The 144179-nt window shown below is 43.0% G+C and overlaps 2 protein-coding genes and 1 non-coding gene across 3 annotated transcripts; all 3 read right to left on the reverse strand.

Moving 5' to 3' along the window:
* Positions 1 to 2444: 2444 nt before the first annotated feature.
* On the reverse strand, positions 2445 to 11503 carry LOC136322282 (spermatogenesis-associated protein 31E1-like). The gene is made up of 5 exons (XM_066254374.1): positions 11299 to 11503; positions 9299 to 9355; positions 8690 to 8750; positions 4890 to 8416; positions 2445 to 2728 (listed from the first exon to the last, which is right to left on the reverse strand). The coding sequence occupies exons 1-5, from the start codon at positions 11501 to 11503 to the stop codon at positions 2445 to 2447; spliced, it is 4134 nt and encodes a 1377-aa protein (XP_066110471.1).
* A 161-nt stretch (positions 11504 to 11664) lies between these two features.
* Positions 11665 to 86289, reverse strand: LOC136322283 (contactin-associated protein-like 3). Its single transcript, XM_066254375.1, is given in 18 exon segments — positions 11665 to 11770; positions 17161 to 17343; positions 22326 to 22395; positions 22567 to 22800; positions 27536 to 27623; positions 28309 to 28442; positions 29594 to 29824; positions 30382 to 30501; positions 30504 to 30620; positions 33044 to 33262; positions 34282 to 34452; positions 42969 to 43096; positions 46698 to 46884; positions 47489 to 47692; positions 52078 to 52225; positions 54583 to 54776; positions 67684 to 67794; positions 86132 to 86289. Coding segments are annotated over 18 exon segments (2730 nt in total). The 5' UTR covers positions 86217 to 86289.
* A 1058-nt stretch (positions 86290 to 87347) lies between these two features.
* On the reverse strand, positions 87348 to 87423 carry TRNAD-GUC (transfer RNA aspartic acid (anticodon GUC)). Its single transcript has one exon. It is a non-coding gene; the product is annotated as a tRNA-Asp (tRNA).
* Positions 87424 to 144179: the final 56756 nt, after the last annotated feature.

Raw genomic sequence — 144179 nt, forward strand, 5'->3', positions numbered from 1 at the left:
GGGTGTGCCGGGTGGATCCCGGTCGGGCGCATGCGGGAGTCTGTCTGACTGTCTCTCCCCCTTTCCAGCTTCAGAAAAATACAAAAAAAAAAAAAATCTCATTAAAAAAAAAATGTACAGAAGAGACTGACCTGAGGTAGCACAGAGGATAAAGGATCGACCCGGAATGCTGAGGTCACCAGTTTGAAACCCTGGGCTTGCCAAGTCAAGGCACTTATGGGACTTGATGCTCCCCAATTCTATTCCCCTTTTCTCTATCTTTTCTTTCTAAAATATCATAAAATTACAAAAATAAAATCTTAGATATATATGAAAAAATGTTCAACCTCCCTTATAAGGGAAGTGCAAACAAAACCACAACTCCACCATCTCATATCTGTTAGAATGGCTGTTATCAATGAGACAAGAAATAAGTGCTAGAGAGGTTGTGGAGAGAAAGGAACCCATATACACAGCTGGTGGGAATGTAAATTTGTACAGCCACTATGGAAATCAGTACAGAGTTTCTTATAAAAGTTAAGAATAGATTTACCTTATAACCCAGTAATCCTTCTTCTGGGTATATAACCAAAATTGTTTGAAAATGTTTATTCATAAAGATATATGTGCTCTCACATTCACTGCAGCATTATTTACGGTAGCTGAGATACAGAAAGAATGGAAGTGTCCTATGATAGATGGTTGGATAAAGAAGAGGTGGTATACATATACTGTGGAATACTACTCAGCCATAAGAAAAGATGACGTACTGCCATTTGTGTCAACATAGCGGGACCTATCATGCTAAACAAAATAAGTCAGACAGAAAATGACAAGAACCATATGATTTCACTTATGTGAGATGTAAAACAGAAAGCAACAATGAACAAACATAACAAACAGATTCATATACACAGACAAAAAGTATGGTGGTCACCAGAGGGGACAGGGGTTGGGGAGGATGAAGAAGGTAGAGGGGTCAGATGGTGATGGAGGGAGACTGACTAGACTTTGGGTAGGGAGCATACAATGCAATATACAGATGTGGTATTATAGAATTATAATACACTTGAAACTAATATCATCCCAATAAATTTAATTAAAACCAAAACAAAACAAGAATTACTCTGAAACTTCAGGCAGGTTCTTCAGTAAAAAGTCATCGCAGAATTAATCACTGCTTTCCACACCACATTGGCGAACCCGTATTTATTGAAATGAGTGTGAGACATTCTAAATAGAAATCAATTTTGAAACCAAATTGTAACATATCCTGAATCTCATGTAGAGAGTCTTTTATCTGCTGATTAAAAATGACTTCATTTTCAGCAATATGTTTTCATGCGAAAAATATTGAAAACAAAGCAGATTTGTTTTTGTCATTTTGTCCATTATCTTAGTTTTAATCATCATCTCTGTTTGTATGTAGAAATGGTAAAGTGTTTATAAGATTCACAGTAGGTGAATCTTGCTAAAATAAAATACAAGCAACCCAGAGGCGGGAGTGGGGGGTGGGGGGCTTGGCAGAGCGCTGAAAGCACTGCCTGAGCGGACCCCAGCGGCAGGCGTGGGGTTCAGGTTGTGGCCGGTCAGTCCGCGTCCGTGTTCGTGATGGCGCTGGGTGTGCGCACTGGGCGGCGATGGATGCACGTGCTCGGCCATATCTAGGAGAACTCTTCCCAGGACAGTTAGGCCCTGATGTCGTTAGCCTTGGGGGAGAAGACTTAGAGTTTCAGAGGAACAGGAGTATTTCGCAGTAACATGGGGCGGGTGCCCAGAGTCATAAAGCACCTGGAGTCAGGGCAGAATCTCAGGTATGTGCGCCTTAGCAAGCAGCGCCACAAGGACATATGGAGAGCTGCTTCCGCGACACCCCTGCTCAAACACCCCACCCCACCCCCGGGCACCTGCACCCAGGCTGGGCCAGCTACCTGGCACACAAGGCCGTGCAGCGGCGATCACCACAGTTCTGGGTGCAGGAGCTCAATGCCGAGCGCCACCCACCTGGGACACACACGGTGGAGAACGAGGTGGATCTGGACTGCCCCGCAGGCATGACCCTCAAGCAGGGGACCTTGGGCTGCCAGTGCCAGGCCTATCTGCCTTGGACACCACTGGAGGCTGCTGGCCTGGCCTGGCTGCACATGTTTGTCATAATGACAAGGGCCAGGCACAGCTGCGAGCTGGGCTGCCACCTGCCAGTGCAACTTGCTCTGACTTCCAGAAACCCTCTCTCCCTGTCCCAGCTTCATTGGTGGGTTGCACTTACACCCCCCTGCCCATCTTGAGAAGTAATTTGTCAACACTAACAGTTTCTGCAGTTGGGGTTCATGGCCTATCCAGGAGGTCAGAAAGGGTGAGCCCAGCACCAGCATAGAAAGATGTTTATGCACCTGCTTCTGCCTGGAGCTTGAGGGGCCTATTAAAAACCCTCTCCCTACTGACCCAAGTATGCAGAGGCCACCTCAGGGCGCGGTGACATCAGAGCTCAGACTTCCCAAACCACTTGGGGAAGAAAGGGAGCTGCCGGGCTGGGGACTGGTTATGCTCACATGGAGGCCGTGCCTCCAAGAAGAAGATGCGCACATGCCACTGGAAGGAGAGCAGATGGCCTTGGCCCACTGGTCAATGAAAGGACGGCAGTCCAGACTCTCCAAGCCCTTTAGTTGGACTGGCATGGAGCTCTGCCTTTGAGGTGCATATAAGGAGAAGGTGCTATGGAGCCCTGTTGGCGTGTGATGACTGGGCCCTACACAGCACAGGAACCGAGGCCTAGGTAGGCTATAGACAGCACTTAGGACAGAAATGTGCATTGACGGGGTGGTGATGAAATGCCAGGCACCAAGCGGAGCACCTTGTCCATGTGGGTTGTCTGAGGGAAGCCTTGAAACCCGGGGAGGTGGATCCTAGACAGGGGCCCATGTGCTGTCTCAGAAGTTTACTGCCCACAGATCTACAGGAGATGAAGGCTCTGGTGGAGCCTCATGCCTTGCTTCTTCTGTGAGGTCTTCTCCAAGATGCCTGCTCTGACTGCTTGTGCTCAGAGTTCCCCCTGTGAGACCGTGAGCCCTGCCAGCTGATCTGTGTGGCTGTCTGTGTGCCAGTGACTCCTGTGCTGAGATCAGCTCATGGTGTGATTCAGTGACCATGAAGTCTGCAAATACTGACAGTGTTCTTCAAATAGAGAGAACCCTGTTGATTGCTCTCAGGTGTAAGTGCACGTTTACGATGTGGAATTGGACACACAGATCATCTGAGGACACGTACGAGATGCGAGTGCGCTGACTGATGGGAACGCTGCTTCCGTACACAACACTCATTGTAGTTTTGCTCAGCTTATTGAACCTTGAATTGCTAGTGAGGGAGAACACATTCCCACGTCACAGCAAAGAGCTATTCTTTTTTTTTTAAATTTTTTTACTTTATTCATTTTTTAGAGAGGAGAGAGACAGAGGAGAGAGAGACAGAGAGAGAGAAGGGGGGGAGCTGCATCAACTCACACTCCCATATGTGCCTTGACCAGGCAAGCCCAGGGTTTCGAACCGGCGACCTCAGCATTTCCAGGTCGACGCTTTATCCACTGCGCCACCACAGGTCAGGCCAAAGAGCTATTCTTGATGTACGTTTGTCTTATCCTGTCAACATTAATTCAAAAAACTAAATTGTATTCGTTCAGTTCAATCCTTTTAAAATCGTCACTATAAACAGGAGATTTCACTCTTTGTAAAGGATTTGCAGTATAAATTTTTCCTATTTTTATCCCATTTTGTTCTGATCATTAAACTTCTCTGCATAAGCTACACTGCAAAACAAGTACAATTCAATAGAGTTCCAGTCAACAGTCATATATATTCCACCGTTTTGCAATTCAGTCACATTGAAAGGGAATAAGGTAAACAGATATTTAAAAATCTGTAAATCATGCAGAAGAGGAGGATGTTTCTCATTGAAATAAATAGGCCAAAGATCCTATCATCAGCTTGGCTCTCTAAGAGAAAGTGCAGTGACAAGTTTGTCCTGACAGATAATCCGCGAGATGTAACCAAGGACAAGCTTGGCAGCTCTCTGAGATGGATATTAGCAAGGCAAGGACAAGGAGTTGCTTTTCAGCAGCAAGAAATACGTATGTCCTGTCACCAGAGTGCAGCCTTTGGAAAGTGCTTATGGCCCCTGTGCTCCCACCAGCACAGGCTCAGAGGCAGGAGTGCTGTGCTAGTCCCCGCTGCTTCTCCAGAGCATGAGAAAGGCAGAGGGAGGGGACACCAGAAAACAGGACTTGGCCAGCCTGTCTCCATCCCAGCTCCATGAGGGTGCAGGAGGGTCATGGGGCAGGTGTCACCTGTTCCCAGCAAGAGAGCCAGGACAAGTGCCTTCCCACCTCTGGACTCAAGGCCAGCACCACCCGCAAAGCCCCCTCCCCACCCTGTGTCCCTTCCTGGAGACTGAGAGTATTTCATCATCTGGAAATCTCTCCCCTACAGCCCACAAGTTCAAGGCAGAGAGAAGGTAGAAAGGAGAGGTCGGGCTGAGCCAGATCCTGGTGGGATCTTGTAGTTTTGTTCATCTCCATGACTCCCAAATGCTCTTGTTTGCAATGATGATCAATTATGGAAACAAGGTGTGGGAGGAAAGCGGGTGAGGGTGGGCACTCCTTACTGCGGTCACTCTCCCCATGGCCCCGTTCCTTCTGGAAGACAAAGCAGGCGCTCGTGAAGAGTGGACCCTGATCACTTCTCTTTCCCCTGCAGGCACAGACAGAGGCCACCAGCTCTCATGAGCAAGAACTTTTATTCATAGAAACAATTACATTTCTGCTAGGAGAAGACATTAGAAATTAGAAGGTGTGCTACCAGGAGAAGCACGTTCCTGCCTGTTAAGCTCCTGTGTTGTTTTGGAGAAAATACTCTTACCGGAGGAGGCGTCAAAGGCACACCCTGGTTGACCAGAGGACGGACAGCATGTAGGGTAACGATGTAGGTGGTCTGAGACCTCTGCTACCTTCAGCCCATGTTGGGAGGGTCTACCTGGGCACCCTGGCTTTGTGGGTGAGAAGGCCCACTTGCTGATCCTGTCTCTGGTCAACCCACTCTTGTTAGGAATATTTTTGTGGCCATTGGGCATGATTTGGTGAGTATAGGCCATATCTTCCATCACTCTTCTCTGCTGTGGAGAAGAGAGAGCCTTGTGGTAAGAGGAAAACCCACCTACTGGGGCCTGGAACTGTGTTTTGTGCTGATGTGACTCTTTGGCATGAAGTTCTTGGTGAAGTCCTAATTTCTCCACCAGGATCTGTCTGACAGCTGTCACCACGGCCTGGCCTTCTTTGTGTTCTCCTGGGCTGGGTCTCTTATCATCCTCCCTCTTATCAGGGGGAAGAGACATCTTGCTTTGGCTCTCACATGGGCATTTAACTTTTGATACCCTGGGCACCTGCTGCCCCTGACTGCTGTGTGCATTCCATATGAGGTCATGTGGCACTTGGGCAGCTGGCGCGTCCACACTGGAACTCTCCCTCGGGGACCTGGTCAGTGAACTGTGAGCAGCCAAGATGTCTGCAGCAAGAAGCACATCAGGTTGAGGGTCTTGGAGGAGCATGCTGGTGCCAGAGTTTGTGAAGAGCAAGCCGGTGGCATAATCTTGCAGGAGGACTTCAGTGTGATTGTCTGGAAGGACCACGCCCGTGGCCCAGCCTTGAAGCTGGTTCTCTGAATCTGCCTTCCCTTGGGGCTCCATCTTAGTGGAAATCATTGTTTTCCGGAATAGCTCTTCTGAGTCTCGGGCCACTGACTTTGTAGGTGGTGAGCAAATTTTATGGGGCCCTGGACACCCTGACCCCCTCATACTCATATTTAAGGTTCTGTGAGAAGCCAGCTCACCGGGAGCCACAGTGACTTCCCAAGGAGGGGCCTCCTCAGCCTGCACTTCCTCCCTGGCTTCGTTAGTCCCTGACAATTGGGACCCTAAGTTCCCTTCCAGTACTGATGCCCTATGGCGGGGGTCTCCTGAATTCTGTGCCTTTCTTCCTTCCTGCGGCTCATTTTTAGCTACTGCTGAGCTTGGCTTTGATCCCCGACTCCTTTCCTCAACCTCCACGACAGCCCCAGTCTGCTGGGTTTTTCCCATGAGGCCGAGTGTGAGGGACTGAGAAGGTGGCCTGTTCTGCTGTCCAGTCAGAGGGGCCTCTGAGGGCCCGTGGCCATAACCAGAAGGTGTCCCTCCCATGGCTTTCTGGATTTCCTCAACCTCAGGTGAGGTGGTGGGGAGGGGCCCTGCGCCTGTGAGAAATGACTCAGTGGTTATCACATTCTCTTTTGATAAGGGCTGAGGAGGTTTTTCCAAGACCTTGGTGAAGTTGGATTTTGAGTGGACCCCAGACACACAGACATCTGGAGGGGAGGAATGAGATGGTGGAAGGGGCAGATATTGAGCCTCACGTTGCTTGAGCTTTAGGGGACCAATGGCCTGGAAAGGAAGACCCCAGTTACGTCCCACCCGAAACCTTATAATATGTGATTCCAGAACCTGTCTAACAGGTGGATCGAGGAAGGAAAGCTCACAGGAGGTGTTCACGTAGTGTCTCCGACTCTTCAAAGATGCTTGAGTTTCCCTGTGAGTGTGGAGAATGGGAAAAGTATGACTGGCAGTAAGCCAGGATCGGCGCACCCTCACAGGGATCAAACCCTGTGTCATCTGTTCTAACTTCCTGCCCAAATGGGCCTGTAAGAGTGCTTCTAGAGGTTTCTTATTTGGGTCTCTGTGTAAGCAAGTTCCTGGGTCACTCTTTGGAGGCTTCCCGTGACGCTCTGACTTGTTGTAGTTCATTTCCAGAAACTCCACTGCAAAGTTGGCTGGGCCTCTGGTGGGACCTTTCAGGGTCATCCCCACACATAGCCGTAGACCCCTGCTGAGGTCTTGCCCTGGTTGGTTCTTCATGTGAGACCTTCTCTGGATACTGGGCTCCATCTTCTGTGAGTCCTGTGCCCGACTCACCCCTGGGCATTGGCCCTGAGCCTGCATCAGTTTTAGAGACACCTGGACCCTGAAGTCCGGGCCATCCTGCTGTTTGTCCTTGAAGATCCTCTTCTGAAGATGTTGCTTCTGATGATGAGGGCTGTTCCACTCTCTGTGAGGAATGGACACTGACCTATGGCCATGGGAAGCCCCGCTACCCTGGGGAAGGTTGGGAGTGGGGTGTCTAAAGCCTCCCTGAGTTGTTCCGGTGACAGAGCGTGATGCCTTCACCCTTTGCAGTTGTTTCTTCAGTGAGGGTGGTTCCAGATGCTGAATTTCTATCGGGACAAATACCTGTGCTTTATTCTGGGGTGTAGGGCAAGATACCCCAGAGGTCCTCATCTGGGACACAGAAGAAGGTGGTCGGATTGTGGGGGAGGATACGAGGTGGGTCTGGGTCTGGATCTGAGCTGGAGGTGGGGGTTGGGACTGCGTCAAGTGTCCATTGAATGGTTGTGTTTGGGCCTCAGGGGGTGGCAAGGCAGGGGCCTGGGAAAGACCTGAAGATGTTCCAGGCTGATGTGGAACTGGAACTGGGATGCTGTTACAGAGTCCATTGAATGCCATTGAAATAGGCTCTAGGGAAAAAGAGCCTTTGGACGCCCAGAATGTAGCCACCAGGGACTCGCTGTGCAGAGAGGGGAGGCCCCAGAAAAGCTGGCTCCATCTCTGCTGTAGATGGTCGCCCAGGAACTTGAGATGTGAGGACTGCTGAGCACCGGGCACCGGCTCTTGTTTGCCCTTTGTGCTCCAGAAGGGCAGGGAGGTCATGGTGTCCTGCTCAGCACCCAGCGATTTCCACATGTTCCCCAAAGAGTTCAGGTGGCTGTCCATGCTCTTACGATTTGAAAATGGCCCCTTCTTTTCTTTCTCCTCCCACACCTTCAGTTGTGCTTTCTTGGTGAGCAGCATCTCCAGCAGCTTCTGGACTTCATGGTGGACAAAGGAGAGGCTACCAGTCTCTACCTGCTTGTCTGTGGGGTCTTCCCAGAATGAGGCCAGGGGTGGGTGGCTGGATGGGTGCTCTTGCTGGGACTCAGGCTGTGACAAGGAGGGGAAGAACAAGGCCTGGCTAGTCACCCTCTGCCAGGACAGGGACTTAGTGGGACAGGCTGAGCAGCTGGCTGAGGTGGCCGGGATGGGAGACAGCAGAAAGGTGTTCTCTGGACATTGGCTGGTCACCTCAGTGCCCAGGGGCATTCCCTCTAAGTCGTGTTGGTCTGTTGAGCAGGTGGAGGCCAGAGGTAGAGGACACAGGGTAGGAGGAGCTGGGGAAGCCACCGGGGATACGAGGGGCACGGCCTCTTTCACAGGCACCGGGCAGATACCGCGGGCTACCTCGAGCCCTTTTGTGCATGCCTCACTGGGAAGGTCTTGATCTGAGCGCTGACAAGAGCTGTCCGTGTCAGGAGGCCTCCCCAGGTGGCTGCAGGAGACAGAGGCACAGGCTACAGCCAAAGGCAGAGGGTCTGGAAGTGCCTGGAGGCTCTGCAGGGGTGGGCATCTGGGGCCCAGGATCACCCATGGACCCCTATCGGACCTCCCAGTGCTCACCCCAGGGCTCTAGCCACACCCCCTCCCATTTGCCTCTCACCTCCACCACTTCCCCCCAGGTCAGTCTAAGGCTGCCTGCAGCCCTGGGGTCACATGGTAGGTTTGGAAGGGAGGAGGACCAAGCATAGAAGGGGAAGATCCTTACCTTCCAAGAATGGACATCAGGTTCCGAACCTCTTCCAGTTCTAGCAGGCAATCTCTGCAGGCTGGAAATCAGGAGACAGGTCACATGGTGAAGCAGGTCTGGGGTCTTACCGGTGCCTGAGTGCAATGGCCCTTCAGGGCAGATGCGTGGGAGAGTGGACCCTGGAGCCCAAGCCTCATGGTTCAGGTCACATGATCCCTGACAGTGATGGCAAGACTCATGACAGGGCAGTTGTGTCATTTACAAAGTGCTCTCAATCCACTCCCGCGTGTGGCCTCACTTCTTCCCCACTGGGGGTTAGGATGGGGGCAGGGTTTACCTCACAGTGGAATCTGAGAGAGGGTAAACAGTGTTGATGCAGGACAGCCCAGAGGCCCCTGCTGGGACACCCCTGTAGGGAAACACCCATTTCCAGGCCCCTAGGCTTCATTCCAAGCCAGGGTCAGGGGAATTTTGGGTTCTTTCTGCCCAGGAGAATCCAGTACTGAGGGCTCTTGTCCTGAGGGACGGGCTTTGCCCCTGAAGTCCTTGGGGACCTGGCCCTGGGCCTCAGGGACAGGAGAGGTGGAGGCAAACTCTCAGGTGTAGGGCTGAGGGACAGAAGCTCACCTTTCAAAGCTTCATTTTTTTCCTGCTGCTTCTCCTGCACCTGGTCTCCCCTGGATGCTGAGAGACAAGAGAGAACGAGGAGTGGCACCCCATCCTCCCTCTCCTCTTTCTTCTCTCCAGACAAGCTGCAGACACTCCGTGCTCATGAACAATATGATTTTCTACCTTTAACTAATGGGACTCCCTGTTTCTCCTTTTACCTCTTTTTTTTTTTTCCAAGTGAGCAGAGCGGAATTAGAAAGACAGATTTCCACATGCATCCCAATTTAGTTCACCTGGCAACCCCTGTCAGGGGCCAATGGTCTGCCCATTTGGGGCTGTGTTCACAACTGAGCTAGGTTTAGCACCTGAGGGGGAGGCTCCATGGAACCATCCTGAGAGCACAGGGCTGATGCGCTCCAACCAATGGAGCCATGGCTGAGGGAGGCGAAAGGAGAGAAAGAGACAGAGACAGAATGGGAAGGCGGTGTGGTGGAGAAGCAGATGGTTGCTTCTCCTGTGTTCCCTGACAGGGAATAGAACCCAGGACATCCACACACGGGGTTGACTTTATACCACTGAACCCAGTGGCCAAGGCTTGGTGTTTGTTCTTTTAGTTTTGAAGTAGATTAATAATATTTCTGTTTTTTCTTCTGTGAAAAGGTAAAGAAAGATTTTTCTATATGAGGCTGACCATACATTTCTCCTGTCTCTGTTCCTCTACTCAAGTCTGACCTCCAGGCCCATCTGCGCTCCCTCAGGTAGGACTCTGCTTCCTGAGGCCACCACCCCACCCATCCTCCACTCAGAAGCTCCTGGGGTCTCTGCACTGCCCCGGGATCAGCCCCAGCAGAGGAGAGGGTGGCCAGAGACACCTGCTGTGGGAAGGCAGCCAGTGAACCAGGGCTTTGGGTCTGTCCCACGGAGATCCAGTTCTTATCATTGAGTTTTTGTGATAGGGACGCTTCAAAGTTAAATATTTGACTTCAATAATAGTAACTTATCAGTTGTAATGGATAGGGGATTGTAAGGCTTAGGAAATAGTTAATCTGCTTGCTATTTTCTCTTCATGGCTCCCTGGCCTTTACTTTGAAATGTAGTGAAAAGTTTACCTTTGCAGGACTGTCAGGAAAGCTTACATTGGGGAGGGACCTACCAATTAGGGGAATTTAGATCACAATAGTTATTTGTAAAAGCCTAGCCACAGGATTTACTTGAAAAGTCAAGGCCTATAAATTAATTTGAAATTTAGTTCACCAATCTTAAATCTTGACTGTGTATCCCAAGAAAACAGGGAGTTTTTTCACAGTTAATTCCCAGAGGCAAATGGTCTCAGAGGCGTCAGGTATCACTCACTGTTCCTGGGAGACACCTGCCCCGGCTGCCTTGAAGAGTTCGAGGGCACTAAATAGGACCATGCTGACTGGACTTGCGTTATATCAGGAGAACTTGAAGAGGAGACATTTTTGCAGCTGAACCCCCATCTCCCACACCTTGTTATGTGACTAACTACACGGGCTTTAACTTTGTTTCCTTTTTCCCCTGAACCTTATTAACTGGCAATAGCAAGAGAATGTTAAGGCAGCTTTGTTTGACAGGACTCCCCAACGTCTGAGGTTACTGGTATTTCTGAATTCAAGATACTCTTATAAACTCAGTCTGGTGCATCTCTTTGATTGTGATGAACTGCCCTGAACCAGGTTTGTTCAAGTAACATTCGGACACTGGTTCCTACAGCCCTCCCCACACCTGGACTCCTGGATGGACATTTCTGAATTTTCTCTGATATTCAAAAGACCTACTCTATCTAACCCCTGCCCGACCAGGCTTGTTCCTAGAGGATGATGTTCTAGTCTTTCCAGAGAACAGTCGTTCTATCTCCCATCTCAGGAGTCTCTCTAGGTCATGCAGAGAGGTGGAAATAAGAGTAGAAAAAAGATAACCTGTGTTGGGTCTGGGCCAAGGGTCTCTTACCTCCCTGATGTTTCTATGTCTCCTAGCTGGTGGTGAGGATGGATTACCGTTGACCCAGGAGAGCAAATAGAGTAGCAGCAGGGCACACAGGATGGCAACACTGATGTGAATTAACCAAAAATGGAAGCTCTTACAGGTAGCAATAACGCTCTTCAGAGAAAAGAGAGGGTTCTCCATCATCTGAATCGCAATGCTGCCTTCAGGCAACTGAGCACTGGGTGGGGCTCGTGGCCTAAAGGCCCAGGCCAGCATCACTGAGCTGTGGTCTGGTCACAAAGGGTTGCTGAGGCAGAGAGGAGGCATTAAGAGGAGGGGAAGAAACTTTGCCCCTCCCCTATCCAGCCCCAAAGCTATCTCTCCCCTTCTCTGAGCCTTCCACAACCACATCCTCTCTCTTCTGTTAGAGATATACCTTACTCCACTTTTTGTTCAGTCCACTGGATCTCAGATAATCTCTGGTTCCTGTAATAGTTGTATTTGAGTTTTTTCAGCTCATCACTAAGAAATGTGGGGTTGTCCCTGGAAGTTTGGGTAATTCTCAGGTATTTTTACTTTCTGAATGCCTTCCGTATGCAACACCATCTTGTCTCCATATGTTTTTGCTTTGCATGAAGCAAGACGTAGAACTTAAATTTCTTTTATGCTAATTTAGCTGTGTGTATTTCGAAAACATTAAAAATTTTTATTTCATTACTCTTTACTATATTCAGCAACAAAGTCTCAAAATTTAATAATTACTCAAAAGTTTCAAAGCTAAATAAATATAAAGCAAATTGAAATAGTTAAACTTTTAATGTTTTTAATGATTTCTAACATTTTTATCTCTGAAATTAATAAATGTTACGTACACAGAAACATAGGAAACATGCTATACACACACATTCTTTAAAAGAAAATCAATCCAGCACTTAAATCTAAGAATCAAGCTTTTCTTCAGGTCTGAAAGCTCTGTTCAGTAATTTTTGTAAGTGAGACTGTACGCAGCCAATTATCTCTGTCTTTGTTTCTCTGGAATATCTTGATTTTGCCCTAAGTTTTGAAGAATGGATTTGCTAGACATGGAATCCTTGGTTGACATTTTCTTTTATTTTACTTCTTTAAAAATGTCATCCATAGCCTTTCCTTTATTGTTTTTGACAGGATTTTAGTAACTCACCTTATTCTGGATGCTTGCCTTCAAAGAGCGAGTTTTCTCCTGCTACTGCCATGAGTTTCCATTTGTTTTTCCAGTTTCACTGTGATGTGTTTAATAGTCGATCTGCTTCATTTTTTAAATTTATTAGATGGAAACAGATTTTTAGATTAATTTTTATATATAGATTTGATGTTTACAGTCATATTTCTGGATTTTTCTTCCTCTTTTCTTTTTCCTTTTTGTTTTTAACTCTCCATGTATCAACAAGTGTGTGTTTAATGGTGGCACACAGGTCATTTCTCTTCAAAGTTTTCACTTTGTTTCTCAGCTTTTATAATTTCTATTAGTCCATCTTAAGTGTATATTGGTGAGCCTAATTAATTTTTTACTTAACTCATGGTGGATTTCAATTCCATATTAAAATGGACCTTGGCTTTCAGTGTAGCCATGAATTCACATATGCACAAAATCCATTTCCCCCATCACTTTGCATGCAACCCACTCCACGCCTCTCACTCTCTCATTTTTAATTCCATGTTGCAGCTCATTGTCATGAGCCTGACTTGGGAAAAGGGAGGGGCAGCCAGGATCCATTGGAGGCACCAGGGGGTGCTTTAAACATTGTAGAACATGGTTTGCTAAGCAGTGTAGTAAGCAACACAGCATGTTTTCATGTACCCCGTGTCCATATCTTCTCCCTTGTTTGAAGAAGGTTGTGAAAATCTGGTCACATAGTCGGAGCTACTGCATAGGAGACAGAAAGTGCATCTATCGTATTTGTCTCCTTTCAAGTCAAGGACCATGAACTTCACATTGTATTTTTAATTTTTTTTTAATTTATTCATTTTTAGAAAGAGAGGAGAGAGAGAAGGGGGAAGGAGTAGGAAGCATCAACTCCCATATGTGCCTTGACCAGGCAAGCCCGGGGTTTTGAACAGGCAACCTCAGCATTCCAGGTCGACGCTTTATCCACTGCGCCACCACAGGTCAGGCTCACATTGTATTTTTAAAAAATCCATTGAAACCACATACCTAGCGAATGTTCTATATAAAAAAAATTCTAAAGTAGTGTTTACTCTAGACAAACAGGATATTAATACCACACTATGTTTTTCTATGTTGCTAAATAGTAATTAATGGGACAGTGGTGAGGGGGCTTCACTTCATAATGGAGAAAGCAGAATTTCCTAATATCTAGTCCCAATGGTGAGTGTTAATTGTATGTTATTTTTCTTTTTCTATTTGGAAGTTAAACTTGGGGAATTACTATCTTTTAACCTTTGGAATATGCATATTTAATTAGCACTCTGGAAATCCAACTCTCTGGGGGAAAACCATTTTAACCAGTTTTGAGTATATAGTAAATAATCAACAAATAATTTACTGATTGTTAAATTATGTTCTCTGGCAAAGGTTTAAATATCTACATTTATAGGATTTTAATTTGTTTAGTAGATATTAACTACTTTGTGTTTCACTTTGTGTTTAATCATTTCAATTCCATCATAAATGATATTAAAAGATCATAGTATTCCTTATGTATAGAGTAGAGATAAAGTAATAAACACCACTGTAGAATGTATACATTTGCATATTTAAAAAATATTGTAGGGGAAAAACAATACAATTTCATAATGAAAATTTCATTCAACTTCCTAAAAATATTTTCCCAAGTTGATCAAACAGTTATTGTATCAATGAATAAGCAGCCAGAGTAAAATGATGCATCACTGCAGTGTGGTACAAGTGTGTTATCTCAAAAAGAACAAAGGGCAGTGGACTTCACTGTCTATATAGTTACACAATTTCAGCTACCAAAGTGCTGCATTCTTTGAGAACAAAAGATAATCACTTGTTAAAGATGCAGTGATTTCTTCCATTCATTCTTTCTTTTTTTATTCAGTGAGAGGAGAGGAAGCAGAGACAGACTCTCACATGCACTGTGACTGGGATCCACTCAGCAAGCCCTCTACGGTGTGATACTCTACCCATCTGGGTTGTTGCTCTGTTGCTCAGCAACTGAGCTCTTTTTAGCATCTGAGGCAGAGGCCATGGAGCCATACTCAGTGCCTGGGGCCAACTTGCTCCAGTTGAGGCATGGCTGTAAAAGGGGGCAAAGGGAGAGAGAGAGAGAAAGAGAGAAAAAGAGAGAGAGAGAGAAATGAGAGGGGGAGAGGTGGAGAAGCAGATGGGCACTTTTTCTGTGTACCCTAGCTGGGAATCAAACCGAGATATCCACACAATGGTCTGACACTCTACCACTGAGAAAACCAGCCAGGGCCTAAAGATTTTCTCCCTTTAAAAAAATTATTTATTTTAGAGAGAGGGAGAGAGAGAGAGAGAGGAGAGAGAGAGCGAGAGCGAGAGAGAGAGAGAGAGAGAGAGAGAGAGAGAGAGAGAAGGGGGAGGAACAGGAAGCATCAACTTTTATATGTGCCTTGACCAGGCAAGCCCATGGCAACCTCACCATTCCAGGTCAATGTTTTTATCCACTGCACCACCAGAGGTCAGGCACTGCAGTGATTTCATGCACTCAGCCATGCATTAACAGAGCCTATCATTTTTGCATTGAACCCTTCTCTAATCTGGACAAACCTTTGGGCAAAAGCATGTATATCATCCACCAAGGCAAGTCCTTCATATATTACCATGTTGAGATCCTGAATATCCTTCATCATTCATGTAAAGAAACGTCAATATAGATACAGTATTGTGATAGATGGACTATAAGGTGGCCCCTGTGATCTCAGCCTCCTGGTTCAAGTCCTTACGGAAGTCCTTCCCTTGAGTGTGGGCAGGATCTATGACTTGCTTCCAACTGACTGCATATGGCCAAAGTGATGGGTGTCTCCCCCATGGTCACATTACATTATATAAGATTCCCTCTTGCTAGCTGATTTACTCTGGAGTCTCTCTGTCCTTTGCTGGCCTTGATGAAGCCAGCTTCCCTGAATCCTTCAACAGAAAGGAACTGTGTGCTGCCTTTGACCCTGGGAGTGGGATCTAGTCCCTCCCCAGCTGAGTGTCCAGATGAAAACACAGCCAGCCGATACTGGACTGCAGCCTCGAGGAGCCTAGTGGCCCTGTGCCCAGCTAGCTCCTAAACCACAGAACTCATGAGATAAAAAAAATGTGTGTTGGTTAATGCCCTAAATCTGTGGTAGTTTGTTATACCTGATAGTAAACTAATATAAAACCATATGAAAAAAAATTTTTTTAGAAAAGACAATACAGAGATATCTTTTCTTATTTTTTAAAAAGTACATAGAGAGGTGGGTATAACATTCAAAGAAATAGCAATGCTGAAGTTTCCTCCAATAGTTCCAATGGTCCTGTTGGTCCAAAGTAAGTAATCTAATCACTTGCAGGCACATGGAGGCAGATCTGGAGAATGTAGCACTTTTTAAATTATAATTGGCTACAAGAGCAAATGGTAGCTCCACACAATTATCTAGTGACCACTGTCACAAAAGTAGTAACTGGAACAATGCCTGTGGTTAATATGAAGTCTGCTCTCCGAGTACACAAATACACTCTAGTATGAAATGAACTACTCAATTTTGGATGCTCTGTCAGAAACAGACTCCAAGATCTAAAATCTTGACCAGAATGACGGACTCAGATCAGATCATACAACCTGCCTCTCCCTTGGCATATGCATCTTTCCAGTGATATTCCAAACAGTAACTAGATGAGAAGGTAATTCAGGGAATAGTTTGCTTGTTCCGTTCAAAACTTAGGGGGAAGGGAAAGCTTCAGGTCAAACTATGACTTTTCCCCAAGTAAATGGAAAGATAGTATTAAGAAATTGAAAGGTTGTTAGGATAACCTTCAGGAAAAGAGAATCACAGGACCACAAAGAAAAGTGAGCTAATCACCCCCCATTTCAAGGAAATAAATTTAGGGTTATATATAATTTGAAATGTATGAAGTAAATAAACATTTGCAGTTTTAAGTGTAGTTTATATCTGGGCACAAATTTAGTTAGAAAACGTACGTGTTTTTGTGAGATCACTATCATCTACAAAGAATATAATGACAAATTACAAAGAATAATAAGCAAATTATAGCAGATTGAAATGCTTTACACATTTTGTTACCTGCAAATTTTCTGTTCCACAATTGTTCAACTCCGTACTAGAATTTCAGAGCCAACTGTCAATCCTGATCTCATTATTAAAATATATCCAAACTGAGTTAAAAGAGACAAATAATAAAAACAATCAGCCAAAAAGTGAGTTCTTCTTCCCCCAGCTGTCTAATGCATTTTTGGGCACTGGACTCTGGTTCACAGCAGGTAGAAACCCAGTTGGAGGCCATCTGGAGACAACTCCTGCTTAGAAAAGTCAGCAGGCAATTGATAAAGGAAGCGTAGCATAAGTTTCCATACAACTTGGACTTCTATAAACTTCTGGGTCACATTTTTAAGAGAATTGGGCCACAGTTCGAGTCCTTGTTCTCACTTAAAACCCAACGGCATTATGCAAAATATATCTCCATTTTAGAGGACGAGGTCAGACTAGTCAGAAAGTGCCTACCGGTGATTAATGAGTGCACCCAAGTTAGGGCTACGTAAGTAGATCATGGAGAACTGAGAACAGAGAGGGCCTCCGGACCAGGCATGAGCAAGCGGGGGTGGGGCGGGTTGCTGCACACCCACCACCTGTTCCAGGTGGACGAGAGGGGCTGTCATCCACGGGGAGCCCCTGGCTCAGCAAGGAAGTCATGTCATCACCGGATAAGTAAAAGCACAGCTGCAGGTCAGAAAAAATACTCTTTGCGGCTTTCATTGACCGTACTTGGCACACCAAGGTCACTGTTCAGAGTGGCCTCCACATCGTCTCCATGTTTTGGAACATCTGGCTCACTTTTCTGGTACAGCCACCTCTGTTGATACACACGTATTGCTATGGCAGCAGTGCAGAGCAAGATAAATATCACAACCGCTATCACACCTAGTGAGGGGAGAGAAAGGGAACACAGTCAGAATATGAACTGCACATGTCAGCCTGACGAGAGTCGACCCAGCGTCATTTATGTCACACACAGGTGCTCTCCCACTTACAGTGGCTCGTGGGGTTTTGGATTTACGATGGTGAGACGGTGCTACGCATTCAGTAGAGAAAGCTAGGCTCAGTTATGATGTTTGGTAGGGGAGCTGTATTAAATCAGTGGTCCCCAACCTTTTTTGGGCCACGGACTGGTTTAATGTCAGAAAATATTTTCATGGACCGGCCTTTAGGGTGGGACAGATAAATGTATCATGTGACCGAGACAAACGTCAAGAGTGAGTTTTAGATGGATGTAACAGAGGGAATCTGGTCATTTTTTAAAAATAAAACATCGTTCAGACATATATAAATATAACAAAAATAATGTAAGTTATTTATTCTTTCTCTGCGGACCGGTACCAAATGGCCCATGGACCGGTACTGGTCCGCAGCCCAGGGATTGGGTACCACTGTATTAAATGCTTTCTTGACTTAATGATATTTTTAACTGAACGATAGGTTTGTTAGGACATCACCTCATTGTAAGTTGAGGAGCATCTGTACGACATCAGAAAATTTGAAGCCAAGGGCATTATAAAGTATTATAAAACAAAGTTGACTTCAAAATCCGTACAACTCTCAGCTATAGTAGTTTGATGCCTTTATCCTAGAAATATAATAATCGAACTTCAATTAGTGCGGTCACATTTAACTTCAGAAAACAGTGTGGCCTCTTAGGTCATGCCCAAACTTCATGCCAATGAGCAAGCAGGTGTTAATTGTCTTAAGAGTATAGAGTAGGTGGCCAAGTCATAGAGTAATTAAGTGTTTATGTATGAGTATTTTAATGAAAACATGACTAAATTGTGACACTGATGTACTGCTAACTGACAGTGCTGTGGTGTATATGCCGCCTCTTTATGAGGCCAAAGAAGCCTTATGTGGTCCCCGCCTCAGGGGTCCAGGCCTGTGTGCAATCCCCTCTGTTGCTTTTGAACAGGGCCTGTGACTTCCTTCTAACCAATAAAAACAAGACAAAACAAAACAAAGGTGATGGGCTGACCCTGTTAATGTGTATCCAACTTCATGATTGTTACAGGAGATGGTGGCAACTGCCTTGCTGGGGTCTTCCTTCCTGCTGGCTGTGAGGTGGCACTGAGCACCGGATCCCACCAAGGTGTGCCCAAACTCCTGACTCACAGAATCTGTGAGATGATAAATGTGGGTTGAGATAAACTGTTTAGTGGGTGGTAATTTGCCATGCAGCAAACCATAAACTAAGATATTATAGAATGAAAGACAATCAGATAGATTGAAAGTAGATGATTTGGCATCTCCTGTTGCATATGCTTTAAGTATTAAAAATTTAGAAATGCCAGTCGTGCCCAATATTGGCTGCAGAGCAGACAGTAACTCAGTCTCTTGGAGGGGGGGAGGCCAGACATCAGCACTGTTTTAAATGCCCCCCACATTATTCTGAAGCACCACCAGGGCTGAGACTGTCAAGCTAAGCTTAGAAATGTTTACTTAAACTATCATTAGTGAAGAATGAATGTCCAATTTATACCAAAACAGATAGGTAAAAAGAAGTGTTCATTAGTCAACATACTTTTAAGATTATTGGCATAGGCATTAATGAATAGGTCCAATTAGCAATTGTGAGAAAACACATGTTACTCTTTAGTAATGTGAATCAAATGGTATTGTAAACGTAGGGTTCTTCATTATGCTCTGGGACAGACATGGGTAAGCGTAATGAAGCCCAACAAATGCAAAGCTTGCTTGCTTGCCATTGGTCACAGGGACTCCTGACCACGTGTTGTTAGGGACCCAGAGTCCTCCTTAGCTGGGAGGAGGTAGCATATTCATAAGTTTGTGAATATTCTTAAATATCCATAAGTAGAATAATCATTAGTTGCAATATATTTTGCATGTCTTTGGGAACAAACAATAGAGTTGCTTTGATCATTTTTATGTTTAATTATAGGATTTTGCTTTAAAGAGCTGTATCATTTCCAGTTTTAGTGTCTGGGACCTATAACTCTCAATGACAGAGATCAGGCACTTGGTCTCATAATTACTGTCAGCATACACTGACACAGCCAGGATTTCATGTGTGTGAGTGTGTTTCATGAGGTTTGGTAGACCCTAGAATAACTTCTTTCTTCACCTACTATCTGAAAAGATTGAGGTAATTTGAATAATGAATCTGATGCATCCCAGAACCTTCCTATGAGTAACTCCCTTGTAAATGTGTTTGGTAAGCTCATCTCTGCTTGCCTCTCCATCTATCTACACATCTGTCTCTCTCCATCCTGTTTACATACACAATGGATCCCTTGGCAAGAAGCCCTCTGTGATCTCTGGTTCACCTTTTTTGCATAGCATTTAGGTTAATTCTCCTTTCCCATACTTTCCCTTTGTTTGAAAGAGGAGAATCAATAATGTGAAATGGAGAGCGTAGAGAAATCTATCTATTAGGATAACCCTTTAAATAGATCAAACATTTCACAAGTGGGTGCAGTTCTGAGATCAGTTAGACCAGGGGTAGTCAATGTTTTTATACCTACCGCCCACATTTGTATATCTGTTAGTAGTAAAATTTTCTAACTGCCCACCAGTTCCACAGTAATGGTGATTTATAAAGTAGGGAAGTAACTTTACTTTATAAAATTTATAAAGTAGAGTTACAGCAAGTTAAAGCATATAATAATAATTACTTACCAAGTACTTTATGTTGAATTTTCGCTGAGTTTGGCAGAATAAATCTTTATAAAACAACTTGCTATAGTTAAATCTTTTTATTTATACTTTGGTTGCTTTGCCACTGCCCACCATGAAAGCTGAAACGTCCACTAGTGGGCTGTAGGGACCAAGTTGACTACCACTGACTTAGACAAAGGGCTGAGAACTCTCCCCAGAGCAATACACTGGAAGTCAACATACTCAGCAGCTGACAAAATAGGCAGCAACTAGCTACTGCCCAGACTGAAGGCAGGTGCAAGCAAATGCAGGACCCAGCAAACAGCTATGTCCCTGAGACCTTCAGCACTCGGGTTCACCATCCCATCAATCAAAAGTCAGTAGGATTTTTCGGGGGAGTAACACTGGTGCAACTTATTTACTTTGTACATCTTGCCATTGACATATAACCAGAAGCAATAAAGTTCCAAAGACCACATCTTTTATCATCAATTTGACTACTATTATCTTTCTTCTAACAAAAGGGCAACTAATGATATTTACAAATATTTGGACTTGAATTTCTATTTTGGAAATATTACTCATCATTTAAGATGATTTTTTAAATTAGCTTTTGCATTACGACAAAATCTACTCACTAAAAATAAATTAGAGTGATTTTAGATTAAGAGTTAATTTAAATTTTAACACAAAAGTATTCTTTAGATATGCATTATAAATAAGATTTTTGTTTGTTTGTTGATGGGGTTGTAAAATTGGGGTCATATGCTTCTTCATTCATTACAAAAATAAAGTGGTTGAGAAAGGAATTAAAATGTTAATATTATTATTACAGCCCTTTAAATGTCTGAACACTTCCTAATTGTCTGGAGAAAACTAGATGAATGTGGGCGATAAACAGATCCAATATAAGCAGGTGTGCAGCCCCCTGAACAGTGGGCACCCAGTCCATCACCCAGCTCTATGAGTAATTACCTTATTTTGGGTAGAAATGGAATGGAGAGCAGTTTACTTCTTCACCAAGGAGAGTTTGCAACTGACTTATATTTCAATAATGTAATTAACAAATTAAAATGTTATTTGAATGATGAGGGTATACTGAATATCCATTTTTGAACCAGACCCGAATAAATTCAGCTTCAGAGTATATATTTAAGATGCAATTCTCAGCCCTGGCGGGTTGGCTCAGCTGTAGAGTGTCAGCCTGGTGTGTGGATGTCCTGGGTTTGATTCCTGGTCAGGAAACACAGGAGAAGTGACCATCTGCTTCTCCACCCCTTCTTCTCTTGCTTCTCTCTCTCCACTGCCCCCCGCCCCTGCCAGCCATTGCTCAAATGGTTTGAGCAATTTGTTCTCCCCCTCCCCCCATGAATGGGAGTTGGAGCAACAGAGCAGCAGCCCCAAAAGGGCAGAACATTGCCCCCTAGTGGGCTTGCTGGATGGATCCCAGTTGGGGCACATGCGGGAGTCTGTCATTCTTACTCCCTGCCTCCCCTTCTCTCAATAATAATCATAATAAAGATGCAATTCTCTCATTATATATAGTCTTTTTTTGTTTTTTTGTTTTTTTGTTTTTAGGGAGGAGAGGGAGAGAGAGAGAAGAGAGACAGACAGAGAGAAAGGGGGGAAGGTGCTGGAAGCATCAACTCCCATATGTGCCTTGACCAGGCAAGCCCAGGGTTTTGAACCTGAGACCTCAGCATTTCCAGGTCGACGCTTTATCCACTGCACCACCACAGGTCAGGCCATATATAGTCTTCTAAGTTAAGATTAATACCAGAAATAGTTTTGTATCTTTATGTTAAGAAAAATAAGTTTTATATTTTTATGTTTAGAAAAATGCCAATTTGCATAGTTTAGGTGCTTCTCCCAATATATTTTTAATATTATTTTTAAATGTTTTGGGCTAATGGGCCCAGAAGTCCATGTTTATTTTGAATCACAAAGCTAAAAGTAAATGACAAAATCCTAGCTATATCTATCTCTGTATCTAAGATGATGTAGAGATAGTCTCCTGTGAATATTATAATGGCTATTTTCATATGAAAAACCTCATTGTACAGTTTGACAACTATCCTTTTAAAAGTGTTTAAACCATTTCCAGAGGTGCCAAATTACATCAAGAACACCAGCATATGAGGATGGCCTGTCTGACGCCTCCATCAGCGCGGACTCTCAGACACTTTCGGATTATGCTAAAGTGACAGCATCTCCGAAAACCAGGTGATTGGCGACCCTGTTATCTCCGATGACCGCGGAGCCACTTCGGTCCACAATGACGAAGGGCTCTCCCTCCTCTGTTGGTACAGAATGATCTACAGCAGGAAGAGTCAGAGTGCCGGAAGCCAGTGAAAAGCGCACTTTTATGAAATTCACAAACATCCGAAGGAAAAGCAGTCACTTGCAGCGGCAGACACGAACGCGCAGCAAGGAGGGGCACAGAAAGCTCAGCGGGGGAAGTGACCTAGCGGAGGAGTTCTGGAAACCTGGGGGCGGAGACGGTGGAAGACCAAGGGCGGGCGCTCCGAGCGCCGCCCCCGGGGCGCAGCGGGCCGCGGCCACGTGTCCGCTCACGGTGACTCGGGCGGCGCCGCGGGGGCGCAGGGCCATTTTCAGCGGAGTCGCAGGACCGAAGCGCACAGCCGACAGGCAGCCGGAGAAGCCGCGCGCGCCGGCTCGCAGCGTGTACGCATCCGTGTCTTTGTCCGCACCGGGAGGCTCTGTGGGCACAAGAGGGGGGGGATACAGCGCTAGGGCTCGGGGACGACGGGCGGGGACGCGCGAAGGGCATCGGCGCCGCAACCACAAACCGAACCTCCCTCCGAAGCCCTCCGCGTTCCCCCTAAGGGAGGACCGTCCAACAATCGCACCTGTAGCCTTGGTCAACGCCCTGCGGACTGGACTAAGTGCCCACCAGCTCCCGCAGCTCCCTGACTGCACTCGCGGGGACAGACCAGTGAAATCCGCGCCGCTTCATTTTTAAAATGATCATTAAAGTGTGTTAACAGGAATCCTGGCCAGTCATGGAGGTGGTTCCCTGGGTTTGGGCACAGCAGCGCTCTGGGGTTCGTTGCTACTGTAGGTCTGATCTCCTCCACATTCCTCAGAGAAGTAAGATTATACTAAAATTATCTTATTGTAACTGGGAACATAGCTTCATTGGTTATCATTAGTAAGAACATTGAAGAATGGGAAGAATAAGAACAGGCTCATTACAAGACAATGCTGAACCATTTTCCAAAAGCACATTAGAGTAACTTTATAATGATTGATTAGTCATAAACATTTGATTATTCATATTCCTTATTACATTGCAAGTGTTTTGAAGGCAGGTACAGTATATGTTTTCCTGCTAGGCATTTGAAATGTCCAATGAAGGATAAGTGCGTATCAGGGACCACCAAAAAGTTTTTAATAAATGGATAACAAGTGAGTCAAGGTAGCTAACAAGTACTGGTTAACTTGCCATAGTTTGGGACAATTCTCTTTGGAAAACGGATGGCTCCTTTCTGAGGAGCCATCTCCTAAGAGATTTCGTTATATTTCATTATAAGTTCATGAAACAAAGCTCACTACTCTCAAATCTGAATATAAAACTGTAGTCTTGTACAACTGGTCTGAGAGTAGCAGCAGAATTAGAACAGAAGCCATCTTAAAGTTATACAAAACATAAGAAGTTTTATTAGCCTTAGATCAAGATACATGCCTCTAGGTGCAGATGAAATGAATATTTATAATTTTATTAGACTAATTGCTTCAGGCTATAAATTCTTCATTGAAGAATTTTTATTTATTTATTATTATTTTTTAGCAAGAGAGAGAGAGAGACAGACAGACAGACAGGGAGGGAGAGAGATGAGAAGCATCAACTCATAGTTGCGGCACTTGAGTTGTTCATTGATTGCTTCTCATATGTGCCTTGACCAGGGGCTCAAGCCAGCGACCTTTGGGTTCAAGCTAGTGACCATGGGATCATATCAGTAATTCCACTTTCAAGCCAGTGGCCCCACACTCAAGCTGGTGAGCCTGCGCTCAAGCCAGATGAGCCCACACTCAAGCCAGTGGCCTCAGGGCTTCAAATATGGGACCTCAGCATCCTAGGTTGAAGCTTTATGCACTGCGCCATCATCACCAGTCAGGCACTGCTGAATTTCAATGTTGATTTTTATGGCCTAAGAGAGATGCTTTTGAATATATCATTCTTGAATAAAAACAATATCTTCAATTCCATGTTACTGTCCTCTGTATATTAACTTATAGGACAATAAATATTTATCATAAAATGGAACATTCTACCTTTTTATTAATATGATCCCTTTCATATAATGCAGTTTACTTCTTATACCATTTCCATTATCTTTTGCATATTTCTTTACAGACAAAAAAACCCCCACAAAACAAACAACTACTCAACTTTGAAGCTCAGTTGTCTTCAAACATAGTCATTTGTCAATTTCACTTTCCTGATGGTTACTTTCTACCTGTGTCACAGACATTTCTGAACATGCCTCAACTGTCATCAGAGTCAGACATTGGAGTCATTGAGGTCAGGAACCTATGTTTCCATCTGTGTGGTTTCATTGACCATATCTATCTTCATGGCTGGGATAAGAGTGCACACAGATACTTGTTCTGGCAGCAAAGGAGAGATCAGCTCGCTGGGGGCAGAGAAAACCATTACTCCACTCACAGACTACACACACTGCGCAGCTATGAGGGTTGCACAATCGAGACGATCAGCTCCTTGGAGTGGAGGTGGGGATGGAGGTGGAGGTGGAGGAGGATATAGGCAGGATAAATGGTGGTGGACGGAGACTTGAGCTGGGTTGGTGAACACACAATACAGTGTACAGACAATGTGCTGTAGAATTGTGCAACTGCAACCTCTATAATTTTGTTAACCAGTGTCACTCCTATAAATTCAAAATTAAAAAAAGAAACTATCGTTTGACCTGTGGTGGTGCATTGAATAAAGTGACCACCTGGAACGCTGAGGTCACCAGTTCAAAACCCTGCACTGGTCTGGTCAAGGCACTTACGAAAGTTGATGCTTCCTGCTCCTCCCTCCTTTCTCTCTCTCTCTCTCTCTCCTCTCTAAAATGAATTTAAAAAATTAAGAAAAAAAAGAAAGAAACTATCATTTGGGGCAGAGAGTAGAGTTCAATAACAGATAAAAATGGAAGCGAAGTCTTCGCACTTGACTGTTAAGAACAATTATAATACAGTTTGATTGACAGCCAAGGACAGGCCCTGTCCAACGCTCTATAAAACTCAACTTGGTCTGTGAACTTGAAGGAATCTCAGACTCTTTTCTATCTAAATGTACAACTGTTATTCTCATGATGGGTGAACATCAGGGAAGCAGTTTCTTTCATTTGTTTTTCCAGTTCTCTGTGGTTCTGTGTACTATGCCACTGTTTTAACAAGAACTTTAAAATGTGTTAATATCGATGATCATGTGGATGTCCAGGAATGTCTGAGAAACACACCAAAGCCACAGTTTGTAAGAGAGTAGGACACTCACGTCTACCACGGGCTGCGATAACTGTAAACATCTTTCAACACTTCAGGGAAAATGTTCTCATTCTTATTTCTGGGTTAGCTGCTCCCATCTCCTCGTGGTGGGGAGACCAGAACAGTGAGCCCTGGACAGACCTGCAGCACGAGCTGCCTCTCTGTCAGTGTGCCGTGCGGGCCACACTCTTTCTCCGCCTTGAAGGCACGATGACACCGCACAACCACCGCGGCAGCCTGATGCTGTTATTCACTCTGGCACCCTAAAATGATATCCTCACAGCACGGAATCCACTACTCTCCTGAATGCATCTTAAGCCAGTTCAGAGCTCTCAGGCTGTGCCACCCACATGGCTCATTTGTTTTCACCACTCACAGGAACACCCTGGGAGAGTGCTAGGGTTTGTGACATTTTCTTGTTCTAAATATATAAGAAGGCTTCATTCTATTGCTCATCATCTGTTTGAAAGATGAGAGAGTTTTAATAGTTACTATGCTTCTCTTTGAACATCTGTTCTGTACCTCCTCTAACACGCCCCAACTGGTGATGTCCCATGTACAGGGTGGAAGAGATGGCGAAAAAAATCAGTGTATAGATGGCTGGAAAGGTGATAGAGATTTCACTGGCTGCTTAGAACGAACAGAGCTGGATGAGTGTCAAGTCCCCAAGCAGGAGTAATAAACAGGCTGCAAGATGAGTGACACCAAGTAACAGTCAAATATCAATATAATGTGGAGTTCATATATGATCCCAAAGAAAAGAAACACCTTTCAAGTTTCTATATCAGTTTAATTCCTGGTGACAAGGGGAAAAATAAAAGCATAAAGAATATGAGGCTTTTGCCTGACCAGATGGTGGCGCAGTGGATAGAACATTCACCTGAGACGCTGAGGACCCAGGTGTGAAGCCCTGAAGTCGCCAGCTTGATTGCAGGCTCTCCAGCTTGAGTGTGAGATCATGAGATCTTTGACGACTCCATGGTTGCTGGCTTGAGCCCAAAGGTCACGGACTTGAGCCCAAGGTCACTGGTTTGAGCAAGGGGTCCCTAGCTCGGCTGAAGCCCCATAGTCAAGGCACATAAAAGAATGCAATTAATGAACAACTAAAGTGCCGCAACTATGAGTCGATGCTTCTCATCTCTCTCCCTTCCTGTCTGTCTGGCCCTGTCTCATCCTCTCTCTCTCTCTCTTTCTCTCTCAATCTCTTGTTTAAAAAAAAAAAGAGCCTGACATATGGTGGCGCAGTGGATCAAGCATCAACCTGGAATGCTTAGGTCGCCAGTTCAAAACCCTGGGCTTGCCTGGTGAAGGCACATATGGAAGTTGATGCTTCCTGCTTCTTCCTCTCTCTCTCTCTCTCTCTCTCTCTCTCTTCTCTAAAATGAATAAATAAAAATAATTTTTTAAAAAAGAGTCTGAGGCTTTTATGGAGAATAAGTGGTGGCCACAAGGAATGCCTGTGAGATATTTGGGCCTTGACTTCTCAAGAGGAGCTCAGAGCAGTAGCACATCTCCCCTCAACCCACAGGCTAAGCAGGGCCCAGGCCACAGCCCCATTTCCTGTATTGCTTCTTATCTTTAATAATGCAAATCAAGTTTTATCATTACATAATTTCTGTACTTGACCCCTGATGCTGTCTTCTTGAATTTCATCTTTTCTGATTTTTTTAGAAAAACGCAAAGTTTCATTGTACACGGCTGCCAAGTGGGGATCAGGGTAGGAGCATTTTTTAAGGATGGTCCTCCCTCACCTGGCAGACAGCACCTGGCTCATGGCTGTTCGTGCACTCCGACCAGGGAGTGGCCTTGACTTTGACTGTCACTTCTTGGAAGTCATGAGCATGACAAGGAGCCTCTCTCAGCGTGACAAGTGTTTCCTGTGTTTGGAATTGGACACATCCCCTTCACGCCATGGGGGTAACACTCTTTTTTGCCACTTACCTAAAATCGTCCCCAACGTGAGGGATTTGACAGCATTGAATTCTGTCCCTGATGAAAGGATGACTTGTCTCCTTGCGCTCCGGTTAACCTAGTAGATGTTCCATGAGAAGCGAACATCAAAATGGCGAGGAAGGAAAGCAAAGAAAGACCAACAGAAATGATCAAAGTATCACATGTTCCTGCTACCACAAAGGAGAAAACTATTATACAAACAATTTTTAGAATACCCCTATTTCTGCTTCTCCTAGTGCCTATCTCTTCTCGCCTATTTTTCTGCATGGTTTAAGTATCTATTATTGGTACAATCCACAAGCTTTTCCTTGTTTCAAAAGGAAATTTGTAACGAGCAGAAAACTTATTTCCCTGCAGATCGGTATATAAAGGTTACTCCTCAAAACCAGTGGTAATGTGAAGTTTCAATACTCTGATGGTTTTAAAATGCATTCCCACCTTAAGCAAGATCTTGCTTTTAATTTCTTCTTCTTTAATCCCATGGGAATTACCACGATGATACACTAGAAAGCCATTTCCCTACCAAGTAAAATGCCAATGAGCACAGCTTGGTATCTCATTTTGTCAAATATTAATAATAACCTTGACAGTCTCTTGCGAATCAAACATTGCTAAACAGAACAAAACACCTTGACTTAGGAAAGCACAGTGCTGAATGTGTATCTCTTTATTAGGATTTATTATCAACTTTTTGCTTTAGGTCTTACATTCTGAGCCCACAGTTTTGATCCCTGTGGCTCTTGTTAAATGTGCAGCCTTACCTCTACAGAGACCACTGCTGCTTCTCTGTGAATGTTCACCTGGTGAAGCTGCCCATCGGCCAGACTTTTACCACCAAAGTTGAAAACATCAGGCTCTTGGTGTCTGTCTAGCTTGTACCTGATCTGCAAACTTCCTAGAGATGAGAAAATGACATTTTTTCAATAAAATAAAATCTTATACAAACTGTTGAAACTGGTTCCAATATATGTTGTATTTTTATTTAAAGCGATATAAACCTATTGAGCACTTATTCAAGTGTACAAATAGTCTCTTTTCCTGGGATAGTGATTATTTTTGTGCTATTCTGGGACCAAATTCAGGATCTGGCTACACTATTTTAAGTCAAGACCCAATGGTCTTTTCAAAGTCCTTTCATTGCCTTAACAAAAGAAAAAGGTCTAACTAAGGCATATGGAAACTCTGAGCTAAGCTCAAGTTAATTATTCATATTATTAAGTGCTAACATCTCAAGCAATATTGCATGAGCATTCAGTTTCTATCACTTTTGTTAATGTGACATTTCAATGCATTTTAATGTGTACTGACATTTGCATAATTAATTTTTTTTGTACAGATTTCCCCCTAATGTTAGTGCAATAATCAAGACACTGAGAAAAGAGAAAAGATTTTGCTATAGTATCCGAATCTCCCCCTCATTGATGCGCCCTTGACCACAGAACTCCCAGACTACCTGTCCGTCAGGGACTGTGGAAGGCTTTTCTAGAAGTTTCTCCCCTGCTCTCCATAAACTGTGCTTAAAGCCTGGGTTTCCTCCGTGATTGGGAAGGGCTTGGAGAGCCCCCCATGGCCATGGGTTCGGTGAGTCTCATTCTGCTCTTTGTGTGTAGATATGACACAAATGACTGATTTCTTGACCGCTGACAGAAAAGAGCAGGCCTGTTCCTCTAATGCCTATGGATACTGGCTTTTCTATGGTTCAGCGTACTTCTTTACTTTGCTTAGGAGGAGGAAATATTTCCCACGTACAAAATGAGGTATTTCAGAGTGAACTGCAGCACTAACTTATTCACACAGAGAGAAAAGCTCTCCTGACAACAGCAAGGCACAGGTGCACGTTGAATGCATTTGTGGGAGAGAGGCACCTTAATCTAACCATCAAATGGGGTTACAATGAAAAGTAAACCCATTTCAGTAACGTGACAGCTGCAGGGCGTGCACCTGTGTGCCTGTGTTGCCTTGTTTGTAGTTTAGCCTGGAAGGGCCCCTCCTTATGCTCCTAACTTTCAAAACCAGCCTCCTTGTTGGTACAGCGAGGACACTCACCATTGGGGGTGAGGGTCACGGACATGTATTCTCCCTGGGAGGAGCTCACGTAGAGCAGTAAGCTGGGGGTCCCTGTGGTCCGGAAGCTCAGCGTGGCTGTTTCTCTGGTCAGTGTTAGACCCTCGTGCAGTGAAGGGACAGAGGAGCTGGAGTTCTCAGTGAACGTGGCGTTGTAACGTTCTTGGAAACTGTACAGAACTGACGAGCCGCTTCCAAAATACGCAGAGACCTCTGGGATGATACACATTTTCGTTATGTTAGCAATGTATTAGTGCTATACAAGTGCAAGGGTCTTTCTTTGTGCATATTAAAAGAATATCTCTAATCCTTAAATATATCAAAGAGAGAAAATAACAGAATTCTCTGCTGTGTTTTTTATTTATTTACAAATTTTAAGATTTAAGAAAAAGTATGGAAAAAAATAACTAATCCCTCAAATTTCCACAACCCAGGATTGGGTATCAGTATTTTATTACTGGCTTAGATTTACATAAAATTAAACGTCTAGTGTAAGTGTATAGTTAGAGGTGCTGCTCTCCTCGAGGCATTGGACTAGTGGTCCCCTGAGAGATCTAGAGAGAACCGACACCAGATCTAAATGGGGCGGCCACTGGCTTCTCAACAATATACCCATCCCTCCTCCCAAGTGAGACAGAGGGATTTGGGACACAAACAATTCTATTTCAGCTAACCGCCGAGTCTCACCACATCCATTCTTTACAGACACGATCTCCATAGTCTTCAAGTCTCCCGTCCTTTCCCTGTACCCTGCCTTCAGTCCCACTCACCATGCTCGCAGAAGGGCCCATCGTACGCAGAGAAGGCACAGTCGCAAGCAATGCCCCTGTGTTTCTCTCTGCAGCTCCCTCCATTGCGACACAGGTGTCCGTAGCTGCCACAGTGTCCTGACACCCTGGCTCCACTCCTGGTGTCCTTGTGGCTCTTTGTTCCAGGTCCAGGGCCTGCCCGTTCAGTTGCAGGGCCCGAATGCACCCCAGGAAGCCATGCTGTCTGGTGGCCGTCCCACCTACACGGAAACACAGCAAATGCAAACGCCTTCCTGGTCTCTCATTGGGGATTCCATCTCCACACCAAACAGAGGCCACACAGATAGTGCTAAAAAAAGTTATCTGATGAGGCTGGCAGGTGGTGGTGCAGTGTATAGAGCATCAATCTGGATGCTAAGGTTCTAGGTTCAAAACCCTAAGGTGGCCAGCTTGAGTGTGGGATCATTGACATGATCTCATGGTCACTGTGTTGAGCCCAAAGGTCGCTGGATTAAAGGTCAAGGTCTCTGAGTTGAGCCCACGGTTCCTGGCTTGAGCATGGGGTCACTGGCTCAGCTTGAGCCCCCTGGTCAAGGCACATATGAGAAGCAATCAATGAACAACTAAAAAAAAAGTGACACAACTACAAGTTGATGCTTCTCACCACTCTCCCTTCCTATCTGTCTGTCTCTCTCTTTCAAAAAAGAATCATCTGTTGAAAGTTTCATGAACAAAAAGAATATTGAAAACATTGGTTGGGATAAAATATTAAGAGACATCAAGTGGCACTAAATAAACAAAATATTTCTAAAGTTCAACTCGGTAAATATTTGTTTGAAAAATATTTCCAGTTATATTTATGTTTTTATATTCATTCCTTTATAAAGAACAAAATAAAGGCCATTGATCCTTTCTAAAATTTAGATCTAGAAAACATGTTGTGTATAATAGGGGTTACATAATTGAAACTCACTGCCGTATACAGGCACATATCTGTAATACTATATAACGTATAATTCAAATTTGTATGTATGTACAATACGAATCCCTACTTAGAGGAGCCCTCACTAATAAAGCTGTGGAAAGGAACTGAGGACAGAGAAAAGAAACAGAAGGAAGAAGAGGTGAAACCAAAGCCAGGGTGTTCTGACTCCGTATTGTGAGCTCTTAGGTCAGGTGGTGTGACAGGAACTGAATAATATATACCTCTCTCTGTTTCTATCCTGTCTTGTGTGAGCCTGTCCTCAGACACAGAGACACAGGTCTTGTTACCAGAGACAGTCAGGGAATGCCAGGGTGTCTCCCCCATGGGCCAAGATAGCATGGGGGGGGGGGTTTCTTACACTGAGCGTGCCAGAAGTTAGAAAGATAAATGGACAGGGGCCCAGTGGCACCAAAGGCTAAAAAGATGATGAAATAGGAAGTAAGCCCTCCCATCCCAATCCTACAAGAACCCAGGGCTTGCGCAGGAGTGTGGGATGGTCTCTGAGAGTGAAGCCCGTCACCCTCCCAGGTCGCGGTACCTGAACACCCCTCTTTCCTTTTGCACCAGCACTGGTCTCACAAGCCTGGCTTTCCTTGGGGCAGGCAGCCAGACCCGCGCTTCAGTGGCAGGGTCATCTGGAGGACAAGCTAAAAACAGATTTGGGGCTCATCCCCAGGGGGTCTGATTCAGTGGGCCTGGGATTGTTACCCCCAATCTGACTTTTCAACTAGTTTCTCAAGCTTTAGAAACATTATCCTAGTGGGAATGTCAATTTGAGGAAGATTTCCATGCAAAATCTGTGCCTAGAAATGTCAATAATTCATCCTCAGGCTTATATATCAGAAAATAAAATTGTTTAACTTGACCCACTGTTTGATGACTTAAAGCGAATCCTTGGCTCAGTACAAACTACCAAGTTTGAAGTTGAGTTTTATGGACACTATAGATATCCTCAGGCAAAGCAGACTGTGTGTTAAATTGTGATTTATATCAGTTTTTAATTGGACTGTGTCCTTATTCTCTTTCAGATACATGAGAAATGACCAAATGAGAGATACTTTGTTAATCTGGTTAGTTTCCAAATTAGAATAGAGTTAGTTGTCTAAAAAGTCATGTAGCAAAGCTTAATTATCCTTTTGGGAAAAATAATAAGAAAAAAATAAGCAAGTTCATTAAAAGGAAGACTTCCACTACCCAGAGCTTTGATCTTCAAAGCAGGGAGGGCAAGAAGAAAGTCAGTCCTTGCTCTGAACTTGGCACTGGCAAGAAGAGCAGCAGGGGGAGCACCGGACTGGGAGGAGCTGGGCTCCGGCTGAGGGTCCTGCTGAGCACAGACACAGAGGGCTGCCTCTGCTGACGTGGTTTCCCTCCTGTGGTCTGTTTTTGTGGGACACTGGAAAATTGTATCCAAATTACATGGTGGGCTTTCTAACCCTGAGAGTGAAATGGGAAAATGACTAAATATTGCTAATAGTTTTTGAAATGGTATTGATGAGAAGTAACTGAAACAAACACAAATCATCTATGGTATCAAGTGCAAGCTTGGCGATCAGTTCAAATACTAAACGAGCTCTTGGTACATGGTGCCGATAGTTGCAGTTGTTTGAACTTGGTATTATTATTCTTTTTACAGCTATGCTTTTCTCCTGGTCCTTGTCTGTTCGCAGGACAGCTTGGCTGTACACCAGCGGCACTCACCCACAAAGAGCTGGCTGTTGAGCTGCAGGCGGCTGTGCCCATCCACAGGGGCGGGCTGGGTCTTGCTAGGGAGCTGATCTACTTGAAGCCATGCTTCCTTGACGTTTCTCTCCGCCCTCACGTGGTGCCACCGATTGTCATTAAAGGGAGTGGAAGACCTCACCGTGACTTCACAAGGCCCATTCCCCACATCAAAGGAAAAGGTCACTTCTGCAGGAGCTGGAGATACAGGTGTAAGAGGTGCTCAAGTTAACTCAAAGGGGAGAAACTTTAGTCTGGAGCAGACATGAAAAAGGCACCATGACAATATGCTCTTTAGGAAAGCAGACCATGACAATGATGCAGACAGATGTCACTCCGAGTTGTCTAGGAGGGCAGAATAAAGCTGTATCCGGAGAAGAAAACACCAAGCTGTTTTTAACATAATCTTCCTTAGAGTTTACTATTCCTCTGGCTAAGCCCTGAGTATCAGATATACTTACAGAAAGAACACTAACATATTATCTGGCTTCATCTGTATAAGTGACTTTATTTCAAAGCACTATGTGAAATACTGATACTAAGTAACGGAGCTCCGCAAACATGAATAAACAATGTGACCTGCCTGACTGGGAGGTGGCACAGTGGGTAGAGCATTGACCTGGGACACTGAGGACCCAGGTTCGAAATCAGAGGTCACTGGCTTGATCGTAGGATCGTAGACATGATGCCACGGTCACTTGCTTGAGCCCAAAGGTTGCTGGCTTGAAGCCCAAGGTTGCTGGCGTGAGCAAGGAGTCACTCGGTCTGCAGTAGTCCCCGGTCAAGGCACATATTGATATGAGAAAGCAATCAATGAACCACTAAGGTGCCACAACTACGAGCTGATGCTTCTTATCTGTCTCCCTTCCTGTCTGTCTGTCTCTTTCTCTCTCAAAAAACAGACAAATGAACAAACAAAACAATGTGACTAGTCAATTAAGTCAAATAATTTTTTAATTTAGTTAACAGTTATTTGACTAGTTTGGTTTAATGTCTTGATTGCACATAGAGTTAAGGCAGCAGAAAATTGTATAGATAATTATAGTTCCTAATCATTGCTCTATTCCTCTATTAAAAACAGTTACTGAAAATCATAGATTGTTAGTATTTAATAAAGAAATATGCCTGACAAAGGAAGCACGGTAGTACATTGGAAAGTAGGTTACAAAGGGAGACTGCTGAGCGCCCAGTGGCTCTGCCCAGAGTGGGTGACTCACCGCGAAGCTCGAGCCGGATGAAGTCTGTGATCCCCAGGTTCTCTACAAACACCCCAGAGGAAGCCGTCGTCTTGAAAAAGAAAGATATGTCAGCACTAAACTCTCCTCGGAACGTAGGAAAATGAAGGTAAGAGGTCTCTGTATTGAAGGAAGCTGAATTCCAAAATGAATCTATTCAGAAAAAGAAAAAAAAAAAGTGAAAATAATAATGAAACAAAACAAATAATTACATTTTATATGCCTAGCTGTTTTTCTTTTATCATTCAATGAATTAATTATCTATGTAGCCATGACATGAATGTACAAATAGTGATTATTTCAAGGATTAATCTGGACCTCTGCAACTGAGTGGAGGGATAATCACTTGGGAAATGGCTTATGTTTTTTTCAAAACAATATTACTTTTTAAGTTAATATAGGAAAAATGGACTTTTTAGGGACATACAGTTATATAAATTTTAATACAAGCCCAGATTTGTGTAACCATCACCAAAATCCGGATAAAGGGCCGTTCCACCCGCAGCTCACCCTCTGGCTCCTCCCCTACTGTCACACCCTCCCCCCATCTCAGGCTCTGGCTACTGTGATCTAGAGTCTAGTCTCTACTCGCATAGGTTTGCCTCTTCCAAATGTCCCATGAGTGGAGCAGGCTGTAGGTAACCTCTGCCACTGGCATTCTGCACTCCGCATAAAGCCTCTGAGATTCATCCAGGTGGTGCGTGTTGCTGTCCTTTCCATTTTCCTGCTCTGTCGCAGTCCACCTGGTGGACATGCCACCATTCATCTGTCCACATCTAAGAGCACTGGGGTCGTTTACAGATTTGGTCAGTTACAAATAAAGCTGCTACAAATATCTATCTAAAGGTCTTTATGTGAACATAAGTTCATTTTCTTAAGGCAGTGAATTTTAACTGGTGTGCCGCAAGAGTTTTTAACACATGCATTACCTGGTGACTTAGTCAGAGGCACTGACCCCTATTCCCTGAGACTGTCAAATAAAAAACGAAAGCAGCCAACACAACAATAGCCTTCTGGAGTGAATGGGTCAAAATTATACCTATACTTTTTGTCAGATTGGCAAACAACAACAACAACATATTTTTTGGTGTGCCACAGCATTTTAGTAATTAATTTGCGTGCCATGAGATGAAAAGGATTAAAAATGACTGCTGTAAGGTAAATATCCAGGAATATTCCTGGATCATATGATAAGTACGTGTTTAAACTTGTAAGAAACTTCCAAACATGCTGAGGATAGCTCAGCTGGTCCAAGTATTGGCCCTGGAGCTGAGGATAGCTTGGTTGTTCTGAGAATCAGCCCCAGACAGGGGTTGCTGGGTGAATCCCAGTCAGGGCACATGTGGGAGTCTGCCCATGTATCATGAGAGAAGAAAGAAAGAAAGAAAGAAAGAAAGAAAGAAAGAAAGAAAGAAAGAAAGAAAGAAAGAAAGAAAGAAAGAAAGAAAGAAAGAAAGAAAGAAAGAGGAAGGGAGGGGAGGGGTGGGGAGGGAGGGAGGGAGGGAGGGAAGAAGGAAGGAAAGAGAAGAAAGAAACTGCCAAACAGTTTTCCACAGTGGCTGGTCCTTTTTAAACTCCCACCTACAATGTGCAAGAGATCCAATTGTCTCCTGTGGTCACCAGCATGGGTATTGGTAGTATTTTTATATTTTAGTTTAGCAGTTCAAATTGATGTGAAGTGGTATCTCATGGTGTTTTTAATTTTCTTCCCTATCAGCTGATGATGTTTAGCATTTCATGTTCTTATTTGCCATTCTTATACCCTCTTTGGTGAAGTATCTATTCAACTTGGGGGAGAATTGACATCTTTCCTATGTTGTCTTAGACTTTTTGATTCCTTTCTTCAGCATTTGGTACATGTTTTTGTTAGCTGTCTGCCTAAATATCATAACTTTTGGAGTTATTAAAATGATAGTCTTGCATATTTTGGTTTCCAGTTATACATTGCTAGCATATATGATCAATTTCTGTGTTGGCCTTGTTATCCTTTAATCATATAAAGCTCATTTATTGGTTCTGGTAGGTTTTTTTTTGTTTGTTTGTTTTTTGGTATATTCCTTGAGATTTTCTATGTAAACAATCGTGCATGTATCTGTGAATAAAGCTTTCTTGCTTTCCAATCTGTATGCACTATTTCCTTTCTTCTTTGTTTTTGTGTGACAGAGACAGAGAAAGACAGAGAGAGAAACAGATAGGGACAGACAGACAGGAACAGAGAGAGATGAGAAGCATCAATTTTTCGTTGCGGCACCTTAGTTGTTCATTGATTGCTTTCTCATATGTGCCTTGACAGGGGGCTACTGCAGACCGAGTGAACCCTTGCTCTAGCCAGCAACCTTGGGCTCAAGCTGGTGAGCCTTGCTCAAACCAGATTAGCCTGCACTCAAGCTGGTGACCTTGGGGTTTCAAACCAGGGTCCTCCGCATCCCAGTCTGACACTCTATCCACTGCACTGCCTGGCCAGGCGCACTATATTCTTTCTTATATCACTGCACTTGCTAGGACTTCCAGTGTGATAGAAGTTGTTGAATAGAAGTGGTGAGATTGGATATACATATTTTGTTCCCAGTTTTAGGGGGAAAGCATTCAATTTTTCACCCATAAATATGTTGCTAGCTGTTTTTGTATAGATACCATTTATTAGGCTGACGACATCCCCTTTTATTCCTAGTTTGCTATGAATTTTATTGTGAATGCTATTATGATGAATCTATGTTGAATTTATCATAATTGAAATTATGTTGATAGCAATTCACGTAGAAAATGCATGTGGTGTGACTTTTATCTTTAGACTATTAATAAAGTTCATGATGATGATTAATTTTCAAATATGGGATCAGCTTGGCATCCTGGTATAAAATTTGGCTGGTGATTCTTTTAATAGTCCTAGATAATTTGCTAAAATCCTCATTTGTAATTATCTTTTTTGATTCTTTTAATAGTCCTAGATAATTTGCTAAAATCCTCATTTGTAATTATCTTTTTTTCTTTCTTTCTTTTTTGTTTGTTTTTTGCATTTTCTTTGTCTAGTTTGGTTATCAGGGCATTGTTTCCTCATTAGTTGGAAAAAATTTCGTCTTTTATTTTCTGGGAGAGATTGTGTGGATATGGTGCTATTTCTTCTCTTGTAGAATTCATCAGTGAAACCACTGCAATCTGGATTTTTTTTCCCCAGAAGGTTTTTAGTTACAAATTCAATTCCGTTAAAACTTTTAGGTCTATCACTGTTGTTTGTTTCATCACGAGTAAGTTTTTGTACTTAATTTTCAAGGAATTGGTCCATTTCATCTATGTTTTAGAATTTGTGTTTGTAAAGCTGTTTGATGTATATTCTCATTATACTGTTGATGTCTGTGGGGTCTGTAGCGATATCCCAACTTTCATTCTCGTATCAGTAATTTTTATCTACTCTCTTTTTAAAAGCTTTTCCAGAGGTTTATCAATCTCATTGGTTTTTTAAAAGAATCATTGTGTCTTTAACTTCTATTGATTCTGCTTTTAATTGATATTTGTTCTCAATCATTTTCTTCTTCTGCTTGCTTTTGATTACTTTTTCTAGTTTTTTTTGGTGAAAGCGTAAATTATTGAACTGAGATTTTTTTCTTTTGCAATATAAGCATTTAATACTATAAATATCCCTATAAGGGCTGCTATACCTCCATTCGACCAATTTTTGTTTTGTGACAGAGACAGACAGAAGGACAAATAGAGACAGACAAGAAGGGAGAGAGATGAGAAGCATCAATTTTTCATTGTGGTACCATAGTCTCATTAGTTGTTCATTGATTGCTTTCTCATATATATGTGCCTTGAACAGGGTGGGGGGAGGGTTACACCAGAGCAAATGATGCCTTGCTCAAGCCAGAGACACTGGGCTCAAGTCGGTGACCTTGGGCTTCAAGACAGCAACCATGGGGTCATGTCTATGATCCCATGCTCAAGCCAGCAACGTCACACTGAAGCTGGTGAGCCCATGCTCAAGCTGGACGAGCCCATGCTTTAGTCAGTGACCTTGGGGTTTCAAACCTGGTATATCCGATCAATTTTGATATATTGTATTTTCATTTTTATTCAGTTCCATATATTTTATATCTGTTGAGACCTTGACTCATGTATTATTTAACACCTTGGTGTTTAATTTTTAAGTATTTGAAGGCTTTCTCATTACCTTTCCTATTTATTTCTAGTTTAATTCGTGTCAGAGAGTGTGTTTTGTATGATTTAAATTATTTAATATTTGCTAAAGTTTGTTTTATGACACAAGATACAGTGTTTCTAGGTTAAAGACCTATGTGCATTTGAAGGAAGTATCTTGTGCTCTTGGTAGAGAGTTCTATAAATGCCAATTAGATTCATCTGGTTTGTGGTAAAGTCTGGTCTTCTAAATCCTTGCAGATTTTCCTCGTTAGTTCCACAGGTTAATAAAAGAGAAGTAGTGAATTCTCTAATTATATTATAGATTTGTCTGTTTCTTCTTTACCTCCTGTCAGTTTTTGCTTTATGTATTTTGAAGCTCCATTATTAACATACACATTTAAGATTCACATGTCTTCTTGGTCCCATTTTTGTATCTCTTAATTTGCTTTCAAGCAAAGATTTTAATTTAGAAACACCAGCTTTCTTTTAACTAGTGTTTGTGTAGTATGTCTTTTCATCCTTGTAATTATTATGTAATTATATTTGAAGTGAGCTTCTTATATATAGCACATAGTTGAGCCATAACAATCTGTCTTTTAATTGGTCTGTTTAGACCATTTATCTTAAATACAAATGTTGATGTGTATTTAAGCTTTAGATCTATCATTTTATTATTTTTTCCTGTTTTTTCTAGTTTTTGTTCTCCTGTTTCCTCTTTCCTGTCTGCATTTGGCTTAAACATTTTTTTAGTATTCTATTTTTATTTCTCTGTAGTGGTTTCTTTATTGCTTGTTCTAGGAATTACGACATATGTATTCTTACCTTTTCAGTCTTCTTAGGCTCTTTATCCTTAACTATTTCAGGTGATATGTAAACACCTCACCAGCCATTTTGTTCTTTTAGCCGGTCCACTTTACATTGTTGCAGCATATTACATCTACATAAATTAAAAACCCTATAAGATGATGTATTTTTTTTCTTTCAATCCTCAAATCTATTTAAAATAGCTCAATAAGAGAATGGTCTGTTTAATCTACTCAGATACTTACCATTTCTAATGCTGATTTTTTTTATTCTTGATGTCTCAAATTTCCTTCTGATGTCATTTCCCTTCTGTTTGAAAAACTTCCTTTAGAAATTCTTTTAAAGCAGGTCTCTGGCAATGAATGTTTTTAGTTTTCCTTCATCTGAGAATTGCCTCATGTGACCTTCATTCCTGAAAGATATTTTTGCTGAATATGGAATTCTGGACTGACAATATTTTCAGCACTTGAGAAGTGTTTTGCCAGTTCCTCTGGTTTTCACATTTCTGGTGAGAAATTCATTGTCATATGAACTGGTGTTTCTCTATATATAATGCATCCTATGCTCTCTGGCTGATTTTCTCATTGTTTATAGTTTACAACAGTTTGCTTATATTGTGTCTGGACATGAATTTTTTGAGTTTATACTGTTTCAGGTTTATTCAACTACCTGTCTTTTGCAAAACTTAGAAAGTTTCTAACCATTAATTTTTCAAATACTTCTTCAGCTCTGTACTCTTTCCTGTCTTCTTCTGGAAATTCAACTGTATGAATGTTAAATCTTTTATTATTATGTCCCTTAGGCCTTGTTCATTTCATTTCAATTTATTTTCTTTTTTTCTAACTGGATACTTTATCTTCAAGATCATCGGCTATTTCATCTCAACTCTGACATGTAGCCCATCCTGTGTATTTTCTACTTGTTCCTGGACTTCCAGTTCTACACTTCATTTAACTCTTCTCTATGTATCCTATTTCTTTGCTGAAATGTCCTCTTTTTCGATTCGTCTTAGAAGTGCTTATGATTACTTGTTAGAATGTTTGTGTAATAGCCATCTTAAAGTTTTTTTTCAGATCATTCTAACCTCTGTGATATTGAAATTAGTACCTGTTGATTATCTTTTCCTATGCAAGCTCAGGTTTTTCTGGTTCTTTGTATGGTAACTAATTTTGGATTACTTTCTAGATATCTTAAATATTATGTTAACCAATTCTGGGCTTTGTTTAACTTTTATGAAGCATGTTGACATTTTTCTTTTTTCTTTCTTTCCTTTTTTTTTTTTTTTTTGGCAGGCACTTGGTCTGGTTATGATCTAGCACTGCATCTGACCTGCCTGCAGTGGGTCATGACGCTAATGACAAGCCAGTGTTCAAGGAGTTTTCAGGGCTCTTCAGATCTGCCTCACTCGTGCGCTACTCAGTGGCAAGTCTGGGTCCTGGGTGTAGCCTCTTAGTTCAGTTCTCAACTTCTTTGGTCTATATTTACAGTAAAACCCATGCATGTGCATCTCTGAGGGGAGCCCCAGACTTCATAAACAACCAGTGGCCCTGCTTCCCTAAGCAGTTCGCTCCCTGTGCTCTTTCAGCTACTCACTGGGTCCCTGTTGCTGTCTTCTCAACTAGAAAACAGCCCTATTGCCCTCTCTTAGGCACTTCTGCAACTGTACCCATGTTTATTGCCAAGTGACGGTTGAACAGAAAAAGAACACAGAAGTCGCATGAGTCTGACCCCAGTTTTGGAGCCATGGCCGCCATGTTCAAAGGAGAAGCCTTCTTTTCTCACAGGTTTGTACTATGGGCTCCCGAGGCAGCCTCTGTCACTATTGCCAGAGGACCAGCTGGTGTCTGAGGCTTCAGAAAACAGAGGAAAGGGAGTAAATGTGATTTGTGCACTCCCTGTGAGAGAGGAGTTCCCTGTACCATCCTCCAGCCAGGACTCCAGGGCTGCTTCTGCAGCTCTTTCTCTCTGTGACCCAGAGCCCTATCTAGGCCCTCTGAGATGCTGGAGGGATAATACATGGTGACTCCTGGTTTCTCTTCCTGCTACAAGTTGCTGTCCGGAGTCCTGAGATAACTGCCTCATGCATCTGCCCAGGTTGTATGTGAGCTGTGGGACAGATGTTTATCCAGAAACAGGAATGTGCTCTGCATTTTTATGCACAAGTAAGACAAACACGTCTTCATTCCATTGTCTGTCAGGGTATATTAATGTGCTCTACATTCTGACTAGGCACATCTCGATATTTTTATTCTCTGAAATGAGAAACTCTTACTTTTATTCAACAGCAAGGTTCAGAAGTGCCAGGATTTTCTCACATGCCACCTCTCCCCCTAGGCCTCCCCAGGAAGATATAGCTCCACTGACAGCCCTCCTGCATGGCCCCACGGGGCTCAGAGGAGAGCACCAGCCAGCATGGCCTGGGCGTCACTGACACTGGCCCCTCCTCTTATGTGAGCACCCCTGGAAGGGTTGGGGCAGAGGACTGATGTGGCGGCTGGATGTCACTCCTGCTGGCTGCTGTGTACAGTAGCATCTCAGTGGGCCATGGCAGGAGCTGTCTGACCAGCTCTGGGGCCACGGCAACAATCAAGCATGGGTAGCGATGGAGGTGGATAATGGATCATTTAAAAAATTGAAGCAATTAAGATGTGGGTCATGAGGAAGAAAAGAGGAGTCCTTAGTGGCTGTAATGTTTTCAGGCTAAGGAGCAACTGAATAATGGGGCTGTCATGCACTGAGTTATGGAGACATCTCTGTTTTTTCTTTTCATTTTTTTGAAATGTGCAGAATAGCTGGTTAGAGCCAGGGCCTGGAGTTCAGGGAGACAGGGTCTGAGGTATAGACGTGGGGTCACTGCCACTACTGTGGTATCTAAAGCCATGAGACCAATGGGAAAAGATCACCAATGAATTGCAGAGAGGAGACCGGGCTGAAATGGAGCCCGGGGCACCCCAACACTGTCCCACAGCTGAGACAAAGGAAGAACGAGAAGGGGAGGAAAAGAAGAAAGCATTTGTTGGCTTGTGGCCTCCAAGTGAGGAAAGTGAGTCAAGAAGAGTGAATCAGGAGAGAGAGGAGCCCCAAGTAGCTGACCGGCCAATCTGGACAGCAGCTGAGAACCACGTGGGACTTAGGAACACTGTGGTCTCCCTGGGGACCTGGAAAAAGCAGTTTCTGGGAAGCAGTGGAGGAAGTGCCTGAATAGAGTCTATTGAAGACAGATTCAAGGAGAAAAGGTGAAGCTCATGCTCACAAACTTTCTAGTTTAACTATTTGGGGGAGGGAAGGCTGTGAGAGCCACCTGATGCCGGCAGAGAGGTGAGAGGAGTGAAGGGCGGGAGGTTTTCTGTGTGAAAACTCCGATTGCCTGAAGGCATCAAGAAACAGGCGCACTTGGTAGGTACTGTCCTTTCATTTTCTCCATCTCGTCCATTTTAGGCATCTCAGCATTCAGCAAAGTGCCCTGTACTTAGTAGGTATATAGTACATGTTTGCTGACCAAGTGACGTAGTATTTCAGATGATTCCATGAGCCCTCACAGCAGTACTCTGATTGACTTACTACAGAAGAGACACAGAACCCACAGGCAATATAATTTTTCTCAATTACGATTATGATGCACACTTATTTTATAAGCTAATAATACATCCCTCATGAAGCATGGATTATCAGGAGAGACAGTGCCCTTGTGAACCCATACTCAGGACTTCTCCCTCCCCACGACTTACTGTCCCCCCTGCAGAGCAGAGGCCCCAGTGTGTAGGAGGCTTCAGAATGTGGTTGGCCCACATCTGTCCTCACAATTGAATGGACTGGCAGGTGCTCCTTATGGGAAAGGACTACAGTGTCACTGGTCCTGGAAAACAAGTACAAATACCTTCACCTTCCTTGGAGTGACATACAGAGAACTCATAGCCTTTTCCTGCAGTTCAAGAGGTAGTAAGCTAACTCTCTACATACCTAACAGTTGGGAAGTCTAATGGCTCATCTGCACATTTACAGGCATGGTCAAGTGTTTAATGAGGTCGTCTGAGGGCCCCAGGCCACAGTCCACCTACAGGACCACAGTCAGGAAAGCTGGCAGGTTCCAAGTCTTCTCACAGGCACAGGCACGAGACCACATTTCAACACAGTAGAGCAGTTCACCTCTCTTTCCCTGTCGGCCACTGAGCAGCACTTACATGCAGAGCTTATACCTGGGAGAGCAGCCAGCCTGGGAGAAACCGCCTGACAGGAGTGAGGTTTTCAATTCTCAGATTGTTTTTACTAAAGTTTCTGAATTCCTATTGTGGTAACTAGGCATTTCCTTAATTGTTAATACCATAAATTTTAAAACAAAAAATATAGCAAAATACCAATTCAAAACCAGGTGAAGGTATGACACAATGCAATCTTAAAATTAATCAGTGGATACTGCACAAGGAAGTGCTTTGTCAGTGACTGCCACCATCCATTCATTCGACTGATGCTTGCTGCAGTTCTTCTGTCTGCCAGGCTCTGTGTGCTGGGGATGTGGGTATAAAACCCACCATCAATGCCCCAGAAAACCTAGTAGATGTTATAAATAATAACAATAACATATTCGTGCCAGCGAGCATTTGGAAAGGCGTGACTAACTGTAGTTACAATGCAACAGAGGCTGAACTGGGAGCCAGAGGACGGGACCGAGTACTGGGTGGTTCTGATGTCCTCTCTGGACAAATAAAGAGATTTCCCTTCCCTTGTAACTGTTCATAGTTTCTATTGTATACTCCAATTGCATATGTCTTTTGACTTATGGACAAATAAGAGTTTGTCTAAGTGATCATTCTGACACTCTGAACCTGTGTAAAACCTAATCGGTTTCAATTTCTAACAATTACAAAGCCACCACTCAGGCCCGGGTAGACAGGGACAGCATATGAACCTGCCACTCGTGCAGGTCAAAAAATCAGCAACTTCATATGGTTCAACCCTGATGTCTTTGCTGAAAACAACTTGCATAACTTAACAGTGAACTGTTACAATTCTGTTTAGGCATCAAAATCTTCTTTTAATGTTGAAGTTTTAAAATCACTGAGATTTTAATTTTGTTTAAAAATTTTAATAAAGTGACTGGCATTGTATGTGGTAAGATATGAAAAATATAAATTATTTATCATGAAAGTTAATAAACAATTTTTTTGAATCAGGTTGTTTCCAAAAACATGACCAAAAACAGTCTGTTTCCAAAAACAGACTAAAAACACAAGGCCTTATCTCGCTAAGCCCCTGTGATTCCTGCTGGTGGCCTCCAAGTGAGGACAGTGGGGGCTGCTGGTGGAGGTTGACACCCCATAAACAGAACGCCTGTCTTTGGCAGGAACAGTGGCCACAAGCCAGCAGGTACCACTGGATTATGGGGAGCCAGTCCAGGAATTTATTTTGTTTTAAATCTGGGGATAATGCCCCAAATTAATTCCTGGTGGAAATGTTACAAGTAAGTATTTTAATTCTTGTGATTGGTATTTGGTAGAACATCTTGAAGGAAAAATATAAGCGTACTAGTTAACTAAGGGTTCTTGAAATTTCAAGAAAAAAAAAGAACAAATTTAAGAACAAATTGCACTGTTTATGTAGTGTGTACCTACACATTAATTCTGTCTGTAACACAGACGTGCACACAGAGCCCTGCAAACATGTAAGAAAAATCACGATGCATGTTGTGTGTATTACAGACGCCCTTTCCATTTTTGTTTACAAAGCGCCTTCCTGAATCTGAGGAAAATTTAAAGAATTCTTATTTCAAATTTCTTTCTTAGTCCCAACCATCGCCAACGGCCCACACTTCACCTGAGATTTGATAATTGCCACGGTCACCAGGTTTGTTCCAAACAGCCTCATTTCTACTTATACCTCAAATTTTTTGTTGCCTCTCGGTTTTTTCCCCTCAAAGTTTGTAAATACTGCATATCTAGACATGACCATTTCTCACAAATTTCAAACATTCAGTAAGAGAACATACAAATCCAATTCTTTTCTGTTTTAGTTCCTCCTAATGCTCTAGAAATTATTCTTCCTGTTTCCTGTTTTTTCGGTAGACACTTTGGAGGAATAACACAACTGTAAGTACTTTAAGTTGTTGAGAAAGATTATAGGGGGAGAAATATTGGGTCAACTTTCACGTCTTCTGATTGCTGGGTAGAAGAACGGACTGGTGACCCTATAATCACCATCACCCAGGATTACACATTTGAAAGCTCCAGGTCTCTCGGTCGGGCTGACTATTCTTTTTGTCGTCCCTCTTGCAAAGCCAGGCTGGGTTCTTTGTTCATATTAAGACTTTTAAAATGACTTCTCTGTATATTTGTCAGGGAAAACTGTTTCTAGCATTTTACTTTCAATATTTGTAGGTGTATAGACAAAATATACTTGTTTTTAATTCAATATGGCATATTTATATTTAAGTGAATATTTTTGTCAGATTCATTGTATATGAATAACCATACATTTTTAAATCTTATTTCATGCTTGCTGCTTTCTCTTCTTGTTTAGATTTCTTTTCCTATATTTTAGGTTAACTAAATTGTTTAAATCCCATTTTTTCTTTCTTCCCCCTACTGATTTAAACACCACATGCTCTGTTTCTACTCTTTTAGAGCTGCAAATATGCTGAGGCCTTTCAAAGACCCCTAGACCGTTATTTTGTGTTGTGTGTGTTTGGCTCCCTTGTTACTTAAAAAAATTAGGTTCGGATATAAGTTGTTCATCCTGTTTTGGATTGCCCTAAAACACTAATAAATCTCCAAGGTAACTTTCCGTGGCCAGACACCAGGTGTAATGCAGAAGAACTGTCCAAAGAAACGCATTTTAAAATGCTGCTTCTTGTGTTGATAGCTCTGCGTGTATACACTTCCTAAATTTGATGTCTACTTACTCTCATGTGAAGACTAACATCTGTAAGGGAAAAAAACATGCATGTGTCAATAGTACAAGCATCCATCTCCCACTGTGTGGTCACCACCCACAGGAAACATTTCTTCAGATGTCGGAATGCTAAGGTATCTATTTATTAGTATTTTCTCTAGAAGGTTATACTTCCCTTAAATGATAAAACTTTTAATGCTGAAAAAGTAATTTTTGGCCCTGGCCAGTTGGTTCAGTGGTGGAGTGTTGACCTGGCATGTGGAAGTCCCAGGTTCAGTTCCTGATTAGGACACACAGGCGAAGTGACCGTATGCTTCTCTTCCCCTCCTCCTCCCCTTTTTTACTCTCTAACTTCCTCTCTTGCAGCCATGGCTTGATTGATTTGAGCATGTTGGCCTCAGGCACTGAGGGTGGCTCCTTAGAGCTTTTGCCTCAGGTGCTAAAAATAGGCCAATTGTGAGCATCAGCCCCAGATGATGGTTTGCCAGGTGGGTCCCAGTTGGGGTGCATGTGAGAGTCTGTCTCTCTTTCTCACCTCCTCTCACCTAAATAAAAAATTAAGCAATTTTCACACCTTATAATTAAGATCTAAGTAGCTGGATTGTCCCTCTGCCTGGAAATGACGAGTGTGCCTGTCCACAGTGAAGCTGACATACGTGTTGAGGATCTTGATGAGGACAGAATGCCAGTGCTGGTCATCCAGCAAGCTCCCCAGGGTGAGAGTCACGCTGGTGTTAGCAGAGGGCAGGTGAGGATGGCCTTGCGGGAGGAAAAAGGAAATGGACCATCACACTCAATATCATCATTCCCGGTTTGAGGTTTAGCATTTCTCCCAGCAATGACACCTCCCTCACATCTTTCTATCCCAGGAACTGGTCAGTTGGGTTTTATCTTCATCTAAAATGTCGTCTTCTCTCAAACCTGAGAAATTTCTTCTCTCTTACTTGTTTCTATTATTATTAGTCACCAAATTTTCATTTTTCTTGAAAATATTTTCTCCTTCAAACCTCATGAATATTTCAATGATACACCTCTGTCTTTGTGACGTTGTTATTTACTGAGTATCTACTACTGGTCTTAGACAATTACCAGGCTTTGAGATTTTTACATGAAAGCATATCCAGGACACGCGTGTTGCCCTTGCGCACCCCCCCACCCCCCACTGGGTGACCATGGCTCCGTTGGCTTCGTCGGCTCTGGTTTGCACCTACTGCTCCAGAGTAAGTGTTTACAGGGTCTCCTTTCTTACTCAAAACTGTTCTGATTTCTGGATAAATTTACATACAGTGTGAAAAAAATAAGTATCAAAAAAACTTTTACCTAAATAAGCATATTCTCATAAACAACTCCTTATAGTTTTTACCTGAATTCAGAAATAAGATGAGTTTTCCTTTAACTAACGCCAGGGTGATGTGTTTGCCATGTTGTCCTTCTCTGTACAGTAGGACCCCATCATTCTGTTCGGTTTTAAATTTCAAAGAAATAACGTCTCTTGTTGGACTCGTGGAGTTCTGATTAAATGTGTACAGCAAGCAACTTTGTCCATTGAAATGAACCGTCTCAGATCCTACAGTGGAAGACATTACAAAATAATCTAAGTATAATACATCTTTATTAGCATGTTAAACTGTATAAGTCAATACCCACGTAGATGTACACAGTGTAACTGTGCTTTGTTGTAAGGAGGGGAAAAAATGCTACTGCCAATGTTCTCAACACTGGAAGCTGATATCCCTACCTACACTCTACTCTACCTTTTCTGACATTTCCCCCAAAATACATCATCTAGAAATACTTCTGTTGGTTAATTTCAACAGAAATTGGCCTGTTGGTTAATTGGCCTATTCTGATCCTGGAAAAAGGGAAGATCAGGACAGAAGTAGAAGTCAACCTTCCCTGAATGAAATCTCCCTGTGTATTTTATGATCATTCAACATTACCGTATTTCTTTTTAAGTGAAAAGCAGGAGGCAGGGAGTCAGAGACAGACTTCCACATGGGCCCCAATGGGATCCACCCAGCAAGCCCCCTACAGGGTGATGCTCTGCCAATCTGAGGCCACTGCTCTGTTGCTGGGCAACTGAGATATTTCAGTGCCTGAGGCAAGGCCACGGAGCCATCCTCAGTGCTGGGGCCAAACTGCTGGAACCATTCAAGCCATGGCTGCTGGAGGGGAAGAGAAAGGGGGTGGGAGGGGTGGAGAAGCAAGTAGTCACTTCTCCTGTGTGTCCTGACCAGGAATCGAACCCGGGATTTCCACATACCTGGCCGAAGCTCTACTGCTGAACCAACTGGCCAGGGCCTCAACATTACCGTTTGGTTTTTTTGAAAGGCTGTAATAGGTCTCACACAGGTAAAAGGTAAAACATCAGTCTCACTCAATGTAAAAATGGCTTAACTCTTTGTGAACCAGTAGTTTGGGCTCTTAACAATTCTCAGGTAAGCAATCACTTTAATGTAGTTTTGTCCCATCACGAGACACACATAGACACACTAGAATGGCTAAATAGTGCTTTAAATCACATTAAGGGTCTCCAGAAAACTGGCATGCACTTCTCAATATTTTGGCTTAGTGATGACACAAAGGGCAGACCCATTTTGTGGTGTGCCCTAAGAGCATGGTGACAGTCACCCTGCCACAGCCTGTTGTCCCAACCACGCTGCTCTTTCCTCTCAACCTCTGATAGTGTCTGACCTTCCCAATTACCAAGGTCACTGCACTCAGTTTATATGAAAGAGTTTTATGTTGTTATTAATATGAAAAGAACATCAGTCAAACCAAGACAGAACAAGCGATATACAAAGAGTTCATATTACCTAGGAATTCAGTTTTTACAAGTAAAAAGAAAAGACATAACTGTCCCTTAAAAATATATGTGTGTAATAAATGAAGCTGCAAGAAAAAGCCATTAAAATCATAAACTAATGTCTCTCAGGCCGATATAATGTTGTTTTCTTTATCTAATGTCACAAAATGTTGTGGTTAATGTACAACTTTGACCTGAATTTCATTCAGATTAACTGAAATATTTATAGTGAAACCTTTATGTTCACAATGCAGAAAAGTCATCCATTTTATGCATCTGTCTTTTGAACATTTGAAAGTTTGTCTCATATACATAGTGAAAAATACATAAACACTGCCTGTGTCTAAATAGGACTGTACACTAACCATTTATTCTTCACTACATATGTAAATGAACATGCCTGACAGAAACATAACTGTCAAATTCAAATGATGTCTTCCAGCGTGTCAGATTGCAATAAACTGATGAGAACTTGAATGAAGAATTTAAATGTGTTCATAGCTTCACAGTGTATTTTATCTTTATGTCAGTCATTACAAGGCAATGATAATAATTAAGGTTATTTTTTTTGTAGTTACCTAATAGGAATTTTTGTTCCATAACTGATTTTGCCGGAATTATTTTGATCAAGTCATTTCTGCCCTCATCTTCCATATTGCCACTATTGCTTTGTGATAGTAAGAGTAATTCTCTGATTACCTCAGAATCTCCGGGAGTTTTTATTAAACACAGATTGTGGCCCCACCCCAGAATTCCTGACTCAGCAGGCTGGGGAGGGGACCTGAAAATCTGCATTTCTAACAAATCCCCAAGTGATGCTGGTCTGGGGGCCCTATTTTAAGAATCACTGCCATAAAGCATTTAAACTGTATTTCCCGCAACATTCCCCTCAGGTGAAGTAAAGTAGTGAAAAATTTATTGGGTTATAGAAACACAAAATAATGGCCTTAACAAACTCTTTCATCCTAATGTTTTGGTTTTCTCTCTACTGTGATCACTAACACTTGTACCTAGAACAATAACCACATGTGAATCATCAAATGATACCTCAGGAGACAGATTCAACCTGTACTTTGACATATTTTTTAAGCCTACAAGATGAATGAATATAATACAGACATGTAGCCAACTGCATAAAACAAAACCACTTACTTAAACACAATATATTTTGCAACAGTCCTGGTACTTTCACTAAAATCTTAAATGATAATAAACTTAAGCTCAATTTGGGGGCTAAAAAAAGATAAAGAAAACTCAGAAATTGCTTTTTGCAAGAGGTCTGAAATGTTGGGCTGCTGCTTCTCTTCATCTGAAATTACCCACACTGCTCTGCAGCCTGTTATAGTACAGCTCCACAAGCTAATTTTGAAAGATTTGTTAAAAAAAAAACAAGCATAAAACAAAGATTGGGTGTACCTTGCCAAACATATAATATTTCCTGTCTGGCCTGCCACAGAAAAATTGTGCATACCCCACTGGGCAGCATTATCCAGCGATGGCCACTGTGCCTGGTTTCTGCCGTTCAGAGGAGATATGAGGAGAACCAGCTCACCACCAGACATTTTGCAATCCTTTGGTTTAAAAATCAAAACCCCTATTTTGTATAGAAAACTACAATTTTTAATTATTTTTGTGGATTTATTGCATAATTCAATACACTTCATTTGTGGCTGTTCTTCAATATGTATTTTATGAGGTGAATTATAGGTCAATATTTTGGCTCCTGGCTATCTATTTCTGTGGAAAACATAAAATGTTTTGAATAGTTTTATAACTTCTCATAAACTCTTGACAAAAGAATGAATAGTTTTAGAAGCATCGCCCACATCTAATATTTAACATAGCTCTTAGCGTATGCCAAGTGTTCAATAAATTCTTATATGACCAGTGAGGGAATAAAGAAAGGAATGACTGAAAGTGTACTAGGTATGAGACCAAATTTAAAAAAAAGATTGATTTTTACATCTTAAATAATAGGTAAATAGCTTCAGCAAACATCTTGATTTCTCTAAGGTTCAGTTTCTTCCTCCTCAGAAGCAGTGGGGTTACTACTATACTGATTTTTTTGGCGACTTAGAGGTTGAATGAGAAAATGTCTGTACGAGGTAGGAACTGACACATTAAATATTTTGTATATGGTAGATCTTATTACACTTTTCTGCAAAGCTAATGCTCTGGTCAGGTACAGAATGATGTGTGACCAAACCCTTATCCTCCTAAGATATTCCCATTCAACATACTGTTTGGGTTATTCTCCAGTTTTTTAGAATAGTTTCAAATTAATTATCCTTTTTGTGTTAATTTAGAAAAACCAGTGCATTCTGGATTCTCACAACTGCACCTATAGAGTTGGTCCACCCATATATTGCACAGAATGCTTTTACGCCTCTGTTTATGTTCACATTGGCTGCCAGTTTTGCCATTTTTATCATTGGTGGAGAAAACAGAGAAGACATAACACGCAAATCAATGTTCAAAAGGAGGTGCCACGGGGATGCAAGTAGAGAAAACTGGAGAGAGAATTGATTCCCGGTGGGATACAGGGAACCGGCAGTTACCCACGTCCTCATACGAGGGTCATCTCAGTGTCAGAAAAGAAGCACCATTTGTCACGGTAAATCACTGTTGCCGAGTCAAACTCCATCAAGTTTATGAAGTGCCTACTGTAAAGCAGTGGCTCTGCTAACTCTGGGACCCTAAATTCTACTGCTCGGTTCAGATCCACCTCCATGCTCAACTATAAATTAACTAAAGATAGTATTACCAGGCTTTCCATAAAAACACACCTTTACATGCACTGATATTCAGAAGGCTGAAAAAGTCAAGTTCAGTTTTTAGTTGATAAACTTTTTGGCTGAGAGAGCCATGAACGCCACATATTTTAAAATGTAATTCCGTGAGAGCCATACAACGACCTGTGTACCTTATGCATTATCCAATAAAAATTTGGTGTTGTCCCGGAGGACAGCTGTGATTGGATCCAGCCACCCGCAACCATGAACATGAGCGGTAGGAAATGAATGGGTTGTAATACATGAGGATGTTTTATATTTTTAACGTTATTATTTTTTTATTAAAGATTTGTCTCTGAGCCAGATGCAGCCACATCTGGCTCATGAGCCATAGGTTCCTGACCCCTGACTTACTGTATGCACACCCGTACACTCCGACCCGCATCCCAATCCTGCCCCTGGGGTTCCAGGCGAAGGGGAGGAAGCGCTGGAACCGGGCTTCGAAGGGAGGCTGGAGTCTGTAGAGCACCACACCGTCTGCATTGGTGTTTCCTGGGAAACTCTGGGAGAAAGCAAAGAAAGGAATCAACACGTGCCTACAGAATGTGAACCTCATGTTGTCCCACACATGCCCAGGAGCAATGTGTGCTTCACTCTGCTAATAGGCAAAAGGCCGCGGCTTTAACGAACTCTGTGCATGGTTAGGAGGGACGAGAAAGCCTCTCCTTTGTGTCTGGATTAGCCACCATTGTCCAAGCTTCCTCATTTGCAGGGTAGGTTAAATTGGGTCAGCACCATTAAACCTGCTACCCTCTAAAACTTGTTTTTAGAAAGTTGCTCATCCCTTAACCTTTTCCCTAACCTCCAAGCAGTCAAAACACTGTCAGGCAACATACCATTCAAGGCAATCAAGCATGATGGTGACCTGCAGGATGTGCAGTGAATTCTGGACCCTACTTTCTGAGAGCCAGCAGGGACTTGGGCAGTGTTCTTGTATTGACCCCTAAATTTATAAATGCAAACCCTAAGTACAGGTAAGTTAAACAGTTCTCTGGAGGTAGAGCAGCTACTAACCAAGATGGCCGGGACAAGGTCCAGGGGATGTGGGTTTCAATCCCAGTGTTTTCTGAGTGACGTTGGGATGCCCAAGTCGTCAGAGTCAAGAGGGTCCCTGACAGAAACACACCAGCACCTGCCACAGACAGAGGTGCATGTTCTTGGTCACAGGCACCTGGCTCCACACTGGGAGAGGCCATGTGACAGCAAAGGAAGATGTTGTAAGGGATGTGGGGGTCCTTTCTCGGTGTTCTTGTAAGGGAAATATCAGCATGCAGGGAAACTGCAAAAAGGGGCAATGCTCCTAATATACCATTGATTATAGACACATTAGTAATAATTAGTGATTTTTATTTTTAATTTATGTGAGAGGAGGGCAGATAGAGACAGACTCCCGCATGTGGCCTGACCAGGATCCATCTGGTAACCCCTTTCTGGGGCCATGCTCACAACTGAGCTATTTTTAGCACCTAAGGTAAAGACTCCACAGAGTCATCCTCAGAGCCGGGGCTGATGTGCTCGAACCAATTGAGCCATGGCTGCGGGAGAGAGGTAGAGAGAGAGAAGGGAGGAGTGGAGAAGCAGACGGTTTCTTCTCCTGTGTGCCCTGACCAGGAATTGAACCCAGGAAATCCACATGCTGGGCTGATGCTCTACCACTGAGCCAACCAGCCAGGGCCAACACTGTGTGTTCTTTTTTATTTTTATTTTTTTCCCTGAAGTTGGAAACAGGGAGGCAGTCAGACAGACTCCCTCATGCACCCAACAATGATCCACCTGGCATGCCCACCAGGGGGTGATGCTCTGTCCATCTGGGGCATTACTCTGCTGCGACCAGAACCATTCTAGCGCCTGAGGCAACGGCCATAGGCCATCCTCAGCACCCGGGTCAACTTTGCTCCAATGGAGCCTTGGCTGTGGGAGGGGAAGAGAGAGACAGAGAGGAATGAGAGTGGGAGGGATGGAGAAGCAGATGGGCACTTCTCTTGTGTGCCCTGGCCGGGAATCGAACCCGGGACTCCTGCACGCCAGGCCAACGCTCTACCACTGAGCCAACCGGCCAAGGCTGTGTGTTCTTAATACTGGATAAAAAATTTCATTGTGATACTTTTAAAGTTATTGCCTATTGAGTGCACATCAAACTAACTTCAGGGCCCTCTTGGATACAAAAATCCACTGATGCCCAAATGTTCCATATAAAATGGCACCTCTGCATCCAGATTCCCAATCTCAGATAAAAAATAATACAGGTATTTCTTTTAAAAAAATCCATTATCTAAATGGACCTAAACAGTTCCAACCCATGTTGTTCAAGGATCAACTGTAATTTAAAGTAGTCATGAATCCAAAGGATCCCAGCAATCTGTAGCCTGTGAGTTACAAGGGGCCACATGGCACCCAAGTTCCTATAGGGGCCGCCCCCATGCTCCCAGCACTGAGAGGCTCCCTATTACATCCATCTTTAAATGTTCTGGGCCTTCCAGAAATCTCACTTAATCAGAGTGCTCAGGAGAATACACTCACTTTATTAAACAATGCTGAGGCTAGCCTGTGTTTTGAACCAAACTGCGCTTGGAAGCTATCCTGTGTTATATGATTTATTTATTCCTTGAACTTCACACTGTTTAAAGAAATAATGGGGAGACTTTTTCAATATGTCATTACATTATGAATTGTTTCATGCATTTTATAAATTAAACAAGGACAATGTATTTTGGAGTGTAACATGTGACATTTCCACTTAAAAACGTTTTCAAGTAATTGAGGAGGCTCCATTTCTATACAAGGTCTGACAAGCCCTCCAGCAACATGTAGTCACTGGCCTGATACTCTGACCGACTGCTTTTCAGTGAAGACACATACCCAGCGGCTTTCTTCTCGCAGATACTGCTTCCAGTTCCTCCCACCATCACTGAACATCAGTAGGTAGCTGGTGACCCAGTCGGAGCTCCCATATCTTCCCTGGGTGGCCACAGCCGTGACCTCCATTCTCTCTCCAAGGTCAATCTGCAGCCACTGGTATTTATTTGACACAAGTGGAGTCCAGCCACAAGCCCCTTTTTGTGGAAATAGAAACAAAAAAAATGGTAAAGAGAAAGAAATATTTAAAATCTGTATCAGCCTGTAAGAATGTGAATATAAATGATATCGATAAAAATTATAGTTTCAAATTCTGGAATATATAATCCCTCATGATTACACACCCACACACAATAAAAACACAGAATAAGCATAAAGAGATAAAGTGTACATTAATTACATTAATTGCTTTAGTGTTTAGCTTATATGCCCTGACTCCCTGGTGTTCCAGGGTCCCACTAACACTAAGTAGACATACTAATGAAACCAGTGTACAACCAAACACCGTGTTGTCCCATCAGTTCCTGGAACTAGTGCTTTTACTGTGTGTATGGCTGACTTTTGTTGGACATAAAGGAAATGTTCAGACCATGGTAGAAGTAGAACACCTTAATTCTGAATTCCTGACCTGAAGGAGTACACTGCTGAATGCTGAGACAGCAGAGATGGTTATGGCCTAGCCTGGACTCAGGTGCCTGTAGACTAATAGGAGAAGCAGACATTTCAAAGACCAATCCAAACGCAGGGTGGTGGGAGTGAAGTCCTGAGAGGGCAGCTGGGGGGGGAGGCTGGATCAAGTGAGTGATAAGTGGTTTCCCAGGGAGTCAGGTCAACAGGGTTCAGAGCAGTAATTTCTGCTCTGAAATTACTGTGCCTCTTATATTTTCCTAGCGCCTGTGAGAAACAGGAGAATCAGAGGTATCCGAGGGTGTACTGTTGATGTATTTTGTTCTTCCACTTCAACAGAAACATAGGTTTTGAATTTGGATTTATATCTGTCATATTGAGTTTTCTGATTTTAAATAAATATAAAATATAAATATTGGGAAATAAGTTTGAAAAGCACCTTGGAACCGGATACGTTGCTAATTACCATGTCTAGAAAACAACGGTGTCTTGGACACAATCCCTAATATGACAAAATTGGCTTTTTCTAAAAAATTTCCCCACTGTTCTTACACCAGGCTCTGATAATAAGGTCTGACACTTGAGACAACATTCACGAGCTTCTCCTTATTACCTGAATTACTATTACTGACAACAGTGTCCTGTTCGCTAAAGCCTTTGTGAGTGAGCCCAGTGGAGAGTTTATGCCAGAAGGTATGTGACAGGGAAATGGAAGTGGGGCACTCACTCCGGGGCGCAGAAGTATCACTAGGAGGTGGCATAGGTCTCCTAACCACATCCTCTGTTAACAGCATTACGTGCATAACATTCTGGTAAGATCTAAAGCTTACAAGTTATTAAGAGTACAGATTCTTTCTAAGATTTCCTCATTTTATGCATTAAATCTCTGCTCAAATATTCAATATTTCCCTCTCAACGTACCATATGCTCAATGTGTATTCCTTTGATCCAGAATCTTAAATATTCTGAAATTTTAGTTGTCCTCCAATGCATTCTTAACACTTTATTTTGAAATTATCTTCACTAGCTATTAGGGAAATGCAAATCAAAACTACAATGAGCTACCACCTCACACCTGTTAGGTTGGCTGTTATCAGCAAGACAGGTAATAACAAGTGTTGAAGAGGAAGTAGAGAAAAAGGAACCCTCATTCACTGCTGGTGAGAATGAAAATTAGTACAACCATTATGGAAGAAATTATGATGGTTCCTCAAAAAATTAAGAATAGAACTACCATATGACACAACAATCCCTCTACTGGGTATCTACCCCCAAAACTCGAAAACATTGGTATGTAAAGACACATGCTCCTCCATGTTCATTGCAGAATAATTCACAGTGACCAAGACATGAAAACAACCAAAGTGTCTCTCAATAGGGATTGGATAAAGAAGATGTGGTACATATATGCATTGGAATACTACTCAGCCATAGGAAATGATGACATAGTGCCATTTATGGCAACATGGATGGACCTTGATAATACTACACTGAGTAATAATAAGTAAATCAGAAAAAGCTAGGAACTGTATGATTTCACACACAGATGGGATATAAAACTGAGACTCATGGACATAGATAAAAGTGAAGTGGTTACCAGGGAGAGAGGGTGGAGAGAGGAGGGTAAAGAGGAACAAATATTCAGTGATGGAAAAGAATTTGACTTTGGGTGATGGGCACACAACACAATCAACTGTTCAAATGCTATAGAGATAGATGTTCACCTGAAACCTATGTACTTATTGATCAATGTCACCCTGTTAAATTTAATTTTCTAAATAAAATTAAAGCAAAAGAAATCATTTCGGATTTATAGAAGAACTGCAAGGACAGTATAGGAATTCCCAACTATGTTTACCTAGCTTGCCCTGATGTTAACATCTTACATCATCATGGCACCATCATCAAAACTAAGATATTAACACTGTTATCATATTAATAAGATGACAGACTTTATTTTGATTTCTCCAGTTTTTCCATTACCTTCCTCTTCTTCCAGGGTCCATGACGGTGTGTTCCCAGGGTCCTATGGCAGATCCTCAGTCTTTTCTTGTCTATCACCCAACACCTTCCTGCTACTTCTGCTGTTTTTCCCCAGGTCCCACCTTATGTTGAATACATTGGAAGTCCTCCGGGGTTCTAGCTGGGAGTGAACTAATAGCCCTGGGCAACATTACTCTGCAACTGCCTGTACTTCATAACAACTGCCTCCAAAAGATTAAAAAGTAGATGTTGGCATGTAGCTGATCATTTTAACTTGGGGGGTTCTACATTTGAAATTTTATGTGAATTAGTTTAAATCTCTGAGAAACTACTGAATGTTCTATATTCTGGCTCATACTAGTTAGTATTAAAGTGCTAAAAAATGTACTGATATACTTTTTTACATTTCACAATCTTTCTCCATCATCTTTAATTTCCTGCCGCCAGGAGGTGCAGGATAGCACTGTGCACAGAGCGCAGTGGGGTCAGAAGTGTGCACAAGTCTCCAGCGTGTGGCGCTGAGACCAGACTCCCCGCAGGGGCTCCTACATCTCGCCAGCCAGCTGTTGAAGGCTAAGGTCACTGAGCTGGGACATTTCACATCCCTTCCCTGTGGTGAGCAGGTACTACTGTGTGCACATTAAGCTATTTGGTTAACTAGGTGCTCTGATCTTCAGAGCCCTGTGCTGCAAGGACCCTTCACTTCTCCAGGATAAGGCAGGCACAGCAATCCTCAGACTCCTGCTGAGTGGCGACAGGAGGTGCTGTGTATGCACTGATGCCTCTTCTAACATTCAATAAAATGTCCAATGGGAAGAGTGGGAAATATACAAATGTGACCTGAGGACAGTGAGAGAGCACATCACAGTTTTACTGACCGGGTGAGAGACCACTGCTGTGCAATGCAAGGCACGCATACTTGACAGTGAGAAGGGTGTGCTGGATACACTCCTCCCGCCCCCAGCCAGCATGCAGGTTGTGGTCCTCACACCCATCAGCCTGCATCAAATGGTGCTCACCTTGGGTTCCCTCCATGAAACACAGCCCAGAGGTTCGTAATCACTGTTCGGGATCCACCAGTGCTAACTCCACAAGAAAGGCACCGGCCCCCACCCAGCTCTTCCGCCCCCCACACCATATACAGTCTTTCTCCACTGCCACCCCTCTCTCCTGCCTCAGCCCCATAGCTGAATATAGCAAAACGTGTCCAGAGGGTTTCAGAGCCAGGGAGGTCACCAGACACAACACAGCCCTCCCCTCTTAAGGTGTGGCAGGCGTGTGTCAGGGCTGCAGCGAGGAGGTCACAAGAAGATGTGTGAAGAAGCACCTGCTACTTCCCTGCTATATACACAGACATGGTCACGGACACTGTGAGTGTCAAGGCTGTGGCTTCCAGGCAAAAGACGGCCCACAGCAGGGCATTGTATGTCTCAGCTGTCTCGTCACTGAATGGCTTGTTTCTGCCATTTCATACTAAGTGGAGGTCAGACACGGAGCTGCCAGCACCTCACCATTCCTCCACACACTCAGCAAGTGGGTCTGCGCTACTCTTCACTTTGCAGACGGGGAAGAAACATTCATTTCAGTTCTTGAGAGGGTATGTTATTAAAGCTTAGCTTCCCTTTCCTTCTCTATCCATCTAAGAACACATCCCTGTGGTTATTCAGCATTGGTTGCTAATTGAGAACCAGAATTCATGTGTACTGATAGAGTGGAAGCTATCTTGGAAGGTTTGTGTCTCTGCTTATTGCTGTGTGATAGATCGGCTCAGACACAGGCAGTGACACCTCCTTGGGGAGAAAAAAGTTTTAATAGGAAACTCTCAGCTGGGGCCTGAATCATTCTGGGCACTGATTGTAATGACAATCACCACTGTTCCTGGTGGCCACACAGTATGTCCTGTCACAGACAGTGTCAGCTTTGTGCAGAGGGGGAAATTACCCATAGCAGAGAAGTGAAATAAAGTAACAATGCCCTTCCTCAAGTTTCAACAAGTCCCAGAGCACAAGATACCCACGGGAGCAAAAGTCTCGAGTTAATTTGAAGAGAACAGACTCCACCTATTTGAAGGGTATCTACATGCCAAGCAAATATTTGGCTACACTGAAACTGTTGCCAAAGGAAGTTTCCCTGCAAGATCATTATTATAATATAGTGCTTTCAATGGAATCTCATCCAGTTCTATGTTTCTCTCCTCACTTAAATGGGTCTCTCATTTTATTTTTAGGTGACAGGAGGGGAGATAAGGAGGCAGACTCCTGCATGTGTTCCAACCGGGATCCACCCAGCAACCCCATCTGGGGCCATCTGGGCCAATGCTTGAGTACTGAGCTATTTTTAGCATCTGAGGCTGACACAATTCAGTGGAGCTTTTCTCAGTGCCCAGGGCCATCGCTCAAAGCAATCGAGACACTGGCTATGGGAGGGGAGGAGGAAGGGGGAGAGAAAAGCAGCTGGTTACTTCTCCTGTGTGCCCTGACCAGGAATTGAACTCAGGACGTCCACATGCCAGGCTGACACTCTATCCACTGAGCCACTGGCCAGAGCCTAAATAGGTCTTAATGCACAGAAGAGTCATTCCAAGTTCCAGGCAGATGGGGCCGAGGATGAGTGGGAAGAGGACGAGAAGAAGGCGCTCATCAGTGCTTTGCTGCTGACAGATGACAGGTGTCCCTGGGAAAGAGGAGCTGGCAGCTGGTGGTGGCTCTGTGATGCTCAGAGATCTCTGGGCTCTAACTGTTGAAGCTTCTGTCACATGTTGCTTGTATGGCTGAGGGGGTTTTAAGCATTTGCTCCAGCTCCACTCTTAGGAAGCAGTATTTCTGGCGCTCAGGCTGTAGAAAAGGCAGGAATCCTGCCTCTGGACCTGCCCAGGTGTGCTCTAGCTCCCTCTTTCGTGCTTCCTGCACCTGGCAGAAGCCTGAGCAAGGACAAGAGCGGCTTCCCACAAAGTGCACCCGTAGGGAAAGTCACACACAGCCACCCTGTCGAACAGACTCCTGTACGAATTGCAAACGTACCTTATGATAGCTTTATAAGTGAACAATTCAAAAATAAAATAGGTTTTAAAATTAGGAGTACCCTGGTCAATTTGAGATTCACATTAAACACCAGTGATACTGACAAAAGCCCCCTGTTCTATTTGTGGGTCACTCTCTGAGTCCCAGTGCAGCATCCCCAGGGACAAGTTCACGGCCCTTTGGCACTAAACATTCATTACTAGAGCTCTTGCTGCATCAAATAAACAGAAATCTATTGATACAGCGTGTGTTGCTTTCCTTTTCTTTCCCTACATACACCTGTGACCAAGTTTTAAAGGCACAGATGGTAGAAGCACTCAGATCTGAGCTGGTCTGAAGCTTTTTGGTTCTCAATCCTTTGATGTTCCGCATTGACAGATACATAAGGCGACTGCTCATTTCTCACCTTGGACATAAAACAAGAGTTGCCTATAAGTGGTCTGAACATGAAGTAAATACCTGATTTATGACCAAATAAAAAGCGATACTGAGCCTGTCTGTTCACATCCCATGAAGTCTTGGTGTGTAAGCGGAGTGGGGCCCCAGGAGCTGGTCTAACACTACAAAGCCTCACTGTGCACTGCGCGGAGGCCGCCTGAATTACACAGGACAGAGGGTCCTGCCCGTCCGCGAGGCCTGTGGGAGCAGCAGCACCGCCCTCCTGTGTGTACAGAACAGGACGTCCACCTGCCCAGGCAGCAGGCACTCTTCCCATCAATGCTCTGCTGCTCTGTTGCTGTTCTTAAGGCAACATCTTTTTCTTTTTAATTAAATACGGCATAGAATCATATCAGAAAATGTAAGGGTGAGATGCTCAGAAATAAAACCGTGAGAACTAAACTATCTATTCACTTATGACTACTCAGTCAGCCAAAGGCCTCTGGAATTAAAAAGAGGCATGCTCAGATTACCTGGTATACACAATAGAGTATTATAACGCAAAGATGAAAAGGATGAGGTCTCATATCACAAAGAGTAACAGGTCACTTCTGGGCCCAAACAGCCAGGACAAAACTGTCTGATGCTCCTGTTCCCCTTGATGTGGTGACTCAGGACCCCTCACCGGCCACCAGATGGGGGCACAGAAGTCAGCTGAGCTCTGACTGGGTCTGGGGAGAAGGTCACCTTGGCAAGGACTAATTAAATCTATCACCACGGTTACTGCCTGACTACTCAGGCTGGAAACCAAATGAGATGAACGGTCAGACTTCAGGGAGCCAGAAAGGGACGTATGTCCAATTCCTCAAGGGACAATGACCTCTCCTCTGAGAACACGGCCTGACCACGAAGTATACTCCCATGGGATTTGGGAGCGGGTGCCAAGTAACCCACAGGGCTATGAGCCAATCAGCCACCTTCACAGATGGCAGTGAGCGGAGAGCCAACATGGGAGCCCTCCCACCATCCAGCTCCTGACGGCATGAGCCCATCCTGAGCACTGAAGCATTGCCCTGGAAAGTCGGAAACACACAACATCATTGACCATCCCTGGAATGCACTCATCCATCCATAGGGGCTGCTGAGTCCAAATGGGACTGAGGATTGCCTTCTTCTGGGGGTAATTCAATAATTTGGGCTATTTGATAGACAAAAATGATGAAGAAACTGCCTCCCTGCAGGTAGCTGACAGTACCGGAGTGTGTCTGGTTTGTTCTGGCTGGTCTCACCAGCACCTCGGGCTCTGAGCTGGGAGCCTGGAGGCTCCAGGGTTTGCAGAGGACCCAGGGAGAATCCGAGCGAATAAACTGTGTGGTTTCCCTGGAATAACTGGACAGCGGGGTCGGCACAACCCTTAGGGTTTGGGGGCTCCACCTCCCACCTGTATTGTCACGCCTTTTAGATGACCTGCAATGTGAGAGCTGACCAGCCACCGAGACAGTGCTCTGTGAGCTTGTGTGCACTGTGTCACCAGTGGACTGCCCACACCACTCACATGCAGACTGCATCTGTAGTTATAAATTTTAAGAAAATCAGAAAACATGATGGCTCAAAAAGAATGTGTATTGGCTTTAATAGATCTAAAAAACCTATTCATTGGGAAACAAATTTTTTTCCTTCCCTGTTGCATGAGGTTTTAGAACTGTTTCTACATATTTCTGCATTGTTAATTCCAAATCTGAAATCTGTTTTTTGGTGCAAGCTCTAGGTTTTATGCAATTTTATTTCTTTTTGTTATAGTTAATGACATGCATTGGTTTTTAAATTGGAGTTAAAGGGCAATGACTCTTGGATTGAACATAACCATAAGGCAATTAATGTTTTACAAACATCACTTTTACATAATTGTAGATGTTTTTAAATGTAAAAAATTATTATCTGATAAAAAACACCCTCTTATTTTGTTTTAAGATTGAATCATGACTTCTTCGAGTAGGCGTAAATGTAAGAATAGTCCTGACACCTTCTGTTATATATGTGGCTGTTACACACTTCAATGTCAAAGGCGCAGTATTTCATCATTTGTGACACATGCATATATTGCCTATTTTCAAGTTCCTCTTGGTGATCGAGACAAGAATTGGGCTCCTCATATTGTGTGTCATAATTGTGAGGAAATGCTTCGTGACTGGACAAAAGGAAAACACAAAGGAATGCCTTTTGGTATTCCCATGGTTTGGCGTGAACCTAAGGACCACAGCAGTGACTGTTATTTCTGTCTGAGCCATACAAAGGGCATCGGCAAGAAAAAACAGCATATGATGGCATATCCTAGTATTCCTTCAGCAATATGACCTATACCACACTCTGAGACACTCCCAGTTCCAGTTTTCAATGGTCTTATTTCTTCTAAGGACGAAGAAAGTGAACATGGTGGTCAAGGGTATTTTGATAAGATGCATGAGGAAATGATTGTAGAATCTGAAGGGTCTTCTTCTGATGCCAACCAGTCATTAACCCCTCAGCATTTTAGCCAACCTGAATTGAATGACTTGGTAAAAGATTTGGGCCTATCAAAGAAAGCAGCTGAGTTATTAGCCTCCAGGCTTCAAGAAAAGAATGTACTTCACCGGTCAGCTAAAAGCATCCCATTTCAGGAAGCGTGAACAAATATTTGTGGACTTTTTTTCCGAAGACACTTTGTTTACTGTCATTATATCAGTAGTCTTCTCAGCCAGCTAGGTGTTACCACTTACAGTCCAACAGAATGGCGGCTATTTCTTGACAGCTCTAAACAGAGTCTAAAATGTGTTCTCCTACACAATGGTAATGTTTATGCAGTGGTTCCAATTGGTTATTCAACTCATCTGTGAGAAGATTATAATATATGACATAGAAATTGTCCTCGACTTTCTGAAGTATGAGGAGCATAACTGGATTATTTGTGTGGATCTTAAAATGGTAAATTTCCTGCTAGGACAACAGAAAGGTTTCATGAAGTATCCTTGCTTTCTGTGTTTGTGGGACAGCCAGGCTCGAGAGAAACACTGGACACAGAAGGAGTGGCTGAAATGTGAAGTTCTAGGAGTAGGGATGCAAAATATTGTGAACGAGCCTGTACTTAATCGAGACGGGATCATTTTTCCCCCACTTCACATCAAACTTGGCTTAATGAAGCAGTTTGTTCAGGCTTTGAAAAGAGAAAGTGAATACTTTCAACATATTATTTCTGCTTTTCCTGCCTTGTCTTTTAAGAAGATAAAAGCAGGTGTATTCAATGGACCTCAAATTCAAATCCTCATACGTGACAAAGAATTTGCCAGGAAGATGAGTAAGGAGAAGAAAGCAACATGGCAGTCTTTTGTGGCAGTTACAAAGAACTTCCTTGGCAACAAAAAAGCAGAAAACTATGAACTTCTGGTTCAAAGGATGCTGTTGGCTTTCCATGACATTTGATGTAACATGAGCATTAAGATTCACTTCCTGGGCCCTGGGTGGTTGGCTCAGTGGTAGAGCGTCAGCCTGGTGTGCAGGAGTCCCGGGTTCAATTCCCAGCCAGGGCACACAGGAGAAGCGCCCATCTGCTTCTCCACCCCTCCCCCTCTCCTTCTTCTCTGTCTCTCTCTTCCCTTCTCGTGGCCAAGTCTCAATTGGAGCAAAGTTGGCCTGGGCACTGAGGATGGCTCTATGCCCTCGCCTCAGGTGCTAGAATGGCTCTGGTTGCAACAGAGCAACACCCCAGGTGGACAGAGCATCGCCCCCTGGTGGGCATGCCGGGTGGATCCCAGTCAAGCACATGTGGGAGTCTGTCTGACTGCTTCCCCGTTTCCAACTTCAGAAAAATACAAAAAAAAAAAAAAAAGAAAAGAAAAGATTCACTTCTTGAATAGTCACCTTGATAAATTTCCTGAAAATCTTGGAGCTGTTAGAGATGAGCAGACTACTGCTGGAGCATCAAATGAGATTGTCCTCAACAACTACACAAATCCAAGAGCTACAAATGCAAATTTTTGCTTGAATAGGATTTAAATAAATTTTGTGCAAATTTTATGATTTAAATAGGTATTTTAATATGTTCTATTTTTAAATTGTAGACAAATTCTGATGCAATTATATCTTTTAGTGTATTAGTGTATTTACTGCATTATATAAATTTTTATATTTTCAAAAAGATGATGAGCAAGAAGACATTCTATTTCATTATGTTAAACTAAATGTTGAAAATTTTACAATAAGATGAAAATCTAAAATCTTGAATTGCAAAAAAACTAGCTTACAGAGAAAAACTAATGTCAGATTTGAGATCAGCACACTCGAATTAGATAAGAACAAGTGTTTTTGTGGATGCAACAAAAATTTTGTTCCCCAGTGTTATCTGTCTTTAGGAAAGACAGATGAACAGAATGCAGAATCTGATGTCCAGAGGCACAGATCTTCCAGTACATTCATATGATTTTACAAATATCTGGTTTGTAAGCCCATTTATTGTGATTTAAATTGCTCAGTCTTGCCTGACCAGGCAGTGGTGCAGTGGATAATGTCAGGCTGGGATGCTGAGGACCCAGGTTCAAAACCCCAAGGTCGCTGGCTTGAGCTGGAGTCACTGGCTCGGCTGGAAACTTCTGGTCAAGGCACATATGAGAAAGCAATCAATGAACAACTAAGGTGCCACAACTATGAAGTGATGCGTCTCATCTCTTGCACTTCCTGTCTTTCTCCCTTGCACTAAATAAATAATAAATAAATAAATTGGTTAAACTGCCCAGTTCCATCAGACTCCTGGCCTGTGAGTAAAGACAAGAATATACAAGATTAATATGATTTCATTAAAAACATATGAGAACCTTTACCATTATGACTTTCATCAAACATTTTTGTAATATTCTGATTTACACAAGGAGTTGACATACTTTAAGATAGTTTAGATGATCATTATCCTCTCAATGCATTTTGATAACAGTTCTTGTTAAAAAAAAAAAACAGTGAATTTTATGTCATATCTTATTTTGGATATTCAGAGTCCAAATAATCAGAGGTGCCATGTTATAAAAAAAACATATAGTGGCCCTAGCCAGTTTGCTCAGTGGATAGAACATCGGCCTGGCGTCTGGACATCCTGGGTTCTATCCAGGTCAGGGCATGCAGGAGAAGTGACCATCTGCTTCTCTTCCCCTCCCTCTCTCCCTTCTCTCCCACTTCCCCTCCCATAGCCACTGGCTTGACTGGATTGAACACTGGCCCCGGGAACTGAGGATAGCTAGGTAGGTCCAAGCATCAGCCCTAGATAGGGGTCACCAATGGATCCTGGTCCAGACACATGTGTAAATCTATCTCCCTTCCTCTCACTTAATTGATAGATAGATAGATAGATAGATAGATAGATAGATAGATAGATAGAATGTAATGGAAATAAGTTAATCTTAAATTTTGAATTTTTTCCTTATAATGTTGATAAGTTTCATGATGTCACCACACTGATAGCATGGGAGGCCTGAATCACAAGGATATTCTGTACATAAAATCAGAAACACAATACAAGCCCTTTGGGTCTTTTTACACTAATTAAACATGGTAGTCATTCAGTTTTTACAATCTTTGGGCAACCACTGTAAAGTTTAGATTCTAATATAAGAGGATCCAGCAGACCAAAAACAGCTATTTGATAATGGAGCTATTAATTGATATCTACCTTCAATGAGAAAATATTTTTACTGGAGTACTAAAAATGATCAAGAATGATGCTCTGAGTAGTAAATGTCTGGCCATAAAATGTCCATTCATGGTGAAAGCACACGGAGTTGGAAAATAAATGGGCACACTCTCCCACCAGGCTCTCTGACTTCCTCTGTTTGTTTTCTCTCTTGCTCCCAATCTATCTGCTAGGCTCTCATTCAATTTTTAAGGACACAGTAAAATTCAAGCTATCCTTAAACTCTAATTTTAGATGTACCAAATAAAGGGAGAAAAACACTTACTTCCATAGTAATATCTCCGGAATTTCCACCATGCACTTATACAGGACACAGTTAATTTTCAATTCTATTTTCTGAATTAATCTTTCATAAAAAGGAAATCTATTTTAAAAAAGGTAATGAAACATTTGAACTATTATCTGTGACTACAGAAAGTAATTTACTTCATGACACCTAGTAGCATGAATGAATGAACACAGTTCCAAAAAAAGTACGCCATAGCTCCCTTAGCACTGAGAAGAAGGGAGTCTTTATTCTCAGCAGGAGCCTTTGCCTGGGACAGAATCATTCGCCCATCATACCCCCCGCAGCCTCACAAGCCACAGATGCCATCAGTAGTGTGTTCAGTTTCCCCCTAGTGGCTGTTGAGATTGGCGCATTCATCTGTTGTCTTAGTTATTCATGGCCAGCAAACCTGACTAGTCACCCTCCTCTAGCCTGTTTAAAACTAAGTAGGAAGATGTGGTACATATATACAATAAAATACTACTCAGCCATAAGAAATAATGACATAATGCCATTTACAGCATGGATGGGCCTTGAGTACATTACACTGAGTGAAATAAGTAAATCAGAAAAAGCTAAGAACTGTATGACTTCACACATAGGTGGGATTGAAGACTGAACTCATGAACAGAGATAAAAGTGAAGTGGTTACCAGCGGGAAGAGAGGGGAGGGCAGTAAAGAGGGACAAATAGATGGTGACTAAAAATGATTTGTCTTTGGGTGATGGGCACACAACACAACCAACAATTCAAATGCTAGAGAGGTTTACCTGAAACCTATGTACTCTTATTGCTCAATGTCACTGTGTTAGATTTCATTTCAAAATAAAATAAAAAAACTAAGATAAAAATGAAAATCATCTAGACTCGAACAACTCCTTTCTGATTTGAATCTCACTTATGGTCATTTGCTGACAATCAGGAGAAGAGATATATAGCAAAACAATAAAAAATTTGATAATAAACAAGGAGAAAGCTAGCAAATAATAACATGATGAATCTGCTTCCTTCAATTTTATTAAACTCAATATAATTAATTTCTCAGCTATAAGAATAAAAAACAGTTCTCCCTGAGAGAGAATCATGGCAGATTAACAAGAACACAGGAGCTGACTCACCATCTCTGCGATTAAGATTTGCAAACCCAGGGCCGTGGCTCCCGGACAGCTCAGAGGAGCTGCTGAAGGACATGCGAGGCAAGGCAGCCCCCAGGGGAGCGTCACAGTTATCTGCAGGGAGAGCCCCACGTTCAGGTTAACACACTGCTTAAGGCTTCATGTCTTCCTCTCTTCTCCCCTCTCTGGTTGCCTCCCTCCCTCCCTCCATCCCTCTTTTCCATCCTTCTTTTCTTCCTTTTGAGTTACCATGCTAGGAAAATGCTAGAACCAGTAGCAACCAGTAGTTTCTTAATAAAAATAACAACCCTTGGTAGCATTTGCCTCTTTCCATGGTGTAAATACTCCTATCACAGCCAATTCAAAGCTATAGATGTGATGTCACTGACCATGGGGTTGGAGAAAGACATGCACACATGTTTATATAGTGTTTCCACCATGCAGCTGCAAGATAGGTAAATGACCTCAACAACATAGAAGATAGATACAAGATATGTAAATAACCTAATCAGCATAGGTCAGAGTAAGATGCCATAAAATAAAGTAGGAAGTAGTGATTTTTAAGGATTCATTACTTTTTTACATATGACTGACTTAATTATATGTTTCTATCATTGAATTTTTAACCTGTATTTTAACAATTTGCTTGCAAAATTCATGAAAAGTTAATGATGCTAAAAGTTAGCTCTTGCTAGCTACTAAAACTTGGTTCCAGCATACTGCTCCTCAGTGGAGAAACATTAAACCTATCACCTTCAAAACCAGGAAGAATACTTTAATAAGCATCACTGCTTCTATTGAACATTGCACTGAAAGTCTTATCAGTACATAAGAAAAAAGTTTTAAATTAAAAGCAAAGAACTGGGGAGGAGGGGAAGCACCTGTCATCTGCTCTAGAGGATATGACTGAATGGGAAGAAAATCCAAAAGTAATTGGCTACCTTAATAGCTCCATATCCAAAAAGCTGATTTTATTTTAAACTTTATCTTCAGGTAGAAAAATAAATGTAATAGAATCGCAAATAGTAACAGCCCACATACATTATCTAAGAATGAATCTTACAAAATTGCACAAGACATTTATAGATATTATAAAAATTGTACTGAGGCCTTGGCTGGGTGGCTAAATGCAGAGAGCATTGTCATTGTCTTACACGCCCAGGTCACGGGTTCAATCTCTGGCCAGGGCACGGATGAGAAGCAATCAATGAGAGCACAACAAAATGGAACTCAGTGGAACAATGAGTTGATGCATCTCTCTTTCTCTCACACTTTTCCCCTCTCTTTTTATTCCCCTTTCCTCTCCCCCCTCAAATCAATGGAAAAAATATTTTTTAAAAATTGTATTGAAAGACATTAAAAGAAAACTGTGTAAATGCAGACTACAATAACTGCAAGTAGACTAAGTACTTTTAATGTATCAGTTTTTCCTAGTCTGATCTAAAGATTCATTAGAAGTCCAATCAAAAGCCCAGGAAGGCCTGGCCAGGTTGTTCAGTTGGTTTCAGCATCACCTTGATAAACCAACATTGTGGGTTTGATCCCAAGTCAGAACACATAAAAGAGTCAAGCAATTAATGCATAAAGAAGTGGAACAACAAATTGATATGTGTGTGTGTGTGTGTCTCTCTCACTCTCTCTCCATACTCTCTAAAATCAAAAAAGAAAATTAAAAATTGCAGGAGACTTTTTATTAGAACTTGAAGCAGTGAACCACTTAGCTCAGGGGTTCTTAATATAGAGTACCAATGTAATTTAGAAGATCTGTAAAGATGAAGAGAAAAAGTACACCTTCTTTTGATAACCTATAACTAAAATTCAGCATTTTCTTCAGTCATGAATGTAGACAAGCCACACCATTTTCAGTAGTGCCAGTACATGTTACCATTGCAAGTTACATATTTTTATAGCAGTCATTGTGACAGATACCTAGAAATTTATGTTCCTCATTACTTCAAAATAACAGTATTCAGTAAATTCACCACTAGATCTTGTTATCGGCTGTGCTAATAACTAAGGTGACTTTTCAATAGGATTTTCATTGTAATCCTAAGTGTTGTTAATGTTCAGGTTTCTTGAAGAGGAGCTGCAAAGGAATGAGGCAGCAACAATACTGCAAGTGGAGGACCTCAATCTCTCCAGGACTGAGTGCCTTGGATTGATCAGGTATCAAATTTATTAAACAGAAATCTGTCATCTTGCGTAAGAGACTAACAAGCAGAATATAGTGTACAATTTTATTGGTTAGTTTTGTGAAACTGATTAGATTTCTCTTGCCCTTTCTGAGACAAAACACCACACCATCTGCTGTCTGATTTCTGACCGGCAGAAAGCTCTAGTTGGGCCATACATTCACGTTCTTGGGCCTTCCCTGGATACGACTGCTTTCAGTCACGAATGCTTGTCCTTGACCTTCACTTCCTCAGGATGGGAACAGAAAGTCACTCGGTGCTTTGGCTTCCTCAACATCTGTCCCCTTTTTGTTTAACTCATTCTGCAACATTATGGTGTACAAGGAAGCTCATCCTTTGGAACAACGCAAGTCACTTCTGCTCTTTCTCCAGACTAAGCAAATACAAAAACATAAAACAGAAATGACAATTATTGTGCTTATTGCAGAAGCTCCTAATAATTATAAATGTTTAACAGGGTTTAGTTCAGATAATCCATTAGCAATACTACTTAATAAAGGTGCACTGAAAAGCACTTTCAGTTTTTTTCTGAGAATGTCATATATATTTTGTTGCAATTGTTGTATTTCCATTGATATACTATCTTGATTAAGCAAATGTCTTCTAACTTTATCCCAAGGAAAATTAGTCTCATTATATGGATGCGGGGTTACACAAAAGGTAGTAATGTTCCAATCACATTTAAGTTTTATTTGATGTTGTAAGCTTACTAATTGATCTTTCAATAGCACTACTGCTTGTTGTAAATCTGCTATTTGACTCTCAATATGACTATCAATCAATCTATAATTTTTCAGAGTGTTCATGCCAGTTTTGCACAAACTCAGTGTTTTGTGTAGATTGATGAAGAGCAACTGCTGCTGCTGCCGCAGTGGCTGTGATAGCTACAATTCCAATAATAGCAGCGATTAACATACCTATAAAACATTTTCCTCTGCGTAGTATCTTTTTTTAAAGCCTTGTCTATTAAATACATTTCAGGCAAGTTTTGCCATTGTCTATGCATCTGAACAGTGATCGAGGCTCCTGTTCTAGCTTTAAGTATATACACAGAATCAACAGATTGATTATAATTAATAGAGGAATTGAGACATGTATAAAAAGAACAATTCACACAGGTAATGAGATTAATTGATTCATTCCAGCACACAGGACCAATCATGAACATATAAGGTAGGCCTACACAAGCCTGTATATTATGGGATTCATTGCATGTAAATGTTAATGAATAGTTTCCTGATTGATAAATACGTGAACCTTTCCATGCACTCATATGATCTAAACCTATTTCAATTTTCCATAGATCTGTATGTGTAGGTGCGCCGATAAACTGAGGAGCCGGGGGAGACAGTCCTCCACCGTGCCATACAATAGGTGCTCCAGTGCTATTGGTAAATATGGTGCTATTCCCTCTTTTCCAGGTTAACGTATGTAAAGAATATTTGGTTCAAGCAGAGCCAACTGGGGCCCAATCAATGATGCTGCCATAGGAAGTATTAAAAAGTACTCTTTCAATTTCTCCTTTACATGTTTACCACATTATCCAACTATCCATACCATTAGCACACCTTTGCTGAAAATTAGGAAGATTGGGAGCTCTATCAGTGATGCCATTAGATGACTCATTCTGAAAGGTCCACCCTTGTAATATACATAGAACTAGAAAGCCCGGTGGTCATACGAAATGACCGCTGTTCTAGATATTATAAATTGTAATTAAAATGATTTGTGCAAAGGTGTCTGCTAATTCAAACTGAATTACCCAGGGCAGGCGGCAAGGACGACTCTTTGCTTACTGCCCCACGGGGTTTTCCCCTTCTACTTGCTTAATTGCTTAAAGTAGAGTGCAATGAAGAAAACCACTGGCGGTACATTTCTTAAGAGCCACCGCTAGCTCAATAAATAAAGGTGATTTAAATAATAAAATGTTAATTCACACGTCAAAGATCTTTTTGTACACAACATTTCTTGTGTATATCTTTCCATCATTTTTAAGCTCGCCTTGCAGAGGACCATGAATTATTTTTAATTTTACATCCGTTCTTTCATGAACTCTTGAACAGGCAACATAAAGCTGACCGTGTCCAAATGCAGGCTCAGGTAAAAAAATGCCAACATGCTTAAGCGTTTGGCCCTGAGACTTATTGATGGTCATAGCAAAGGCAAGTTTTACAGGAAATTGTCTACGTCTCAATTGAAATGGCAACCCTGTTTGAGATGGAGCCAAATCAATTCTTGGAATGACATGTATTTCACCTTTAGAGGAGCCAGTCAAAGACTTAGCTATTATGACATTATTTTTCAATTGGAGAACCTCTAGATTTATACCATTGCAAAGACCCCTTCTGGAGTTAAGATTTCTTAACAGCATAATAATTGCTCCAATCTTTAACCTCAATTTGTGAGGTGGCATGCCAGAAGGTGGGACTATTTGAATGCTGTGGCAACTTCACCCCATTGGCTAGTACAGTTACGCAAGCAACCAATAAGCTATCGGCGACAAACAGACACCTAAGCCGCATATAATAAAGATAAGGTGATGTGACTCATTTTGTATAGTAGATAACCAACTCTGTGATTTTATCTTTAAGCAATGATCTCCTGCACCTATACAAACGGGTAATCCATCTGAGCCCACAGTATAATTTGATATAACCTGTCCTTCTTCTTCAGGTCTTGATGGTCCACGGCAGTCAAATGGTCCTAGAAGCCAAACAGAATCATTAACATATAAAGAAAAAGGGGTGTCTTTCCAATTAACGGGTCTATTTAAAGGAGGATTAAGAATATAAACCCAGTAAGAAGAGTTAGTTCTCTTCAGTGTTACAGACACAACAGCCAACATTGCCAGAAACAGAGTCCAGGATGTCTTTGGATTCTCGGTCCCAATTAAAACATTTTATGCCTCCTGGTAAGTATTTTCAGTTGCCCCCAGTAGGTGGTTCAGCTTTCGGTGTTGCAGTTCTCTTCATCTTCACTTCTCTTATGATCTCTGGCTCTACGCTTAGTCTCTCTGTTCTTCTGGTGGCTCAAAGATGTCAAATCTCCCTTTTTCCACTTCCAGCTCATGCCGAGGCTTCAATCTTCTGGAAGGTATCCACTGGTCTCCCGTATCTGTGGGGATAAGAGTAAATCCTCGCCCCCACATTCTGACTAATCCCTTTTTCCATTGCCCATTATCATCTTTCCAATAAGTGGGCTGTATTAATAGTTAAAGGCTGTTTCAAGTGGTGTCTTTCAGCAGCTATATCAGTGGCGTTATTTCTGATGTCTAAAAAATTTAAAATAAAAAGAGCTCTGGCTAATTGTATCCTGGAGTTTTCTCCCTTATTCCCCCGTTTCTGTTTAACAAGGCTTTCACTGTAGTATGAGCTCTTTCAACAATGGCTTGCCCTTGAGGGTCATAAGAGATGCCCATTGTATGTTTAATTTGCCATTGTTGACAAAACTGATGAAATGCAGAGGAAGTGTATGCAGGACCCTTGTCAGTTTTAATGCTCAAAAGGTTGCCCATGACAGCAAATGTTTCTAAAAAGTGTTGGGTCACATGACGTGCTTGTTCTGCAGTAGCAGGTATGGCCCATAAAAATCCTGAGAAAGTGTCAATGGAAACATGAACATAGGAGAGTTTCCCAGATGAAGGAATATGGGTCACATCTGTTTGCCAAACCTGATTAGGTGCAGGACACAAGGATTAACTACTCCTGTAAAGTGTATAATGGTAAGAGGACTACAGGTGGGGCAAGGGCTCACAATCTTTCGAGCCTGTTGTCTAGTAAGAGAAAACCTTTTGTGGAGGCCAGCAAAATTAGATAAATGCATGGAAATCTGTAGCTGAGGAAACATTACCTATAAGCAATTGATTAACAATTTGATTACCTGCAGTTAAAGGACCTGGTAAATGGGAATGAGAATGATATAAACAATATATAGAGGATAAGAACAAGTGCGAATAATATTTTATAAGTCAGAGAAAGGAGAAAAAAGTGTATCATTAACAGAGGATCTAGATAAGGTAACAGTTTCAAGAAATTGAACAGCATTGGTAGAGTGCTGAGAATCAGAAACTATATTACTAGGATCTGCTACATCTGACGATAACACAAGGATGGCAAACAATTCAGCCTTCTGGATGGACTTATAACCTGAGAAACAATGTCGCTGTCGTGGGACAAAATAAGCTGAAAAGCCGTTCTTATCAGCATCAGTGAAATAAGTGTCACCTTGAACTGGAGAATCTTTAACAATTTTTGGTAGAATAAAAGCAGTTCTTTTAAGAAAATCAATGAGTTTAGATTTGGGATGATTGTCAATTTGTCCCACAAAATCAGCAACACCCAATTGCCATTGAAGGTTTTGTTCAAAAGTCATCTTAACTTGGTCTTTGATTCATAGGGACTAACTCCCTTAATTGCTGAGGCCAAAAGATTTCATGTTATACAAAGGGGTGCTAGTATCAGCACAAGCCTAACAGAATCTGCTATATTACCACCATTGGTAAGAATGGGATGTAAGGCCTTCTGACATCTAGCATTAGCATTGTCAATTACTAGAAATAATATGTCTCTGAGTCCCACTTGTGGGATTGTTTTAGCTAACAACACATCACAGAGTCTTGCAAGAAAATCAACATTAGGCCTACAGACTCCTTGTTTAACATTAAGAAAGGAAGGCGTCACCTCCCCTGGAGTAGCTATTTTCTGGCAAGCATTTTTACAGCCTAATTTAACTTGTTCCACAACACAATCACTCTTCCCACATTGCTGTTGTAAATCAGCAAACCGTCCCTGTCCAAAAAGCTCATCTTAACAGGAGGGTTGGCATTAACATTCCGATTAGCTTGAATATACACGTGATCCCCCTACCAAGTCATAAATTGTAAATATTCTACTTTTGAAAGAACAGTCCAAGCTAAGATTTCCCAACAACAGAAGGAGGAGGAGGCAGAGGCTAATTATCTTGGTCAGTTTTGAAAGGGTTAATACTACGTTGAACCTCTGTGTCAGAAAGTTGAGACCATAATTCAAAAAGTCACTCCTTTAATTGTTCAGAAGACAAATGTTCTTCTTCATCAGAGGCCAAATGACCCTTGTCATCCAACAAAGATCTAGGCATTTCACAAGAACTTAAAGGATTTTCATTTTCCTCTGAATTTGACTGTAAAGGTTTCAGGGTCATTTTATTTAAAGTACATAAGGACCAGACTTTAAAAAAAAAATGGTTTCTCCACACTGATGAGCTCTCCCTAGAGACTTCACTGCTAATCTCCATCTCCACTGTCCTAAATTAAGTAAATTTTTTCTGTGGGAGTAAAACAATAACAACGCCTTCTAACTAAATACCATAATTTGTCTAAAGTTTCTCTCTTAACTTTGACTCCAAAACGATGTAACAATGTCTTAAGCAACTGCAAATAAGCTTCATAGTCACTGGATGGGGAATTCCCCATTGCTCCACTATCCCAGAGTAGGGACTTCCCTGTCCACATGAATCCCTCTGGTTTCTTTGGGCTGAAAACCAAAAGCAGTCTCAAAGACTTATTTCCTCTTCATGTCCCTGTTCGGGCACTACTTGTTGTTAATGTTCAGGGTTTCATGAAGAGGAGCCACAAAGGAATGAGGCAGCAACAATACTGCAAGTGGAGGACCTCAATCTCTCCAGGACTGAGGTGCCTTGGAGAGATCAAGTATCCAATTTATTAAGTAGAATTATATCATCCTGCATAAGAAACTAACAAGCAGAATACAGTGTACAATTTTAATACTTAGTTTTGCGAAACTGATTAGATTTCTCTTGCCCTTTCTTATCCAAAACACCATACCGTTTGCTGTCTGATTCCTGACCTGCAGAAAGCTCCAGGTGGGCTAAACACCCACGTCCTTGGGCCTTCCCTGGACGCGACTGCTTTCAGTCACAAGTGCTTGGCCTCAACCTTCACTTCCTCAGGATGGGAACAGAAAGTCACTTGGTGCTTTGGCTCTCCTCCAGCACTAGGTATACATTTATGCATTTACAAGCATTGCCCTGAGAAGGGCTCACAGGTCTCAGCAAAGTCCCAAAGGGGTCCAACTGGCAGGGGGAATGGCTAGGAGTCCCCGTGGCAGGTGTGAGCACTGGAAGGACACAGCTCTGCAGCTACTACTGGGGCATGAGCACAGATATTTCTCTGCAGCACTTGGAAGGACAGGCCTGTGGCAGTCCCCTTGTGTGTAAAGGGGCCCCTGGGAGCTAGCCCACTTCCTCCATGTCACACAGTGGGCTGGGCACAAGTGAGGACCTCATTATTGGCATTAGCTGAGAACTTGGGAAGCCGGCTCTTTTGCCCACGTGGGTCCCAGCAAAGCTTCCTTCATGAGTCTCCCCAGGTGCTACCCCCAGTCCCCTCTGCTCTCATCCTCCTCATCTCACTGCTCTGCGGTTTCCCCTACTGGGCTGGGAGCTTAAGAAGATCCAAGTGTGGACTCTGGAGCCAGTCTTGGGGATGGCATTTACCAGTTGTCTGCTCCTGGGATGCCTTGCCCTCTCTAAACCTCAGTTTTCTTATCTGTACAATGGGGATAATGTCACACAACCAATAGGGTAGCTGGGAGGATTAAAAGTGTTTGCTTTTCTTATTTTTGTTAGGGTGAAACAAGCCATCACATATTAAAAGTTCCTTCAAAATATTCTATAAGGCCATTTTCCCCATAGAGAGATATAGAAAGCACCACCCCAAGTTCCAAACCATACTGTTATTCTTTATTCTTTCCTCAAAACAAGGCATATGAAGTTTAATACAAAAAGAAAGCTTTTGTGATGTAATCTTTACTTTTGAGGAAAAATTTTATAAAAGCTTTTTCGTTTTTGTTTTTTTTTTCTTTTATAAGAGAGAGACAGAAAGAAAAACAAGAAGGGAGAGAGATGAGAGGCATCAACTTGCAGTTGCAGCACCTCACTTGTTCATTCATTGCTTCTCATACGTGCCTTGACCAGAGATCAGGGGGCTCCAGCCGAGCCAGTGACCCCTTGCTCATGCCAGCAACCTTGGGCTGCAAGCCAGCAATCTTTGGGCTCAAACCAGTGACCACGGGATTGTGTCCGTGTTCTCACACTCAAGCTGGCCACCCAGTGCTCAAGGTGGTGAGCTCGTGCTCAAGCTGGTGGCAACCTTTGGGTTTCAAACCTGGGTCCTTAGCATCCCAGGTCAATGTTCTATTCACCGCACCTCTACCTGGTCAGGCTATGAAAGTTTTTTTTTCAATGATAATTTTTTTTATAACCCTAACTTAGAAACTTTGAAATCAGCTGTTTCAATTAACTCCAATGCAGTCAAATTTGAGAATGCATATGGTCAAATGCCAGGTGGCTACACTCCATATGGCCCTTGGGTAGGAGCAGCTCTGTGTATGGACACTTTGTGTTTTCTGTACACTTTTTGTGTTTCTAGGAGAAATATCATATATCCATGTTAAGGGAAGGCTGAGATCCCATCTAAAATCTCCATTAACTATTCTTTTTAACCTGAAATGTCTAAATTTTATACTAATATCCTTAGAGCAAAAACTGTTATGATACAACTTCATTTTCTTTTTCTGGCATCACTAAAAAACATCTGAATCCCATTAAGTGAATATTATTTTATCATTAATCTGATAAATATTTCTATCCAAAAACATAGATGAATCCTGAAATGCTTCAAAGCTACCGGAATTATTCACAAAAATGTTTTTTAAACAGGTGAGGTGGCAAAAACAATTGTAAAGCACAATAATTTATCACTTGGGGAAAAAACATGCAGAGCAAAAATAATATGCGTAAAATAATTAGGGTATGAAAATAGACAAGAGTCAAGTTAATCAGGTAAAGCCACTTTATTTCCCTTCATAATAACCACTTGTATTAATAAGAAATGATTATATGAAATAAACTCAATTTTGAAAGGTACTCAGTTCTTCAGAAGTTCACTGTACTCAGGTTAGGTTCTCAGAGAAACTTAAGAACTCTAAAGGGAAAGGGATGATTTTCTGTAGTGTGTTTTATAAAGAAAACAAACATAGCACAATTGTTCATGTTTGATGTAGGATTACATCAGGGGCTGTGCCATCCTTGTCTTCATGCTTACATAATAATTTGGGTTTATGAAATACTCAAATTTTGCCCAAGTATTTGTGCCTAATGTAATGCCACATTAACCTATAGCTCAGTGTTTGTTCTGCCAACAAAACAGCCTTAAACGGAAATTACAAAATGTTTCAGCTTCTGTTTTTAAAAGTTAGGTATATATGTACATATATTTTTCCTCCAGGTAAAATCTTTTATTTTCTTCTTTTCCAAGTGAGAGGAGAGAAGATAAAGAGACAGACTTCCACATGGACTCCAACTGAGATCTACCTGGCAACCTCATCTGGGGCTGATGCTCTGCCCATCTGGGGCCATGCTCACAACCCAGCTATTTTTAGCACCTGAGGCACTGAGTGCATCATCCTCAGTGACCAGGATGATGCACTCGAACCAATCAAGCCATGGCTGCAAGAGGGGGAGAGAGAGAGAGAGAGAAGTGAGAGGGGGACAAATGGAGAAGCAGGTGGACACTTCTCCTGTGTGCCCTGACCAGGAATCAGACCCCAGACATCCACATGCCTGGCTGGTGCTCTGCCACTGAGCCAATTAGCCAGGGCCAGGTAGAATCTTAGAAATCTGGAATTTCCCACAGCTGAGGAAAACATAATTGACTTAGTCCTCCAAATCTAAGCGAGACAATCTGAGTGTTTTCTGGCTAATGACTTCCTTCTAAAACTACTTAAGTCTACCCTGCCCCATAAGTTGAACAGAATTCGAGAGACTTCTTGGGATAGCTACAACTTGTTGGTAATGCATTTGGAGTTAGATTCTTCAGCACTTTCAAATTCAGTTTACACACCACTATATATAAGTGGTATCTTTTCAGGTGTGAACTAGGTTAAAGCTTCCTCAACATAGAAAAAGCAAGTTTGTTTGCTGCTTGTCTCTCACACTTTAACACATCATAATGAACTCTGGTCCCTGGAATGGAAAAGATAGTGGGTTACAAATCTCCCTGGAGATGGACTTCCAGCCCTCCTTGTTCTTCCCAAGTGGGCAGCCCCAATCAGCCCCAATACCAGCAGTTGCCAGTGTGCAAGGTGCACACCCACCTGGTGAACCTCCTCGGCCTCTGCACCAGTGAGAACATCTGGACTTGGAAGGACCTGAGGGTACCTGAGAATCTTTCCCCAAAAGAACAGTGAGGCCTGGAGCTAGTCTGGAGCTCCAATATCCACTGTTCCCAGTGGCCCGTCAAGGGCTCTGAGAACTTTCTAAATACCTATGCCACCTCCTCACCCTTCCGAAGGCATGAGCATTCTTCTGCATGCAGACTGCCAGTCAGGTTTTCACCGATTTGGACCCCAGTTTTAAACTTTGCCAAGTGTTCTGGAACACTGGCCAGTTTCCAACTCTCAGACACACACCCAGTGGAGAGGCGGTAATAACCTCTTATTATCTACAGAACATTTCAAGCTTGTAAACCCAGCATGCAAGATGGGCCAGTGACCTTTGCATAATTCTCCAGCCCCATGTCATCCACCCCTACCTTTATTTGCCCCTGAAAGAGCAAGTGCAGAAGGCGCCCAGTGTGTGCATGTCTGCGCTACCCATGTGGTTCCACACTTGGCACTGCTGTGCACACCACGAGCTTGAATAACCACAACAGACCTGGCTGTTTAATTCCATTACCCTCAAGGCCCAATCTGATGTGAATTGGGTTAGAAGAGAACAGGGATGATTTCTAATGTCTTATCTGTTCCAATAACTTATGCATTCTAAGGATAGAATACAGTTATATTTTTAGCAGAACAAAGTCAAAATGGCACACTCTGCAGTTCTTGGCTAATTTATTTACAGTGCGCACACAGAGGTTTTATACCTAGCCATTAGCAGAGTCCATAGTTAAACACTTTTATTTTTATTTCTAGGCTTCCTTTCCTATTGCAAAACATGTTGTGAATTATTTCAAAGTATTGGTTTATATTCATTGTATTAACTCAGAGATCTTTAATGGATAGAACTAGATTTGGGTGATGCCTTTAAAATTATTCCACAGTGTTGAAAAATTCACATTTTATTATAAATCAGATAGTAACAGTGAAAGAACTGTTTGATATTAATTTTAGTGCTGCAATACAACAAATTATGGCTCATTAATTAAAACTATTATTAGGGGTTACATTTGGCATAAATTTAAAACACTCATTCTTCTTATAGTCAAATTATCCCTCATGTTCCCTGTGGTTGAGTGGTTTCATGCTGGTAGTTGAAGAGGGAAGACTTTCTTTTTTTAGAACATAGCATTGTGCCATAGCTTCCATATTTTCAAGGAAAATTTGAAATTAAAAAATAATTTATTCTAAATACTAAAATGGAAATGGCAGAGAATATTTAATTAAGTAAGAACTTGTTGATAAAAAGAGTTTCTTGCCAAGCGACCACGTTTTAAACTTTCAGATAATCTGTAACTCCAACACACAAAATCAACTATGAAAAGTCTTCCACTTAGAGCAGCAAACAATGGCTTTGGAAAGAGGAACCCAATGAAGAAAGTCCATGAAACCAAAAGCTGACTCTTTGAGAAGCTCAATAACACTGATAAGCCAGGCTAGTTTAGAAAAAAAGAGAAAGAATGCAAATTACTAATATCTGAAATTAAATAGAAGATATCACTATAGATACCATGGACATTTAAAAGATAATAAAAGAATTATATAAAAATACTTTATATCCACAAATTTGATAATCTAGATGAAATGGACCAATTTCTTGAAAATTACAACCTGCCAAATTCACACAAGAAGAAAGATAGTCTGAATAGGCCAATATCTATTAAAGAATTTGAAAATATTATTCAAATAATTATTTGGGCCCTGGCTGGTTGGCTCAGCGGTAGAGCGTGGGCCTGGCGTGCGGGGGACCCGGGTTCGATTCCCGGTCAGGGCACATAGGAGAAGCACCCATTTGCTTCTCCACCCCCACCCCTCCTTCCTCTTTGTCTCTCTCTTCCCCTCCCGCAGCCAAGGCTCCATTGGAGCAAAGATGGCCCGTGCGCTGGGGATGGCTCCTGGGCCTCTGCCCCAGGCACTAGAATGGCTCTGGTCGCAGCAGAGCGACGCCCCGGAGGGGCAGAGCATCGCCCCCTGGTGGGCAGAGCGTCGCCCCTGGTGGGCGTGCCGGGTGGATCCCAGTTGGGCGCATGCGGGAGTCTGTCTGACTGTCTCTCCCTGTTTCCAGCTTCAGAAAAATACAAAAAAAAAAAAAAAATTATTTGAATAACAGAAAGCACCAGGCCACGTGGCTTCACAGATGAATTTTACCAAACATTTAAGGGGAAAATCATATCAATACCTTATAATCCCTTACAGAAGACTGAAGCAGAGGGGAGGCTTTCTAACTTGCTCTGTGAGGCCAGCACTACCCTAATACCAAAACCAGACACAGATATTAAAATAAATTTACATCTCACTATCTCTCATGAATGTAGATGCAAGATCCTAAACAAAATATTACCAAATCAAATCCAACATACAAAATATATATATAGTGAACAAATGGAATTTAACGAAGAAATGCAAGGCTGATTAAACATTTAAAAATCAATTTTCATAATCCATAACATATCAATAGAAGCATTTGACAATACTCAACATCCATGCAGAATAAAACATCTTAGTAAAAGGGGAATAGAGGGTCCTGGCCGGTTGGATCAGTGGTAGAGCATCCGCCTGGCATGTGGATGTCCCAGATTTGATTCCTGGTTAGGGCACACAGGAGAAGCACCCATCTGCTTCTCCACCCCTACCCCTCTTGCTTCTCTCTCTCTCCCTCTCTCTCTCTCTCTCTCTTCCCCTCCTGCCGCCCTGGCTAGACCGGAGAGAGTTGACCCCAGGTGCTGAGGATGATTCCATGGCCTCCACCTCAGGCGCTAAGAAAGCTTGGCTGGAGCAACAGAGCAATGGCCTTAGATGGGCAGAGCATTGCCCCCTAGTGGGCTTGCCGGGTGGATCCTAGCCAGGGCATATGCAGGAGTCTGTCTCTGCCTCCCCTCCTCTCACTGAATTAAACAAAAAATTTAACTTCCAATTATGTTGTTCCTGATTGGGGGGAGGGTAAACATTATTCTTCAGAGAGAGGACAATCCAGGAGACAGATTTACAACATTAAATAAGCTATTGAAACCTTGACATTTTCTTATTGTGATTATATTATTTCCTTTCCCAAAAGGTCTTGAAATTCATAAAGAAATAGATTCACAAGGATAACTCTAAAGCAGAGAGCTCCAACCTTCCTCTGTTTTGCCTCTTAGTATGGAAGAACAGAACTGCCCACAAAATAACATCTAGAAAACAGAATTCTAACTTGAAACCTACACTCAAACTTTGTTCCCAAGTTCCACTCAGGAGGTCAGCTCCATATAACACTCGTTCTGCTGAGGACACAGAGATCTAGAAGGAAGCCAAAGTAATTGTTTACATTTCTAATATATCAGGTTCTAGATCATATTTTTTAATTAAAAAAATGTTTCCATTGATTTGAGAAAGGAAGAGAGAGAGAGAGAGAGAGAGAGAGAGAGAGAGAAGCACCAACTTGTTCCACTTAGTTGTGCCCTCACTGGTTGCTTCTTGTGTGTGCCCTTACTGGGGATCAAACGGAACCCATGACCTTGGCTTGCTGGGATGAAGCTCTACCTACCCAGCCAGAGCTCACATCATACTTTAAAGGATGCAGTCCATTCAACTTGTTTTATCTTCAAAAGGACATAGAATGTAGTGTGTGTGTGTGTGTGTGTGGGGGGGTGTCCTTGGTCTTTGCCCATTTAGAAACTATTTTCTCCGTGTGCAGAATCCCCCTGACTTAAAATTTCTTATTGACTAAAAAGATTCATATCAAAATGTGTATAGTCTCTGAGGTGTCTGATGCTTCAAGCAAATCATGTTCCTTGAGAGGATGTCTGATGACAAAACTTCACCCAGTCTGGCCTCTGGCTGACTGATTCACTGCTGAGAACCAGCTGGGAATACAACAAAAATGTCATTGGGCTATTTGGGAAGAAGATCTTTGCTAGTTTAAAAAATTTAGATACAGTCCTCATTAATTTCTTTTAAATGCTTGGGAATATTTCATTTTTGTTAAAGATGTGTCTGAAAAGATTGAGTTTTCCAACACTTCTTTTCTTTTTTTTTTTTTAGGTGGTTGGAGGGGAAATAGTGAGGCAGACTCCCGCATGCACCCAGACCAGGCAACCCCTATCTGGGGACAATGCTCAAGTACCGAGCTACTTTTAGCACCTGAGGGTGACAGGCTGGAACCAACTGAGCTATCCTCAGTGCCCAGGGCCATGCTCAAACCAACTGAGTCACTGGCTGCAGGAGGGGAAGAGGAAGAGAAGTGGGGAGAGAAAGCGAGGAGAAACAGATGGTTGCTTCTCCTGTGTGTTCTGACCAGGAATCAAACCTAGGACGTCCATATGCTGGACCAAGGCTCTATTCATGAGCCACTGGCCAGGGCCTCAATAATAAAAGGCTAGCCATCCAAAAGCTTGAGCAGTCTGATGTTCAGCATTTCTCATTCTTAGCCTAAATCCACCCTGCTGGCCAACTCCTCCGTAGAAGTTTTCAAATGGTGGGGCAGGAGTAGAGAGACCCCTCTGTCTTAACTCAGTCATAACAGATTTCAAATACATGTTTGACATACCTTGCTTGTACACACATACATACACTTCCCAAATAGTCAGGAGTTAATGAAAACTTGAATTGGTCAAATTAGCTAACCTAGACCACAGTGAGAGTCATTCACCATTACTTCTGCTACAAATGACAGTGTCAAAATGAGATCAACAAGAACTTATCAATTGCAATTTGTGTAGATTCTATGAATCTTTGAGAACTATCAATATTTGTAGTGATCAAGAACTCGTAACATTTTAAAGTACTTTAAAAAGGTCCTAACAATGCAAATTTACATAAGCACTTTAATTTACTGAATATTGAATAACAATTGCTAAAGGCATCTAAATAAAAAGAGGCTGAAAAATGAAACCTAGCACTGACATTTGAAGAGTCAGCCAGACACACTAACAGACCAACACATACAATTTATTTTTGTAATTTTATTTATTGATTGATTTTAGAGAGAAAGGAAGAGAGGAAGAGAGAAAGAGAAAGAGAAACATCAGTTTGTTGTTCCACTCATTTATGCATTTGTTGGTTGATTCTTGTACGTGCTCTGACCAGCAATCGGCCAGCTTGGTGTATCAGAGGACGCTTTAACCACCTGAGCTACCAGGCCGGGGCCTGACCCATCCAATTTAGATGCAATCGTCTGCATGGATACGAGCACACAGAGCACCTCAAGGCAAGGGAGTCCTAAAAAGGATAGTGTGCATGTGATACCTCCATGGATTTTAGGGAATACAATGCAAACAGAAAGTAAAGAAATATAAAAAAACTGAAACAACGGATCTTGCCCATATCCTGTGGTTACAGCTTAGGAGGCAGAAAGGCAAAAGGACCCTCTCCCTTTCTTATGGGAAGGATTTCTAAAGCCACGTTTGCTTTAAGTAAAATGACCTCCAGTGGTTTTTTAATCTTCCTTCAGAGTAAGTAGTTTGTTGAATTATTCTACAGTTTATTTGTACAGCCAAATCACTTAGTCCTAGTTGTTTTTAATTTCTCGGCAAAATGACAAGGGCGCTATTGCAGGACCTATGGGTTCGATTTTATGTAAATGCCCCATTTTAATTAATTCATGGGGGTTGTTGCACAAAGCTAAATTCAAATTGAATCTGAAATACAGAGTAGGCTCATTTTTAGGAGTGATACACACAATTTGGCATTAAACGAGTGACTACTAAATGATAACGGCATAAAATCATCACAGCCTCCCCGCTCCTGTGATGAGTGCGTGGGAAAGTACCTTTATTTGAAATGCTTTTCGCTTGGCCGCAAAATTCCCCGCGAGGGCGGAGTTGGGCCCCAAGAGCCAAGTCCGGATGTATGCCCAGCAGCGAGGTCCCTTTCCGAACAAGCCCACTAACACTTTCCTGAAAAGCACACTGGCTCTTCCTATTGCCCACGCCCTGATTTTTAGAAAAATTCTTGAGGGGCGTGTGGTTGGGAGGGAGGATGAGGTGGACTTTCCTAAAATTCTTCAAGGAAAGAAAAGCTTTGTGACGGCGATATCCAAATTAATGACGGTTAACCTTTTTTCGATTTCAAGATTAAAATGTCATGAGCTCGGCGGAATGGATCCGGCAGCATCCCTGAGTCAGACTCGGAACGCCGGTCCCGGACCCGGGTGCGCGGGCCGTCGCTGAGCCCCCGAGTCAGAGCGCCCCGGACCGCAGCGCGGACGCCCGCGCCCTTGTGCACGAACCCGGGCGGCAGGCTGTGCGCCTTCGCAGTGTCTGTGTCTCCCGTGGGGCCGGGGTCTCCCGGAGCCCTGCGGCGCCCGCGGGGGGTCGAGGCTCCCCCCGCACCCTGCGGGGCAGCACCCGCCGCCGCGCCCCGTCCTGCCGCAGAGTCACACACTCACTGGGCCGCGAAGACACACAGGACCTCACGCAGGTTCTCATCCTCGCACGCGGTCCTCTCGCTGGTCCCTCTCCGCGTCTCAGCACACGCGTGCGAACTGCAGGTGTCCCTACCACTGGAGCTTTTCCCACGCGTGTCCAACACAGCGCTTGGATCCACCTCAAAGTCACACCAGCTTTGCTTGGTTAGCCAGATCCTCGAGCGCAACCCTAGCTTAGCGCTGCGCTGGGACTTGAAGATGTTTTGTTGCCTTTTTAATTTTAATTTTTATGATTTATTTAGAAAATTAAATTTAACGGGGTGTCATTGATCAATAAGAGAACACAAGTTTCAGGTGAAGATCTCTATAACATTTGAACTGTTGATTGTATTGTGTGCCCATCACCCAAAGTCAAATCACTTTCTGTCCGTGTATTTTTACCTCTTCTCACCGCTTCTCTCCCCACCCTCCCCCCCCGTAACCACTTCACTTTCATCTAAGTCCATGAGTCTCAGTTTTATATCCCACCTACATGTGAAATCATATAGTTCTTAGCTTTTTCTGATTTACTTATTTCACAAAGATTTTTTTTTTAATGCCCCGTTTTCAGAACCACCCAGGACCCCTCCAGGACCACGGTGGACAACACGAGCACGCGAGCTTAGCGGCCGGCGCACGTCTGGAAAGGCACGCGGACTCACCAGGCTCCCCGGCGGCCCCTGGGCTCCCGGGCTGCGCGGGCAAAAGGACCAGCAGCTTGAGAAGGGGTCCCAGGACAGCGTGCATGCTCACGGCGCCGGGTCTCCGCTCCCTCCGCAAAGCCAAAGCGGTCCGGAGCGGCTCGGTCCGCGCGGGCCCCGCGGAGCCCTTCTGCGGTCCTGGTCTCCGCCCCGCCCCGCCGCTGCAGGGCCGCGCCCCCACCTGAGGCCACGCCCATCCCGCCACCGCCGCTCGCTTCCGTCCGGCTCCGCGCGGCCTGGCGCCCCTGGCGGTGGTCGGAGGAAGTGCGAGTCACATCTCCCTTGGCCTCAACCTGCGCTGGGGATGTACAGTGTGGGGTCCGTGTGGATCGGGCTTGTTCCTTCTCGTGGGGGTTCCCACTCCCAACAGCCGACCCTCTGGTGAACCGCAGGCCGAGGAGGCTGACCTGAATAATGCTTGAGCACTAATTAGCACTGAACGTTGACAATGAAGCTAGTTATCTTTTTGTTTTTCGTTGAAAAGTACACTAGGACAGAAATAATTAGGTTTGAAGAAAATAGTTATACATAATGAAAACTAATGTTAAAAACACATGAATGTACTTTGTGGTAATCATTTTGCAGTATAGTATACACGTACCAAATCATCATGCTGTCCACTGTTAACTTATAGTGTTGTATGTCAAGGAATATCTCAATCAAGCTGGAAAAAGAACACTACTTTTGCCCACCCCTGTATTTAGAACCCATTTTCCAGTTCAATTTACTGATTATTTCTTCTTTTCCCACTCTTCTCCCATAACTTCTGCCAAGTAAGAAAGTTACATATGTGAGTGATCTGTCTCTAAACTTTCCTTTGTTCCATAGACATGACTCTTTTCTCTGTCAACACTCAATAACTATAGGGGTTTTTTTGGGTTTTTTTTTTTTTTTGGTATTTTTCTGAAGCTGGAAACGGGGAGAGACAGTCAGACAGACTCCCGCATGCGCCCGACTGGGATCCACCCGGCACGCCCACCAGGGGGCGACGCTCTGCCCTTCCGGGGCGTCGCTCTGCCACTACCAGAGCCTCTCTAGCGCCTGGGGCAGAGGCCAAGGAGCCATCCCCAGCGCCCGGACCATCTTTGCTCCAATGGAGCCTTGGCTGCGGGAGGGGAAGAGAGAGACAGAGAGGAAGGAGGGCGGAGTGGAGAAGCAAATGGGCGCTTCTCCTATGTGCCCTGGCCGGGAATCGAACCCGGGTTCCCCGCACGACAGGCCGACGCTCTACCGCTGAGCCAACCGGCAAGGGCCAATAACTATAGGTTTTGATATTCATTTGGTTCTCTATTCATCATTATTTTTCTCCCCAGCTTTACTGAGATATAATGGACATATAAAAATTTATAAGGTTTGTTTGTTTGTTTTTTATTTGTTTGTTTTAGTGAGAGGAGAGGAGATAGACTCCCGCGTTCACCCTGATGGAGACTCAATCGGAAACCCCTGTCTGGGGTGGGTGCTAGAATCAACCTAGCTATCCTCAGCACCGTGGGCTGACGCTCAGACCAACCCAGGCACTAGCTGCGAGAGGGGAAGAGGGAAATAAAGGGGAGACAAATAAGGAATTAGCAGATGGAGGCTTCTCACGTGTGTTCTAATCGGGGGATGAAACTCAGGATGTCCATACGCCTGGCCAATGCTCTAACTACTGAACCACCAGCGAGGACTGAATTATATAAGTTTCAGGTTTGCAAAGTGATTTGATACACATTTACACTGCAAAATGATTATCATAAGAAGGTTAGATAATGCATCTTGTATCTCATAGAATTACCATTTTTCTGTTGTCTTGTGAGAACCTTAAAATTCTATTCTCTTACTACCTTTCAAGTATACAACACAGTATTTTGAACAATAGTCACCACATTGTACATTAGATCTCCACAAATTATTCATCTTAGAACTGAAAGTTTATAACCTTTCCCCATCAGCTTCCCATTTTCTCTATCTCTCAACCCCTGGCAACCACCATCCTGCTCTCTGTCTATAAATGTGATATTTTTATATTTTTATATATATTAGATCATACAAAATTTTTATTTCTCTGATTTATTTCACTTGGCATAATTCACCGTCTATCTAAATTGTTACAAATGGCAGACTGTTTTTGTGTGCATGGCTGAATAATGTCATATTTTAAAGGTCACATTTTCTTGGGGGTAAACACAATAAAGTGTACTGAAATGTGTGGTAGAATTGGGCACCTGGAACCTATATAATTATGTTAACCAGTGTCACCCCAATAAAATTCCATAAAACACCTTATTTTTAGCACAATGTTTTGTTCACAGAAAATTTGAGTGAAAAATGCAAAAATCTACCATGTACTCCTTTGCCCAACACGCAGAGATCCTCTTCCACTATCAAAGTCCCACATCAGATTAGTATATTTTGTTAAAATTGATGAAGTTTCAATGAAAAATCAATGTTACCTAAAGTCTATAGTCTACACATGGGTTACTCAGTGTGGAATATTCTATTAATTTGGACAAACATCTACTGATATGTATCCTTATTATATAAACATAAAGAATATTTTTACTGCTCAAAAAATCTTCTGTGCTTCCAATCTTTGGTAACTAATGACCTTCTTACTGTCTCCATAGGTTTGCATTTCTGAATGTCAGCTATTTGGAATTGCGACCTTTCAGACAGGCATCTTTCACTCAGGAACATACACTTATTTCTTTCATGTGCTTCCATGATTTGGTAGTTCACGTCTTTATTGCTGAATAAATATTTTATTGTATGCATATTACACTTTGGATTATTCATTTACCTTTTGAAGGACATCTTGGTTGCTACTAAGTTTTGGTGATAATAACTAAAGCTGTTATAAACAATTCCACCCAGGTCTCAAATTATACATGTTTTAAACTCCTTTGGGCATAATTTAGGATCACGTGGTAAAGCTTTGATCAGTGTTATAAGTCTTTCAAAGTGGCTGCATCATTCTGTATTCCCACTGAAGTGAATTAGAGTTCTGGTTGATCTGCCTCTTCACAAGCATTTTGTGTGTGATTCAAATCCTTATAACTTTATAAACATATTTATTATTTGTATACATCCTATCAGTTCTTTTTCTCTGAAGAACTCTGATTAATACAGTCTTATGTGGGGTATAAAACTGAAAGCAACACATAAACAAACAAAAACTCATAGACACAGAAAACAGTATGGTGGTTACCAGAGAAAAGGAGGTAATAGAGAAAAAAGATGGTCTAATATATTGTGATGGTAGATTATTTGACTTTGGATGGTGGTCACACAATGCAATATACAGATCATGTATAATAGAATTGTATACTTGAAGCCTACATAATCTTAATAACCAATGTCACCCCCAAAATTTAAAGAAATAAATAATTTTAAAAAGCAGTGGATAGAGTGTCTGACTGAAATGCAGAGGAGTCAGATTGGAAACCCTGAGGTTGCTGGCTTGAGCCCAAGGTCACTGCCTTGAGCAAGGGGTCACTGGCTCAGCTGGAGCCCGCTGGTCAAGGCATATATGAGAAAGCAATCAATGAACAACTAAGGTGCTTCAGTGAAGACTTGATGCTTCTCTTTTCTCTCCTTTCTGTCTGTCTTTCTCACTAGAAAAAAATAAAAGAAAAGAAAAGAAAAAAAAACCAAATCAGGGTGACGTCAAATAATGGCAGCATGAGAGATATTTCTGGTCTCTCCCCTTAAAATTTCAACAAATTAAACAACTATAACACAGCAAAGGTACACCAGCTGGGCTTAGATTATGCCTAAAAGATTTGTGCAATAAACTGACTGAAGGTGGGATGTGTTGAAAAGGGAAGCAGAAGATAAAATGTTTTCATGGTGGAGTCTGGACAGGACAGAAGGCAGAGAACTGAATTTTTCTCTCTCCCAGCTGGACTCAGGGAGAGAGTCTTATTCTGAGCAGGAGAGACAGAGAGGTGGAGAGAACTGGGGGGCAGGGGGAAAGGAACTGAACTAAGGTGGGTACAATCAGACACAGGGTTACCAAGGACTACTCATGTCGCTTGGCTTATGATCAGCCTACATGGGACCACACTCAGTCTGCAGCACTCGCTTTACTGGTGAGGGCTGGACCCAAAGTGCTTGGCTCTTAAGGTGAGGCACACACTCTGTCAGTGCATGCTGGGGGGATTCCCAGCTCACATGAGGCACGAACTCCACTGTGCACAGTAGACCTATAGTGCTCAAGCACACTTGCCACAGCCTGTGCTCTACCAGCTGCCCATGCTCTGTGCAGTGTCAGGGAAAACAAAAGTGTGCACCCCCAGCCTCCCAGGTTCTACCTTTCTTCCCAGCAGCACTAAGGGGACAGTGGTGGTCTCCCCAAAGCTGACTGTCTGAGGCTACTCTCTCCCCTGAGAGGAGGAGGTGCTCTACAACTGATCCCCTGGTCTGCTGAGACATGGAGAAGAACAACCAGAGACGTGAAATTGCCACTGCTAAAACTATAAAGCCAGCTGCAAAGCAATAAAGCTGACATTGTAAAGCTCTCAAAACACACCCCACCCACCAAGGCGACTGCAGCCCTGCCTACATCACTACACAGTGAAGGTCTGCCCAAGAATTTCACAGAGCCAAAATTTGTAGTCAGTGACACTTACTGGAAAAAAAATTGTTCCTTGTTAAGGTTCTTAACAATATAACTCTCAAATGCCATCAAGGAAGAAGAAATCATACATCATGGATACACAAGACAGAGACATAGTTCCAATAGATAATGAAATATCTCCAGAAAAATATCTCTATTACATGGAAAACTTGGGAGTTAAATGACAGAGAATTCAAATTTGAAATTCTAAAAATAGTGAATGAGATTCAAGAAAACACTGAGAGACAATTTAATGAACTCAAAAAACAAATTAATGAACAAAAAGAGTACTTCACCAAAGAGATTGAAACGTTAAAAAAGAACCAAACAGAGATGAAGAACTCAATACATGAACTGAAAAATGAAGTAGTAAGTTCAGCTAATAGAACAGGCCAGATAGAGGAGAGAAACAGTGACATCGAAGACAGACAACTAAAGATGCTACAAAGAGAAGAGAAAGACTCACAAATTTTAAAAAGTGAGAGAGCTCTACAAGAATTGTCTGACTCCATCAGAAAGAGCAATATAAGTATAATGAGTATATCAGAAGAAGAAGAGAGGGATAAGAAAATGGAGAGCATATCCAAACAAGTAATTGATGAGAACTTCACAAAACTATGGAAAGAGTGAGAGCCTCAAATCCAAGGAGCAAACAGAATGCCAAGTTACTTCAACTCAATCAGACCTACTCCAAGGCACATTGTAATGAAATTGTCACTAACACTGGGAATAAAATTTTTCTTGCATCCACAAAAACACTTGTTCTTACCTAACTCGAGTGTGCTGATCTCAAATCTGACATTAGTTTTTCTCTGTAAGCTACAGGGTTTTTTTGCAATTCATGATTTTAGGTTTTTATCTTATTGTAAAAATTTCAACATTTAGTTTAACATAATGAAGTAGAATGTCTTCTTGGGCATCATCTTTGTGAAAATATAATAACTTATATAATGCAGCAAATACACTAATACACAAAAAGATATGATTGCATCAGAATTTGCCTACAATTTCAAAATATATTAAAACACTTATGTTAATCATAAAATTTGCGCAAAACTTATTTAAATCCTATTCAGGCAAAAATTAGAATTTGTAGCTCTTGCGTTTGTGTACTTGTCAAGGACAATCTCATTTATTTCTCCAGCAGTAGTCTGCCATCACTAACAGCTCCAAGATTTTCAGGAAACTTATCAAGGTGACTGTTCAGGAAGTGAATCTTAAGCCCATGTTGCATCCAATGTCGCTGAAAGCCAACAGCATCCTTTGAACCAAAAGTTTATAGTTTTCTGCTTTTTTCTTGCCAAGGAAGTTCTTTGTAACTGCCACAAAAGATTGTGGCATTTGTAAATGCCATGTTGCTTTCTTCTCCTTACTCATCTTCCTGGCAAATTCTTCATCATGTATGAGGGTTTGAATTTGAGGTCCATTGAATACACCTGCTTTTTTCTTCTCGAAAGACAAGGCAGATAAAGCAGAAATAATATGTTGAAAGCATTCACTTTCTCTATTCAAAGCCTGAACAAACTGCTTCATTAAGCCAAGTTTGATGTGAAGTGGCAGGTGGGGGGGATGATCCTGTCTCGATTAACTACAGGTTCATTCACAATATTTTGCATTCCTACTTCCAGAGCTTCCCGTTTTGGCCACTCCTTCTGTGTCCAGTGTTTCTCCCGAGGTCGGCTTTCCTATAATACAGAAAGCAAGAATAATTTGTGAAACTTCTCTGTTGTCCTAACAGGAAATTCGTCATTTTAAGATCCACACAAATGATCCAGTTACGCTCCTCATATTTCAGAAAGTCAAGGACAATTTTTGTGTCATTCTTACCAAGTCATTCAATTTGAGTTGGCTAAACTGCTGAGGGGTTAATGACTGGTTGGCATCAGAAGAAGACCCTTCAGATTCTACAACAATTTCCTCATGCATCTTATCAAAATACACTTGATCACCATATTCACTTTCTTCATCCTTAGAAGAAATAAAACCATTGAAAACTGAAACCAGGAGTGTCTCCAAGTGTGGGATAGGTCGTATTGCTAAAGGAATATTAGGACATGCGATCATATGCTGTTTTTTCTTGCCAATGCCCTTTGTATGGCTCAGAAAGAAATAACAGTCACTACTGTGGTCCTTAGGTTCACGCCAAACCATCGGAATATTAAAAGGGATTCCTTTGTGTTTTCCTTTTGTCCAGTTACAAAGCATTTCCTCACAATTATGACACACAATATGAGGAGCCCAATTCTTGTCTTGATCACCAAGGGGAGCTTGAAAATAAGCAATATATGCACATGTCACAGATGATGAAATATTGTGCCTTTGATTTTGAAGTGTGTAACAGCCACATATATAACAGAAGGTGTCAGGACTATTCTTACATTTATACTTACTCAAAGAAGCCATGATTCAATCTTAAAACAAAATAAGAGGGTGTTTTTATCAGATAATAATATTTTACATTTAAAAACAACTGCAATTATGTAAAAGTGATGTTTTTAAAACATTAATTGCAGAGTCGTTGCCCTTTAACTCCAATTTATAAACCAATGCATGCCATTAACTGTAACAAAAAGAAATTAAAATTGCATAAAAATTAGAGCATGCACCAAAAAAAAAAGACTTCAGATTTGGAATCAGCAATGCAGAGATATATGGAAATAGTTCAAAAACCTCATGCAACAGATAATGAAAAGACAAATTGTTCCCAGTGTAATGACAAAGAAAGAATCCTCAAGGCAGTTAGGGAAAAGAAGAATATAACATGCAAGGAAGGCCCAGTAGGTTATTATGGGACTTCTCATCAGAAATTCTACAAGCCAGAAGAGAGTGGACCCAAACATTTAAAGTACTGAAAGAGAGGAATTACCAGTCAAGATACTATATCCATCAAGGTTAACCTTCAAGTATGAAGGAGAAATAAAAACTTTTACAGACATAGAGACACTGAAGGAGTTTATCACCAGAAAAGCCCACTGCGGAAAATATTCAAAGGGTTTATTTGACCAGATACAAAGAACAAAACAAATCAAAATGACATGTAAAAGATTCAACAAGGTAGCAATAAAAACAAGGATAATCTGTGACAACAATAACATAAAGGGGAGAGGACAGCAATAACAAAGGAGGATGGAGTGCAGAAGCACTCCTAAGACAATGGACTCTTGTAAATATGACAAGTTTTCTCTTAATAACCTAATGATAATCACCTGTGAAAATGTCATTACTGAAACACATAGCTTAAAAAAAAGAAGATGCAGGGGAAAGAAGTATAGAATACCACCAAACAAAAACAACTGACCGAGAAACAAAAGAGAAGAATGAAATGAGACACAGAACTACCAATCAGTAAAACATAAAATGACTATAGGAAATCCTCAAGTGTCAATAATTATCTTAAATGTAATGGATTGAATTCATCAATAAAGAAGTACAGAGTAGCAGACTGGATCAAAAAGCAAAGGAAACTCTGTTACTGTTTTCCATGGTGGCGGTACCAATTTACATTCCCACCAGCAGTGTATGAAGGTTCCTTCTTCTCCACCTCTCCAGCACTTATTTCTAGTTTTATTGATAACAGCTATTCTATCAGATGTGAGATGGTGTAGTTATAGTTTTTGTTTGCATTTCCCTTATAGCTAGGGAAACTGAACATTTTTTCATACCTGCTCAGAAAAATTAGGGAATATTTCTCATTCAGTTTGACATACTTCTGTTCACCCCCGCCAATATGTCACTTGCTACTCAATCAGGATAATTTAGTTTACATCTCATTTGCATAATTGAACAACATTTTTTGACTTATCATTTGCTTTTCTGATGTTCTTGTTTAATAAAAAATAAATTAAATGCTTCTTTTTAACGCTTCATATTCATTTTGAAATATCCCCTAACTTCTGTGAGCGATATATATCTGTTGGCCATTTGTATATCTTCTTGGGAAAAGTTCTTGTTCTGTCCTCTGCATGATTTTTAGATTTTGTTTTTTTATTTATTGTAGAGAGGAGAGATAGAGAGAAATGATAGGGGGGAAAGGGAAGCATCAACTCATAATAGTTTGTTGGGCCAACAGTGTGTTAAGCTTCCTTGCTTGCACTTTGCCTGATTGGTGCATGAGCACGGGGCAGCACCATGTAGTATAATCTATGTAAGGCTGTATGTGCTTGCCCTCAGGGTGGCAGATTGTAGATTGCCAATTGCCTGCCAGCATTAGGAAGGGCTTTTCTTTTGCTATTGTTTGTAGGAAAAGGGGTCCCCCCTACATGCCGGTTTGCTTGTGGGCCCTAAAAATAAGGGAAACGGTGGCCTGACCAGGCAGTGGCGCAGTGGATAGAGCATCGGACTGGGATGCAGAAGGACCCAGGTTCGAGACCCCGAGGTCACCAGCTTGAGTGCGGGCTCATCTGGTTTGAGCAAAGCTCACCAGCTTGGACCCAAGGTCTCTGGCTCAAGCAAGGGGTTACTCGGTCTGCTGAAGGCCCACGGTCAAGGCACATATGAGAAAGCAATCAATGAACAACTAAAGTGCCACAACGAAAAACTAATGATTGATGCTTGTCATCTCTCTCCGTTCCTGTCTATCCCTATCTATCCCTCTCTCTGACTCTCTCTCTGTCTCTGTAAATAATAATAATAATAATAATAATAACAAAACCTTAAAAAAAGAAAAAAGGGAAACGGTTTTCCCTGCCTCCTTGCTTGTCCAACATTGCGAGACTACTGTAATAAACTAAATGGCCCACCATTTTCTGGCTCCGCAGTTCCTTTACCATCTCCCCAAATCCAATGTGAACCTGCATGGCCATAGACACTGGCCTTACATAGTTGCTTCTAGTACATGCCTTGACCCAGCAAGCCCAGGATTTCCAGTTGGTGACGTTAGCATTCCAGGTTGATGCTTGATCCACTGGCCACCACAGTTGCATCTCCTTTGTACATTTTTAAAAGGATTTTTCTGTTCTTGAGATTTGCCGTTTTGGTTGGTTGCCTTTTTGTTTTGTTGATGGTTTATTTAGCAGCTTTTTCAGTTAGTGTAGTCCCATTTATTTATTTTTGCTTCTACTTCCGTTGCCTTTTGGGTCAAGTTCATAAAATCCTCTCTGAGAACAAGGATTCTAATTTTAGTACCTATATACTCTTCTCTGTATTTTATTCTTTCAGGTCTTATAGTAAGTCTTTAATTAGTTTTGAGTTGATTTTTGTTTATCATGTCAAGTAGCAGCATAGTTTCATTCTTTACATGTGGATTTTCCATTTTCTCCTCATCATTTACTGAAGAGACTTTTCTTTCTCCATTGTATTGCTGGCTTGTCTAAAATCAGTTGCCCGCGTACATGTGGGTTTACTTCCGGACTCTCGGTTCTGTTCCATTGGTCTCTATGTCTGATCTTCTGTCAATACCACATGGTTTTCATTACAGGGGTCCTCAGGTTACGACATAGGTTCGTTCCTACAACAGTGATGTAATTCGAATTTTGGTGTCAGTAGAAACACACACTGGCCTAAGTCATTTACTATCCTAATACAGTTGTAAAATCATAATCTAGAACATAAAAACACAACTAATCCACAAAGAAAAAAGAAAGAAGGACACAAATATACTGTACTGTATAATGTACTGTGTATTTTTCTACTGCATGCAACCAAACTAGTTCATCCTCTTAATCTGTAAGTACAGCGCTAACCTTATAAGCTGAAGTACTCACATGTCAATTTTTTAGTTTTTATTGGAAGGAACATCCTAAACTTGAAATGTCGTATGTTGAGACTGTCATAACCCGAGGACCCCCTGTATTGTCACTCTGTAGTGCAATTATATGTTGGGAATTATGGTAACTCTGGATTTGTTCTTTTTTCTCAGGATTGCTTTTGCCAATTTGGGATCTTTTGTGGTTTAATACAAATCTGATGCTTTTTATTCTATTTCTTTGAAAAATGCCATTGGGTTTGGATGGGGATTGCATCAACTTTGTACATTGATTTAGGTAATATGACCATTTTAATGATGTTAATGCTTCCCGTTCATAGACAGGGAATATCTTTCCATTTCTTTCATCACTGTTTCTTTTGTTGAGCAGAAGCTTTTTAGTTTGATATAGTATACCATTGGCTTATTTTGTTTCATTGTTTTTTAAAGTTTCAGTCTCTTTGATAAAATCCTCTTTTTTGTTTGTTGCCTTTATTTTTCATCCTTTTGAACTGCTGTTCTGAATTTTCTTGTGTCTCATTTAGTTTTTTTCAGAACTGCAATCTTGAATTCTCTGTCATTTAAATCACAGTCTTGTGTCTTTCAGTTTAGTTTTTGAAGATCTTTTTATTTTCTCTCTGAACTCCCTTGTTACTTTGGTAATTCATTGTAGTTAATGGACTATTTCTCTGCCTGGGCACTGGTGGGAATAAAATTTTTCATTTTTTAAAAAGTATTTGACTCTACTGTCTGGCAGGTTGATAACTAAGGGACTTTTGTTTTGTTTTCTGGTAGCAGGTGCTGAATTGCAAGTTTGGTTTTCTCTTAACTGCACTACTTGGGCTTCTGGGGTCTCTGTGGGCGGGTGTCCTTAGGTGTGCAAACACCCTGTTCTTGCTGAGGAATTCCCTGAAGTGGGTGTCCTCTCGATGCGAGGGTTGCCCTAGTCTCAGGGACCACCCCATAATGGAAGGTGGTGGCTATGGGCCCTGGCCTGTGTGTTCTTGGTGCCACCTTCATGGGCTGGAGCTGCAGCTGTGTTGCTCTGTCCGAGGGGGCCTAGCTGCCTCTGTCAGGCTCCCAGTGTGGGTGGGGCATGAGTGGCTGGGATGAGGTGGTCTGTGCGTGTGCAGCTCCATTCTTTCCAGTAGGTTCAGCCACAGTGAGCCTAGGCTGGGAAGTTGTGTCCATCCTTCGTGATCTGCTCAGAGAGGATTTTACTGCCTGTTGGGCCACAGGAGGATGGGGAGGGGGAGGGGCGCGTCCTCGTGTCTGCCGCTTCCTTAGTCTGGCGATGGCACTTTGTGGAACACTGAAACCCTTTGCACCATCTCCCTGCCACTGACCTTCGGTTTACTTTCCATGTACACTGGCTGCCCAGGCCCGGTTTGCAGAATGAATTATTTGTACTCAGGAAGGGATGTCTCTGCTCTCCCAGTGGACTTGTGGGAGGTTAAATCCAAAGAAGGAGCCACAGAGGCAACGGCTCCTTTCATGCCCCCCAAATCCATGCCCCTGTCACACCAACAGGCAACCGTCCCCCATTAACCCAGGAAGTTACGAGGGTTTTTCATAAGCCTGGTGTCAGGAACTGATGTCCAAGACCAAATTTTAGAACAAAAGATGCTCTTAGGGATCTTGTCACTTAGAAAACTGTAAGGGTTTCAGGAGCTGGGTGCCAGGAACCGGGGCAGAGACAATATACACTTTCTATTCTCCCACAGAGTCATATCAGAAGGTCATTCCTCGCATACCCAAGCTTGATTTTCCAGGTCAAGATGAGATCCACATCCCACTCATAAGGCCCCTGAAAATGAAGCAGAAATCAGGGCCCACCACTGACCCTAGTTGTCCAGATTGAAACCCTCCACGCTCCCCAGGTAGCCTACTTGTGCCTACTGGGGACTGTCATGCCCCATTGGCAATGTCATAAAGGGTGAAGAGAGTGTGGACAGATCAAACAACAGTTGATGCTCAATATGTGCTATTCCCTTTATTAAATTTTTCCATTAGTGAGAGAGAAAAAAAAGGACCAACTCATTGTTTCACTTAGTTGTTCCATCTAGTTGTGTACTCATTGATTGCTTCTCCTGTGTGCCCTGGCCAGGGAAGAAACCTGCACTTCTGATGTGCTAGGATGGTGTTTTATCCACAGAGCAACCCAGCCAGAGCCTGAGGGTGTGCTCTTGGTCAGCACATTCATAACAGTTCAGCCAAATAAATGCAGATGTTCTCATTCCCCTATAGCTGTATAGAGCTCTATGGCCAACAGAGAATATAGCTTATTTTCAAGCCTATATTTCAAGTATAAAGAAAAATGAACCTTATAATGATTAAAAAGTACAATCCCTAAGTAAATCCCCAGTTCCCGCTGCCAAAAGGAATAGTCAATGATGTCACAAGGGAATTTCTTACAGGACTCAAAGTCCTTTCTCTATAAGACACAGGCAAGATGTGAGGTTCCAGGGGTCAGCGGGAGGCAGAGAGGACAGGCAGGGCGTACTCTAAACGTGAATCAGTATAGAATGGACAGGGAACATCAGAAAAGACTGCTTCAGAGTAGACTCAAACCCAACCTTGGTCCAGTCCCAGTGTCCACTCCAAGGACCAAAACTTTAGCTCCACTAACCCATTCCTGCCTTCTGGCTGCACCACACATGTTTCTAACCTCTGGAGAACGAAGTCTATTTGGGGCAGAATAAGAACAGATAAGGTCAAGACAAAACATAAAAGACTTAAGAATGAGAAATGCTTAATTTTTGAGTTTGAAAATACCGAATTGGTCTGTCAAAATGCGTTGTTGTGTGTGTAGGTGTGTTTGTGTGTGTGTGTGTGTGTGTGTGTGCATACAGCATATCCCATGAGTCTCTGTGAAGCTGTTCTAACTTCAGAGGTATAAACACTACCTGCATAAGGCATATTTTGAAGGGTAAATTTTTACATGTTTACTATACTTATTTCATTTTGTGAATATTAAATAATTACCCTTTTATCACTCATTCTCAATAAAGATGGCATTGTGGTCCAGCCTGGCCTCTGCTACCCCTCCCCCACATCAAGAGCCCCTTGTGACCAGACCACAGCTCCCCAATACCGCATGGGCCTCTAGGCAACAAGCTCCTCCCAGTGCTCAGTTGCCAGAGGGCAGCAGTAAAATTCACGTGATGGAAAACGTCTGTTTTCTCTGAAGAGCGTTATTGCTACCTGCAAGACCTTCCTTTTTTGAGTGACTGACACCACTGTTGCCATCCTATGTGGACTGCTGCTCCTCTATTATTTCCTCTCCTGCTTCAAGAATGATCCATCCTCACCAACAGCTAGGAGACCTAGAAAGAAACATCAGGGAGGTGAAGGACCCTTGGCCCAGACTCAACAGAGATTATCTTTTTTTATTCTTCTTTCCACTTTTCTGAATCACCTAGAGAGACTCCTGAGATAGTAAATAGAATGACTATTCTCTAGAAAGACTAGACCAGGGGTCGGGAAACTTTTTGGCTGAGGGAGCCATGAACGCCACATATTTTAAAATGTAATTCCATGAGAGCCATACAATGACTCGTGTATGTTACACATTATCCAATAAAAATTTGGAGTTGTCCCAGAGGACAGCTGTGATTGGCTCCAGCCACCTGCAACCATGAACATGAGTGGTAGGAAATGAATGAATTGTAATACATTAGAATGTTTTATATATTTAATGTTGTTATTTTTTTAATAAGATTTGTTTGCGAGCCAGATGCAGCCATCAAAAGAGCCACATCTGGCTAACGAGCCATAGGTTCCGTACCCCTGGACTAGACCATTATCTCCAGGAATAAGCCTGGTCTGGTAGTTTAGAGTAAGTCTGAGTATTTCCTTTGAATATCAGAGAAAATTCAGAAATGTCCATCCAGAAGTTCAGGTGTGGAGAGGGCTGTAGGACACAGCTCCGAATGCAGTGACTAGTGGCCAAGGACTGGATAAAAAGCTGGATCCCTGTGGGGACAGGCCCAGAGCTCTGGTTCACCAGCTTCCTTCCCACAGCAGGTGTCTCCGACAACCCTCTCTCCTGCTGGGACTGATCCCGGGGCAGTGCAGAGACCCTGGGAGCCTCTGAATGGAGGCTGGGTGGGGCAGTGGCCTCAGGAAGCAGAGTTCCACCTGAGGGTGCACAAGAGCACCCGAGGGAGCCCACAGTACCCGCCTGGTGCCTGTGAAAGGGGCCGTGCCCATGATATCCCCGGTGGCTTCCCCAGCTCCTCCTACCCTGTGTCCTCTACCTCTGACCTCCACCCGCTAAGCAGACCAACATGACTTGGAGGGAATGCCCCTGGGCACTGAGGTGACAAGCCCACGTCCAGAGAACACCTTTCTGCTGTCTCCATTCCCGGCCACCTCAGCCAGCTGCTCAGCCTGTCCCACTAAGTCCCTGTCCTGGCAGAGGGTGACTAGCCAGGCCTTGTTCTTCCCCTTTTTGTCACAGCCTGAGTCCCAGCAAGAGCACCCATCCAGCCACCCACCCGGGTTCTCATTCTGGGAAGACCCCACAGACAAGCAGGTAGAGACTGGTAGCCTCTCCTTTGTCCACCATGAAGTCCAGAAGCTGCTGGAGATGCTGCTCACCAAGAAAGCACAACTGAAGGTGTGGGAGGAGAAAGAAAAGAAGGGGCCATTTTCAAATCCTAAGATCATGGACAGCCACCTGAACTCTTTGGGGAACATGTGGAAAATAGCTGGGTACTGAGCATGACACCATGACCTCCCTGCCCTTCTGTAGCACAAAGGACAAACAAGAGCTGGTGCCCGGTGCTCAGCAGTCCTCACATCTCAAGTTCCTGGGCGACCATCTACAGCAGAGATGGAGCCAGCTGTTCTGGGTCCTCCCCTCTCAGCACAGTGACTGCCTGGAGGCTACATTCTGGGTGCTAAAAGCTCTTTTTCCCTAGAGCCTATTTCAGTGGGATTCAATGGACTCTGTAACACGTTCCAGTTCCAGTTCCAGGGCAGCCGAGAACACCTTCAGGACTTTCCCAGGCCCCAGCCTTGCTGCCTCCTGGGGCACAACCCTAACCTATGACTGGACACTTAGCCCAGTCCCAGCCCCCGCTGCAGCTCAGATCCAGACCCAGACCTCTCTTATATCCTGGCCTCCAATCCAACGACGTTCTTCTGCATCCCAGATGAGGACCTCCAGAGTATCTTGCCCTACACCCCAGAACAAGGCACATTTATTTGTCCCAATAAAAATTCAGCATCTGGAACTGCCCTTGCTGCAGAAGCGACTGCAAAGTGAGGTAGCCTCACCCTCTGTCACCGAAAGACCACAGGGAGGCTTTAGACACCTACTCCCAGCCTTCCCCAGGGTAGGGGGGCCTCCCATGGCCACAGGTCAGTGTCCATTCCTCACAGAGAGTTGAACAGCCATCATCATCAGAAGCAACATCTTCACTAGAGGATCTTCAAGGACAAACAGCAGGATGGCCCGGACTTGAGGGTCCAGGTGTCTCCGAAACTTATGCAGGCTCAGGGCCAATGCCCAGGGGTGAGTTGGGCACAGGACTCACAGAAGATGAAGCCCAGTATCCAGAGAAGGTCTTACAGGAAGGACCAACCAGGGCAGGACCTCAGCAGGGGTCTGTGGCAATGTGTGAGGACGGTCCCAAAAGGTCCCTCTAGAGGCCCAGCCAACTACACAGTGGTGTTTCTGGAATGAACTCCAACAAGTCAGAGCGTCACAGGAAGTCTCTAAAGAGTGACCCAGGAACTTGCTTACACAGAGACCCAAATAAGAAATATCTAGAACAACTCTTACAGGACCATTTGAACAGGAAGTTAGAACAGATGACACAGGTTTCATCCCTGTGAGGGTGCGTCGATTCTGGCTTACTGACAATCATACTTTTCCCACGCACTTCCCTCACAGGGAAACTTGAGCAGCTATGAAGGGTCAGGAACACTACGTGAACACCTTCTGTGAGCTTTCCTTCCTTGGTCCACATGTTAGTTGGTAGAATCACATATTATAAGGTTTCCGATGAGATGTAAGTGGGGCCTTCCCTTCCAGGCCGTTGGGCCCCTAAAGCTCATGCTACATGAGGCTCAACATCCGCCCCTTCCACCGTCCCCCTCGTCCCCTCCAGATGTCTGTGTGTCTGGGGTCCACTCAAAATCCAACGTCAACAAGCTCTTGGGAAAACCTCCTCAGCCCTTATCAGGAGAGAAGGTGATAACCACTGAGTCATTTCTCACCTGGGCAGGTCCCCTCCTCACCATCTCACCTGCGGTTGAGGAAATCCAGAAAGCTACAGGAGGGACACCTTCTGGTTATGGCCACGGGCCCTCAGAGGCCCCTCTGACTGGACAGCAGAACAGGCCACCTTCTCAGTCCCTCACACTCGGCCTCATGGGAAAAACCCAGCAGACTGGGGCTGTCGTGGAGGTTGAGGAACGGAGTTGGGGGTCAAAGCCAAGCTCAGCAGCAGCTAGGAATGAGCCACAGGAGGGAAGAGGGGCTCAGAATTCAGGAGACCCCCGCCATAGGGCCGCAGTACTGGAAGGGAACTTAGGGTCCCAATTGTCAGGGGCTGACAAGGCCAGGGAGGCGGTGCAGGCTGAGGAGGCCCCTCCTTGGGAATTTACTATGGGTCCCTGTGTGCTGGCTTATCCCAGAAATATGAATATGGGTATGAGAGGGTCAGGGAGTCCAGCGCCTCATGAAAGTTCCTCACCACCTACAAAGTCAGTTCCCCGAGACTCAGAAGAGCCATTCATAAAAACAATGATTTCCCCTAAGATGGAGCCCCAAGGGAAGGTAGAGTCAGAGAACCAGCTTCAAGGCCGGGCCACGGACGTGCTCCTTCCAGACAATCACACTGAAGTCCTCCTGCAAGATTATGCCACCGGCGTGCTCTTCAATGACTCTGGCACCAGCATGCTCCTCCAAGACCCTCAAACTGATGTGCTTCTTGCTGCAGACATCTTGGCTGCTCACAGTTCACTGACCAGGTCCCCGAGGGAGAGTTCCAGTGTGGACGCGCCAGCTGCCCAAGTGCCACATGACCTCATATGGAATGCACACAGCAGTCAGGGGCAGCAGGTGCCCAGGGTATCAAAAGTTAAATGCCCATGTGAGAGCCAAAGCAAGATGTCTCTTCCCCCTGATAAGAGGGAGGATGATAAGAGACCCAGCCCAGGAGAACACAAAGAAGGGCAGGCCGTGGTGACAGCTGTCAGACAGATCCTGGTGGAGAAATTAGGACTTCACCAAGAACTTCATGCTAAGGAGTCACATCAGCACAAACACAGTTCCAGGCCCCTGTAGGTGGGTGTTCCTCTTACCACAAGGCTCTCTCTTCCCCACAGCAGAGAAGAGTGATGGAAGATATGGCCTATACTCACCAAGTCACCCCCAATGGATACAACTGTTCAAACAAGAGTGTGTGGACCAGAGACAGGGACAGCAAGTGGGCCTTTCTACCCATGAGGCCAGGGCGCCCAGGTAGACCCTCCCATCATGGGCTGAAGGCAGAGGTCTCAGACCACCTACCCCGTTACCCTACGTGCTTTCCCTTCTTTGGTCAACCAGGGTGTGCCTCTCACGTCTTTCCTGGTAGGAAATTTTTCTCCAAACAGAACAAAAAGGATAACACACAGTCATGTTCTTCTCGTTCTTCTCGTGGTAGCACATCATCTTCTATGTCCTAATGCTTTCTCTTCCCACAAATGTAATTGTTTCCAAAAATAGAGGTTCTTGCTCATGAGAGCTGCTGGCCTCTGTCTGTGCCCTGCTGGGGCAGAGAAGGGATTAGGGGCCGCTCTTTCTGAGCACCTGCTTTGTCTTCCAGAAGGAACAAGGCCATGGGGACAGTGACCGCAGTAAGGAGTGCCCAACCTCACCCACACCTTGTTTCCATAATTGATCATTATTGCAAAGGAGAGCATTCGGGAGTTGTCAAGATGAGCAAAACTGCAAGATCCCACCAGGATCTGGCTCAGCCCGACCTCTCCTGTTCTCTCTCTACCCTGAACTTGTGGGCCGTAGAAGAAGGGTTTGCACAGGCTGAAATACCCTCAGTCTCCAAGAAGTGACACAGAGTGGGGAAGGGACTTTGCAGGTGGTGCTGGCCCTGAGTCCAGAGGTGGGAGGTCTCTTGCCCTGGCTCTCTTGTTGGGAACAGGTGACACCTTCTCATGAGCCCCCCACATTCCCGTGAAGCTGTGATAGAGCCAGGTTGCCCAAGCCTGGTTCTCTAGTGTCCCCTCCCTCTGCCTTTCTCACGCTCTGGAGAAGCAGCGAGCGAGGACTGGGACAGCACTCCCAGCTCTGAGCATGTGCAGGTGGGAGCACAGAGGCAGCTAAGGCCTCACCGCCGTCTGTTGGGAGGAAAGGCCACTCAAGGGCACCCACAGTCTTCTCCCAAAGATGGAGTAGGAGCATATGTGTGCAGTCACCATATGAAGATGGGACACTGCGCACCCAGCTGAGTGGGGTGGGGGAGGAGTGAAATAGGCGAAGTGACCAAGTGTGTCCATAAATTGTGCAGTGACTGAGGAGACTCTGGGATCCTACTGCCATCTACAGGCCCAGAGGGGAGAAATCAGGGTTCCAGTGGCTCAAGGTGGCCCTATCCCATCGTGACTTCCCCTTCTAACTTCCAGAGCCAAGACGAGAGAAGCCACTTGTATTGGCCACTCAGAAGACTGGGCACACAAAGTTAGTAGAGACTTCAAAAAGATTCTCCACAGTATATTTCCTTAGCTTTCAGAGTTTTGGGGACCTCAGAATACAGTTCATGACCTTATATATGTGCTCCAGGGAAGACCAGGACAGGGTGGAGGGACAATGAGTCAACAGTGGCCTCACACAGAGACATGTGACAGGGACTCATGTACACAGAGACCTCACACAGAGATCTCTTTCAGGGACCATGCAGTTGTGGGATTCAGCCAGTTCACACAAGTTCAGTAGAATCAATACCTAATTTTTTTGTTGAGTTCCAGGAACCTGCTGTTAAAATGGCTCTTGTAACAAGGGTTCTCTCTAAGGTGGGTGCCTGGGCAGCCACCCAATGTGGAAATCACATATTTACATTCCTTACTCTTGTTTAATGTTCATCTGCGCAACAGTGTATTCTAAGCACGAATACTAATGTCCATTCCATCCATAAGTGAACAACATTGCAAGTAAGGACACCAATTAAGGGGCAATATAGAAATAGTTTAAATAACAGTTTAATTGTTTTTTGTATTTAATTAATTGTATTATTTAATATTTTTATTAATATTTTAAAACTCATAATCTAGTTTTGTGTACAGTCTTTTATTGTTCTTATTTAAGTATTAAATGCATGAAATAATGAAGTACCTTTTAGTATATCCTTTTTTATACTTAAAACGGTTGTTAAATTATATGAATCTCACCACTGGGACTATGTCCGTAGAGACCTCACACAGAGACCTGGGACAGAGACCCACACAGGAACCTCATGCAGAGACCTCTCCCAGGGACCAGAGACTCAGCACAGAGACCCACACACAGATCCACACTGTCCACATGGGGGCTCCCGCTCACCAGAGCAAAACTGCTGGTGCCTAATAAAGAAATAAAACCACATATATATAGGGGCAGCATTTCACCAACAATGAGGCTGATTTGAATTTGTGGTCTGTAAAGCCAGTAGCTGCGGCCACCAACACAGCTGCCTGGCCTGTGCAGGTTCGCATTTGATTCAGATAGCCAGGGGTAGTCAACCTTTTTATACCTACCACCCACTTTTGTATCTCTGTTAGTAGTAAAATTTTCTAACCGCCCACTGGTTCCACAGTAATGGTGATTTATAAAGTAGGGAAGTAACTTTACTTTATAAAATTTATAAAGCAGAGTTATAGCAAGTTAAAGCATATAATAATAATTACTTACCAAGTACTTTATGTCAGATTTTCACTACGTTTGGCAGAATAAATCTTCATAAAACAACTTAAATGTATCTTTTTATTTATACTTTGGTTGTTCTGCTACTGCCCACCATGAAAGCTGGAATGCCCACTAGTGGGCGGTAGGGACCAGGTTGACTACCACTGGGATAGACAGTAATAAAACAATGGAGCCAAGAACTGGTGGGCCATTAGCTTCAATCCTAGCTCGCACCCTGTAGGCAAAAAATACACACAGTAGAAAACCATTTCCCTTTCTAGTCAGGGCTCCCAAAACCACTGACTTATCCGAGTTTCCTAGAATCAAAGATATCTACCTCACCAGCCTTATTCACCTCTGTTCCTCATCTCTCTCTCTCTCTCTGCACAAACTCTGCACAAACTGGCTTCTCCTTCAGCACTCAGCCATCTTGGCTGCTTCTCCTCTCCTCTATGTGGCCTTTCTCTGCTCTCCTCCAGCATGGGCTCCTCTGCCCCATTTTATAGTGTAGAAATCAAAACCTTTAATCCAATATACAAACAAGGAAGTCTCTGATACAAAGTCACTTAGGGTGGGAAAGGCTTAGTCCTAAAACTAAGCCTTAGGCTATAATGACCCTGCCTGCTTACAGTCTGTCCCCCACACCCAATGCAAACTATAAGCGAGCAAACATATATATCATATTTACAAACTTATTTGACCAACAGCACGCCTATGTTCATTACAGCACAGTTTACAATAGCCAAGATTTGGAAGCAGCCCATGTGCCCACGTAGATGAGTAGATAAAAATGCTGTGGTACATTTACACAATGGAATATTATTCAGTGGAAGGAGGAGGAGGTAGAGGGGAGGGAGAGGAGAAAGAGGAAGAAGAGGAGGAGGAGGGGGAGGAGGACAAGGAGGAGAAAGAGGAGGAACTAAATCTTACCTTTTGCGACAGCATTGTGGAACCTGGAGAGTGTTATACTATGTGAAATAAGCCAATCAGAGAAAGACAAATACCATGTAACTTCACTTATATATGGAATCTAATGAACAAACTAACAAAAGGGAAACAGACTGACAGGTATGAAGAACAGACTGACAGCTGGCAGAGGGGCCTGGGGTTGGGGACTGGGTGAAAAAGGTGAGAGGATTAAGCAAAGAAAAAAACCTTTTTATTCTTTGACAGTGTCTTTTGCAGAAGTTTTAAATTTTAATGAAGTACAGCTTATCCCTTCTTTCATAAATTGTGCTTTTGGTGTTGTCATCCTAATAGCAAAGATCATCTATAAAATATGTATTTCCGATGTCTTTAGGCGACCCCTGTGTTTTGGTTGTTCGACCCCCGCCAGGGTTGCGACCCCCAGGTTGAGAACCGCTGACCTAGGTTTTCTCCTATGTTATTTTCTAGTTGTATACTTTTGCATTTTACTTTTAAGTCTGCAATCCATTTTGAGTTATTTTAGTGAAGGATGTAAGGGCTGTGTTGTTGGTCAAATAAGTTTGCAAATATGATATACAGGTTTGCTCACTTATAGTTTGCATTAGGTGTGGGGGACAGGCTGTATATAAGTAGGTAGTGTTGTTATACTCTAAGGCTTAGTTTTAAGACTAAGCCTTCCCCACCCTAAGTGACTTTGTATCAGAGACTTCCTTGTTTGTATATTGGATTAAAGGTTTTGAATCTACACTATAAAATGGGACAGACCAGGAGCTTGCTCTCTCTCTGTTCCTGAGATTAGCATTAGAGGAGAGAGCAGAGAAAGGCCATATGGAGGAGGCCAGGAGAAGTAGCCAAGATGGTGAGTGCTGAGGGAGAAGCCAGTTTGTGCAGAGTTTGTGTAGAGAGAAGGTGTAAAGGCGGTAGCTACAGCCACCATCACAGCCGCCTGGCCCATGCAGGTTTACATTAGATTTGGACAGATGGTAATGAAACAGTGGAGCCAAGAACTGGTGGGCCATTACCTTTAATCCTACTTGCACCCAGTGGGCAAGTAAAAACACACACTGGGCTCCAAAACCCACTCATTCAGTGCTCACAAAGCTACTGACTTATCCAAGTTTCTAGCTCACTAGCCTTATTCACCTCTGTTCCCCATCTCCTTCTCTCTGCACAAACTCTGCACAAACCGGCTTCTCCTTCAGCACTCCACCATTTTGGCTGCTTCTCCTCTCCTGAACGTGGCCTTTATTGCTCTCCTCTCTGCTCTCCTCCTAGAACATAATCCCTCTTTCCCTGGAACAACGTGATCTCTCTTACTTTTAAAACCTTTTGGTGCAAAAGCACTCCCTCAACATATATTAACATAATCATGCCCATCCCAAGCAAGAGGGATAATTAATATTATCACATGGGCGATGGGCTTCCACGTGGGCAGCGTCACCTTTAACAAAGTGAGCATAATATATTTTATCTGCCCAACAGAAGGAAAACAGCAATTTATCACCTACTCTGCAGTTAGCAGCTGACATTTCACTAAATCCTTTGTAAGTGACACAGGTCCCTCTCAGTTAGAACCTCCAAGTGTATCTCTTACTAACAAACACCCTCACTACAGCTGCGGGACCGAATGGCAACTAGGGTATTTCTCTAGGCCATCCTACACGGGGCGGAGTTGGAATATGCGAGGTCTTCCCAGCTGCAGAGCCAGGCCCACAGCAGTCTGTCCGCTCCCACGCATGTTAGAGATGCAGTTTAGGTTGCGCATGGGCATAGTAGCCCTTGCTGCTCCAAGGTGTGGTGCAGTGAAGAAGACTACATTTCCCATAGGTCTCCATGGGCGCCTTGAGCTGACCTTACAAGTCAGTTTTTCCAAAACAAACACAAGGTCAATTTAATCCAAGGCGCAGTGCTTGATGGGATAATTGTTGCAAAGTAGCTTTGGACTCTAGTCCCTTACCAGATTAGCTGGTATTTATTGGTGCTTAGCATTGACTTTATTCTGTGCAGACCATGATACAAATACATTTCTTGAAAAGTGCTGTTTCTACTTATTTACAATTTGTTTTGACCCTTCATAAGTGTCATCGTGGTATCATGTAAAAATATTTAGAACTACATCATGCTTTTTCTTGGCCGCATGATATTGTACTGGAGGGGTATCTAGTATTAAATGTTAATAACAAGACTTTAAAAGGGCTGTGGTAGTATATGCTCCCACTAGCATTCGTTAAAAAAAACCAAAACTATTCTGACCCTTGTTAAAATGGAAAGTAAGACTTAATTCAAGACTATTGGCAATTAAGGTGACCAACATTTTTACAATGAAAAGGAGGTTAAAAATAAATTGAAGAAAACAATATCGTAAATAAAATAAACATTTTATTCATTACAATAATACACTATAATATGATAAATACATAATAAAAACATTTGTAATATTTTATATTGTAATTATGCTTACATGACTATTAATTTTTAATCATTGTAAGTAAAAATATCCACTGAGGAGCTGGAAGCATCAACCCCCATATGTGCCTTGACCAGACAAGCCCTGGGTTTCGAACCGGCGACCTCAGCATTTCCAGGTCAACGCTTTATCCACTGCGCCACCACAGATCAGGCTGAATGAATATTTTTTGTCAATGTATCATTTTGTAACAATATATTGGAAGTATCTGAACAAGAAATATCCTTCATATTGAATTTTAGGCAAGTGCTGCAGCTAGAGTATCAACATTCAGTCTCAGTTTCTCGCTTGTCCAAAAATCATTAGCAATTGAAAAAACTGTTTCAACTGCTGCATTAGTTCCAGGGCAGCACAATGTATATTCAACAAGAATAAATAAATTTTCACATGGAATACATTTATTTTTGAAATGGCTGAATATTTCCACCCATCTTTTATCAATTTCGATGTGTTCATTTTCCTATTGTATTAATTTTTCAGAATTTAAATGTACATTCAGTCTTCTAATTTCTTCAGAGATAATTGTCTATTTTGATGTCTGGCATTTCTTTAAATAAAAACTCAAGACAGGATTCAGTATCTGTCCAATATACTTGCGATGAAGTAAAAAACACCATTGAAAACTGTTATTTCCAGTGATGTTTGTTTCAAACCATTCTTCGATATATTGAAAGCATGTCTGGTAAAAATTCTGCACTTCTTTGATAAACTTTTCTGTTATGCCCGGATTTAATTTCTCTAAGTCTGACAATTTTATTTTTATAATTAAAGGAAGAAATTTTTCTTCAAAACTAAATTTATATTGAAGGACCAAGTCATTCAAAATAAGACTAACTTCCATAGCTGAAATGTGTTCACCTTCAATCTTTTGAATCGTTTTGTGAAAAATAGATGCCTGATTATGAACAAAATACATTAATATCTCAGATAGTTTATTATTAAAAAATGATTCCAGGATTTTAAGACATTTGTCTAAACTTTAAAAATATGAATAGAGAGGCTCAAATAATTATAGAACACGCTCTAGAGAAGGTATTAGAACAAGCTGTCTAACTTTTGAATATCCCAAAAGTTTTTTGTGTTCAACATTTGCTTCTCCACAAAATTGTTTTAAAGTAGCAACACGAACGGTAAAATGACTAAAATGCAAGTAAATTGTAGTTATTATTACTTCTACATCAATTGGCAAGGCACATGATGCTGTGTTGATTGCATTTGACAAAATATGGTCATTACAACCTATTCCTAGTATTTTCTTTTGGAGTAACTTTTGTAATTTTACATACACATTATTTACCCCTTTGCGTCTTTGCCCACCAAAATTTGTATTTTTATTATCAGCCGTCAGTGCAACAACTTTGGATTTCAAATTGTTTTTATTTATTACTCTGTATAGATGGTTTGACAAAATTTCAGAAGTTTCACCCTCAATGGATTCTAAATTTAAAATTTTTACTTGAATGACCTTGGTAACATTATAAAATATCTTACTGTTATTAGATACAATTTAATTTCATTATTATTTGATGCATCAGATAAAATGCTGCAGTTTCCAAGTCCTCTGTAAGTATTTTGTCACATTAATTTTTACATACTGATTTTATAATAAAATAGTCTCGCATTTTGTCCTGATACATGAAAATTTTGCATTGTGAAACTTTTTCAATAATTTAGTTGTACAATCCATACTACGAAAACTTTGTGAGTTATGGTATGAAATGCCAATGTTCCCTCCATTGCAGCCAACTCTTTTTCATCTTCACAATAATTTGAAGTTTTAAAAAAACTTGTTACTTTATAGCTGGAGGCTGATGCATCTAGTGATTGCTTATGTTTGTTGGTGGTCACATGTTTTGTTATCACTGCTCTGCCCCCAACTGCAATACAAACCTCTCCGCTGCAAATATTGCAAAAACAATGGTATCTTTCTTTGAAATGAGGAATGGAAATTCCTTTTTCAATCTATTGTTGAAATGGCATTTTCTTTTTTATTTTTCCTTCCTTTAAATAAAATTTAAAATTAAAAATAAAATACAGAACTATACGAACGATGCAAGCACATTAGGAACTGAAAACGTTTCATCATGGTAGGTAAATTTTCTGGAAGCTAAATTAACAAAACTAAATATCAAATAAAACCACTAATTTGGAGTGATATTCGAGTGTATATATCATTTTCTAATTAAAAAACATCTGTTTTATGCAACTATTTAATCAAAATGCATTATTAATAGATATGGTTTGAAGTTAGATTTCCACTTTAAAACTCAAATTTTGGGAAAATACTTATAAATAAAATTGTACATATTTGGAAATTATTAAATAGATAATAAATTAATATAACGTGAATTGTGCTTCCCTGTCTATGATTGAATATTCACTGAGAAAGAAATAACTGTGAGTCTACAACGTCGTATGTGCCCTGTCATGTTTCAGTAAGGAGTACACAAAGCCATTTGCGCACTCGGTATATTGTGCGCTCTCTCAAGGTCTCCCGTGTGGAGCGCATGCGTCTCATAATCGCTTCTTGCCACACCGTACTGATCCTTGACGAATTGTCATGTCAAATACAGATATGTCACATCACACGCAATGGATCGACTCTGCATCGATCGAATACAGACATTTACAGATTACTCTTTTAATATCAAAAAGGAGGACATGTAAGAGGACACTTTTTGAGGGAGGATGGAACTTACAAAAGAAGGACTGTGCTCTCTAAAGGAGGACTGTTGGTCACCTTACTATTGCTATAGGAAGAGAGAGATTTGTCTGAACTCCAAATGCAGCAAAGAAATCAGGGGATTTATAGCTAAACAGCAGAGTAAGAAGATATATGGATGGCAGATTACTGTACTAAGAGGACACTTAAAAGGTAGGAATCTTGCTAAACTGTCCTAATAAAATTCTTGCTAAAGACAGGCCAGGGATTTAGATGTCAAAGGTCAGGGATGAAGTTCAATGCCTGACCTGTGGTAGCACAGTAGATAAAGCATTGACCTAGAATGTTGAGGTCACGAGTTCAAAACTCTGGGCTAGCCTGATCAAGGCACATATGGGAGTTGATGCTTCCTGCTCTTCCTTCCTAATTTCTCTCTCTCTCTCTCTCTCCTCTCCTTCCTCTCCTCTCCTCTCTAAAATGAATAAATGAATATCTAAAAAAAAAAAAAGGTCAAGAAGGATGGGCCTCTCTAAACTGATGTAGGTGGATGTTTACAAACACTGGCCTGATCCTGTCAGTGAGAGGATGGATATGGAATGCCAAGTTCAATCCATAGTCAATAAAAGGGCTCAGAGGGGCCTGACTAAAATTTGATGAAGGTGAGAGTCTGTCACATTACCAGAAAGTTCCACTTCCCCCACCCCAGTTCCAACATTGAATATCATCAATCTTTAATAAATAATCAATCTTTGATAGGTAATCATTACAGAGTCTGAACTGACTATTCATAGCTAGATATTTCCATTGCATGTTTAATTATTGTGTTTCTTTCCTTGGGTTGCTATAACTAAGTTACCACTTACTTGGCGGATAGAAGTTCAAAATCAAGATGTCAGCAGGACCATGCTCAGTTTGAAGCCTTTAGGGGAATTACTCCTTGCTCTTCTTAGTTTCTGGTGTTTGTCAGCAATCTTTGGTATTTTCTTGGTTTACAGCTACAAATTCTGAAGTAATGGGGATCAGAACCTCAACATACTTTTTTGGGGGGGTGACACAATTCAATCCATAACTATCATTTTTCTCTTAATGTGTAAAATGCTTTATAAATTAACTTTTCCTTACGTAAATGTTTGGTATCTGTTGTTAGACATTATTACTAACATTTAATGTTGTTTTTGGTCAAAGAGAAAATTTAAGTTTTTACAAAAATTATATTTATCATGTCTTTTACCTTTTAGCCTTTAGTTATTTTGCTATGCTTTGAAAGGCAGTCACAAAGCATCAAGATATAACATAATTTGTTAAATAATCCATTATTTTTTTTATTGATTTGACATTAGGGTCATGATAGCCTCATAAAATGAGTTGGGAAGTATTTCTTCTGGTTATATGTTTTGGAAGAGATTGTGGAAAATCAGTAATATTCTTCATTAAATGATTGTTAGAATTCACCACTGAAACCATTAAGACATGGTGTATTCTTTTTCATAAGGTTTTAAACTATTTATTTATTTATTTATTTATTTATTTAATAAATGGTACTATTTAGGTTATGGATGTCTACTTGAATAAGTTATTGTAGTTTGTACCTTTGGAGTAATTGGTCCATTTTATCTATGTGGATATAGAAATGTGCTCAGTATGGTTATTATCCTTTTAAGGTCTATGGGATGAGTAGTGATGCCACTCCTTCATTTGTGTATTGGTAACTCGTACCTTCTTCATATTTTCTTCATCAGCCTAGCTAGAGTTTCATCAATTTTACCTAGTTTTTCCTCAAAGAAACAGCTTTTAAATTGTCTCTATTATTTTCCTGTTTTCAGTTTCATTGATTTGTGCTCTAATTTTTATATTTATTTCCTTCTGCTTGTTTTAGATATAATTGGTTCTCTCTTTAGTTTACTCAGAGGAAAAGTTACATTATTGATTTTAGATCTTCTTTTAAAATATGTGCATTTAATGCTATAAGTTTTGCTCTAAGCAGTGCTTTAGCTGCATGCAACAAATTTGGGTTAAGTTGCATTTTTACATAATTCAAAATATTTTTAAATTTTCTTAAATGTTTCTTTTATGACTCACAAATTACTTGGAAGTATGCTGTTTGATCTCCAAATGTTTTTATATTTTCTACTTGTCTTTCCGATATTGATTTCTAGTTTAACTTGTGGTCTAAGAATAAACTTTGTATACACTGATTTCTACTCTTTCAAATTTGTTGAGGTGTACTTACTTATCTATATACTACATGGTCAATCTTGATCAATGTTCCATATGAGTTTAAGAATGTGTATTCTGTTAGTGTTGCATGACGTATTCTATAAATGTGATTAAGTACAGTTTATTGATTGTGCTATTCAGGTAAACTATAACTCTACTGATTTTTTTCTGCTTGATCTATTGATGATGGAAAGAAGGAAGAGAAACTCTCCATTACAACAGTGAGTTTGTTTATTTCTCCTTTCAGGTCTATCAGCTTTTGCTTTATATATTTTGATGTTTTATTGTAAAGTCTGTACATGTTTAAGATTCTAATGTCTTCTTGGAAAATTGTTCCTTTATTCTTATTTAATGCCATTATTTACACCTGATGGTTTTCCCTTTAATTAGATATGCATTGTCTTAAATTAATGTAGCTACTCCAACTTCCTTTTGATTATAATTAGCATTGTTTATCTTTTTTCATTCCTTTATTTTTAATCTATTTGAATATTTATATTTAAAGTTTGTTTCTTGTAGACAAAATATAATTTGGTCTTTTTTTTTTCATTCTAACTATCCCTATCTTTTAATTAATGCGATCCGACTATTTACCTTTAAAGTTATTATTAATATTGTTAGATTAATAGTTACCATACTGTGGCAGTCTTCTAGTTGTTACTTTTGCTCTTTTTTCCCCTTTTCCTGCCTTCTTTGGTTTTGGATGGAAAATTTTATAAGATTCTATTGAATACTTACACTCCTCTCTTAGAGTATTATTTATATATTTCCTTTTTATTTTTTAAAGTGTAGTTGCCCTAGAGTTTACAATGTACATTTTGAAATCATCTAAGTCCACTTCTAAATAACACTATACCACTTAATGTGTATATACCCTATTAAAGTATCCCAAATTCATTTCTTTGTCTCTTATGATATTGCTCATATATTTCACTTATCTATATTGTATAGTTACCAATATACTGTTATTATTGCTTTAAAAAAAACAGTTGTCTTTAGGCCAATTAAGAATAAAAAAGCTAAAAGATTTATTTTACCTGTATTTCTTTTTGGATACTTTTTTATGTAGATACAAGATTTTGACCTATATTATGGTAGACCTATTTTTTAATTTTTTTGTGGAAACTCCATGTTGCTTTCCAAAGTGGCTAAATCAATATACGTTCCCACTAACAGTATATAAACGTCCCATGTTCACTCTGTCCTCACCAGCACGTGGTATCTCCTGTCTTCTTGATGACAGCCATTCAAACAAGTGTGAGATGATCTCACTGTGGCTTTAATTTGCATTTCCCTGATGGTTAGTGACATTGAGCATCTGTTCATATGCTGTGGGCCACTTTGCTATCCTCTAAAATGTTCTTTGACAACCTAAAAATTGGGTTTGAATTTTTTGTAACATTGTTGTGAGTTTTTTATATATTTTGGGTATTAGCTCCTTATCAAATATATAGTTTGCAAATTTTTTCTCCTATTTTATAAATTATCTTTTCATGTTTTAAATTATTTATTTTAGTGTACAGAAGCTTTGGTTTAGTCTCATTTGTTGAGTTTCATTCTTGCTGCTTGTGCTTTTAACATCATGTCAAAAAGTCTTCCCAAGACCAAAATCTAGTAGTTTCTTTCTCTATGTTTTATTCTAAGAGGTTTTCGGGTTTCTGGTCTCATATTTGAGTCTTTGGTCCATTTCAAGTTAATTTGTGTGATTTGTGTGAGATAAGGGAACAGTTTTGTTGCCTTGCATGTATTTCTCTAGTTTTCCTAGCAATGTTTGTTGGCCCTGTCCAGTGGCTCAGTGGATAGAGTATAGGCCCAGCATACGGATGTCCCTGGTTCAATCCCAGGTCAGGGCACACAGGAGAAGTGACCATCTGCTTCTCCCCTCACCACCCTTCCCCCCTTTTCTCCATCTTCCCCTCCCAGAGCCAGGGATTCAATTGGTTAGAACGTGGCCCTGGGCACTGAGAAAAGCTCTGTTGGAGTGCGTCAACGTCTGGTGCTAAAAATAGATCAGTTGAACATGAGTCTGGTTGGGGGTCACTGGGTTGATCCCAGTTGGGGAACATGTAGGAGACTATCTCACTATCTCCCCTCCTCTCACTTAAAAGGAAGCCAGTCTAAAAAGGCTACATAAAGTATAATTGCAATTATATGACATTGTGGAAAAGGCAAACTATAGAGCCAGTGAAATAGTTGGTGGATGCTAGGAAGTTGTTGAGAACAGGGAAAAGCTGGGTAAGTGAAGGACAAAATTTATATTACAGTGAAACAATTATTTATAATGCTGTAATGGTGGATGAAGAATATTCTGCATATATCAAAGCCCACTGAACTCTACACCACAAAAAGAAAATCTTAAAAAGGCATAAAGACAGAAAAATGGTGAAAGTTCCAAGCCATCTCTCTCTCTTGGAGACACATACACAGACAAACAAACACAACTGAAATTTTACTTTATAGTGGCTTTGGAAAACAAATATTTACAGCAACCAGGTAAACAATCATGAAACAAAAAAATCAAGTAAACAGTAAAATTTGTGACATTCTTGTTCATCCTTGGTTCAACCCCTTTCTGGCATTGTACAACTTAGTATGGAGAAAGTGATAGAAAGTTCTCAGTTTCTTCCCTTGACCTGGAGAAAGAAGTATAGCCCTTACTCAGAATAGTGTCACTTGTCTGGAGCTGCCTAAAGGACGAGTCTCTGTTTTGCTTAATTCAGATCTTAGATGGGAAGAATGAGCAGGCGCTGCATGAGAAAGCTGCAGGGATTCCAAGACCTGCAGATTCTAACATGTGCATTCTCTCCAGCAACAGATTAAATGTACAGAAGACAAATTATCTAAGTTTCCTTGCAAAAGCTGGAGTGAGACTCTTTGGGTAATTATTTTAAACATGTATGTATTCCAAGAATCGAAAAATATTACACAAGCCTATATAAGATGCATGGTCAGAATATACCTGAGAATTAAGCTTTCTTCTCAGGCTGCTCATAAGGCTCAGAACATACACACACAGCTGATTAGTGAAGAACTTCCCGGGCGTAGAGCAAGTTTTTAAAAATGGAAGAGGTGATTGTTTTTATAAATGTCTAATTTTCCACAAAAATTAAAAGCATCCAGAGAAACAGACAACATGGGTCATTTAAAGGGAAAAAATAAGGAGAATAAATGATCCCAGAGGACACACAGACATTGGACTTACTAGACAGACTTTAAACAACTGTTTCTAATATAAGAACTGAAGAAAAACTCAGAAAAGGAATTTAGGAAAATCGTAAAAATAATATATGACTCTAAAAATAGAGGAAATGGAGAAAAACATCATAGAAAAGCACAAAACTAGAATATAGACAGAATCACAAGGGGAATAATGGGGAGCAATCAGGAAGAAAAAAGATAAAATGGCAATTTAAGTCCTCATATATCAATAATCATGCTGACTTAGTAAATACACTGACCTCACCAATGAAAAGGCACATGGAATAAAAACAAGAACCAACTGCATGCTGCCTTCAGGAGACCCATCTCAACTCCAAAGATAAACATAGGCTCAAAATGAAGGGGTGGAAGATGGTACATCAAGCAAATAGTATTCAGAGAAAAGCAGGTGAGGCAGGGGAGGCCATACTTATATCAAGAACATAGACGTCAAGACAAAAGAAAAGTAACAAGAGAGAAAGAGAAAAGATACAATCCATTGAGAAGACATTATTAGATTTATTAATGTTTATGCGCCCAACTTGGAGTACCAATATATACAAAGCATTGATTTATAAACCTAAAGGGAAAAATAGATATAAACATGATAATAATAGGAGATATTAACACTTCATTTAACCAATAGATAGATCAGAAAAGTCAACATGGAAACATTGACCTTAAATGACATTAGTTCAGATAGTTTTACTAGATATTTACAACACTTTCCATCCCAAAGCAACAGAATGCACAATCTTCTCAAGTGCACATAATACATTCTCAAGTATAGATCATGCTTAGAACATTCTCTGAATAGAACATAAAACAAATCTCATTACATTTATAAGAAGATTAAAATCATATCAAGCATCTCTTCCATTCACAACATTATGAAACTAGATATCAACTACAGAAAGAAATTTGAAAAAATACAAAAATTTGGAGAGTAAACATACTACTTAATAACTATTATGTCAATAGGTAAATAAAAGAAGAAATTTAAAGACACATAGAGTCACATAAAAATAAAAGCATAACAAACCAAAATATTTGGGATGCAGCCAAAGCAGTACTAAGGGAAGTTTATAATAAAACTCAATTTTATAACAAAATCTCAGATAAACAATCTAATATTACACCTAAAAGAACTAGAAAAAGAAAAACAAATGAAGCCCAATTTGGCAGAAAGAAGGAAATAAAAAAATCAGAGTGCATATAGATGAAATGGAGATTAAAACACAATAGAAAAGATTCATGGATGATGTGCTGGTTCTTTGAAAGGATAAACGAAATGGACAAACCTTTAGCTAGACTCAGCAAGAAAATTGAGAGAAGACTGAAATAAAATCTGAAATGAAAGAAGGGCATTACATCAGATACCACAAAAATACAAAGGATCATAAGAGTATTATGAAAGGCGATATGCCACCAAATTGGGCAACCTAGAAGAACTGGAAAAAGTCTTAGAATCATGGAACCTTCTTAGACTGAATCAGGAGAGAGAAAAAACCTGAATAAACAGAAAACTAGTAAAGAAATCGAAACAGTAATCAAATACCTCCCAAAACACAGAAGTCCAGACCAGAGGGTTTCACTGGTGAACTCCACACGACAGTCAAAGAAGATTTAATACCTATTCTTCTCAAACTCTTTCAAAAAATATTTAAGAAGGGGGAGTATATTCTAACACATTTCACAAAGCCAACATAACCCTGATACCAAAACAAGACAAAGACATGACAACACACACACACACATACACACACACACACACACACACACACAATCTCTGATAGACGTAGAGGGAAAAAGCTTCAAAAAATACTAGCAAATCAAATACAACAATACATTAAAGGAATAATACACCACAAACAAGAAACAACTGTGATTCATTCCAGGGATTAGGGTGATTCAACACTTGCAAATCAATCAACATGATACACCACATTAACAAAATGAATGTTAATAATCATATGATGATCTTAGTAGATGTGAAGAATGCATTTACAAGATACAACCCTCTGTGCAGGACAGGGAGTGTTCCTCTGGGCAGCCTAAGCAAAACGTGCCGGGGTGTAGGTCGGGGAGCGTCCCTCTGGGCAGGCACTGTGCCAGGGTGCAGGATGGGGAGTGTCCCTCTGGGCCAGGCTCTGTGCCGGGGTACAGGTCGGGGAGCATCCCTCTGGGCAGGCACTGTGCCAGGGTGCAGGTCGGGGAGCGTCCCTCTGGGCAGGCACTGTGCCGGGGTGCAGGTCGGGGAGCGTCCTTCTGTGCAGGCACTGTGCCGGGGTGCAGGTCGGGGAGCACCGCTCTGGGCAGGCACTGTGCCGGGGTGCAGGTCGGGGAGCGTCCCTCTGGGCAGGCACTGTGCCGGGGTGCAGGTCGGGGAGCGTCCCTCTAGGCAGGCTCTGTGCCAGAGTATGTGGCAGGGGGAGTGAGCATCAGCAGATAAACCAGCCCATGTAATCAGGGCCACAAAGGAACATGGAAGCCCAGGGTTGCCCAGGATGAGGGAAGGCCCTGCAACTCACATCTGCCCAAATCCTGTGAACTAACAACCTCTTAGTTCTTCCCTGAGTTCCAACAAGACCCTTGGGGCCATGGTGCAGACCAGACAACAAGCAAGTGGAGTGTGTGCACACAATGAGCCACCAGTTCTGGGTCTGACCCCCCTGGGGAGGAGTTAGCCCACACATGCAGCACATTCTTTCCTAGAGCTGTATAGTCTGAGAAAACAGCTATAAGCACTTGGCATGTGGCTAGTCCAAAATGAGATATAGTGCAAGTGCCAGTTATACGCTCGATTTCTAAGATGTAGTATTTTTTTAAATAATTTTTATTTTTTTATTTTTATTTATTCATTTTAGAAAGGAGAGAGAGAGAGAGAGAGAGAGAGAGAAAGAGGAGAGAGAGAGAGAAGGGAGGGAAGAGCAGGAAGCATCAACTCCCATATGTGCCTTGACCAGGCAAGCCCAGAGTTTTGAACCGGCGACCTCAGCATTTCCAGGTCGACGCTTTATCCACTGCGCCACCACAGGTCAGGCCAGATGTAGTATTTTTTAACAGAGATTTTAATTTTTCATTAATAATCTTACACTAACTACATGTTTTTTAAGAAGGTAATATTTTAGATATATTGATTAAAGAAAATATATTATTAAAATTAACTCCACTAGTTCTTTTAGACTTTTTTTTTTTGAGAGATAGAGGCAGGAGAGAGAGACAGGAACTTGAGCTGCTCCTGTATGTGCCCTGACCAGGGAATCAAACCGGCAACCTCCGCACCCCAAGATGATGCTCCAACCAGCCAAGCTATCCAGCTAGGGCTTAACTTTTATTGATTTTTAGAGAGACAGAGAGAGGAAGGGAGAGAGAGGGGAGGGGGAAGAAAAGCATTTGTTGTTTCACTCAGTCATGCATTTTTTCGATTGCTTCCCATATGTACCCTGACTGGGGATGGGACCAGCAACTTTGTTTTTTCAGGACGATGCTCTTAACCAGCTGAGCTAACTAGGGCCTCTTTTCTACTTTTAATGTAGCTATTAAACTGAGTATTACACATGTGGCTCGTAAGACTCTTCCACAGAACAGTGTCAGCACTACCCATTAGACTAGAATGAGATGCTGGACAGACTTCCACACTGACAGGGCCTGCTAGAAAGGGAAGCCTGTAAAGCCCAGGTTTTACTCTAGTCCAGGAGACAAGACCACAGGGTAACAAACCAAAAGGAAAAAACCCCAGACAATAGCAACAAACACCCAGAGGATCCAAACATCGTGGTTATCAGACAAAGAGCCTAAATTACTGTGGTTAGGTGCAGTCAAGAGAATAAACAGCAAGATGGATATTCCACCATCTGTAAAAATCTGTGCAATAAGAATCAAATGAAAACTACAACTAAGAAATGAAATTGGGAGCTTAAGCCCTGGCCATCAATAGCTTAGTTGGTTAGAGTGTATCCCAGTATGTAAATTTTGCCAGTTTGATCCCCGGTCAGGGCACATACAGAAATGGATTGATGTTTCTGATTCTCTCTCTCTCTCTCTCTTTCTCTCTCTCTCCCCCCCACCCCACCTTCCTCTTTCTGTAAAATCAATTTTAAAAATTTTCTTTTAAAAAACTGGGAACTTTAGCCTGACCAAGTGGTGGTGCAGTGGATAGAGCACTGGACTGGGCTGCAGAGTACCTAGGTTTGAAACCCCAAGGTTGCTACCATGAGCACAGGCTCACCAGCTTGAGTATAAAGGTCACTGGCTTGAACCCCAAGGTCACTGGCTAAAGGAAGGGGTCACTCAGTCTGCTGAAGCCCCCTCCCCCTAGTCAAAGCACATATGAGAAAGCAATCAGTGAACAACTAAGAAGCCACAATGAAGAACTGATGCTTCTCATCTCTCTCCCTTTCTGTCTGTCTGTCCCCACCTGTCCCTATTATACAGACAAAAAAAAAGAAAGAAAGAAAAGAAAAGAAACTGGGAACTCAATATATGGGTTTAACAGCAGATTAAACATAGCTGAAGACAGAGTCAAAAAACTGGAAGACATGTTAGTAATATACGGACTGAAACATGGAGAGACAAATGAATGAAAAATAAGGGGAAGGGTATGCCTGACCTGTGGTGGCGCAGTGGATAAAACGTTGACCTGGAAATGCTGAGGTCACCGGTTCGAGGGCTTGCCTGGTCAAGGCACATATGGGAGTTGATGCTTCCAGCTCCTCCCCCCTTTCTCTCTCTCCTCTGTCTTTCCTCTCCTCTCTAAAATAAATAAAAAAATAAAAATAAAAATAAATTAAAAAAAATAAGGGGAAGGGGCTATAAAACTTATAGAACACAGTGAAAAGATCCAACTTATGTGTAAATAAAGTTTTGGGAGAAGGGGGCATAAAGTATGAAACAAATACAATATTTAAAAATAATGCCCCAAAATTTTACAAAACTGAAGCAAGAAATTCAGACATAGATTCAAGAAGTGATATATAGCCTGGCCTACGGTGGCTCAGTCAATAAAGTGTTGACCTAGAACACTGAGATCACTGGTTTGAAACCCTGGGCTTGCCCAAATAAGGAACATATGAGAAGCAATTAATCAATGAACAACTAAAGTGAAGCAAGTATAAGTTGATACTTCTTGCTCCCAGTTCCTTTCTCTGTAAAACCAATAAATAAAGTCTTTTTTAAAAAAATACTAGAGTCTGACCAGGCGGTGGAATCCACGTTACCTGCTCCCCCAACACTGCACAAAGTAGTCAGTGTCTCTGCCCCGTCCACAGGACCCACAGGGAAGGTCTGTCCACAGGACCCCACAGGGAAGGTCTGTCTACTGGACCCACAGGGAAGGTCTGTCTACTGGACCCACAGGGAAGGTCTGTCCACAGGACCCACAGGGAAGGTCTGTCCACAGGACCCCACAGGGAAGGTCTGTCTACTGGACCCCACAGGGAAGGTCTGTCCACAGGACCCCACAGGGAAGGTCTGTCTACTGGACCCCACAGGGAAGGTCTGTCCACAGGACCCCACAGGGAAGGTCTGTCTACTGGACCCACAGGGAAGGTCTGTCCACAGGACCCCACAGGGAAGGTCTGTCCACAGGACCCACAGGGAAGGTCTGTCTACTGGACCCACAGGGAAGGTCTGTCCACAGGACCCCACAGGGAAGGTCTGTCCACAGGACCCACAGGGAAGGTCTGTCTACTGGACCCACAGGGAAGGTCTGTCCACAGGACCCCACAGGGAAGGTCTGTCCACAGGACCCCACAGGGAAGGTCTGTCCACAGGACCCCACAGGGAAGGTCTGTCTACTGGACCCACAGGGAAGGTCTGTCTACTGGACCCACAGGGAAGGTCTGTCCACAGGACCCCACAGGGAAGGTCTGTCTACTGGACCCCACAGGGAAGGGCCACATCTAATGACCTCACAGGAGGGGCCACATCTCCAGGGCCCCACGGGAGGCCCTGAGGCAAGGTCCCCCAGAGCACAGGACTCCCTGCACGCTGCCCTCAGCTCCCTCTGTGTAGTGCTTGCTCCAAAGTAAAAGTCAACACCACAGATAAAATAAAATTAAATCTACGCAGTGCCAAAAATACCTCCCCACGGGATGAGGGAGCAGGTGCCAGCTTCCACAGCAACAATGGTTGCTATGGATATGGGGCTCCAGCCAGAGGTGGGTGGGGACAGAGGACGGAGGGACGGAGATGGGAGACAGGTGAGGAAGAGAGACCGAAACGGGAGGACAGACAGGGATGTATAGACCAGAGATGGCTGGACAGAGGCAGAGATGGGGGGAAGCCAAAGAGGTAGGGCAAAGGGAGCAGAGAAGGAAGTAAAGATTGGAGAGAAGGACAGAGATGGGGCAGATATGGGAAGAGGGGAACAGATGTGAGGAGAAAGGCTGAGAACTGGGCTGAGGTATGAGCAGAGGTATGTACATAGATAGTGAGGGAAAGGACACTGATGGGGAGGGGGCACCCATGGGGGAGGGACACCAGTGGGGGAGGGGACACCCATGGGGGAGGGGACACCCATAGGGGAGGGGACACCAGTGAGGGAGGGACACTGATGGGGGAGGGGACACCAGTGGGGGAGGGGACCCCAATGGGGGAGGGACACTGATGGGGGAGGGACACTGATGGGGGAAGGGACACCAGTGAGGGAGGGACACTGATGGGGGAAGGGACACCAGTGAGGGAGGGACACTGATGGGGGAGGGGACCCCAGTGGGGGAGGGACACTGATGGGGGAGGGGACACCAGTGGGGGAGGGACACTGATGGGGGAGGGGACACCAGTGAGGGAGGGACACTGATGGGGGAGGGGACCCCAGTGGGGGAGGGACACTGATGGGGGAGGGGACCCCAGTGGGGGAGGGACACTGATGGGGGAGGGGACACCGATGGGGGAGGGGACACAGATGGGGGAGAGGACACCGATGGGGGAGGGGACACCAGTGGGGGAGGGGACATCAGTGGGGGAGGGACACTGATGGGGGAGGGGACACCAGTGGGGGAGGGACACAGATGGGGAAAAGGGACATGGATGGGGGAGGGAGGGACACTGATGGGGGAGGGGACACCGATGGGGCAGGGGACACAGGTGGGGCAGGGACACCGTTGGGGAGGGGACAAAGCAATGATGGGTAAGGATGACAGATGTGGGGCAGAACAGAGGTGCTGGCCAGGGGCAAGAGAGACTGCCATGGGTGGGAGAGAAGGTGCCACCAAAGCACCATCAGCTCCGGCCCTCATGCCCGCTTCACTGGCAAAGCTGACCTGCACTGACAGGCTTTGGGGAGAGGGGGTGCTGAACAATAACATTTGGACCAGGAGGAAACAGAACCTCCCACAAATGTGAACATATTTCTGACTTGAACGCCATGGGTCAACCATATTTTAATACTCCCTGACTCCCTAGTCCTGTCACCGCCTGCGGGCTGGGTTTCCTCAGCCTGTGGGGATCAACAGGACAGCCCTCCAGCCCTGCCCACCCCTGGGACACCACCAGGAAGGGCAATGGTGCCTGAGGAAAGAGCCACAAGGATGCATGTCTCCCTGCTGTGGAGACCCCAGCCCTGGCACACATGTGGTTGGTTCTGTGATGCGTGGACAGGGCACATGTGCCCCCTCCCTCCATCCCTCAGGGGCCAGACCCCAGACAGGAGCTTTTAAGACAGAACCCTGAGTCTTCCTGTGCCCAGTCCTGGCCCAGCCACCCTGCCCAGAGGTTCTGCCTGCTGCTCGGGCCTCTCTGAGGATGCCCCGAGGCCTCCTTTCCCCTCAGATGCCACCCGGCCCTGGGAGTCCAGGGTGGTTTTCATCATGTGCAACCTTCGGAGGCCTCATGTCATTCTGCCACCCCTGGTGGGGATGTGAACCGGGAGCCAAGAGGCTGCCTGCATGGTGGATCCCTGGAGAGGCCCACGGCCACCCTCTGGGCTGCTGCTCCTGGCACCTCCCACACAGCCATCAGTCCCTGACTGCTGCTTTCACATCAGCCTCCAAGAGCCTGCAATGGAACCTTGGACCCGCTGACCAGGCCACTGCGTACACCCCAGTGTGGACTCAGGTGAACCCCTCCTCTCCAGCACTTACTCCAGATAACCCGCCACCCCAGCCAGCTGTCCCCAAAACCTGACCTGGAGGGGCACCAACCCCAGGTGTCACCACAGGCTCCAGCCCTGCTCAAAGGAAGCCATACCCATGAGTCCCTACATTCTCCCCTCAGGCAGACTCTCCCGGCCCTGGGCTGCACGGGAAGCCAGGATAACTTCCATCATTCTGGTAACAAGCCCCCATCACTGTGCCCTAACAGCCTGAGGAGGTGAGTATCTCATGAGTACAGCTGCCACCCCCAGGACTTTGTGGGGAAGTGGCCCCTTGTCCAGCCTCTAGAGACCACCAAGCTCTTTGGCATCTTCCATCTCTACATCCCCCCAAGACCCTCCTGCCCCTTATAAAAACCCGGTGATAACAGGTCCACCACGTGAACCAGGATCATCTTCCACTGCGAGGGCCTCACGTCACCTGCATCTGCAAAGTCCCTCCAGCAGTAAGCTGACATGCGTGTTCCCAGGCTGGGGTGTGTGGCCACGGGTGTCTCCATCACCCAGCCTCCTGCACCCTGACCGCCCACCTGATCCTGGGCCTAGACATGGCAGCTGCCCCCAGCCTCCAGGCCCTGCTGGGCTCCACGCTGGCTATCAGGACACTGCTGCCATCACCTCCTTCTATTCTGCCTTTTCCTTACGTAAGTAGAGAAGGAAGGGCCTGACCAGGCAGTGGCGCAGTGAACAGAGGGTCGGACTGGGACACAGAGGACCCAGGTTCGAGGTTGCTGGCTTGAGCATGGGCTCATCTCGCTTTGAGCAAGCTTGAGCATGAGGTCACTGGCTTGAGCGTGGGATCACAGACATGACCCCGTGGTCGCTGGCTTGAGCCGAAAGGTTGCTGACTTGAAGCCCAAGCTCGCTGGCTTGAGCCTAAAGTCACTGGCTTGAGCAAGGGGCCATTCATTCTGCTGGAGCCCACCTACCCCGGGTCAAGGCACATACCAGAAAGTGATCAATGTGAACAAGCAATCAACGATCAACTAAGATGCAGCAACAAAGAATTGATGCTTCTCATCTCTCTCCCTTCCTATATGTCTGTCCCTATCTGTCCCTCTGTCTCTCTCTCTCTGTCTCTATCTTGCTTGCTAAAAAGCAAAAAAAAAAAAAGACCAAAGGAAGGCCCAAGTGGGCCATCTGTCATCTGCATCCCCAGCTCCTGTGGCCCTCTGCTGCTGCCCACCCAGGCAACCTTGTCCACAGGCCATGCTCTCGTCCCCTCCTGGGCCACACCTGACCACAGGCTGGTGCACCAGCCCCAGCTTCACAGCCCAGCTCCCAAGTTCACAAGATGTGCTCAAAGTTCTGGACAGCGCCCCCACCAGGCCGGGCCACCAGCATGTACAACCCCTTTGGGGACCACAGGTTCCCAAGCCCAGCATCGCAGCAGGACCACGGAGAGAACGCCAGCACAGGCCAGCATGAACCTTGATGAGCTGTCATCACGACCAACAGTAATCACACTCAGAGTCAAAGTCTTTCAAAACTGGTCTGATTCAACCTCCACCAAACTAGATCTGCCGCACCCCACCCAGAGGATTATCCTTCTCCCCAAATAAAAAACACAACAGAAACCTTCTGTTGAAAGGCCATCAGCCATAGAACGTCCGCCTCTCCCCAGGTCCTGCCCTGGTCAAGGAGAAAGGCTCTGCCGCCCGGCCACGCCCTGGCCCTGCTGCAAGGACCCCGGGCCTCAAAGGGCCTGTCACTCCCATGGAAGCACCTTGGGGCAGGGAGGCCTCCTCCCTGGTGAGATAACCCGAGACAACACACGTGCCCACACAGGCCAGTAAGGCCTGATGGGGCACCTTCGCTGCACACACAGCCCCATCCATGCTGCAGCCAGTGGGCAGGGAAGCCGCTGTTGCCATGCACAGGCCACGCGAGCAAGGCCAGCAGGACCACGCAGTGTGCCTGTGGCAGCCCAGTGAAGCCCAGCAGGGCCCAAGAGCCCCACCTGGGCACTGCTGCTCTTCTGTACTGCCAGGCACCCGTGCCAAACCCTAGATCCCCTCACTGCTCTGAGTCCCTCTTGGGACCTGGAGCCAAGGTTTTTCCCAATTTGAGCCTGAAGGGTGAGACCCCATGGTGACCTCTGGCCCAGCTGCAGACCTGGAGCTCCAGACCAATATCAGGTGCAACGCTGACCTCTGCTCCCCCTCACAGGCCTCGAAGAACCCTGGCTCCACTTATGGACACAAAGTACCCGCCTCAAAAATGCATCCACAAACTGCTCCAGGAAGTGGCCAGGGGGGGTCGGAACGCCCCGGAGTCATTGTCTCACTCCCTCCCGGAACAGAGCTGGCCTTTGTGTTTTATCATCAGTGTCACCATATATTTACAGAGGCTAACACACCATTGCAGGCCGACCAGATATGAGCCAAACGCCAGCCAAACGCCATGCTTCCCGGCACCATGGGGCTGCAGGATGGTGGACAGGCGGGGCAACAAAAGGGCAAGGGTCTGCGCCCTTGTCATTTGGACACTGAGCCTCACGAAGGAGCAGACAGACGGCTCTGGGAAGCTGAGAGCAGGGGTCTTGTGTTGCCGGAGACCAGAGAGACAGCAGTACGGGACACCCACCTTCACCTCAGCCACCCCACCCCTCAGCCAGGGACACCAGAGTGGGAACTGCCCAAGTACCCAACCGCAGGAGGATAGATGACAGACTTCAGGGCCCGCACAGTGGACAGGAGACGACTGCCACTTGGTGCAGCTGGGGCTCAGTCCCCAAAGGACACCTCAGTACACGGGCAGCAGGAAAGGCTGCACTGAGACCCCCGTGCAAGAAACTACATGACCCACAGGGCGGGAAGCGGCAGCAGCGCCTGTGGCCGGGGATGGGGGTGGGTGTGAGCCCTGCCTCGCTGTGCTGGCTTGTACTCACTGACCCTCCACCCAGACTCCAGCAGATCCCCCTCCAAAACCATAAAGCAGTGTACCTCTGTCGTCCAGTGTCCTATTTTTATAAAATACCATCTACCTATTTCTTTTTAAAAACTCTCTTCAGTATCTCTCACCCATTATTGCTTCACTGTATTTCTAGCTGGTCACTTGTACTTTGCCACTTTCTGATAAATCATCCTACCCTCTCTCTCTGATCAGGCCCCACAGAGCCCATCACTTCCTGGAGTCCTTTATACCCTTCTTTTCACCAGTGGTGATCATCTGTGCAGACCTTCCCCCTGCAGCACCCAGGACGCACACTGGCCCTGCGGGTATCAAGGAATGCCACCCAGCAGAGTTCACCTCACACTTGTACGGCAGCCAGCTGACAAGACGGGAGGAGCAGACAAGCCCCCAAGGCCCCAAAACCCAGGAGATGCTATCAGTGGGGTCAGTGGGTCCACTGGCATCTAGAGGCGGAGAATTCCACCCACAGTCAGCCAGAGTCAGGCAGGGTGCTGCGTATCCCCAGGGCCCAAGAACACACAGCCACCTAGTCCATCCCACAGAGTCCCCTAGAAGGGGCCCACTCTGCAAGTGGCTGCAGCCGTCCCGCCCCAGAGCCCCCGGTGCCTGCTCCCTGACCGGGAGCACTGGTTGGCCTGTGATGCTGTGGGAAGGATGGAGAAAAAGGGCTCTTCTCTGAGGGTTTCCAACAGTGGCAGGGGAACCTCGTGCTCATAACCGATGGCCCTGTGGTCTCATTAGGTCAGTCACTGCTATTGTGTAAAAAGGCTTCAGGATGACATTTCCCCAAATCCAAGGACACAGGAGCCACAACACACCCAGGAAGGTGTCCCATCCCTGCAGCCCTGCCCGCTCCCCACCCTCCCTCACTGCCCTGCAGTCTGAAGGTTCTTCCAAAACAAGATGAAGCCTCTCTCCTGCTTGAACCTCTTAATTAAATAGAAGAAATGCCTCAGACCCTGTCTGGGCAGGTGTCAGCGGTTTGCCGCTGGCCAATTCGGCAAGATGACTTCCTGGCTTGAAGACACAGCACAGCAGCCATCTTCCTCTGGGGGCCCGGGCAGAGCCAGGCTGAGAAGACACATCCCGTCTCAGTGCCCGATGTGTCTGTCAGGCCCTGGCCCAAAGGTAGGAGGGGCAGGGCTGGTGCTGAGCCCACCCTGAACTCCGCCTTGGGGCACAGGGGAGGCTGGTGGGCCCACCAGCTGGGGCAGGTGGGGGCCACAATGTGACTTTGCAGTAACACCCAAGCACATAAAAGAGACAAGGAGTGGTACCCAAGTGAACACTGCTGTCTAAGGATGGAGATTGGGGGCAGTTTTCTCTTTTTCTGGTTTCAGCCTCTATCACATCTACCCCGTTCCTAGGAACTTACATAGCTAGAAATGTACCCCAAAATGTAGTCTCCTCATTCACTGCCCGCCACCCCCATCCTCACAGCCGCCACTCACTTTGGGATCCAGTGCTGACACATGGGGGACTCAGCTCTCTCCTCCCTACTGTCCTCCTTCCAGGATGAATAGGGGTGCTGGGTGGCCACAAACACCCTATGGGCAACAGGCCCCTGGGGGTCAAGGTCCTCCTGACAGCAAGTCCCACTGTAGGCCTCCCTCTCCCGCAGAAATTCAGATAGCCAGGCACCGGGCACTCAGGAATACAGCATCCCCGTTTCTGCTTAAAACAGGCAGGACTGCTCTGTGCAGGTGCTCCGGCTCAGGAAGGTGGAGGCTGGGCAGCCATGAGTCCCCGGAGGACGACATCCACAGTCCAGCCTCTGAGCAGCAACTCCCGGCAGACCAGGACAGGTCCTGGCCCATTGGGAGGGAATCCCACATGATTACACTTTCTTTTCCAAAATTTCTGGATGATTCCAACAGAACCATCTCCAGATGTTGCGGCCCCAGTCAAAGGTTGTCAGGGCAGCACCCTTCTCATCAGCTGAGGTGGAGGCCTCCCGTCAGCCCTGCTTTGCAGGGGCCGTCCTGACTGGCATCTGTGGTCCTAACCACCACCACCCACAGCGCCCTAGCAGGACACAGCCCGAGAGTGCTTGGCCGGAACGCCGGACAGTCCATCATGTGGTCCCTGCAGGAGAAGAAGGCAAGGCCGCAAAAGATTCAAAATAATAAAAGCGGCCGAGGACTGTCCTAAAATAAAACAGACATGAGAACAGACGCAGGGCACCACTGCTGAATGGGTCCTGGACCCTGACAGGAAGCTGACCTGAGCATCCCTGGGGCGCAGCCCACACCAGAGGCTCGGCTGACAGTGGCCAGTAGGCTCCACTGCGACACAGCTGTGGTTTCCTGGGACAAGGCCCTCCTGCACACAGCAGGTACCGCTGGAATGTTTAAGGTGAGGTGTCAATGGGCCAGAATAAAGCTTATGCAGACATAGAGGTAAAGCCAGGTGCAGCAAGATGTTAAAAACTGGTAACACCAATTTAATAAGTTTTTCAAAACAAAAAAAGTTTGCTGAGAAATGAACTCTGGATTGCCGGCCGAGGGGAAAGCTCCAAAGAGGGAAGAGATGGGGTGGGGAGCTGGGTCACAGCACAAGAAGGGGACCCCTCCACAGCCTGGAGAGGGGAGGGGCAGCAGCCCCGGAGGCATCAGAAGTGTTGGCAGAGAAGCCCCTTGTGGAGCACTGACCCCAGTGAGACCTCAGGGAGGTGAGGTCACCAAGACAGACAGAGGCGGGCCACCCCACCCATAGCTGCCACCCCTCCCTACCAACACAACACACTATGCCCAGCTCGAGGGAACAGAGCATAACATATCTGTGCCAGCAAGCCTTTCCCAGAGCTCCTTGCAATCCCATTCTAAAACCAGAGACACCAAAAAGGACTACCAGTAAACACTTCTCTTTATAGATGAAAATGTGGACACTTAAACCTAATCTCCACCTAACCACTCACTTACTTCATGCTTGTAAATGTGGTTCTGATTGCTGGCGGTGGTAGCCTCTCTGCTGCCCAGAGGCAGTAAGACTGGGGGCAAATTCAACATGGCTGAGAAGCAGAAGAGATATCTGTCCCTGCCTACACTGCTGAGCCCCTAGGGCCCTCAGCCGGCCACCTCCAAATTTCAGGCTCTGATCAAAGTTCTGCATTGCTTAGGCACACCCGGTTGGTGGCTGAGACTCTTCCTGGTGCACTGGCACCTGAGCAAGCACATGCAGAGCAAGAAGAGCCGGGGCCTCGAGTGGACAACAGAGGGAGGACGGGTCCTTCCAGGGCAGCTTCCGGCCTGAGACAAGCAGGGATTCTCAAGGGCACGGCTAGCTTTCCATGTCTCACTCCAAGCACTGCCAACTCCAAGAGTATTTGTGACACAGCCAAGACATGCCCTGGGGACATCTGTGCCTCTACCAACAGTCGGCCACCAACACACCACTCACCAGAGCCCATCCTGGTCCCATGAGACACTGGGAAAATGAAATAAAAAGGTGGAGCAGGTGCCTCCCACACCCACCCCTTCAAGAGCTTCACAACATAGGGCACCTATTAGAAGCTCTAAAGAGGTGTCCCCAATCTATGACCCCTGGTGGGCTGCATGCAGCCCCCTGAGGCCATTTATCCGGCCCCCTGCAACACTTCCTGAACGGGCACTTCTTTCATTGGTGGTCAGTGACAGGAGCACTGTATGTGGCGGCCCTCCAATGGTCTGAGGGACAGTGAACTGGCTCCCTGTGTAAAAAGTTTGGGGACCCCTGCCATACAGGATAGTATTGTTAGATTGTCAAAGGAGGGATGCACAAGCCTGATGAGTTTTATAAGAAACTTATTTAGGCATCTGCGAATAGATGGGCGGGGACCCTAAGTGTTGTCAGCAGCAAGAGGAAGAGAAGCTCTGGAGGCTAGAGCGGGGTCCCCAAACTACGGCCCACGGGCCACACGCGGCCCCCTGAGGCCATTTATCCGGCCCCGCTGCACTTCCAGAAGGGGCACCTCTTTCATTGGTGGTCAGTGAGAAGAGCATAGTTCCCATTAAAATACTGGTCAGTTTGTTGATTTAAATTTACTTGTTCTTTATTATAAATATTGTATTTGTTCCCGTTTTGTTTTTGTACTTTAAAATAAGATATGTGCAGTGTGCATAGGAATTTGTTCATAGTTTTTTTTAATAGTCTGGCCCTCCACCAAGTCTGAGAGACACTGTCCCTCAGGGCGTTGGAGGGCCGCCACATACAGTGCTCCTCTCACTGACCACCAATGAAAGAGGTGCCCCTTCCAGAAGTGCGGTGGGGGGCCAGATAAATGGCTTCAGGGGGCCGCATGTGGCCCGGGGGCCGTAGTTTGGGGATACCTGCTGTATGGTTACCTTTTTTTTTTTTGTTCACAGTATGTATAAACAAACATGATGAGCACACACAATTACATTGGATTTCTTAAATGCAATAGACCATAGGGATAACACTGTTCTATAACTTGCTTTGTTCTTACAGATTTTTTGTCTATAAATCTTGTATTTTTAATGGCCCAAGAAGACTATTTCTTGGAATAATTAGTTATATATATATGTCTGTCCCATTTATTTAAACATCTTTTTTAAATGGTGAACATTTAAGTCCCTTCCACACACACACACTTTTGCTTATCACAAATAATGCTGCAGTAAACATCTACATGAATGTCTCTGTCTGTGCATGTTGGAACACTTCTGATGAGCTTCCTCAAAGTGCACTTTTAGTCAAAGAGTATGCATATTACTAATGTTGATAGATACTGCCAGACCGTTCTCCAGAATAGCCTTAACCCATTAAAAATGTCTGGACAGCCACCCTGTAGCCCATGAAGATAATCAACCTTTTTTAAGTTTTTGACAATTTAATGAAGATAAAAATGATACCTCTCTGAGTTTTATTTTCCATGTTGCTGGTTAGTCATGAAGCTCAGCAACTTCTTATGTTTATTGGCATGTGTCATCCTGTGAATCATCAATTCATATCTCCGCCCATTTTTCTATTGTTTATTTTTCATTTTCTTAAGGATTTATGCATTCTGAATATCTTATGTTTTCCTATCTCATACATGTTATTTTTGCCTAGTTTCTATCTAGTTATTTATATTGTCTTCTATCATGTCTCCATTTTAAATTTTATATAATGTCTCAGTCTGTTCCTTTATTACCTCTGCATTTGTATCTTGCTTAGAAAGACCATCTTCACCACACGAATGTTTTGATCCCATAGTTGCATCAGTCTGTTATTGTTTACAATTAGCTATTTAATTACTCTGGAAATTATATTTTTGTATGATGAGAGGCATAGGCCTTATAATTACTTTTTCCTAAAGGAATAACAAACTTTCCTAGTGTCATCTATTTGCATAATCTTGACTTTCCCTAGTTCCGGGAATTGGCACCTGCACTATGCATTACGTTTCAGCATGGCATTGGCACCTTGTCCCTGATGATCGCAGAGCTCTGCTCGCATCCACAGAACTTGGTAAAGTATGTTAGCATATTGCCTGACCCAGGCACTTTCATTCCCAACAGCCATCACTTGCATTTCTTTTTTTTTTCTCTATTTTTCTGAAGTTGGAAACGGGGAGGCAGTCAGACTCCCGCATGTGCCCGACCGGGATCCACCCGGCATGCACACCAGGGGGCGGTGCTCTGCCCATCTGGGGCATTATTCTGTTGCAACCAGAGCCATTCTAGCGCCTGAGGCAGAGACCATGGAGCCATCCTCAGTGCCCAGGCCAACTTTGCTCCAATGGAGCCTCAGCTGTGGGAAGGGAAGAGAGAGACAGAGAGAAAGGGGAGGGGAAGGGGTGGAGAAGCAGATGGGTGCTTCTCCTGTGTGCGCTGTCCGGGAATCGAACCCGGGACTCTTGCACGCCAGGCCAACACTCTACCACTGAGCCAGCCAGCCAGGGCCCATCACTTGCATTTTTTAGAGAACTACCCCCAGGATGCCAGAACCCATGTTTCCTGCTCTCACAGAGAATTGGAAAGATCTGAGAATGTTTATTTTTCCTAGGAAGCCCATAACTGGGTAGATGACTGATGGTTGTTGAAATAAAAATATTACAGCTTCCTTGCTGCCCAAAGCAAGACAACTCTAGGGGAGCACTTCACCATCTCCCCTGAATTGAGTTAGTGGTAGTGTCTTCAGATTCCTTTACATGCTTATCAACGGGTAGAGTCTACATTCTCTTCCCTGGTGTCTGGGCATATCTTTATGACAGCTCTACAGTAGAATGCAGCTGCCATGTAGAAAGATCACATTGGGCGATCATGCAGACGGGAGAAGAGATCGGCCAAGGACCCAACTCCAGCCCCCAGCTGTTTGAGTCATACAGCCCACGTGCCAGACATGAGGAAAGATGCCTTCAAGATTGCCCAGCTCCAGCCATCCTCTGGTCACAACCACTCAAAGAACCCTGAGTGACAAATGCCTAGCTAAGCCCAGACAACCCCCAAATTCCTGAACAAAATAGATGATTGTGGTTTTAAGTCATTGCTTTTGGATTTTGTTGTTGTTATTTGGCAGTGTTGTTTTCTTCTGTGTTATTTTCCTAGGGCTGCCATAAAAAATTATTACCAACTTTATGGCTTGAAGCAACAGAAATTTATTCTCTCACCATTCCAGAGCCGGAAGTTTATAACCAAGGTGTTGGCAGGGCTGTGCTCCTTCCAAAGGCTCCAGAGGAGAATCCTTCATGTGTCTTCTAGCTCCTGGGGGCTCCAGGCATTCCTTAACTTGTGGCTGCATAGCTTCAATGTGTGCCTCTGTCTTCACACTGCTTTCTCTTCTTTGTCCTCTATGTACCTCTTTATAGACACTTGTCATTGGATTTAGAGCCCATCCTGATAATCCAGAGTGGTCTTATCTCAGGAGCCTTGACTTAGTTACATCTGCAAGAAAACTTCTTCCAAATATGGCCATAGTCACAGGTTTTAGAGATTAGGCCATGGACATGTCTTTTGTTGGGCCATTATTCAACCCTCTGCAGCCGAACCTCCTGCCCACAAATTTACATCTGCCCCACATGCAAAATACATTCATCCCATCCCAATATCTCCAAAAGTCTTAACCCTCATCTAAATATGAGCTCAAAATGTCCCAAATCTTCATAAGTCATCTAAGTCAGGTGTGGTGAGACTCTGGGTATAATCAATCCAGGGGAAAAATTTTTCTCCATCTGTTGACCTGTGAAGCTAGAAATACAAAATACAATGGTTAGTCAGGTATAAAATAGACATTCCCATTCCAAAAGAGAGAAAGTAGAAGGAATAAAGAAGACACCAGCTCTAAGCAAGAAAGAAATACAATAGGGCAAGTTTCATTGATTTCAGGGCCTGAGAATGTGGCTCAAATCTATACCACCTAGGCCACAGCTCCATAGGCCTCTGTACCCATGGCAGGTTGACTGGGCTTTGCTCTCACGTCTCCACCCTCTACCTCTACCTCTGGGATTCTGCCCTTGTAGTCACACTCTCTTTTTCTTAAAGGGCAGCGTATGCTTACAGCTCAATAGCTCTATCAGCCCATTTCCTGCCTATAGAATTTCTGAAAATATAAGAGCCCCCTTTCTCTTTGTCCTATCTCTGTCCCTTCAGGCCAAGCTAGAAGTGTTTGTGCTGATATGACATTCTCAATAACCTTGTGGGTCTACCATGTATGTCATGAGGACTCATGTCATTAGACAAGGGCCTCCCCCTACAAACCTTCCTTGAAGAGCCCTATTTTTGTTTCCTGGCTCTGTTGGAAGTTTGTGTGGATCCATGAAACAAACGCCTAATCTCTTCAGAAAAGTCTGTCCAGCTGCCATTGGTACTCTCTCCAAAGCATACTTTCTCAACAGTGAGTCTACTGATTTTTTTTTTTATCCTTTGAAATAGGGATAAGCCAAGAATCTTCCAAATCCTTAAGTGCTGGTTTATTTTTTGCTTAACAGTTTCTTTCTCAATTTGCCATCTTTTCTCACATTTTATTTAAAATAGCGACCATCTGCTTTGCTCCTCCCTCTCTCCATTCTCTCCCTCTTCCCCTCGTGCAGCCAGTGGCTCGATTGCTTCAGTGTTGGCCCCAGACGGGGGTTGCTAGGTAGACCCTGGTCAGGGCACATGCAGGAGTCTGTCTCACTATCTTCCTCTTTGTACACTTAAAAAAAACAAGCGCTATATAAGAGTCCCCACCTTTATCATTTTGCTTGGAAACTTCCTCAGCTAGTTATCCAAGTTCATCACCTACAAATTTGCTTTCCACAGAACTATAGGACACAGTTCAGCCAAGTACTTTGCCGCCACGTCACAAGGACCGCCTTTCCTGCAATTTCCAATAACATGTTCCTTATTTTCTTCTGAGCCCCCAACATAAATGCCTTTAACATATGTATTTACTAACATTCTACTCGTGGTGAGAGAAGCATTTTCTGAGATAACAGAAACTTTTTCTATCAACCTCGCTACTTCCTTCTGTGTTCTCACCAGAACTGCCGTTAATGTCTGTATTTCTGTTTATAGTCTCTTCAAGGAAATCTGTTTTTTTTCTTTCATGCATCTCAAAATTCTTCCTACCTCTAGCCATACCTAATTCCAAAGCCACTTCCCCAGATTTTGGTATTTGTTGCATCAGCACTTCCCTTCCCACTCCCAAAATATGTATTAACTTCCTAGGGTTTCTGTAACAAATGACCACAGACCCAGTAGCTTAAAATAAGAGAAATGTATTTTTCTTATAGTTCTGGAGGTCAGACGTCCAAAATCAAGGTGTCTGAAAGGAGCACTCCTTCTGAAGGCTGTAGGGGAGACTCCCTTCTTGCTCCTTTCAAGTTCTGGTAGCTGCAGACATCCCTGCCTTGTGGCTATGTCACTCCAATGCCTGCCTCAATCTTTACGTGGCTTTTTCCTCTTTCTAAATTTACTGTACGTCTCTCCTCTTTTTTTCCTAGAAGAAAACTTGTCATTGGATTAAGGGTGCACCTGGATAATCCAGGATAATTTCATTTTGGGATCCTTAATTACATCTGCTTACGACCATTTTTTGCTAATACAGTCACATGCACAGGGGTCTAAGACATGGGCATGTCTTTTGGGGGGCCACCATTCAACCTGCTACAGTCTTCTTTCCTTCCTGATCATTCCACCTTACTCTGCACATTTCCTGAGAATGTGTATTAGTAAGTCATATAACATAAATCCTTGCCTCATGGTTTGCTACAAGGGAACCAAACCCGACAGAGTTGATATCTGGAGTCTCTATGTGGTTCCATTCATGAGGTTGTTTGTGCCTATTAAAATGCAATGTTGCTTTTAAAAAGTTAAATTACTTATTTTGAGCTATTTGTAAATTCTTCTAGTCTCATAAGAAATAATACAGAGTTATCCCACATACCCTTTACCTTACCCAGTGTCCCCCAGTGATAACTGCTAGGTTCAGGTCCAGGGCCCTTTACCAAAAAACCTCTGGTTAAACTTGAAGTAATCCAGTGCCAGCAATTACTAAAGGAGGTTCTCCAATCAGATACAAAGAACAATAAAAAACAAAGCCACAAGTAAAAGCTCCAAGAAGAACACAGCAAAACCAAATTTAAACTGTGATAACAACAAAAAGAAGGGGAGGGGGAGAGGATGGAGATTAACAGTAGCAAAGGACGATGAAGTACAAAAGCACTCACAAAATAGTGCACTACAATGAACAGGGTAGGAACCCTTTTCATTACTTAAAGGTAACCAACATTGAAAAAACTACCACAGAAGCACATGAGATAAAAAAGATAGCAACAGAGGAAAGATGTATGGAATACAACCAAATAAAAACAAAAGATAGAAAAACAAAAGAGAAGGATCAAACTAGACACAAAACTAACAGAAAGCAAGATATAAAATGGCAATAGGGAACTCACAAGTATCAATAATTACACTAAATGTAAATGGATTAAACTCACCAATAAAAAGGCACAGAGTAGCAGAATGGATTAAAAAAGAAAATCCAACTGTATGCTGCCTACAGGAAACTCATCTAAGTAACAAGGATAAAAACAAATTCAAAGTGAAAGGCTGGAAAACAATACTCCAAGCAAATAACATCCAAAAAAAAGCAGGTGTAGCAATACTCATATCGGATAATGCTGACTACAAGACAGGAAAAGTACTTAGAGACAAAAATGGCCATTTCATAATGGCTAAGGGGACACTGAATCAAGAAGACATAACAATTCCTTAATATATATGCACCAAACCAAGGAGCACCAAAATATATAAGACAGCTACTTATTGACCTTAAAACAAAAACTGACAAAAATACAATCATACTTGGAGACCTCAATACACCGCTGGTGGCTCTAGATCGGTCATCCAAACAGAAAATTAATAAAGATATATTGGCCTTAAACAAAATACTAGAGCACCTGGATATGATAAACATCTACAGGACACTTCCTCCCAAAGTGAAAAAGTATACATTTTTCTCTAGTGTACATGGAACATTCTCAAGAATTAACCATATGTTGGGCCACAAAAATAACATCAGCAAATTCAGAAAAATTCAAAGTTGTACCAAGCATATTTTCTGATCATAAAGCCTTGAAACTAGAATTCAACTGCAAAAAAGAGGGGAAAAAACCCACAAAAATGTGGAAACTAAACAACATACTTCTAAAAAATGAATGGGTCAAAGAAGAAATAAGCGCAGAGATCAAAAGATATATACAGACAAATGAAAATGACAATACGACATATCAGAATCTCTGGGATGCAGCAAAAGCAGTAATAAGAGGAAAGTTCATATCACTTCAGGCATATATGAACAAACAAGAGAGAGCCCAAGTAACCACTTAACTTCACACCTTAAGGAACTAGAAAAAGAAGAACAAAGACAACCCAAAACCAGCCGAAGAAAGGAGATAATAAAAATCAGAGCAGAAATAAATGAAATAGAGAACAGAAAAACTATAGAAAAAATCAATAAAACAAGGAGCTGGTTCTTTGAAAAGATCAACAAAATTGACAAACCCTTGGCAAGACTCACCAAGGAAAAAAGAGCACAGGACTCAAATAAATAAAATCCAAAATGAAAGAGGAGAGATCACCACAGGACATCATAGATATACAAAGAATTATTGTAGAATACTATGAAAAACTTATATGCCACCAAATACAACAATCTAGAAGAAATGGATAAATTCCTAGAACAATACAACCTTCCTAGACTGAGTCACATGAAGAAGCAGAAAGCCTAAACAGACCAATCAGCAGGGAGGAAATAGAAAAAACTATTAAAAACCTCCCCAAAAATAAAAGTCCAGGCCCAGACGGTTATACTAGTGAATTCTATCAAACATTCAAAGAAGACTTGGTTCCTGTTCTACTCAAAGTCTTCCAAAAAATTGAAGAAGAAGCAATATTTCCAAACACATTTTATGAGGCCAACATAACCCTCATACCAAAACCTGGCAAGGATGGCACAAAGAAAGAAAACTACAGACCAATATCTCTAATGAATACAGATGCTAAAATACTAAACAAAATACTGGCAAACCGAATACAACAACATATTAAAAAAATAATACATCATGATCAAGTGGGATTCATCCCAGAATCTCAAGGATGGTTCAACATACACAAAACGGTTAACGTAATACACCATATCAACCAAACAAAGAACAAAAGCCACCTGATCTTATCAATAGATGCAGAAAAGGCTTTTGATAAAATACAACACAATTTTATGTTTAAGACTCTCAACAAAATGGGTATAGAAGGAAAATATCTCAACATGATAAAGGCCATATATGATAAACCATCAGCCAACATCCTATTAAACGGCATAAAACTGAGGACTTTCTACCTTAAATCAGGAACAAGACAGGGTTGTCCACTCTCTCCACTCTTATTTAACGTGGTGCTAGAAGTTCTGGCCAGAGCAATCAGACAAGACAAAGAAATAAAAGGCATCCATATCGGAAAAGAAGAAGTAAAGCTATCACTTTTTGCTGATGATATGATCCTATACATCGAAAACCCGAAGGACTCCACAAAAAGATTATTAGAAACAATAAACCAATACAGTAAGGTCGCAGGATACAAAATTAACATACAAAAGTCCATAGCCTTTCTATATGCCAACAATGAAATATTAGAAAACGAACTCAAAAAAATAATCCCCTTCACGATTGCAACAAAAAAAATAAAATACCTAGGAATAAACATAACAAAGAACGTAAAGGACCTATATAATGAAAATTACAAAGCATTGTTAAGGGAAATCGAAAAAGATACAATGAGATGGAAAAATATTCCTTGTTCTTGGATAGGAAGAATAAATATAATCAAAATGGCCATATTACCCAAAGCAATATACAAATTTAATGCAATTCCCATCAAAATCCCTATGAGATTTTTTAAAGAAATGGAACAAAAAATCATCAGATTTATATGGAACTATAAAAAACCCCGAATAGCCAAAACAATCCTAAGGAAAAAGAATGAAGCTGGGGGCATTACAATACCTGACTTTAAACTATATTATAGGGCCACGATAATCAAAACAGCATGGTATTGGCAGAAAAATAGACACTCAGACCAATGGAACAGAATAGAAAGTCCAGAAATAAAACCACATATATATGGTCAAATAATCTTTGATAAAGGGGCCAACAACACACAATGGAGAAAAGAAAGCCTCTTCAACAAATGGTGTTGGGAAAACTGGAAAGCCACATGCAAAAGAATGAAACTCGACTACAGCCTGTCCCTGTGTACTAAAATTAATTCAAAATGGATCAAAGACCTAAATATAAGACCTGAAACAATAAAGTACATAGAAGAAGACATAGGTACTAAAATCATGGACCTGGGTTTTAAAGAACATTTTATGAACTTGACTCCAATGGCAAGAGAAGTGAAGGCAAAGGTAAATGAATGGGACTACATCAGAATAAAAAGATTTTGTTCAGCAAGAGAAACTGATATCAAAATAAACAGACAGCCAACTAAATGGGAAATGATATTTTCAAATAACAGCTCAGATAAGGGCCTAATATCCAAAATTTACAAAGAACTCATAAAACTCAACAACAAACAAACAAACAATCCAATAAAAAAATGGGAAGAGGACATGAACAGACACTTCTCCCAGGAAGAAATACAAATGGCCAACAGATATATGAAAAGATGCTCAGCTTCATTAGTTATTAGAGAAATGCAAATCAAAACTACAATGAGATACCACCTCACCCCTGTTAGATTATCTATTAAAAACAAGACGGGTAATAGCAAATGTTGGAGAGGCTGTGGAGAAAAAGGAACCCTCATTCACTGTTGGTAGGACTGTAAAGTAGTACAACCATTATGAAGGAAAGTATGGTGGTTCCTCAAAAAACTGAAAATAGAACTACCTTATGACCCAGCAATCCCTCTACTGGGTATATACCCCAAAACCTCAGAAACATTGATATGTGAAGACACATGTAGCCCCATGTTCATTGCAGCACTGTTCACAGTGGCCAAGACATGGAAACAACCAAAAAGCCCTTCAATAGAAGACTGGATAAAGAAGATGTGGCACATATACACTATGGAATACTACTCAGCCATAAGAAATGATGACATCAGATCATTTACAGCAAAATGTTGGGATCTTGATAACATTATAAGGAGTGAAATAAGTAAATCAGAAAAAAACAAGAACTACATGATTCCATACATTGGTGGAACATAAAAATGAGACTAAGAGACATGGACAAGAGTGTGGTGGTTACAGGGGTGGGGGGAGGGAAGGACATGGGAGGGAGGGAGGGAGAGAGTTAGGGGGAGGGGGAGGGGCACAGAGAACTAGATAGAAGGTGACAGAGGACAATCTGACTTTGGGTGATGGGTATGCAACATAACTGAACAACAAGATAACCTGGACATGTTTTCTTTGAATATATGTATCCTGATTTATTGATGTCACCCCATTAAAAATATAAAATTATATAAAAAAAAACGTTGTCGCACTGCCCAAATCCAGAAATGAAGGGTCCCTGTAAAAAGGAGCATGAGACACAAGTGAAACCCATTGGAAATGTATCACGTGATAAGAAGGGCTTGGGGTTACTTCTCAACTAGTTAACAGAACTGTGAATAGATGCCACTTACCTCTAGACTGAGACAGGTTTGATCATTGATTCTCTTCATAGTTTTAACTGCATACCTTTAAGTGCAATGAAGTCTGACTTATTTACCCTGCAGGACACTGGAGGAATTTTTTTATGGTGACAACGCTCCATTGATTTTAACTCTTTCCAAGTTCTATGCTGAAAGTTACTGTGTGATCTAAAACAAACTTTTCTTATATCATCTCTCAGCTGACATTTGGTTGTACTGAAAGAGTTGGGAACAACTTGACTTGTGGGAGAGTGTAGCATCCAGTCACCTAAGTTCTGAGAAATTCACCTACATGTTAGCCAGTTATATCTTCTTGTGTTTCATACCCAGAGTGAGATATAATGTAGATTATAATAATATACAGTGTGTCTGTAAAGTCTTGGTGCACTTTTGACCGGTCACAGGAAAGCAACAAAAGACTATGGAAATTTGAAATCTGCACCAAATAAAAGGAAAACCTTCCCAGTTTCTGTATGATAATGTGGCAGCATGTGCCCATGCGCAGACCATGACATAACACCATGTATACAGTGGAGCAGCCCACGGCTATGCCAGTCGACATGTGGGCTGTACAGAGGAAAGTTCAGTGTGTTCTGTGGCTCACTAAATTGGAATCCGTGACCAAAGTGCAACGTGAATATCTGTGCATTTAGAAGGAAGCGCCACCACATAGTAATAACATTAATTGGTGGGATAAGCAGTTGAAGGAAACTGGCAGTTTGGTGGAGAAACCCCGTTCTGGTAGGCCCTCAGTCAGTGATGAGTCTGTAGAGGCTATATGGGATAGCTACCTAAGGAGCCCTAATAAAAAACCTATGCGTGAGCCCACATCTAATTGCACTGGATAGGTATGAAACTGGGTGAGTTTTCCTTTTATTTGGTGCAGATTTCACATTTTTATCGTCTTTTGATGCTTTTCTGTGACCAGTCAAAAGTGCAAATTGTCTTTACGGGCACACTGTATTGTGTGGATTTCAATATTAACCTAAATAGTGCGTTCTTGGAGGCAGTGGGACTTCCACTCCAGTTCCACCACAGAAAGCTCCATGTAGATGGAGCATCACATGAAATAAAGAAAACAGGCCCTGGCCAGTTGTCTCAGTGGATAGAGCGTCAGCTTGACCTTCGTACATACCAGGTTTGATCCCTGATCAGGACACACAGAAGAAGCGACCATCTGTTTGTGTCCCACTCCATTTCCCCCTTTCAGTCTCTCTTCCCCTCTCGCTGCCAGTGGCTCAATGTGTTTGAATGTC

This window comes from Saccopteryx bilineata, chromosome 2 (assembly GCF_036850765.1).
Source record: "Saccopteryx bilineata isolate mSacBil1 chromosome 2, mSacBil1_pri_phased_curated, whole genome shotgun sequence".
NCBI lineage: Eukaryota > Metazoa > Chordata > Mammalia > Chiroptera > Emballonuridae > Saccopteryx > Saccopteryx bilineata.

Bases quoted from the DNA above. Each gene is read 5' to 3' on its own strand.
- LOC136322282 (XM_066254374.1), bottom strand. From the start codon at position 11,503: ATGCTGGCCTGGGCCTTTAGGCCACGAGCCCCACCCAGTGCTCAGTTG. The intron at 9,356-11,298 runs GTAATCCATCCT...CTTGTCTCTCAG, and splicing joins TTTGCTCTCCTGGGTCAACG to CATCCAGGGGAGACCAGGTG. The intron at 2,729-4,889 runs GTAAGAGTATTT...TGTGCTGTGTAG, and splicing joins TGCCTTTGACGCCTCCTCCG to GGCCCAGTCATCACACGCCA.